The 131,916-nt window shown below is 41.6% G+C and overlaps 2 protein-coding genes across 3 annotated transcripts; both read left to right on the forward strand.

Moving 5' to 3' along the window:
* The first annotated feature begins 6,063 nt into the window (after positions 1-6,063).
* col11a1a (collagen, type XI, alpha 1a) lies at positions 6,064-63,323 on the forward strand. Of its 2 annotated transcripts, none has more exons than XM_028432703.1 (67): positions 6,064-6,236; positions 10,430-10,594; positions 10,871-11,084; positions 12,894-13,056; positions 18,647-18,772; positions 20,390-20,482; positions 21,542-21,637; positions 22,832-23,116; positions 24,403-24,468; positions 24,541-24,582; positions 24,681-24,743; positions 25,627-25,701; positions 25,810-25,893; positions 26,599-26,655; positions 27,638-27,691; positions 27,803-27,856; positions 28,462-28,515; positions 28,626-28,679; positions 28,951-29,004; positions 29,376-29,420; positions 29,567-29,620; positions 29,700-29,744; positions 30,207-30,260; positions 30,851-30,895; positions 30,994-31,047; positions 31,724-31,768; positions 32,194-32,247; positions 32,336-32,380; positions 33,580-33,633; positions 33,725-33,832; positions 33,922-33,975; positions 34,674-34,727; positions 35,474-35,518; positions 35,635-35,688; positions 35,817-35,861; positions 37,494-37,547; positions 38,146-38,199; positions 39,972-40,025; positions 40,220-40,327; positions 42,324-42,413; positions 43,518-43,571; positions 45,686-45,793; positions 45,883-45,990; positions 46,468-46,521; positions 46,618-46,671; positions 47,063-47,170; positions 48,926-48,979; positions 49,059-49,112; positions 49,270-49,323; positions 49,850-49,903; positions 51,254-51,361; positions 51,755-51,808; positions 51,910-51,963; positions 52,525-52,578; positions 55,003-55,056; positions 56,256-56,363; positions 56,678-56,731; positions 57,123-57,176; positions 57,912-58,019; positions 58,914-58,967; positions 59,053-59,088; positions 59,181-59,234; positions 59,317-59,566; positions 59,871-59,983; positions 61,021-61,089; positions 62,247-62,480; positions 62,892-63,323. In XM_028432703.1, exons 1-67 carry the CDS (start codon positions 6,122-6,124, stop codon positions 63,036-63,038), a joined length of 5,436 nt encoding a protein of 1,811 aa, XP_028288504.1. In that variant the 5' UTR covers positions 6,064-6,121; the 3' UTR covers positions 63,039-63,323. The 2 variants fall into 2 exon arrangements, with proteins under 2 accessions (XP_028288504.1, XP_028288505.1); XM_028432704.1 differs by having other exon boundaries at positions 10,433-10,594.
* Positions 63,324-82,535: 19,212 nt separating this feature from the next.
* Positions 82,536-99,084, forward strand: olfm3a (olfactomedin 3a). Its single transcript, XM_028432747.1, has 6 exons — positions 82,536-82,655; positions 94,824-94,967; positions 95,363-95,518; positions 96,867-97,086; positions 98,052-98,158; positions 98,255-99,084. Exons 1-6 carry the CDS (start codon positions 82,536-82,538, stop codon positions 98,930-98,932), a joined length of 1,425 nt encoding a protein of 474 aa, XP_028288548.1. The 3' UTR covers positions 98,933-99,084.
* Positions 99,085-131,916: the final 32,832 nt, after the last annotated feature.

A 131,916-nucleotide genomic window follows, 5' to 3' on the forward strand; every position in this document is an offset into this window, starting at 1 on the left:
TGTTTGGTTATGCAAACCAATTGTTTCAGCAGCTGTCTGAGTGGCTGGTCTCAGACGATCTCGGAGGTGAACCTGCTGGATGTGGAGGTCCTGGGCTGGTGTGGTTACTCGTGGTCTGCGGTTGTGAGGCCGGTTGGATGTACTGCCATATTCTCTGAAACGCCTTTGGAGACGGCTTATGGTGGAGAAATGAACATTCAATGCACGAGCAACAGATCTGGTTGACATTCCTGCTGTCAGCATGCCAATTGCACGCTCCCTCAATGCTTGTGGCATCTGTGGCATTTTGCTGTGAGACAAAACTGCACATTTCAGGGTGGCCTTTTATTGTGGGCAGTTTGAGGTACACCTGTGCACTAATCATGATGTCAGATCAGCATCTTGATGTGGCACACCTGTGAGGTGGGATGGATTATCTCAGCAAAGCAGAAGTGCTCACTATCACACATTTAGACAGATTTGTGAACAATGTTTGAGAGGAATGGTAATATTGTGTATCTGGAATGAAGTTTAGATCTTCAAGTCCATCTCATGAAACATGGGAGCAAAAACAAAAGTGTTGCGTTTATATTTTTGTTGAGTGTAGATAGATATTTTATTTGGGGATACTAGAATTGATTTAAGTTGTGATTCGATTGTGAAGTCGATTTTTTATTAGTTATTTATGAGCAAACATTAATTTCAGTGTCTTACTTTTGTGGTGCACACTGTCTCTTTAAGCAGCTCTGCTTAAGCCACTACGCAATAGCTGTTTATTCTCTAGTCTCGTGGTCGTTGTAGCTCAATGTTGACACTGAACATGGCTGACACCAACAACGAGATACAAGAGGTGTGTATACATATACACACACACAATCGCAATACATTGTCTTTGTTACAGTATCGGAATATATCGTATATCGTATTGTATCGTAACGTGTATCGTGGTATTGTATCGCCAGATTCTTGCCAATACACAGCCCTAATAGATAGATTGTGGATTATAAAGTAAGCTGTATAAAATCAATGCTTGTTGGTTGCTTTAAAAAAACAGGTGCTTTGTGGAAACTGTGACTCAGTATCAAAGGATAGTCATGTAGGACACTGAGCATGGACTGAAGTAGTAACTGTAAGTGGGTCATTGTAGAGCACAGGAAGAACCTTACTGAGTAATATATAATGATACCTTACAATCAAAAGCTATTTGCTAGACTTGGATCAAACATGCATCCAAACTCCACCACATCAAATGCATACAGTAACACACACACACACACCCTGTCATTTTGTAATATGAATAGTCAAATACAGTTCACCTCCTACAATGCATCACTCAGCCAGGTTCTCTTCCTTCTGAGGTTCCATTTAAAGGTCCCAAAAACTCAGCAACAGGGTGGGAGGAGAGAGACACATGAAAAGAAGCTCTATGAATGAGGTTTGACTGACTGCCCACAGAGCAACCCAGGAAATGTGAGAAAGCATGTCAGTTTCTGCTAAGAAAGGCGAAGCTTGGCATCATATTAATAACACGTGTGGCGGTAAGTTTCTCTTTATGTCTTCCAGGTTTTTTTTTCCCTTAAATTTGTCCTTAAAGTCCTTAATGGGCTGCCAGTCAGCATCGATAACTCCCTCACTGACCCATCCACACACACTTTGAGGGCCACCCACCCACACATCACAGTAGCCCCTCTCAGGGTGGTTCCCTGCCTTCCTCGCCCTGCTGCCGTCAGCAGCTAATGTTTTTCATGACCTTTACTAAACTCCTCCTCCATGTTCAAAACAAGGTCAAGACAGGCTCTAACTCTCACCCTGCCACCTGTAAGTAGGATGGGAGGCTGTATATTTGCTGCAGAATACGTCTCTCCTTGTCTTTTAAACAGCCGCGGCCGTGCATACCAAGCTCATGCAGCTCACTTAAATCTACGTGTTTTTTTCTGGAGGGCTCCCCGGAGAGCCGCCCACACCAGGTGGTGCAAACACACAGCTCTACCTTCAGCTCTTTTGTGATTGGTTGAAAACAGTGGGTGATAAATCGTTCTATTAACGGAGGGAAATTGGTGTAGCACTCAACACAATTTATGAAGCTATCAAACAGATTTATCATGTTGCGCCCCCCACAGCAATTTTGCAAACCTTCAAAGCTCCAACACCAACTACATTTTTATGTTATGGCCGAAAATTGCAAAGTAGCAAAATTTTACTGTGGTGGCCCGGGGTTTATGACCAGAGAAAGTACTTCTTTAAAGGAAGCCACGAAAGCACTAAAGAAAAAGACACAATAAACATAGTAGTAGACAAACTTCCCTGAGATCTGGACCCAAACCATTATTATTCTGAAACAGTTATTATGAAGTCATCTCACACAGAAAACATCAGAGACAGAGATACTTTTATGGACTGAAGGCATCACTTTGGATGCCTGTCAGCTACAGTGTGCTCAGACAGCAGGACATTCCTGTCTTCCTTGGGCATTAGGCGGCATGTTGCGTGTCTGGCTGCCTTCTTTCTCACATGTGCCTTATAGCATCAGGCTGCTTCCCATTAAGAACACCTGCAATCCAGGCCAGGCTGACTTCAATGCATCACATAGACCCCCCCCCCCCCTTTTTCTGAATGGTTGAGGCAGAGCTGAACAATAATAAAATATTTGGAGTAGGTCACCTGTAATGTATCATTATACATTTATTTAGACATGCAAGATCGGCCATTTTGACCCAACTGAAACCATAAGAACATGATTAGGAGTATGTAGGTGCTGCTTCTATGCTTGGATAGCAATAAAATAAACAACTTGGTGAAGTCTCATAGTTGACTATGTGAAAATGGAGCCAACATTTAGCCAGATGTTCATTCTGGTGTACAGCATGGTGATCCACGCTCAACTGCATGGATGTCACTGTGGATGTGGCACTGACTGAGTATATATATATATCTCACTGGCAGAGATATATCCTAAACCCAGGCTTTCCACAGATTACCCTCAAAATCAGTTTAGGCTTCTAAAAAAATGTTACTAAACCTACCAGCTGATACATGATTATAAAGTAAATGTATTCTTGTGAATAACGCGGCAGCCAAAAATAATGTTAGTGAAGTTAAGGGGACTTTTTCTTGCTTGTGTTAGACAGAGGACTGAGAGTGAGTGTGGAGAAAGAGCTCTTTATCCTCTCCTCTGGAGTGTGTACACAGTGACAGACAGTGGCTGGTGGTTGCCTCAAGTTTGCCTGTGAAAAGTTCTTGTGTTTCAATACCATGTCAGGTAAAAGGCAACGCAAAAGTAAAAGAGCCATGCTCATACCTTCTATACATTTATCCATATATGTTATACAAAGATCTGTATTTTTTATTGGGGGTCTCAGTTTGTGTCACATTTGAATAGTTATACATTATATGTATTTACCTCACATTTCCTACCAGGGCCTACATTCAACATAAGGCTATGCACCAGTAACTGTCAAAACATTGAAGCATTAAAACCCCTTTAATCTGTTTGAGGGTTCACATTCCTCAGGAAAAGCAGCTTTGTCTAAGTTTTCATTCATAAAGAAAACAGGTTTTGAAGCAGAACTTGACCAATAAATCACCCAGACTGATATCCATATATATGCCAATAATGGCTGTTTAGAATGTATGGAACCAGATTTGCGTCATGGTAATTCACACCGAATGTTGCATTCACTGTCAGCTCTGCAGCTCTCGTTTGTGCTTCCTGATTTTTTCCACATTGGATACCAGCCTCTAGTGTGGGGTTGGTTCGACTGAAGAATTACATTCCCATTGGCTAATAGGTTTTTGAGTGACAGCTCAGTATTTGCATCATGCTAGTTTACGTTCATAGGTGTTGTGTGACAGCAACACATATGAGACTGAACTCTGGTCTGTTAAGACTGCACACTGCTCTGCTAAAAGAAGAATTGTGGTTTCTTCAGATTAATGCACCACACATAGTAAAATCAGACAGATAAAGCATTTGAGAAATCAGTTATCAATAATGGTATTTGTTCCAAAATCCTACCAGTCAGGCTGATCATTATTTTTTTTCTGAGGCTTTTAATGGCTAATTTGACAGTTCTTGTAGTTCCAACAGATCTGTGCTATGCCACAGAGTCCAGTCCAGAGGGGCTAACTGCTGGCTAAACCAGTAGCAAACTGCTTTGACTTGGTGCAGGTGCACCCATGATGGTGCATTCCACTTACACTTACAGTAATGGAAGTGAGCCATCATTAAGTGCACCTGTGTTCTGCCTGTTTCAACAGCTCTAACAAAATCAGCCGTGTTGGTTTATATAATCTTCAGATTAAACTTAGTCATATTCGCCTGTGTGACAGAATACACATCCAAAAACCGATGCAATGAAATACCAAAACTCTGACTCAGCACAATTCACCTACAGCAAGTTACTGTAGTAGGTAAGCAGGCTGCATTGCCAGGGAGGTTATTCATCACTCCTCTGGCAGCAGACTGCTGGCTGGGTTAGCTGTTGGTTTTAGGGCCATCTCATTAGTGGAGACAGTAACAAGTCTGAACAAAGGCTGACTGTCATTATAGTCACAGCTGATAACAATTACATGCACATGCTGACAGTAATTATGGGAGAATATCTGAGACTATATGAACTAAGCATAGAGTTTACACATGAAATAGTATGTCTCATAAATATTATATATATCTGAAATGTTTTTTCTATAATAAGTTATAACTGTGAGGGACATGGTTATGACAAGTATTAATATTTCTGTTCGTTTGCATGCTCCAGCCAGCTAACTCTCCCTCACTGTGCTTGTTATTGATTATCTGCTGCTTGTGTCAATGCACCTCTGAAGCAGGAACTGTGCTTTATTTGTTTGTGAGTGTGGTGGCTGTGTTTGAAAGGGAAGTGTGCTTAGCTCGTGGTATAAATGCAACAGGAAATCAAACTAGCAAACTTCCAGTGGTGAGCGAGCCTCTCCGTCCCTCAGGCTACCATCTGCTGCTGTCACCACAGCATCTTTCAGTGACATCGCTCCTCGCTGACTCCTTTGATGTGACTGTCTTTTGACTGTATTAAAGTCTGGAAAATCATTTCATGAATACTAAAAAAACTGTGAAACCTGAAAGCCAGAGACTTCTTAACCCATTAACAGGCTGATCTACAATGTTTACTTTGGACTCTAGTGAAAGTCACTAGAACTAACTTTTTTGAACGTCTGCCCTTACTTTGTGAACCATGCTAGCACAAGATGTAGCCTGAATCCTCCTCTGGCCTGGACATCAGCTCTGCTTTCTGCCAGTGGGCATCCTGGAGCAGCATCTGATACTGTTTGGCTGGAAACAGGCTAAGTCTGGCCGGCTGGCTGGGAGAGAGGGAGGGAGGGATGAGCTGGCTGACAGACAGGACCTGGTCAGGGTCCATGCCTTTACATGAGAGACATAAGGATCCTCATCTTCCTGCTGAGACTCTCCAAGTTATCGCACCCTGTTGGCAGATACATTAATTTCTCAGTAAAAGATTTAAAAAGGAAAACCTTACTAACTGCTGTAGTTATCAGCATTTCAACCAGGAAGTTATTTAAGATGGTGTAAATCAAAGTTATAATAAAATATTAAGTATATAAGACTATAATTAAATATAAAACCTGGAAGAATGCTTCAATAATAACGATTTTCTTCACACATGTGTTGCATGTTGCACTCTTCTGGTCATTATCAGCTTGTTTTTATTTCTTCTTTCTTCTCTTCTTCTTTCCTCAGATGCACCCTGGAGACTTGGGGGGGCGCATTTCAAAGCTAATGGGTGGACCCGAAGGAGAATTTCCAGCCCCGTGATTTGCTAATCGGGGGCTGGTTCCCTTGTCGTTTCCCTGTAATCGTGGCTCTGGTTTGCGGAGCTCGCCCAGCCCTCCTGTCCGCGGACACACCAAGTGTACCGACTGCACTCTGTGCGTTTTGGTTAAAGCCCGAATACCTTCACTGTGAAGGCTGGGCGCTGGGAAGGAGGATCGGGGCCTCGTCGTGGCTGAGAGAAGAGGCTGAAACTCCTCACATATGGCTTTTCTGTAGGACAGAGTTTTCTTCATCATTTGGGATTGTGGAAGGGACGTCATTTCAAACAAAATCACCTGAAGTCGCCCAGAAGTTTGATTCACTTGTGGGCGCCCGATCATGGAGATGCAAAGGTGGTCCACAAGGTGGAAAACGAAAAGGTGGTTTATGGATTCCACTGTAACAGCATTCATCACTTTATCCCTGGTTCTACAGGCTGCTGATGTCAGCGCAGGTAAGATCTGTAGGAGCGTCTTTACTTTGTTTGGCCAAACGGGACCGGAGCGACGCCTGGATGGAAGCGCTCGGTAACTGATGATGGAGGTTGGGGTTGGGGGGGAGTTCAGGGACTTACCTGGGCACAGCAGCGTCGTGTTTGTTCAAAAGTAGTTTGATTAAAGCGAGATAAGCCGCGATACTCGTGTGATTGAGCTGATGTCTTGTGTGGAAAAAAATCTCAGCACTGTAGTAAAGTGGGCTGCTGAACACTCAGCAGACACATGATCAAACTGACATTATTAGGCTGCTTTTACGCACGGATGGAAAGACTCGGAGATGAAACACCTCTCGCCTAATTAAACTCACCCTGACTCTGCTCTGGTATGTGCTTATAGAAAGCATTCTTTACTTTTTAAGATTGACTCACAGGCTGAAAGACCCCACTGTATTTGTACCGTGGTCCGCTAGGTGGATGTGAACACGGTTAGCAGGGTGGATTTCCTCAGCCAGATGACACTGGACATTTGTTGAACCCTGGACTTTGCTGACTTGTTGCTTACAACTGCTACATTGCAGTGAAGTCTCACATTCCTCCCACATGCAGCATGTTGTTAGTGTTTTATTTTATTCCAGACTAAAGGCAGAAAGAGGTGCAATGTCTGACTGTCTGTGCAGAAATACATGAATTGATCGGACCTTTTACTACCATGTGAGGAAGAGGAGGGAGGATTCATTGAAGGTTGTGAGACACCCTTCATTTTCTGCAGACATGGTTAATATCATGTTGGTGTAGTGCACTAGTATAACAGTAAACATGCAGTGCTGAAGTGTAAGTCTCAGACCTGTCAGTGCAGAGAGACCCCTTTCTCCGTCTGGGGTCTAAAAGTGGTCAGGCAGGTTCACCCTATCTCCACACTGCCCTGGTCCACACCAAAGCCCAAAAGCTGGCTTGTGCACCCACCCCCCCTACCCATCACCCCCCCTCCTCCCACCATTCCTCCCTCCACCTCCCACCCCCCCTCACCATCTTTGCACTTCCAACTTTGCACTTAGATGTTTGGTCGGCTGCAGGACAAGGCTGTGTTGTGTGACCGGTGGGAATGCTTCCCCTCTAAGTACTGAGCAGTTATTTGATAATGGTCCTTGTTGCGCTTCCCTATGATTTCAGAGCCTTCAAAGAGCAGGACTGCATACGGGCCTAGCCCGCAGCCATAATGGCCACAAGTCACAGGGTTCAGGATTACATAGGCCTCACACCTTGGCCTATAGATAACACTGTAGGGGATTTATTGTTGCTTGGATACAGCCAGAGACAGTGTATGTACAGTTCTTGATGTTTAACAACGTGTATCGAAATAATTGTAGCATGTGCAGCAGGTGCAGGTGTCTCAGTTATTTAATAACCAGTTTGAAGTTAAAATGAGACATTATTAAGTCTTGTTTTTGTTCAAATGAGTAGATGTGTGGTTTAGTTTTTAACATATCCACCTCACGAAGCTGTCATTTGTTGCCTGCATTTATTACAGCTTAGGAGCTAATGGGCTGGACCTACTTCAGATTGACTGTATCATCCTTTATCATTCCAAACTCTTTATGTAGATTTTAAGGTATTGTGCTGCAGAGTCAGGGTTCCAGGGTCTCAGTCAGATTCTTCAGAACTCTTTATGGCAGTTGAAGCTGTTCCTGCAGGGTGCCCTCTCCATCTAGCACTGTACAGACACGTTTTCTCAGCCCCCGGGGCGCAGGCTCAGATGTGCATTCCAGCAGACAAAGCTAGCATTTTCTGAGTCCTCTACCTAATACGCTCAACTGGGAACATCAGCTAATCAGCTTCTTGCCTGGACCCTTGTCTGACCAAGCTGTCACACATTTACAGTCACAAACTTTTCTTCCTCCACACAAAGTCAGAGCTCGAGAGTGTGCTTTTCATACACGTGTGAAATTGAAGATAATGATCTGTTTAGAATCAAGAGAAATACCGTTATATGCTCTGATTATTATGATTTAATGAGAGGAAAAGAAGGCGGGGGAGAGTCGTGTGAAAAAATGCTTTGAAAAAGTGGTTAGAACTCAGGGAAGTTTCCTTGGTATGACACCAGCATAAAGCAGTCTTGTTTTAGCCAGCAGCGGAGTGGAAGTTAAAGGAAGGAGAGGGGGGAGAGAGGGGGATATATATATATATATATATATAGAGAGAGAGAGAGACACTGACTGACTGAAGATGTTATTAGAGTCTCAGGGAGCTGCAGGTGAAAAGGTCCACCTGAGTTTAAAAGCTTTCTTTTACCTTTCTGTAAAGACATAAATGTCTGAAAGTAACGAAGAGGGAACAGGGTTTGTAATGTCATCGTTTTATGTGTGATGAAGGATGAGCTGAGCCTCAGTCCTAAGTTGTATGTTATCTCTTGGAAGGGACAGTTTATAGTTATGTCCACCTGTAAACATGACGGATATGACATCAAATGTGTTGATCTGTGTCATGGTAATATGTCAGATTGCTCCTCCCACCTTTGGACGTCTCTGGGGTTTGCATATTGATACATAAGGTGACAATCCAATGACTGAACATTAGAGGCTCAGCTGCTGGATCTCCTCTTCCACACTGAGGAAGGTCCATCCTTCCAGTGCCACTGGAGTCCTGCTGGGAGCCATGCTGCCTGTTTGCTTTAGCCCTGAGGACAAACATACCAGCCCATCCGATGCACTCTTTTTAAAGCCTGTGCACACTCATTTGGCCGCTTTAATGGATTGGCTGGTATTGACGTTTTCTCAGCACCTCTGTGCGAGGGTCGTAGCCTGGCCAGATTGCCACATCTGGAACATATGAGTCCTGGAGTTTGGACTGAAAGCAACTCTGCAGGAACTCACAATGAGGTCCTCAGTTCACTCTCCAAAATAAGTAGCGGGTTCATCCTTACAAGCTATAAAATGGCCATGTTGTCCTTTAGTGATGGTGTGTTCCGAGCTTTCCCCCCTGTTTTCTGGCATTTTTCTGTTATTTTTCTTGCCTTCTTCCAGGCCATCTGTTTATGTAGTGAGTGGATTGTGATCAGTGGATGCTTCGGGTGCTCATTATTCTTTATGACCATCCAGAAACTTTGTTTTTAAGAGAAGGGAAGTGGAGGGTGGCTTGGCGAGGCCTGCAGATCCTTGTTTTTTTATCAGATATGTTTAAGAAATGCTTGTATTTTATTTTGAAGCAGATAAGCAGGTATGTGTGGATCTTATGCCTTTATTTAATGAGGTCAGAAAGGACAGGCACCAGGAAGCAGGGACATGCCAAGCAGCAAACAGTCAGATCACTGCTCAGGCCATTGTGCCATGCTCTGTTGTTATCCATAAATAAAATAAGCCACTCACACCTCAGTGCTGCAGAAGTATTTGTATCTAAAGGTTTTGTCCTTTTTTAATCTACAATGACTTTACCTTCAGTATGGATTTATGATAAAACAGGAAATTTTCCTCAGGTGTTTTTTTCCTTAGTTGGAAATGTGCAAAAGAAAGTAAAAGAAACACTAGAGATATTTGACCTCTACATGCCACCTCAAAGAAAAGGTGCTTTTAGGCACTTTGGTATGTTTTTTTTCCCTCCTACAAAACAAATTGGTGTTATTGCATGAAACAGTGTGCCATTGTTTTACTGGTAGTTGCCAGATATTTCTCCATGGAGTGATGTGAGCAGTGTTATGCTACTTATGATTATGTCCAATGAATGCTTAACTGTACTTGTATGAGCACTGTACTTGCTCCTCCTTGATACTGTGTTGCTGCATGCCAGGCTAATGTTTTATACTGAGAGGGTCGGTCTGATCAGCGGACATAATTATATTGCTTTCCCATGGGCCTCTGTGTGCACCCACACAGGCTCCTTTATGTAAAGTGCATCAGATTGAAGAGCCTTATCACTGTAAACCTATCCAGGTGTTATAACTAGAGCTCTGATGGCACATTGTTCATTATGGTCTTTGGTATGCCATGACATAGACATTTCCTGTCAGATGAGCCTGCTCAGCCTGGGCAAGGCAGCATTTCCTCAGTTAACTATTTAAACACGTGTCATGAAGTTTATCCTTATATTTAACACAACACAATTCAAAAATCCATCGTGTCAGAGTGTTTATTTACCTTCGTAAATGTCTTGGATTTGACTTTATATGTACAGAATCACATACAGCCATCTGACTAATGTTGTGTTTGCTCTTTGTACAGCAGAACCAGTGGATGTCCTAAAAGTATTAGCATTTCAAAATTACCCCGAAGGAGTGACAAAAACATCAGGATTTTGCCCACACCGAAGAGCATCGAAGCCTGACTCAGCGTACAGAGTTGCCAAGCAGATCCAGATCAGTGCCCCCACCACACAGCTATTCCCTGGTAAGGCAAACCTCCCAGACTCTTAACTATTAACTGCTCTGTGCAGACTTGTATTCTGGATGTTATGTTGTAATAATTGACTGTAAACCTGCCAAAGTTAAAATTAAGACATCGTCAAAGCTTTGAAACGAGGTTAGCTTTCATGTACTTCAGTGTCACGTACTTGTAAAAACACATTTGTTATCATTGAAGAGTAGAAAACTGACTCTGAGGTTTTGAAGTATGGGTCACGTCAAACTGTTTCCCAACTGACATTTTCATTTCTTGCCTGTGCAGGTGGTGTTTTTCCTGAGGACTTCTCCATCCTGACCACAGTGCGCCCCAAATCTGGCCTCCAGTCCTTCTTGCTGTCCATCTACAATGAGCAGGGAGTCCAGCAGCTGGGCGTGGAAGTGGGACGCTCACCTGTCTTCCTGTATGAGGATCAGACTGGCAAACCAGCCCCAGAGGACTACCCCCTGTACCGAACTCTCAACCTCGCTGATGGAAAGTATGTCAAATTTCAAACGTGCACTCACATAATCACATGACATGTGTCTAAGAAACGCCCTGTTTAGGCTGAGTTTAAAACACGAGAAACATGTCTATTGAACTACATTCTACAACGATTCAGTCACTGTAACATTATCCTATTTCCACTGACTTTTTGCAAGAAAACAACCCAGATCTTCCCCTTGTTGCACCACAGGTGCTCATCACCGGATTATCCATCTCATCAGGGGTCTGTGGGCACAGAGACAGGTCAGAGACAGGGAGACACTGGATTATTGGGGCACAGCAGGGCTGCTATGGGCAACCTGACCTCATACATGAACTCACTGCCTCTGTTATTTTAGAGAGGGGGAGAAAGGATGGTGGGAACACAGGCAGTCCTAAACTTCCTTTTTAGCCCCTTGGATTACCTCACTCCACCAGAAACAAGGCTCCTAACCTTTTAGCGTAAACCTGATTATCTGCTCCTGGGTTCAGAAAGCCTAGAACTCTCACATAAGACTGTGGTGTAGCTGACATGAGCACATCTTGTTATCATGATAGAGAGAAGCTTTATGAGGATTTTCCCACAAACTAAACACACCCCACGATGCTTTGTTGTGTTAGTTTGTCCACTGTGTAGATTTTGTGAACCTCCGTTTAATGAACAGATGTTCTTTGCAGAGGATTTTAACACTTTTTGTCTTGGATGCTTTCCAGCTTCAAGCTTTGTTCACATCTTCAGTGACTGCAGCTCAGACTTTGTACAGTCTACAGTGCGTCTTTGTAGATGTAGCCACTGCTGCTAAGATGCTAAGAAGCTTAAAAAGCATGATGATATTAGGAGCACCATCCTCTTTTCTTTTATACAAAGTGAAGCTGAGGAAGTGTGCTTCTCGAAAATTGTTTAAAGCCAACGTTTGCTTGTCTCCCATATAAGGTGACTAGTAATCCTTTGTGCTGCCGTGCTAAGCCTGGAGAGTGTTGCACGTTTATTTTTCTCTAAGCTCCATTGCCTGCCCTGGAATGTGTCAGTAAGATCTAGCTGCGTTCAAAGATATTTGAACTCAGCTAGATCTGATAACGCGATTCACCAAACAGAATTCATATCACATCAAACATATTATATCTGTGATAAATGGTTCTTCTAAACCCATCTTGAGCTTGCAGTGTTGCCAGGTCTCATCTTCCACCTCAGAACAATGTTTTGACTGTGTGTCTCCTGCTCTGGCAAGGCAGGCCTTCCTGGATCTTGACACACACTTTCCACAATGTTCACCATGTCTGTCATGCCGAGTAACCCAGAAGGAGGATTAAGTTTGGAGTTTAATGAGTGTAATCCTGTGTTAAACAGGGCCAAAGTGTGGGGGCAAGAATGTGGTCCACTGCTGCCTGGTATGCAGTAGCCCTTAAGTGCAGTGGCAAATGATCCAGAGGCAAGGGAGGTGTCAGACTCACGTGTGACCCCAGTTAACTCTTTGCATCTATCGCTGTCGTTGATCAAAATATGTCAGACATAACCTTCGTTATGACTTACATCACACATATCTGAGCGGTTTCTCTGTGAACCGTGTTGTGTGGTATTCAGAATGGATTATATTACTATTAAAATGTTCGTTTAGATTGATAAAACATCAGACTTCATGTTACTGGTCGCTTTCATTACACATTATGTTTTGATTTGAGTAGTTATCCATTGTGTGCTGTGTTTTTTCCAAGTTATTATAGTTACACAGTCCTTATTACAGTGAATATAAGTGTATAATGTGCAACCATCTGACTCCCAATCTGTTCATTTGCTAATTCCTCCTTTGTTGCCCTTGACCAGGTGGCACCGTGTGGCCATCAGTGTGGAGAAGAAGACGGCCACTATCATTGTAGACTGTAAGAAGAAGCTCACCAAGCCACTCCTCCGGAGTGACCATGCCTCCATCGGCACCAATGGCATTACTGTGTTTGGCACCAGGCTTCTGGATGAGGAGGTTTTCCAGGTAAAGTTTACAGTGTGGTGGGATACGTGACTGTGTGGATTTTTCTTCAGATTGGCATCTTGGCATTTCAGAACTGAGGTGGCAACCATATGGTGGACTGTGGAGAAGTCACTGTCTCTTTGATTGTCCAGAATTATGAACATTTTTTGAAGAGCTTAGTCTACAGGAGTTTGGTCTCACTGACATAGTCCTGGACCCCTTTGGTGCTGACAGAAGGAATGTGGAGTTAAAGCAGGGCAGATGTAGAGGTCTCTGGTTCTTTGGATTTTATGAGGAACTTCACATACTGTAGCTATCTGGGCCTTTTATCTGAGCTGCCGGTGCTGTGGTGTAAATGATGACAGTGCAGAGGAGTCCTAGCAGCTGTTTTTACCTATCCTCACGTTTGAAGCACATGAGTGACCTTGTTTCTTGTTTCTTGTTGTTCCTACTATTTTGGAAAAGCATTTTTCCTACTTAAATATAACTATTAAATACAGAATTTTGAAAATTTAAAATATCTCATGTCAGTATCCAGAACAGAAACATGGCAAACATAAAGAGCTTTAACCCTGCAAACGTATCTCTTACAAACTGCTGTACTGGTGCTACTGTAAGCAGTATTTATTGTATATACATTATTGTGAAGCCCGTTTGCTGCTCGCCTCTCCATCTTTTACCCTAAAAATGATGACATCATCTTTGAGACACGGTTCATCCAGAGGTTGATGCTCGTCATGAGTCAGGCAGATGTAAATAATGACAGGCAATGGCTGAATTGTCACGGCAGTCATTGTTTTCTGTAGTGGGAAGTAAAGTTCACTGAAAGGCTATGCAGGGGCTATGTTTGCTTGTGAGAGAGTGCTGTAGGAATGACTAGTCATTATTCTGATGCCATGTTCGAGTGATTGATGCTTCTACTCTCATCTTAAAGCCATAGTTTTTGGCATGCCTTGTCATCGCCACGGGGACGCAGGGCATATTTTAGTCAATTCTGTGAGAGTGCAGAAGGGGGTTTCCATCTTTTCAACCCTGGATTGTTCCTCCTATGTGTCCCTGTTCTACTCTGAGGTTGTTGAGATTATAACATTCCTGCGATGATTGTGTTCTGTGGGAGAAAAGTAAAAGGTCTGACAGGGTAGACCACCAAGATGAAGGAAATATCAAATATATTAATAATAAATGAATTAAAATTGTTTAATTAGTATTACATTCAAAGAAATGACAACCTAATTCTATTTTTTCACTGGCAGTTGTGAAGATGTTTGGTTGATTTTGGTTGTTTTTATGCGCACGGTTTTATAAGAAGATTTGCTTTCACATCTCCTGTCAGTTTTGATTAGATTTATGAGGGAGCTCTGAAGCCAGCATTTGTATCAAACAGTGTGTCTAGTCAGAGGTCGGCCAGTAGAAGGGCTGAAAATAGTAGCCATAAGTCAGCTAACAGGGTCTTCTCTGTGTAGTTTTTGGAACAGGTCTCCTGTCTGTTCTCTGTCCCTGCTCTCCTCCTGAGATCCACAGGGTCCATTGCATGCTGGGATATACAGTACAGAGGAAGGGGATACCTCGGCCTTGTGCATTCAGTGGTGGTAATAAGGAGTGATGTCAGACCTCCTTTTGTTCTTTTAATTAGTCTGAACATTTTAGGAGAGATTCTGCTCCCCAGTTGTAGATTTAATTATTTAAATAGTGATAATAGAATATTGCTTCCATTCGCTTCTTAATTCAAACTCGGGCATTTGTTTTCACAACCTGACCTGCATTTTTCATAAACGTCTATTCATGCCATACCTGCCCCGGGTTGGAGGTGACCACCGTCGCAAAGGGATCTGGCTCAGATGAATAGGAGTCTTTCATTGCCCCGTCAGGCTTTCCTTATTTCCCCCATCTCCTCCCCTCTCTGCATACTCTCTCCTCTGCTCACCACCTCCTCCACCCTCCCCACCTTTGAGGCCTCCATAGTGTGCCAAAGCCATGAGACTGTCTATTCATACCTGGGGGACACTACCTGTCTGAATTAAACACACGCATATACATTCCTGTAGCTATTCCCTAGAAAGGAAAAATAACATTTAAACAGGGCTGAAGGACTGGTGTTGTACACTGTGGTGCCTACGTTGCCAGTATTCCATCTCATTTAAAGAACCCACATGGTGGTTTGTGCTGGATATTGTTTGACAGGGTCAGTCATTGCAAAGTACTGCATTTCAAAACACATAAATGCATCTGTGTGCATTTCTACATTGAGTGGCTGCACTGCAGAGACTTTTTTGTGGGGGGTAGCAACAGTATTGTTGTAATTGTTGTATGTGGCTGTCTAATTACAGTAGACTGTAGTAAGTCTAAAGGTATGTTGCCCTGGGGCAAAGGTATGTCAAAGGACCTACAGTATGTTGATGACTGTTTGGTATTGATTTGGCTGGTGATGCCCTGCACTCGCCCTGTAATTACAACATGCTATTGGCTTTTACTAGACGGACAACAGAAGAGTCGACCAGAGAAAAAAACATTGTTGTTGGTTACTGCATGATTTAAAACACGGACTACTCTTTGGAAATCTAACACTTTTACTCTGCACTGCTGTGACCTCTGACCTCTTCCATGGTTATTTATATCTCATGGTGTCCTGGAGTTAAGATGAGGTCAAGGTCTATTGTGCGGTTAGGGGGGGAAAAAAAAAGATGTTGGATGATGCCACGGATTTAACAACACTCATGATGTCATTCTCTGTCCTGTCTACATCATGCTTCAGAGAACTTAAAGGCAAATCCAATTGTCACAATCTGAAAGGAACTGATGAGACAAAACTCAAAAAACCCTTCATAGACACTATGCAATGCCTCCCTATTTATGTATATTAATGATGATTATAAAGCATGTGAGATGAGCAGTACCAATGATTTATTTATAAAAGTAGGTAGTGTAGTAAATCTATGAGCTTTCATGTGTCTCAGCTGTTGATCTTGACCCTGCGTCTCTCTTTCAGCCTCTCTCTTTTCCCATTGACTTCTGACCCTGCAGCCATTAACACACAGCCTCATGGGCCTGCTTCTTTGCTGCACTGTTCTATGCTATAGCCAGGAGGGGCATAGTTTGGAACTCTGGCCTTGCTCCAAGTTGCCAGGAGCAACTTTTTTTTTTTTTTTTACACAGCAGCAGTACTCAATGGAAGACTCGGTGCAACCCTGCCCAGGTGTTTCTCAGCACAAAGCATCTTTTACCATCCCAGCTGCTCTCTGTAAAGTCTCTGTCTGTCTCTGGATCATCAGTTCCTCTCTTACATCATCTTGGTTCTGTGAGTTGGTTCTGTTTTTTCCAGTGATTCTGCTGCAGTCTATTTGAAAGACAGGTTAATGAACCGTTATAGGAAGACACCTGTCTGTACGAATGCTGTCAGGAAACATGCTGATCCAGCTTTAAGCACTTGGTAGCCCTGACACATTTAATCTTTGTATTTATTATAATCACTGTTGAATGCGTGTGCTATAATGCTCATAAAACAGAAAGTGGTTTCGTAATTGTGCTGATCTGGTTTGGGGCTGAACACCGTGTCTCCACAGCCTATTTGTGTGCAGACGGGTGGCTCTCAGACGTGGACTAATTAGAGCTGACTCGAAGCAGGGTTCAAGCATTCACTGTTGGTCTTAGGGTGACACATGAGGTAATACATGTCAACTTGACTCAGGGCAAGGCTTGATCTCTCTTTTGCTGTTGAGCCTCTGCAAACACACACGGACACAGACACACACCAGTCCCCTTTTCAAGCCTGTTTTGTTGAATTTCTGCTGACTTTTCATGATCAATAATATGTATTCATTTAAGAGTTCTGTTAATACCCAGTGAGCCAAATCATATTTCAAAACATATCTGTTGCTCAGTCGAAGTGCAGCTACTGAACATGTAATGCCTGCAGTGTAATCACTTGATAAGAGCTGACTTGTGGTAAAACAGAATGTTTCTATTAATCACACCGGGTAGGATCAGATATTTGGCAGTCAGATGTAGCGGCTGACAACACAAGGCAGAGACGGTGTTTGCTGTTTAAAATATATGATATACACAACTGAATGAAATAATGTTGCATTTAAACAGCAAAGTCCTGTTTAAAGAACTTATCCATCCACAGAGAGACACACAGGGAGGAATCTGTACTGACAGAGTCATGTTGGGAAGTAGGAGGATGATGGACGCTTACACAGGGAAAGTTTCAAGCAGCGCTGCTTGTTTTCCCATGGGACAAGCCTTAGCACATGAAAGTTTACACTAAGGTGCATGTTAGACCCATTGATCTCTTTGACAATATACTCTCACACACTCAAGACACACACAAATGCATTCTCTCAGCAAGTTGCAGCCTGCTTGATTTCTCCTTGTGTTCCACTGCCAGTCCTCTTCAACATATAGTTTCCCTGCTAGTACAAGTGCAACAGGATTTTACCTCTGGGCCCAGGCATCTGTGAATGTGTGTGTGTGTGTGTGTGTGTTCTTGCCTGCCAAACACCCTAACCAAAGACATGCCCCTCTCCTGGCTGCCTTAGAACACGCCTCAGCTGTCTCTGCAATGTGTATAAAGGCTCAAACACCAGCCTGCCTGCAGGAACTCGGTTCAAGCAATTACAGACTCCAAAGAAAAATCCAGATGCTTTCGCTTGTATGTTCGCTGCCTCGCAGTGAGCTGTGTGCGTTGTTGGCTCTAAGACTGATAACAAGGCGAGACAGTGCTGGAATGGTGTCAAGCATTGTGGTGTCTCCTGTCCCAGCAGTAATGAGAACACTGTGGTTTGTGTGACTTTCCCAAAACCATGTCAGAGTTTTACTCTTTCCTGTGTGCTATTTTAATGGATGACTGAGAAAAAAGCCATTGTGTATGACTAAGTTTTAGCACAGTCATCTTTGACGCTCATTGCAGTAGACACGTCAGTAAACATGTGGTCTTGTGGGCGAAGTTTTTCTGTCAAGGTTTTTGGCAGATTTGTTGGTTAAAGACTAAAGACAGAGGAAGTTATTGTCTGTGGCAGACCTTTAAACCTCACTTTAAGCTAAATTCTAATAAGGCCGTGTAAGACCATAAATGACAAAATAAGTAACAATTAAAAAGTCAAAGATCAACATGCATGTAAATTGATGATATCCTCATATTCTCATGTACTCTCCTGGCTTGTGGTGTTGCTGTTAATAGTAAGCATAAAGTCTTTAATATGTACTGTGGCACACATGTCCCTGCCAGGTGTTGCTTGTGTCTTGATGTTTGTTTGATTTCCTGTGGTTAAATCCAGCGTTGATAATAATAATTTTCCCAGTGTCTGAACTTCCATGCACCATGTGACTCTGGACCCTGTGGTGTGTGTGTGTGTGTGTGTGTTGAGCTGTTTAATCATACAAGGTGGTTAGAGTCTGCCAGACTCCATAAGTGTATGGGACCTAAGATATCGCATCTGTAATTTAAGATTTGCATTCATGCCACTTCAAGATGTTTGTGAGTGTGTGAGCAAGATGAGACACAGCCCTCCTGTTAGTATGTCTGTGTGCCTGTGTCTGCTCTCATCAGCCATATATGAAGGACTACATGTGTCTTTAAAGTGACGTAGAAATGTGTTTGTGTTTCCTGCAGGGTGACATCCAGCAGCTTCTGATTGTGGATGATCCTAAAGCAGCGTACGACTACTGTGAACACTACAGCCCTGACTGTGAAACCCCCCACAGTGACTCCCTGCAGGCACAGGAGCCAGAGGAAGAGGTCAGCCAACCAGGGGGTGGGGGGCATACCATGAAGCAACAGCACATTATCATTACTAAATTTAATGTTCTTATCCACTTCATATCCAAAGATGCATGTTGCCAGGTGTGACTGGCACACCGGCACTGCGTGCCTTCATATTTGTTTCCAATTTTGGGGGCATAGGTAGAACTGAATTCCTGCGGGCCTTTGCTTAACTCGGTCAAGAGATATTCTGTAGTATTTTCAACAATAATTCATCAGACAGTGTGAAAGTCACTCCAGGAAAATGCACGTTCATAACTGCATTCGTATCTGAGAGTAGATATCTACATCACATCACTCTAACTCTATTCAGTGTAGATGCAGACAAGTAGCTTGTAATAGGGACTATGGCAGGTATAGAATTGCACATCAGCCAAAATGGTGCACATCTGGCCACACCCCCCTCCCGTCCATCATTGATGTCACAGCAGGTGTTTTCCATCAGCTGTCAAATTCGGAATACCTGCAGTAATGTCCTTGAGTGGAGGACGGTGGGCAGATGTGCAACCTGCTTGAACATTTCAAACCATAGAGAGACGCACAGCAGGTGTGTGACCGGCAGCACGCAGGAGTCAAGTGTGTGTTTATAAATCTGAATATCAAGACGGGACAAAATTACCACAGTGTGAATAATCAAGAATGATATCAGCACTAGCAGACTTATTAAAAGCAGATAAAATGGTGAGCTATGTCTCCCCTATTTCTCCCTGTGTCACCTTTTTCAAACTGAAGGATGCAATAAACAAGTCTATTAACCGCAGGTGTTTACTTACAGTTCTTACTTATGTCAGTAAACACCAGCAGACAGATTAATCCTCATTAACTACTCGTACACTGAAACATGCCTGCGTTCTTTTTGCCCACGAGTCATCATAAAGATGATTATGAGGTGAAACAATTGTGAATTGTTCCATTCTAATAACTGTACAAACACCATAAGCATCATTTAAACATGTTTAAATATTCAGCCTTCACTTCCATGTCAAAGCATCGGCATGAAAGCATACGATTTTTAATATTGACCGGCTCACAAGGAACTTCCACAGAACTGCATTAATCAGAGAAGGTGTTTAAACCAGCTCTCTTTATTCCAGCTCACATCCTGAAGCGTATCATTTAAATAATTCCATTACGATCTCAGCTGCTCATTCTGTCTTTGTGGCTTGTTTTTCTCTGTTTTATTAGCTTTTTCTTCCATGTTTGTAGCGTAAGAGCCACATGAAAGTTTTTGCCTTTGTTTACCATGTTAAGACCATTATCTAATGAAGTAACCCATACTGTTAATAAAACAGTGATAACAGTGAGTCTGATCTACAGACATATTAACGATACATCCTGTGTGTCATGTAGCATTTTAAACAATGCTGTTGCTTATAGACTGAGTGTTCTGTCTCATGTCAGGGATGGAAATATTCTTCTGAACTCTTAATATTTCTTATCATGTGTTTTTAACTGTTTGAACATGCAGCATGCTGAAGATGATGCAGTATGTATTACATGTGTCATCTTCTTGCTGAGTCAGCACTCTGCATCCTTGATCCTAACCCTAAAACCTCACTCTCTCTCTCTCTGTCTCTCTCTCAACCTCTCCAGTACACTACTGATGATTTAGATTATTCTCAGTTTTATGATTACTCTGAGGGAACAACAGACACCATTCCAACCGATGACTATTCTGAACCGCAGGTAAATGAAAAAAGGAAAAGAAAAGATGCTTTTTTTTCTGTGATGTCTTTCAGTTTGTGATGTCTTTGTGTGTCAGCGTTATGTTTACGTGCACACCAACACTCCAGTAGCTGGCACTAATCTGTGTCATAATGTGACTAAATATATGAGTGTGCATGTAAACATATAGAGTGTGTTGGTCCACTTTGTACCTGTTTTATAAGTCTGCTGCCTCCTCTGTTAATGCTGCCTGCTTTAAGTGTGTCTTTGCATTCCAGCATATCTTTAAAACTATTGTTGACATTTTGATAGCATATATAATGTATTTTTAAATATAACTGCAATAGCTGTAAAGAGCTGCTGAAAGGCAAATCTTATGTTTTTGTTTTGAACCCTCCTGTGTGTGTCACATGACCGCCCACTCTGCGACTGCTGTACAGCATCTTTTCAGCACATATATCCTGAAGGAAGTGCTAATCAAGACTGCGCTTGTAGCCCCTGTACCTGATATGCATGAGTAATATTTAAACAATGCCATGCAGAACATATGAGAACATGAACATGGGCTGATATTTGTGTTGGAAAGACTGTACGCCAGTTGCAGAGTGTGTCTTTTTAAAATCATTTCCACTTTTGGATGTCCCATGTTTGTCTTGGTGTTCTTTGTCGCCATCACCTCTTCCAGAGAAAGAAACGTAGTGTCTCCATGAAAAAGAAGAGGACCAGAAAGTCCCTCAGTAAAACTAAGAGCAAGCCCTTAAAGTTCTTGGCTGCCAAAAAATCACCAGCTAAAAAGTTTGCCTCTAAGAAGAAGCGACCGATGCCTGGCTACCAGGCCACAGCGCCGGCACGACCCAGAGGCAATTTTAGGGTAAACATTCATCGAGAAAAAAAAAAAAACAAAGTCCAGACCCCATCAAGATCTTCCTGTCTTCAGTTTTAAAGGGAAAATCTGTGATGGCAGACTTAGAGCTCCTCTAACCTCCTTCTGTGTAGTCGTAGCAGAGTCGGTAGCAAGCTTGGGAGAACCCCTTTGTGTTAACCCTTTTATTCTTCTTTCCTTTTTTCAACATGACTCAGCTAAACAATGTAGAGGATTACAATACAGACATTGACTACGGAACTGTAGATGGTACTCAAACTCAGTCTCCCTTTGCCACGAGTGGACCCCATGAGGTAATTTTTATTTCATTCACATCTACTTTGGAAAAGCACTGTTAGGTGTGTTGGGAAATGTGAGCCAGGAAGATTTTACCCAAGGAAGTATGTGGTATAAGATACAAAAGATACACCCATTTAGATGAATGGGTGTGTCTTTTGTAGCAGAGATGATGGACAGGGGACTCCTGCTGCACTGCACACACCATCCAGTGATGCATTGCATGCAGTGGACATTCTGGAGGACATTTGGTTCTGTATATTGTGACGTTTAGTTTTGGTTAATGCTGCAGATTATGTTGCTTTTTAGCATGAAACACCTGAAGCTGACACGAGACCTCAGAGCATCAGCTTCCTTACATACTGTACAGCAGCGTTTGCTAGCTTTACTGTACTGCAGCCTTAATCAGGATTAAAAGAAGTCAATTGCAGTAAATGCTGATAGTAAAAAAAAAACGTATTCCCTGTTGTCCATCGCATCGTGAGCTTGGTTTTGATCACTAGTTCTGCTTATTTCTTCTGAAAGAACTATGATCAACAAGGCTGCAGCAGTCTCCTCACAGCCAGCTATGATCATGCACTGTCTATGTTTGACAAAGTAGGTGTGATTACACAGGCTACTTTAAATATATAATTTGCCAAGCTGGAGATCTGCCAGCCATACCTGTGTAATTGCATCCACTCTGTCGCGCTCCAAAATAGTTGTGTTGCCAGACACACAGCATCAAGCTAACAGGTGGCTCCAAACAGATTCATTTTAAAAGGAGTCAAAGAAAATTTGATTTTGTGTCTGCTGCACAGCAACTAATAAAAATAATAATAATCTTGATGTTGATGCAAATTGATTTAAATGCCATTTCAGCTTCTCTTTACTGCCTCTTTTAGTGTATCGTGACAGCTGTCTGGTTTTATAAAAGCCAAGGCTGAGGTCATCATGAATATCAAGCTTATTTTTCATAATGATTTCCCTCAGCCATTAGGGAAACACTTTATTTATTGTACGTGTTAGGGATGATACGTACAATAAATAAAGTGTTACCATTGCTATTACATTTGCTTTTTAGCTCAGTATTCTACATATAATGCTGAATCTATTTGTAATCTGCATTAATAACATCTAAAAGTAGATTTGCCTCAGTTGCTTAACTAACCCTGTCTCCTTGGTTGCTCACCATTACTTCCCCTTCTTTACTTGGGCAATGCCCGAAAAAGGCTGTGGAGGAGGATGTTGTCGGTGCATATGTCAGTGAGGCCGATCCCATTACCCCGGAGACCACTATTGTCCCAGAAACGGTGGAGAACGCGGAAACCGGTGCAGAATCATATGACTTTAAGGAATATGACCTAAAGGAGTATGACTTGGGCGAGGTTGACAGCAAGTTGTATGGTTATGGGGAGTATGATGAGTATGGCAATGCCCCTCCCAAACCCACGGCTACCTACGATGATGAGGTGGGGCCTGGGGTTGCTGCTGAAACCGACGTTTCCCAGAGTACCGTAAGTATCACACCCTGACCTGGAGACCCTGGGGTGTGTGCATGAACGGCGGTGTCAGGGACCCTCTGTGTGTCACGGACTCCCTCTGTCTTTCAGTGCATGTCTTCCTATAGTCGGTTGCTTGGCATGGGAAATGCGTCATTGAGTGTGGAATCTGTTAATGCGTATGTTGTGCTGCTGGGTGTGTGGGTGTGTGTGTGTGACCGGTGATTAATAGATTGACAACTATGATAGGGGGACAGTGCATGCATCTGTGTTTGTAAAGGGTTCTTACTTTCTGTCTGACACATTCCAGCGTGTGCACAAGCACAGAAAACACTCCTACGTCATCTTTCTACACACACACAGCTCTCAATCAGTGTGCGCTGGACCAACCTAGACTCCGCCCATAAATACCCAACATGCACCCCCTCACCTACTCATCTCTCATCACTTGGATCTAATTCCGCCCTCTCTCTCCCTCTGCTGTTTTAACAAGCAGCTTGCCTGTGACATATACCTCCCTGCGTGCTCAATAAATCGTAGGGACATGTCTGCACAGTGCACTCACACCTAGTTGTAAAGAAGATGTTAGGGATTCATTCACTTCCCTTTCTGCCTTTAACAAATCAACAGTAACCATGGTAAACCTCCCTCCCCTTAACTTTATGCATTATGGGCCCCAGCTCTGTTTAAATACACCCTCTGTCAGATCACCCTCAAACACAGTTGTGTGTCTCTGAGCCTCTGGGCATTGTTAGCATGTGAGCACGAGGTCTTTATTAGCCTTGTATTCCTTTTTCAATACCACTCTCAACACAAAGAAATCCCACCCACTTACACACAGGCACCTTCTAATTCCTCCCGTCTCACCCCACTTTTTCCATCAGACAGAATCAGCTGCTACTGAAACTAAAACTCAGATATCTGTTGAGATTTTGTTGTCTGCACAAAGAAAGTCGTATTTATTTGTTTGTTTTTTTTTGTTCACCATCAATTAGCCACACTGCTCAATGGCAATGCAATGACAGCATTGCTCCATTTCAAGCATGTAGCGCCCCGCTGTCACTCATTAGGACTAACACTTTACCTGTGTTGTTGTTTCACTGTGTGATATTTGTGCTTCACCTTCTGCCTCTACATTAGCTGCAGCTGATTAAATGATACTGACTGATTGAGTTAAAGTGGTTAAACACACATTGCTTTGATGGGCTGAACAGCCTCTCATCAGTTCTGTTTTCACCTGGGGAGTTTACTGTAACTGCAGTGTGAAGAACGCCACCTCTTCTCTTGCTCTGTAACTCCAGGTCGCTGGTGTTGAGGGAGCCTTTGGCCAGAAGGGAGAGAAGGGCGAGCCGGCTGTGATTGAACCTGTAAGGTCCAGTTAAATGATTCATGTCACAGTTGAGAGAATGTGTGCTGTAAAACTGTTTGTTTTTTTTAAGGGCATGCTGATTGAGGGACCACCAGGACCACCTGGGCCAGCTGTGAGTATATTGTTGCACCTGAGCATAACTGCACAGCACTGCAGTCAGGATTTAATGATCTGGCGTGCTGGTGGTGCTCACCAACTTTGTCTTTTTAGGGTCTTCCAGGACCCTCAGGCCTCCAAGGACCCCCAGGCCCTGCAGGAGACTCAGGTGACAGGGTGAGTTGATATTTAGGGCTTCAGGCCATCTACATTTCTTTATGTATATATGTGTATATAGTGTAAGTTGAAGATGGGTGACTCTGCTGCACCTTGCTGAGGCACTAGTCTTGTCTAATGTTTGTATTTGCCAGTAAGTTAACAAGCTACACAAGACTCCATTTTTAGCTGCATTTCAAGCTTTGTCTCTCTATTCACTACAACCAATGACTGTGTGACCATCTAAAAAGTTTTTAAATATTAACATTAGTATTGAGGGTTTTTTTCAGATGCACTTTAGGCCTCCTCATTATTATATATAGAAGGTGTGGGACATATCCTTGAACCTGTAAATGTCAACTGTAATAACTCTCTTGAGGACTATACTGCTGTCTAAGTGATCTCATCAGAGTCAGAGGGGAGCATGTCTAGTTTCACATTGTGTCATAGAGGTCTGATGTTCTAATGTGTTCACTTCCATTGTAGTATAGCTTATGACATTTTCTGTGTGACATTGAACACATCATTGTGTTAGAACACTTGAAGGTTAAAAGGGCAGTAACAATATTTTTTCTGGCATTCTCGAGTGCTTTGCTCTTTGAACCGTCTCTCTGTTCCACAGTCAGGCAGCACACAGACACACACAAACATGCGCATCAGAATAGATGAGAAGGAAGTTAGTTTTGGACGATAGATAGAAGCGTGACTTACAGATGGACAGGCTGGGTCTTATGTGTGCTGGAGAAGGAGGCGCATATGTTAATCAAAACTAACAAAGTAAACCTCCAGTATATATCACTCCATCTGTGTGTGTATGCATGTGCAGCACAATTATGCTAATGCTAATAGAATAAATACAGCACAGGGACAATGAAAAGTAATGGTGTCACTTTCTGCATTGCAGGGTCCTCCTGGTCGCCCTGGTCTGCCTGGTGCTGATGGGTTGCCAGGTCCCCCTGGTACCATGCTGATGCTGCCAGTAAGTGCACACGCCACACTCTTGATCATGTAATGAGGATTGCCAGGCGAGTTTCTAGTGTATTGTATAGCAATGACAACCAAAATGAGCTGTCTGTGTGTTATACAGTTCCGTTTTGGTGGGGATGGCGAGAAAGGTCCAGTGGTGTCTGCCCAAGAAGCCCAAGCCCAAGCCATCCTTTCCCAGGCCAGAGTAAGTACTGTAGGCACCAAGGCATTAAAAAACACAGGGAAGCCAAAAGGCTGTGCACAAACCCTCCACCCCCATCCTGCTGTCTGCTCACAGCTGTAGGGGCAAAGGAGGGGAAGGAAGATGGACACCGTATTTTGGAGGGGAGGGGAGGGGTTGCAGTGAGTTTGGTTGGTCTTGCAAGGCTAAAAGGAGACATGCCGAGCAGGCTGAAGAGCAACAACATAAAAAGGCCACTTTGAACAGATGGGCAGGCAGGAGAGACTGTTAAAAATACTTTAGGGGGCTCTCAATCTGCGGGTGGGCTAAACAGGTGTAGAAAATGTCTTTGTGTGTTTGTGGGCTAGGAGGTGGGAAGTTGGAGGGAAAAAAAATGGGACTTGGTATGTAAGGTTCCTGGATTCTGTGCAGTACCCACATTAATTACACAAACACAGCACAGTGAACAGGGCATGTGTTTGAGGGGTTTCCTACAACTTTAGAAGTTAAGTGAATCCTGAATGTGTACACAGTGAACGAAAAGCATATGTGATAAACACAGAATGAGATGTAGAGAATTTAACATTATGTATATTTAGAGACACTGCACACTCTCACTGCTTTAACATGCTCAATAATATTATAATGTTAGTCATTTATTTTCCATTATGTGTGTATTTTCTCTGACTGGACTTTGACCCTCGACTCGACTGTGTTTCTGCCCTGCAGCTGGCGATGAGAGGACCCCCAGGGCCAATGGGTTTGACAGGAAGATCGGGACCAGTGGTGAGTCTCTGGCTGTTTTTAGGAGCTTTCCTTCTTTTTTCCAAACTCCAAATTTAGTTTTATTACTCAATCTGCTGCATTTGCTCATGCCAATCGTTCATCTGGATTTATCAAAGCGTGTGCTTGTGCTTCGACAGTAAACAGATCCCATGTTTTATGGCTCGAGGGACACCCTACCTGTCTGTTTGGTAAAACCAGCGCCAAAAAAAATCAGATTCTGTTGTTGCCACACCATCGCCACCCCTACCCCTCAACTACCCATCCGCCTCCTTGGGCTTGTTGATACATGATCCACTAGCTTATCTCCAGGAGAAGGCCTGACAAAAGGCACAGGGAATTACACAGCGCTAAATCTGCTCTACTCAGGCTGAACACAGTGATCCGAAAAGATATGGAAATATACAAAGAACCACAGATGAGATAAGACATCTCCGGCTTTTAATCTGCATCTGAATCTACATCCTTCTAAGTAGTCAGCCTGATTCATGAATCTGAATTTTTATCCTTTAAAAAATCAGATTTTCAGACAATGGATATTGTTACGATTTAGCAGTGCCTGTCTGAAATTTGCAGCTGAATCCATACACATCCATGGACAGATTATAATACTGTGTGCCTCAAATCTCTGCTCAGTGTTACAGTTTGTGTTGCATTTTTAAGTATATGTTTAAGCTACCGGGGTACTTCTACAAGATTATGTTAAGCCAATGCAAATCATTTAGATACTGAAAACAATCACACAGATCAAAGTCAGTGTTTGTGCCAGATTTAGATTCTTAATGGTCCAAATTATATCACTTTCTAACATTGTCCAGTAGTTTATTTAGTACAGATGATGTGTAAGCTAAATACTGCCATCTGCTGTTGACTCAGTGTTAGTCCTTCCTGTGTGAACAAACTGCGTGTGTGTGATATTATGAATGAAAACTTGAATGTTTGCTTTGTGTTCCCTCTCTCTCTCTCTCTCTCTCTCTCTCTTCAGGGCCCACCTGGTACTGGTGGATTGAAAGGTGAAAGTGGAGACCATGGTCCACAGGTGAGCCAGAAGTGTCAGTCCTAATAATGCATAAAAAATGTCTTTCACCAGCTGCTGAACGCCACGTCCCACTCTCTCTGCTCATTAAATGATCCTCATGTGTCTGTACAGGGACCCCGGGGCATCCAGGGGCCTACAGGACCACCTGGCAAAGCTGGCAAGAGGGTGAGTGAACTCACTCACCTTCAGTGCTCACACCTCACTGTGTGTGTGTGTGTGTGTGTGTGTGTGTGTGCTCACAGTCCTCCGTGTAAGATGTTGTGTGTTTGTACTTGTGGTCAGTCGTCAAACACTGAGAGGCTTACCGGTACTTCCACTTCAACAAACAATTGCTTGATATGTGCTTAAAGGCCTTTGCTCGCATCAGCGGCCGGGCTGGTTAATCTGTCTGAATATGCCAAAATGTGAAAAACGACTGTGGATGTGGGGAACAATTAGTGTCAATATGCTCTACAAGCATATTGACCTAATTGGATACTAATAAACATAAACCATTCATTGGCAAATTAGTTATACAGGCTTGAAATTAGCTGGTTTTAACGTCACAAAATGTGTCAATGCTTATTTAGTTCATAAGTTTTTAAGAAGTCTTTCTGCAGTCCAGTTCTAAACCTTAAATCATTTTATCTGTATGTTATTGTCCTTTTATTGACAACATGTTGCTCAATCCAGCTGCTAAACGTCATATTCAAATAATAGCTAATAATAGGTCTTTTTAGTCAGAACGACATTACGTGAATCATAATGCAGGATTTCTCTGCTCTTTTAAGGGCCGTGCTGGAGCTGATGGTGCCCGCGGAATGCCCGGAGAGCCAGGCTCCAAGGTACACAATCTTTCATGGTGACATTACTGAAACACAAACAAGTAAACAGTGGTGTTTCAGCCGTAATGAATGTTTGATGGTGCATTGTGGTCCTCTCTGTTCATATACAGGGTGACCGAGGCTTTGATGGACTTCCCGGCCTGCCTGGTGAAAAGGGACACAGGGTGAGCAATGAATGCTGGGATGTTAGAACTTCTGTTTGTCACAAGCATGTGACAAAAATGTGCAACTCGTGACGTTCTCATATAAAAGCTTTTAAATCTGCTCATTAAAACAATTTCCCTACTTACTGAGGATGCTTGCTGTGAGTCAGTCAATACATTTATCTCTGTAAAATCATGTCGAGTAGTTAAATTTCAGTGCGGTGAGTGACAGCAGGGCCATGAAGGCTTGACAAAAAGGATAAAATGACCTCACTGGTTTCCTCTTCACCAGGGGGAGCCAGGACCGATGGGACCCCCAGGTGCCCCTGGAGAGGATGGACAGAGAGTAAGTGCTTCCTCTTTACTAAAAAACTTTTTCTAAAAAACTGCACTCAACCCACATCCCAACCCATACCCATTTACATCAGCTGTGCTCCACCAGCTGAGCCCTCAGGCAGCAGCAGCTGGGCGGAGGCTGTGAACTGGGGGAGGAGGATTGTTTAACCTTTCATCCCCCAATACACCTCCAGGCGGTTACTGCAGCCAACAAAGTGTGGCTGGGTTGAGATTAAGCTCTCACTAATACAGGCTTATGATTATAGGTGTTGACAGTTGATAAGACAGACACGATGCCACATTGTATTTGTATTGTAGCCACAATTCTTCACTGAAATTTATTTTACTTAATTTAATCTAACCTTCTTTTTCTTCCTTTAGGGAGAGGATGGAGAGATTGGGCCCAGAGGATTAGCTGGCGAGAGCGTAAGGCTGTCTGCTCTTGGTGTTATTATGTCATGCCATCGCAAACCAACAAGCTGCAACAAGAGCGCCAAGAGCTTGGCTTTCTTAGTGAGCACCGAATAATATTCAAATTTGCCTTCAAACTATTCCTGTCTCATTCTCTCTAGGGTCCTAGAGGTTTGCTGGGACCCCGTGGTCCTCCTGGACCCCCCGGAGCACCTGTATGTACTTTAACTTTTACCAGCCTTTTACTTCCTGTTTTTGATGCGGCGTGTCATGAATCTGATCTGTCTTCTGCAGGGTGTTGCTGGAGTCGACGGACCTCAAGGCCCCAAAGGAAACATGGTACAAACATGACTTTTACTCAGTAAAAAATATCTTCGTGCTGCTCTCTGCTTTGATTCAGTCTGCATATTCCAGGTTAAGTTGTTAAAGACCTTTCAGTAAGCACAGCTTTGTACACACCTCATTGAGGTTGAAGATCATTCCAGTGCCTCAGATTACCTGAGAAAATGACATGTAGGAGCCAGCGAATGTTACTCAAGCATGACAACATTTTCATCAAACAGCCAGAACATCTTACTGAAGTCATTTCCTCTCAATGATCAGAGAGCAAGCATCGAGACCACTTTACATGTTTTTGAATGTGTGCAGGAGGGTTGTTTTCTCCTCACACACAGAGAACAGACACAGCAAAAGCATTTCTTATTTATGGTGTTGGTAGGTCAGATGAATGACACTGATTTGTTACCGTTACTCTGGGATTAATGTTCAATGTCTAGCTTTGACAGTTGCCTTTGTTTACAGGGTCCACAAGGAGAGCCAGGCCCACCCGGTCAGCAGGGAATCCCTGGAACACAGGTAAACGAATCAATCATACGCTGCTCCACTACACACGTCAAGAAACAAAGACAAAGAGGTGTGTGTGGAGACATGCACCACGCTGTGCGAACTTTGTATGCTGGCCTTAGAAACACCTCATTTGGTCTCCATACTGTCACCACAAACTCCAAAGAAAAGCTTTGATGTCAGAGTTAGCAGCTTGTAACAACAATTTGATAAAACAGATAATCAAAGAGTGTAAATCACAGGTAAAAGGTAACGTATTCATGTATTTTCAAGGGTTTATTCTAGGGACTTCCTGCAAAGCTGCCACAGATGTTAGAGTAAAGCTTCAGGGCCCTTTAAAACACACACACACTGTTCCATTGGCTTACATCAGGTAACCACTCAGAGATGCATATATGCATAGATGAACAAATATTTAAGTGTATGTACAACCGCTGACAACTAACACACACAAGCTCAACATTCCTTTACCAGCTCAGCTATTTGCAGCTCCAACAAACTCTTCAGTCTATCCAGCATGTGTGTGTGTGTGTGTGTGTGTGTGCTTGAGCATGCCTGCTGTTGCTAAAGCAACAGACTCATTTCTGTACCTTGTCTTACAGGGTCTTCCTGGTCCCCAAGGTCCCATTGGACCACCTGGAGAAAAAGTATGTTCAACAATATCAGCACAACAACAAGTGATGAATGAAGATGTACTAAGAGTGGCGAGATCTCTAAACCTTTGACCTTCTTTTTCCTCTTACAGGGACCTCAGGGCAGGTCGGGTTTGCCTGGATTACCTGGAGCTGATGGTCCTCCTGTGAGTGCTCCTGTCACCTGTATACCAACGCAACTAAAATATGAGCCATTTACTGCATCACTGTTTACTCTTTAGCAAGCCTTTTGGAGTCATAAAGAAAAAGTTTTTCACTGTCAGCGTCATAAAGTCATTAAAATCTCCACATAGCTTTTTCTTATTTGAATCTTACTATGTTTACGCTTTTGGTATACAACATATATCCAGGCTTCCTTTGAAATGCAGCAGGACTGTGACTCAGAAATCTCTTAAGGCATTTTTCATCAGCAGAAATATAATAATATGAGATTGGTTATTCCCAACCCGTAGTCGCTCATGCCATACCCCTCCTTCTCTGCCCTCGGTGGGTTAGGTGTGTAAGTTCAAGAGGCAGCAGCTCTTGCTGCCCTCAGGCCGCAGCGCCTGATGATTAACAGCCCTATGCCTCAATCTCACACCTCAAAGTGGAGGAGCCAGGTGTTCACAGCTGAAGGTTTCCATATGTGCGAGGGGCCAGTTCACTATCTGCCTGTCCCTGCACTGGTGGCCACCCACACGTACAGCTATTATTGTTAATATTACTTCTTACTTAGCATTCATATGATTAGTTTCGCTGTATGGTTTAGTTTCAGTGTGAACTTCTTATTTTGATTCAACACCATAAATCATATTAACCCTTGTGTGACATCCTATATTACAGGGTCATCCTGGAAAGGAGGGTCCAGCTGGTGAGAAAGGAGGCCAAGTACGTGCATTTAAATCACCTGATGTTTTTACATTTATGCATGCTTTACTAAGTCTACAGATGTGTCTAATGTTATTAATCTACTCTGAAATACTCTGATTATACATGTATTGTTCATTGCTCAAAACATACAACACAAATGTATAATATAATAAACTAATACATACAAAATAATACAAATAACGAACCACTTCAGTGTCGGTCAGCATTACGCATTCCTTCACTGTGTTTCAGTTGCTTCACAGAATGCGTCCTCGACTCTCATGGATGACTGGCAGTGTTTAATATTACAGTGTAATGAGTTTAATGAGCCATCTTAAAACAAATTCACTGCAAATACATCATTACAGCTCTGAAATAAATGCCACCTGCATCCATCAGCTCAGCTATTTCTACATCACTCATGTACGCTTCCTTCTCTCCAGGGTCCACCAGGTCCACAGGGGCCTATTGGTTATCCTGGCCCGCGTGGTGTCAAGGTATTGTATTTGTTTGAGGAGAGTCCTTGTTTCTGTTCTGTTGCACATCTTTGTGTTGTATTCTAATGATGTCTTCTTCTTCTAATAGGGTGCTGATGGTGTCCGTGGTCTTAAGGGATCAAAGGGAGAGAAGGTAGGTTTTAAACCAAAGCAGCCAGACTGAAATAAATTCTGTATTCTGTGTGTTTTTATTAAGAGAAGCGCTTGACATCGTCCACATGTCGGCCTGAACTCTCTCTTTGTGACAGCCTATAAATATATTCCTGTCACGTATATCCTGTCTATAACGTGCCCCGTCTACCTGTTCTCCAAACTTTGTTTTGACTCTTTGGAGCTGTAGTGGACAGCTCAGATATGCCATGCAGAGCTCCGCTGATAGCCTTCTTCAGTGAAGTGACCCTCACTCTTTGAATGTAAAGCTGCCATGCTTTGGCCTTTTGGATTTTAAAGGACACTGCAATCAATCTCAAGTACTTTTGAAGCGATCAACTGTGTGCAACTATGTAGAATGTAAACTATTTTCTTTAAATGCATGACTTCTATTTAAGATCAATACAGTTATGCAGCTGTATAAAATCTATTATCTGACTGAGGGGTGTTGTTTTCACCGCTGTGACAGGTATTCATATCAGTTTTATTGAATTATTTATAGCAATTCAAAAGCCAAAACCTTGAGGAGAAAGGGTTGTAATGAATAAAGGATGTGCTTTCTTTCAGGTGTGTATCTGTGTATGCGTAGGTGTGTGTGTGTGAGTGGCCTTTGTGATGTGAGTTGCTGGCAATCGACATGCTCGGTGCTGCATTATGCATCAGATAGGGTTGAAAACATGGACAAGAGACAGACCAGAAGGACTAGGTGGCAAAGATAAAAAAAAGACAGAGGTTTGGCTGAAAGGGTCCTTCAGTTCCCACATACTTCTTATAAAATTCAGCTTCGTTATATGGTCTCTGTGTACAGCACAATTTGGAGCCTCTGATTTGGATCTTACTCTGATTATTTTAAATCAATATATCTCTAGTCACAGATGCTAAATGTTCAGTTTGTGAGAGCAGCACAGCTCATTCACCAACAGAACTTTGCAGGTGTTATTCCGCTGCCTGGCCAGCAGATAGCAGCAGCGAGCCTGTGATCCACACACTGAACCTAAGACACACATGCTCCATAAATACAGAAGTTTTTGGAGGCTTAATAAGCTCCCTGGAGAAATATAGAAAATAGTCGATTTCTAATTTTCTCTTAATGGGGAAAAACCTAAAGCTTTAAATAACAGTATAATGAAGTAACTGAACTGTCACTGGCAAATTAATTAACTTCTTTTTGTCTTCTGGTAGGGTGAAGATGGTTTCCCAGGTTTCAAAGGAGACATGGGAATTAAAGGAGACCGGGTAAGGAGCTCGACTGAAAGCAGACATTTCCTATTTAAGTGGAAATAATTGTAGTCATCGTGATTGTTCTTTGTACATTTGTGGGTTGCAGGGTGAGCTTGGCCTGGCTGGGCCTCGTGGAGAAGATGGACCCGAGGGTCCTAAAGGCAGATCTGGGCCCAATGGGGAATCCGGCCCCCTTGGTCCAGCTGGAGAGAAGGTAATCATGCTCCTTATATAAAAAAAATCTAGCTGTGGTTGTGCTAAAAGTATGTTGCTTTGCTTACATGTGTTGTTAATGCCTTTCAGGGTAAACTGGGCGTCCCAGGATTACCTGGATATCCTGGCAGACAAGGACCTAAGGTATGTTTGTACTACTCTGTCTCTGTATTTTAATCATCGCTGTGTTACAATGTGCTAACACAACATACATCCACAAATGTCTGAGAGTGGCTTTCAACTCAAAGTTAGAATAACTGCTGGATAATATGTGAGAATTGGAAGAAGAAAATGTTTGTCATTGAATTCATTTTTATCAAATGTTCCTAATGCATCATGTGGGGACGCTCTGCAGAATAGGTAAGCTGCTGCTTTATAATCTGCTGTTCAGAGTGTGGAGTAAAGGAAAAACATCACGTCACCTTGTATTGTGCGTATGTGCCTCGTGCATTGTGCTGTAAAACCTCATCTTTTTGTGTATCTGTTTGTGTACACCGCTTATTGGCTTTGAAGCGTCATCCTTTGTACAGGCTTAATGCACAGTGTACAGAGTCACTGTGAGGAGGAAGGACACGCTGCTGTTCCTCTTCACAACAACTTTTAAAGATGTCACTGAATGAAATCAGCCCAGCTGAAGGTGCACTCTGTTCTGAAAAAAAAAAACAGCGTTGAGGGTCACGAAGTGATCTGCTTCATACTCATGCTATGTTCATGTAACCTGTGTAAAACTAACAGCCATGACATTCAGCAGTGTTACAGAGGAATACAGGATGGTCTTTATTATCATTATGCATGCACTGACCCACACATCCCTCCATGACAAGTCTCTCTCCTGGTGACAGGGCTCAAGCGGTTTCCCTGGGTTCCCTGGAGCCAACGGCGAGAAAGGAGCTAGGGTAAGAAAACACACACACACACACTGGATGTGTGTGAGACACATCATGCCAAAACAGAGAGGAAATGGATTCCTAGTGAAAAGGCTTCTGTATGTTGACTTGGCACAACAAAAGACAGGGAAGCTTTTGCCTTTATATTGAGGCTCTGCTTTTCATTTATAGGATTGAAAACAAAATGTTCAGCTCACACGGTTTTGAGAAATTCTGAAATATACTTCAGGTTTTTACTTTTGTACTGTTTCATTTGCCAAAATATTTTCAGATCGGCTTAATTCACATTGATGAAAAACGTGATTCATGAAGGTACATAATCCATTATAGATGTTGAAAGGATTCAGCTTTTCCTCTGCTGAATAAAATATCATTTAATGACCACTTTAGAGTGTATTATTTCACTTTAAAAGTCCGTCTGCCAAGGTTTTCATTTTTCATTAAATAAAATAATCCAGCCAGAAAGTCATTTTACGGCTGTTGTAGGATCGCTGCATTTGTTGGCAGGCTGTTTAAACAGACAGTGCAAGTAATGACTTAACAAACACATAGTATGTCTTATCTAACAAAACCACTAAAGTAGGGGTTAATTCAAGTGTGTTTTTGTAAACCTCTCTTTGAATTAAAGAATCAGAGTTTACTAAATTAGAGAAAACGGAGCAGACTGTACTGTGGACGTCTTCTGTAGGACACATTCATGTGCTGTGGAATAATGATGGATAATGACAAATAACAAGCTTCATGTTATCCAACAGGGCATTGCTGGCAAACCTGGTCCAAGAGGGCAAAGAGGTCCGACGGTATGTCCCGTACCCTCATCCCTTCTGTAATGAATCAGACAGTGTTAAGTCATTTTAATCTATACAAACAAGCTATTCACATTATATGTTTGACATCGATTGTTCTACCTCTTCAGGGTCCCCGTGGTGCTCGAGGAGCCAGGGGCCCAACAGGAAAACCTGGTCCCAAGGTACAGACACTGTGCCCAGATGATGCCACTTTATACTGGCTTGTGCCGAACACATGATATAAAGTGTCAAAAGATTTGCTAGAGTAAAAACGACGACACTATTAATGATTTGTTGTTGTGTGTTTCAGGGCACAGCAGGCAATGATGGTCCTTCAGGCCCTCCCGGTGAGAGAGTAAGTCCATAACACACTGAGTCTGTAATGACTGTTGATACATGAGAGTGTTTCATATTGATATCAGTTCAGCACATATAGACCTGCATGTACTTTAAAGCATGGTCTATTCTATCAATAAAACATGTTAAAGGTTTGTCAGTTAGGACAGCTTAGGCAACACATGCTGATGTTGTATAAACGCCATGTGGAGCAGCTGCTGCATGCTTTTTTTTTTTTAAATCCAATATTTCAGGTTTGCATTTGCAGCATTTTAAACTGACACTTCAATAAAAACAAGAACAGAAAATGATCCACATCCGTATTTTTAGCCCCAGGTGGCTAACTCAGCAGCAAAGTTAACAGTCTCTGCAGTTGCTCTGCAATAAAAGTCTTCCAGTAGTGACACCTTATTTAATACCTTTTATTAGATTGTGTTAGATTTCCAGTGGTGTTTTAGTGTAATTTGATTTTGCTGTGTAACGAAGAAATGTGAAACAACAGCTTGAATCCACTGAAGTCCCAATAAGCCGTGAAGCATGAGGGGCTGGAAGTGTTGAGCACCTGCAGCAAGAGTTCAGGTTATATTAGCATTTACCTGCACTCACACTACAGGGGAGAAGCTATCGTTATTACAACTCTTGACAAAGCATTCATTATTACATGAATTAATTTCAACTGAACAAATCTCTATAAAGGCACTTTAATTAAGTTTATTGATTTCACTTGTTTACTACGCAGGTTATAGCTTTAGTCGGCGCTTTTAGATTTACATTTTCTCTGTATATTTCATTTGTATATGGTTTGTTTTCTACTGTATGTTAAGTATTGTGCAGGTCCTTCCATAGAGAGCTGTTTTGAAACAGATCAGCTCAAATTAATCTAATAAGCAGCCATTGACGTTTACACTGTCCCAGCAGGCCAAACTGTAACATGATTTTTTTTTACAGCTTATGAATGATTTTTAAATATTGCATGAAAATACCCTGTGTAAAGAAGTTTAAAGTTTAAACGGCAACAATATATCAATTAAAGTAGCTTAAAGCTTAATCCAAGTCACACAGAAGACAAAGTAGATAAGTGATCATTTAAAACCACCCACACCAGCTGTATTCTGCTATTTAGTTTCATTTGCTGATGTAGCACTCGATTTAACTCTTATTATGTGTCTTATTGTTACGTGCTTTTTTTTATATTTTATATAAGAACTGCCACTACCTAAGATAAAGCTAATAAGTTACAGTCTGAGAAAACAGAATGTTTGGTTTTAATATAATGTGTTTATTCTGGGTCATTCAAATGGATTCTGATGTAGCTCATATAATATTATTAGCGGCATTCTTGCCTTTTATCATGACTGTTTGTATCATGGCATAGAAAGTCAAAGCTGAGGTTGACCTTATGTTACCTTATCTTGTTTTATGGCTAGAAATGTTCTTATTTGCACAATTATACTGCTCAAGCATTCAGTTATACTGTAAGTTAGTTGAACCAGCAAATGATCACTAATAAAAAGACCTTTTATGTCCACATTCACTGCTGTTCTCTGCCACTTATGGGCTCACTAAGTATTGACTCACTTGATGGCACACATGAGTGCAAGCTGTATCATTACTACATTCATTTTTTAATCAATCTTTGTGTTAATTGCAGGGGCCTCAAGGACCACAGGGACCGGTGGGATTCCCTGGACCAAAGGGCCCCCCTGTAAGTACTCGTCCTCGCTGCCACAGACAGCTCAGAGTGTGTGGGTTGCAGCTGCTTCCTGAAGATCCTCCGCCTAAACTTCCTCTCGTCTTCCTACAGCCTCTATAGCAAATTAGCGTAGTTTGCAAACATTATAAGTCGTAATTGATTCGATTGGAGGAATTCATGGAGTGCAGTAATACATAGAAATATCCCTAATTCTTCGCAGAGATCATTAGTCGAACTGTTATTGAAGCAGAACCCATTTTCTCACTCCCCAGTCTAGGCAGGAGACAAGTGGTAATTTCCACCTATTGATTCCTGTTAGATTCATAGCCGGCTCTCACCCCTCAGCCAGTGGTGTTCATTTCACCAAAAAAAAAATAAAATAAAATGCACACACGGAGCCTGTTATTTTTCCATTAGTGTTCCTGTACTCTAACTATGACATTTCCTCTCTGATGTTATGTTTAGATTGTATGATAATGGACTAATACAGCTCACTGCTTGGAGGGAAAACCCTCTATTTAACCAATAAGGCCAATTTTGTGGTGCAGTTATTCATTTTAGATATGAACATCATCATAATGAATTTGGTGTCTTGATTTGTACCCAACAGGGACCACCTGGAAAGGATGGGCTGCCCGGACACCCTGGCCAGCGTGGAGAGACGGTGAGTAGTGATGATGCTGCATAAAACCTCCTCCTTTAAGCTGTCCATTCTTATATTAATCACCTTATAACTGTATACTTTACTTATGTTTTGGTTTAGTGCTTGAATCACCCTTTTCTTTCCACTTCTGCATCTTATCACTGGTGCTCATGTATGCAGGGATAACAATCAATGACACCTCATGCCAATCATTGTCTGTACAGATAGACATTATGAGGCGGGCAAACCATCCAATAAAAGAATACTAAACCATAAGAGTAATAGTTGGGAGATGGAGTAAATCAGCTGACCTAGAGTGCATTGTAAAGATACTTTCAAATCCTTTGCAGAATGCCTAAAAGCTTAAATAAGAAATAGCTACAAATGCCTTGTTGCATAGACGGGGCATCCTTTGGGATGTCTGATCTACCTCACAGCAGCAAATAACCCAGAGCAAAGTTTTATCTGATCTCTCCTAGCTGCAATCCTCCGCTCTCAACTTCGATTCCTCTATATTTGGTATGCATCGGTGTACCTTGGTTTGCTGAGGCCTAGAGGGCAATAAATTCTACTAAAAGCTTGACAGATCATCGCCTCTATCATTAAAGCTTCCCTTTCTCCCTGCCTCCTTCCTGTAGACAGCGCAATACGCCACACACCAACGCTCTCCTGCACTTTGCTAGCGATTCAAGCGACAACGATGGGGGTCTTCATTAGAGTGTTTATGGCTGCAGATTTATGTGCTGATGAGCAGGCTCCACAAGCATCCAATATGAGAATGGATCACAGCAATAAAAATAGCTCCGACGCCCATTTTCCCATCAACACAAGCTGCATAAGAGCAACTATAAGGTTCAAGCCACAGCATGGCCTGAGGGCTTCCATTGAATAATACATCACCATAAATCACACTACGATGTGGTCAGTAGGCCAGGAGTCATATGTCCATACGGATCGGGTTTCTGAGAGCTTGCAATATCTCATTGAAGAATTCGAAATCACAAAAACATTTAGCAGCTCAAATAAAAGGAGCAGATACACAATGTCTTCAGCAGATTATGAAATCTATGTGAAGGATCCTTCTTTATAGCCGGCTTCTAGGCACCAGTGCTGGGTGAATATTTGAGGAGCATTGCAGAGTGCTTGGAGGAGGACTCAAGTCAATGCAGATTGGATTGTTCCTCTCCTGGAAGACAGAAGTTCATCTGATTTGTGCTGCAATGCAGGAGTCGATGCCTGGCACAAAACTTTTTTGTGTCCTGTTCTGCCGTTTAAATCTGCTTCGGCATATCCTCAGGCAGTTCTGAAATGCAAACCAGCTGCAATGTAAACTTAATGCAACATGTTTGCTGGACAGTTTTACCCATGACAACAATGCTATGCTGTGGATCAGGTCTGCTATGATGCTTATGGCAGGAAAAAGCCAGGTTACAGTGCACAGCATCTCCTTCATTAAACTGACTGCACACCAAAGAGTCAGAACCTAAACTACAAGTTGTGTGTTCATGTCACTTCCAACAAGAGGCTTGTTAGGAAAACATAGTCTGGGTCAGTATCCATTGTATTTAGCAGGAATAAATCATGTTTGTATGGCTCTTTGTCAACATCTGAATTGCAGTACTGCCTCTGGCTCCACTGAGCTGTGTGTCATCTGCTTGTTTCAGTCTGTCTAGTCCAGACTTAATGAAAACATCAGTGTATACAGTAGATCAATATTTGTACATTTACATTCTTGTTATTGTAGACGGTGTAATTGAGTTTTTGTAATATTTTGTCGTTTTGTTGTTTTTCAGGGTTTCCAAGGAAAAACTGGTCCACCAGGCCCAGGAGGTGTTGTTGGGCCCCAGGTAAAATGAATTATTAAATGTTGCTATTGATCAAAAGCAAGCCACGGTTCAGCAGTATTATGGACTACAATCCTAAATTAAACATGCATCAAGCATATAAGATCACTTATTTTACAGCTTTATTTTATTGGCCAAATAACATTTGTGTCTATGTTAAACTGCTATTGACATTCAAGTGTGTGATGACATCTTAGGGCCCCACTGGGGAGACTGGTCCTGTTGGTGAGAGAGGCCACCCTGGACCTCCAGGCCCCCCTGGAGAGCAGGGTCTACCAGGAGCTGCTGGCAAGGAGGGAGCAAAGGTATGTGATTACTATTACGCCATAGCCTCCTTCTTATCATCCCATTCAGGGAGTATCAGTTTGACATTAGAGCACTTTGTTCTGGAGTTCTGTGTTTAAACTGTTACACTTAAGAGAGGCTGACGTATGCAGTTACAATTATCGTACATGATTTGATTTTTCAGATGAAGTCAGGTGCATTTACAAGCTGATACGTTTCTTGAGGGCATTCAAAGCTCAGTACACTACTGGGTTGCTTAAATAACGCTGTAAGAATAAGATAAATCTATGTGAGTAGATTCACCACCCAGGAAATGCCAGAGTCTCGCCATCCCTCTGATTCTAGCAAGTGACGGCTGACGATACAGTAGCTGAGATCTGGGGAGTGTCTGGTTCCATTCTCTCCCTAGCTCTCCCAGCCTGGCAATTGAGTGCCCATTAGGAGTAGACAGCAGCCATTTTGTAGAAGTATGGGCTGCTGCACACCAGCTTGCTGATTCCCAGGGCCACTCAGCATCCCTCCCCTCTCTCAAACTGCTGTGTCTTCTCCTTTCATTTTCTCCCCGTCTTCCCCAAGCAGACAGTTTAATCAAGTCCATCGGCTAACTCCAAACCCTCCGCCACTCACAGCCCCACTTTCCTTCCCACTCCTCTCAGACCTGTGCATCAGTATGCCAGGGACAGTTTGTGGAGGTCTTGGCAGCCCAACCCAAATCCTCTTATACCTCTCGAGCCCACTCTTCTGTGCCTCTCTGTTTGCAGATAAAGTCAGCCTGACAATACAAAAGAAAAGACAACGAAGCCAGGAGTAACTTTTTCTCAAGTCAAATGTCCTTGTTTTAGAAATGTTTGGTAAAAAATCAATCAGGAGGTAAATAAAGTGAATTATTGCTACTATTTCTTTTGGATAAAATGCAAAAGAAGTTTCTAAAGGCGCTGAGAGAATGTCCATATAGTTCAGGAAGTAGAAGTTTTTGTTCTGGTTCAGGTATGTAATCACACTTTCAGTAGTCCGTTGTTCTTTTTTTCAACATTATCTGACATCTCTGTGTTCCATGTTGTAGCTGATTACATGAAAACAAAGCAGCATTGATTCTGAATAGCATTGATTGTGTAGTGCTAATGAATCCAAAGAAGAAGAAAAAACATACTGTACATACTACAAACACTAATTACTGCTAATGGACTGTTAAATGGTCCGGCTGGGATGTACAAAGCCATTAGCACATATGATATTTACTCATCAGTCTCTGCTCACCTTTCTTGCTGAGCTGCAGGCTGTGCAATTCTTCATTTTACATTCCAAAACATGGTACACATGTCACCAGAGAGGCTGGTTGTTAAGTAGGTCGTCATTTTTTAAAATTCAGATTTTTGTGGGAGTGCAGTGCTGCTCTCAAATCAAGGATTCTCCGAAGGATTCACAGCGGCCATACTAATCCATCGCTACATTACAAAAACATATATTAGTGTTGTAAGTGTCAGATTTTGGCCAGCGACGCAAGATGAGTTTTATGTGAGAGGTTTAACATTTAATATTTGTTAATCTAGCTGCCAATTGGTGATCAGTGACGTGCAATAATTGCTCTTCAAATGTGTCATATTATAGCCTTTTTCCTAATGCTGGTATTTTTATGCAATCCTGCAAACAAAGTGATATGTAAACAATTTGAATCATGTGCATGTTTATTCATAATTTGTATAGTATTACATTGTTGTTCAGCAATATTTGTTCTAATTGCAACAAGGCTGCAGTCATGTCCCAGGTGGTTTTTGATCATTTTGACAACACAATCTCATCTCTGCTTTGTTGAGAGACCCTTCTCACCTGACTGAATGAATGCACTACTTGTTGCTTCTAATTTAATCACTTGTAGTGATGATATTAGATTTTTTTTTCATCATCTGTGATAAATATGGAGAAAACTTTTCTGTGTAAATGTCTTTTTCTTTTTTAGTATTGATGCATCGCTATGAGCAACAATAAACATGTGTGATTGTGTGTGTGTGTGTGTAGGGAGATCCTGGACCACAAGGACCCACTGGTAAAGACGGCCCCCCTGGCCTTCGCGGCTTCCCCGGAGAGAGAGGTCTACCTGGCGCCACGGTGAGACCTCCGAACCCACCTGCAGCTATTAATCATAGTTTTCTGTTACCTGTGTTTGCTAGTAGAAAGTGACAGGACATCCCTACATAACAAATGAACCAGCATCTATCTAGAGCTAGTCACTTCATTAGAGACACCAGCCCTGGAATTCACTCCTAGCAATCAGTCCACTGCAGAGGAAATCCAAAGCGACATCTTACAAATGAACAGGCGTGCCTCTGCATCGCTCCACTGCCACTGACACCACTATTTTAACTGCTGCAATAGATCATAGGCCTCTATTACAGAATTTGGGAAGTGTTGTTGAGGGATTAATTTTTAAAATCTTTCTCCAGCTTAAATCGTTTTTCATATTTCAGTACCAGCATTTTCACTCTACAGCAAAGTTGCATTGTTTACTTAATAAATTATTAAGAAATGTTGGCAATTAGACTGTGGTGGCTGGTAAAGGATATAGTGGAGGGAGAGGAAGTGTTGTGCCTCCTCCATCCTCAAGGTCGGTCAGACTCTGCAGGACAGCAGCACGGCTGATTGTTTTCTGCCATTGTAATTTACTCCAGCACACAGCCTAGCCAGCAGAAACTCATTACCCACACTGCCATGTGCTCTTTTGTGGGCCACTAGGGAGCTCCACACAAACACATGTTGGACAGTGACAAACATACAAGAAAGCACACATCAATGCAATAATAATATGCATACCCTTGCATGTGCAAAATAAAAATTGACGAGCTCGCCTATGTGAAACAAGATTGTAAAAAAATGTATATATCCACATATACACATAGTTGTGCATCTGTGAAGGAAATGATATGGTTCCAGGCTCGTTATCGCACACGTATATTATTATTGCTGAGGATTTTTACTCATAAATTGTATTTTTGGCCTCTGGTTCACATTGGTGATCTACCAGAATGAAAATGTCAATAACACTGGTATCTGCCGAAGTAGCGCTCAGAGGTCAAATGCACTCAAAGCACATTTACAGAAGTGTCTGGCTGAAGCGACAAACCAATAAACAAAGGCAGACTGTACTGGCTGGATTGACGTGTAATGATGTGACTGATGCTGTAGATCATAAGTGTTTTTCTGTCTTTACTTCAGGGTCCTGCAGGTCTGAAGGGAGGAGAGGGGCCTCAAGGTCCACCTGGTCCTGTTGTAAGTAACTTTTTTTACTCTGAGTGTTGTATCACTGTATGTTTATATGTGTTAGTGAGGATTTTATGTTAACCTCAAACAGGTGAGGACAGGTAAAGTTGAAATCACATCTTACCTGATAGGCTTTCTTTATACTTGCTTTCTTTCTCCACACAGGAGGCTTCTCAAACCCATGGGACCACGTTAGATTTATTTATGTAATTTTAAAGCCTTTTTAAATATTTACCATATTTACTTACCATTATGCATTTGTGCACATTTTACTGATCTCTGATGTTGGTTAAATGCTGCAGAGAAAAACAAAACAAAACAAAAATGCACCAACAGCTGCATTAATGTCAGACGTGAGACAAAGTGAATACATGTGCATGCATTATACAGCCATCAAAGTTATGTCACCGGTGAATTATTGATTAGGTTTGTGCCAGCAGATTTCATCTCATCCTGCTGCACACAGTGGTTTTCATCTAATCTGTTAGAGTAGCTGGGTATCAGGTACTGTTTGTGCTCCTGGCACAAACGCACTGCACAGCAAGGAGAGCATTCATTCAGGGAGTCACATTGTCTAGTCCTCCTGGCCTCCCTCATCAGTCCCAAAGGTTATGTCCTGGCACTTGATGTGTCCCTTCTACATCCTTCTCAGATTGTTACAGAGACTCTAGAGGTTCTTCAGAAAATGTGTGGCTAAGCGTGACATCATAGAATGTATGTCTTTTGTCAGCTATGAAACCACAGAAGAAGAAGATCGTCTTACAGACATCTACTGTAATTTGTAGGCCCTTTTTATTGTCTCCAGAGACTATTGGATTATGTTGGACACACACAGCTGAAGTGGAATATATAATATAATTTTATTAATATTGTAATTGCTGAGAAAGAACATGTTGAGAATAATGTAGCAGCAACTTGGCCTTATGACAGTAATTATAGTCTGCTAAATGAATACTTTCATGACTTCTTATCCAAGCCTGCATTTATACATTAAAGTAACTGTGTAGTTAACCCTCACAACATCTCATGCTGTATTTCAGCAGCTCACAGAGGATGCACAAAGTGCCAGAAAGTGCTCCCTGCACAGATATGTTAAACTACAATAATGATAGCTATGATATAAATGGTCTGATTGTATCCATTTCTCTGGACGTTCCTGCTCCTTTCCCTCTAGTTTCAGTCCCTCTGTCCACATTATGAATAATGGCAAATTCTCCCCATTCACCAGTGATTTTGTCGCTGCTATTTGTGATTGTTTTTCATAAATGCTGTCCTTATTCAGTGATCATCCCGATAAAAATGCATCGCTGCAGGCACTCCAGTCGACTCCAGCTCAGACAGTGTTTACCAACAGTAACAGCCTTACAGAGATGGCAATGCAGATAATAAAAATAGATCTTTTTTTATTGTTTGAGGCTGTCACTGAACACTGTAGAGCAGGATTTTCAATCTTTTGGGACTTGGTGTTATAGGACATTTTAAACAGGGTAACAGTGTGTTTCACATCACAGCAACAGCACCTATGCTATTGCCTTAATATGAGGAATTCGTTGTGGCGGTTTTATTCTTCCTGCAAACATACAGTTAGCATGCAGATAAACAGAAGATTGACTCAGTGCTGCAGAGATAAAAAAAATGCAGTTTCAGCCACCATCATGTTTTATGGATTTACTGTAGAGGAACACTGAGTTCCAGGATCTAAGTACTGATGCACAGCAGAAAGAAGTGTTTCAGTCAGAAATGCATTTTCAGCAGCAGCAGGAGAGAGAGAGAGAGAGAGAGAGAGAGAGAGAGAGAGAGCTGCTCTGAGCTTAAAGAACCACCAAGACGTCACCTCCCAGACAGAAGATAATATCGGCTGTTTTCAAGGAGCAGCGGTGCTTTATTAGAACTTAAAAGCCACCTGTTACTATGTGTTGCTCCTGCTCCTTTCCCAGTTTTCCTCCTAAAAAGCTTTGCGTGTATGTGTGTTTTGATCTATTAGCAGTAGGGGACTCAGTTGGGGTGTACTTTGTCACTGTCTTAATTTGTCGATGAGAATACTCAACAGGCTTACAAAACTCTAAGTAAAAAATAGCTGCTGCTGTTTATTTCTTACCAGGTCTCTTTTTTCTTCCTGTCAGGGTTCTCCTGGTGAAAGAGGTGCTGCTGGTCCAGCTGGTCCAATTGGTCTGTCTGGTAGACCTGGCCCTCAGGGTCCCCCTGGTCCTGCTGGAGAGAAAGGAGCACCTGTAAGTGTTATTCAGTGTCCTTTTCCTTGTCCTTCCTTTGACTTCCAGCTTTCAAAATATAATGGAAACAAATATCATGGTTCTTCTAGGGTGAGAAAGGCCCTCAAGGTCCAGCTGGTCGTGATGGTGTCCAAGGTCCTGTTGGTCTGCCCGGTCCTGCAGGACCCCAGGGCCCACCCGGAGAGGATGGTGACAAGGTCAGTCATTCACACTTGTCAGCAGCTACAGCTCTGTTTCCATTCACAATGTGGGATGCATTAGGGGGCTGAACTAGAGTGCCTATCAATCTTCATCCTCATGTTCACACTCAGGCCATCTGCATCAAAAATATGTCTCTCTGTTGTCCTCACTGTTGTCTATTCATCTTCATAAGCACATGTGCCAGGAAACACAATTAGAGGAGATGGAAAAGTGAAATACTGTTGCTCAGTTCATCTCCTGTAATTATTGTGTCCCTTAAGGTTACTGTCAGACATTCTGTTGTGCTGCCAAACACATGTCACTGAGTGCCCTGAACGAGACTGTAACAAAAGCCCATATTTGTACATCCATACATTAGAGTGTCAAGATCACAGCCGCAGATAATGGCTGTTTGTGTTAGGCAGAGGGTTTTCAATGACGTTGTTGACATTTAGAGAAGAGGCCAAGCTGATCTGAGTGTTTCTCTTTCACAGGGAGAGGTCGGAGAGCCCGGTCAGAAAGGAAGCAAAGGTGACAAGGGGGAGCAGGTGGGTTATGAACATGATTTACATCTATTATTCACATTTTAAACTGTATCTTTTAAGGACTCACATTTTTGCATTTTTGTTTTCGTTTGATTTCAGGGTCCTCCTGGCCCAGCTGGTCTTCAAGGTCCATTGGGTGCCCCAGGTCCTGCTGTGAGTACAACCACCCTAACTCTAATAGACCATGAATGTTTTATTTCGACAGCAGGATCAAGATGGACAGAAAAATAAGGAGCTGATATTCAAAGTTGTAAAAATCCATGTTATGACTGCCTAATGTTGAGCCAGAGGACATTTTGTGATAAAGACTTGCTGTACCAGACACAAGCTGTTTAAACTGCAAATTGAAAAGCTGCCTGTGTTAAACTGGAATCTCTGTCGTGTTGTCTCAGCAAGCATTACACTTATTTATATGAAAATTTCAATTCCCATGATGAATGCACTGCAATTTAACAGTGCTTCACATATAGTACTCAAAGACGAAATATTCATGCAGTTTAAGCTGCGTGCAGTAAAGGTTTTTAAAGAAATGTGTGTTTTTCAGGGAGGTGATGGAGAGCCCGGTCCCAGAGGTCAGCAGGGTATGTTCGGACAGAAGGGAGATGAGGGATCCAGAGGTTTCCCTGGCCCCCCTGGTCCTATTGGTCTGCAGGTTTGTACCAAAAGTAGCCAAACATACATCACATGTTGTAAGAGACATTAGAGAGATTGTCTTTTATAAAATTCCACACATGGAAAGCAAGACAAAATGAAGCTATGCGATCTTGCATCCAGTCTGCATTTATCAACACAGCCTCACCTGTTATTTTCAATGTGGCATGTTGGAGGTGCTGTTGATGCTTACTCTGAGATGAAACATACTACCATCACATGTTTTCTTGCTTGTTTTGAGAACTGTGACATTTCCAGGATTTACTCAGACTCTGTACCAAAGTACTGCGGCTACTTTCTGCACTTTTCAGATGATTGCATGTCTTCATCTGTAGCTGTTGTAAAAATACCTTCTATGGACCTGTGCTTTATGGTATGGTGACCTGAGTGATGTGTCTCACCTCCATTCGCACCACCTGGGTTGTTGATGTGATGTTGGCACTGCTGTCACAATTTGCACTTCAACCAGGCTTGGCAGTGTACACTAGTTTGTATTAATTGGTAAATAGCATCCATTTAGTGACATAATATAGGCCTGGTGTCAGTTATTGATACAAAAGTGTAACCTAATGAGGACTGACCTTTTCACAGTAGTCACCTGTTTGTTTGTTTAATCATCTGGTTATTAGTAATCATCTTTATGAGCTAAATATGTTCAGAGTTTGCTGCAGAGCTTAGGGTGACTCTCTTGGTGTAATCACATAGACTACTGCTCATCTTTCCAAGGTGCTCTTCTACCTCTGCAGGATTGGATTCAATGGACTTTTAATTGGAAGTAATTCACTTCCCACCGTGATTCCATTAATTGCGTGGAGTGACCTGCTCCAAAAGCCTGTTCCTCATCGAGCCCATTTACTATGCTGCATAATCAGTGGCATCGCTAACGATCTAAGACTAGAGGAGACCTTTACACACATGATATTTCTCAGCATGAGAGGAATCAGCATGCAGATAGACACACTTTGGAGCACCCAGTAAAAAAAAAGCACTTGCACACAGAGCAATGCACAAACTGTCTTCTTCCCTGGTGTTGTGAGGATTGTGTAAGCATGTGTAGAGGAATTAATTCTTTGATCTCCTCTCTCACAACCTTGCACCTTACACTGACGACAGACTGCCTCAGAATCACAAGCAGTCACACACACACACACACACTCAAACACACACGCAAGTGCGCAAAGAAGGCAATTTAATCATGGCAATTACTGGTAGAAATGTCAGGGATCAAACACACATATGAGGTCGTGACCGCGCCGCTCGTTTAACATGCATGAGTGAGTTGGATTCATGCCTGCACCTTTCAGTGAGGATGAAGACAAAAGAAAAAAAGAAAGTAATCAGAAGACGAGTATTGTTTTATATGTGCGCAGAACCTTGGAATAAAATCATTGAGTATTTATAAGATGCCTTGTTGCTGAAACAAGTGAGGAGGCATCTCATAAAGTTCGTCATTAACCTACACGATTACACGAAGTCTCTCCAGATCAAGCCCTTTAATGGAGTAAACTTATTCTTGACTTCACTCCACACGGACTCGTTGAATATTTCATTGAACAGATAAAAGGTCTGCGTTCAAGTGATTCATTTGTGCGTGCTGTGACTCACGGATACATTTCATATTTCAGCGCATTACTACAATGTATTCAAGCCAACAAACAGGTTTAAATAATTAAGAACACTGTTGCGTATTCATGTAACAGCTACTCTGATTGTTTTCTGCTTCTTATCGTTGTTTATTCATTGTATTTGTCCACAGGGGCTTCCTGGACCTCCAGGTGAAAAGGGAGAGAATGGTGATGTCGGGCCTATGGTAAGAGACGCTGCTTTCTGTAAGGTCTCACATAATAAGTTTGAATACATGTTAACAACGCTGTAACTTTCTTCTGCAGGGCCCACCTGGTCCCCCTGGTCCCAGAGGTCCTCAGGGTCCTAGTGGAGCTGATGTACGTATGGCTTACACTACATATACATTAAATTATAATTTTGTGACACACTGTTATTTAGCATCATATATATATGTATATATATATATATATATAATCACTTACCCTCTCCCAGCCAAAAGGTGATGGATGATGATTTCTTTATGTCCTGCTGCAGGGTCCTCAAGGTCCTCCAGGTGGCGTTGGCCCGGTGGGATCTGTGGGTGAGAAGGTAAGGTTCAGAACATGGTACCCCTGAGTGTTCTTTCTGTTTGGAAACTGGACTGAAATATTGCTTCCTCGCACCTTCCAGCTCAGTCCATCTGGCCCTCCTTTGTTACCAGCTACAGTCTGTTCAGTTCATATGCTCAGTCTTTTTGTCTGAGTTAGTGCTTTGACACTATTAATGTCTGCTTTACAGAGCTTCCAACAAGATTCGTCCATTTTACTGCCATTTGGCAGACGGCTGCACTATAAATACTTAATGCTGCTCCATGTTAAAATGACCCTGGCATATGAAACATGAAAACACTTTGAAAGCAGTGACTTTTACCACCCTAATTATTGAGTACATTTAGAAACTTACTTGCCAAAGGTGAAATGGAGTTTTGTTGTTATTAATAACATTATTACATATTATCATGGTTATTATATGACAGCAGTTTGGTAGGTGTGGTGTTTTTTAAATGCTGTTGAGTCTCTGCGTGTGTCAGGTTGAAGGTTTATCTATGCAGACGCTGACATTTGTGTGATCGCAGGGTGAACAAGGTGAAGCAGGAAACCCAGGACCACCTGGAGAGCCTGGTACTGGGGTAAGTCAAATTTTTATGTTCTTATAAGTGCCTGTGTGTATCTTTAAGATACCACCCATCCATAGCATGAGTATTTTTTTCACAGCAAGGTGGATGTAGCATCTTATACTTATAGGTGATCCTGTGAAAAACACTAATGGGCAGCTTTAGTAAATATAGAACAATATCCAGTCTAATGAGAAGAGTTTTGTTTCCCTGCAGTGACACTGTGTATCCATCACAGTGAAAGTAATTGCTCCTCACATTTAGGCTGGTAGTTCATCTCAGCATGGCTCTTCTGCTTTGCACCCCATGTCCACATGGCCTGCCAAATTGAGTCTCTTCCAAGACTCTTAAGACATAATTAGCAGGAGGATATGCCTGGTGCTTCTGCCGTGAAGAACAATGATTGCAGCCCCCATGAATCAAGTTAACATCAAAACATCAGACACACATTTTGCTAAGCTCTCGTCTACCCTTGGCTACGAAGGAGCAGACTGTACAAAGTATCACTCTGCATCTTAATATCGAGTACTACCCTTCTTATTCTTATCCCCTGTGTTTGCCAGAAGACAGAAGTCTGTGACAATTTGACCTGTTTATTTTCTTCTTCTTTTAACAAACAACCACCAGTGATGACTCCATTTATCATTTATTATTGAGGTACAACAGCAAATTGAAAAGATGGCCTATTTCCTATGGGAGTGGCAAAGGAGTGTCGTGTTTTAGTGCCATTGAAATCTACAAAGTCATCAGTAACTCGACATAAAGATACAGATGAAACTGGATGAGTTAGTTTAGGTTTTTTTCTGATGAGCTCCATTCTTAAATTGTAATCTCACCAGAAAATGACTGATAACACAAACATCCAGTGCAGGAGCCGAGGACATTCAGGACAATATTTGACTCAGACCTCTGCAGATTCCACATCTTATTCAGTATCTGCTGGATTTCTTTATGCCTCATCTGTAGCACACACTATTCTATGAGCACAAATAATAGACACCAAGAGAAGCTTGGTGTTTCTGTTAGATATGTATTTTTTATATTAGTGTAGTTTTCTGTCTTTTTACATTGTAATAAGCTGACACCTGCACTGGGAAGTCACATCATACAACTGTATATTTAAAAATATATGTTTTTCTATGTCATTTTATAAGAGCAGTGTTGATTCTCTGGGGTGGATGTGCTCTGTTCCACAAACACATCTTCAGATCCAATATCTCTCAGCAGCCTCTGATTGCATGTCTATTTTTGATCTCCCTGCTCAGACCGGTGTGGACTCTTGAAAAGAAAAAAAGAAAAAAGAAATGCTGCCTCTTGTTGTATCACTGTAATAAATGTCCTCCCACTACTCTGCTGTCACTATAGGGACCTAAAGGTGAGAGAGGAGAGAAAGGAGAAGCTGGCCCCCCTGGAGCTGCTGGACCTGCTGGAGCCAAAGGACCCCCTGGTGATGACGGACCAAAGGGCAATCCTGTGAGTCCAACAAAAATCTGTAAAGGAGCTTTTAGCCACACAGGCTCAAATACTTCAAAAAGAAAGTCTCTCACACAGCCTCCAAGCCTCCAAGGCAGGCGGTTTTATCCTAGAACATATTCAAGAGCTAAAAAGCCTTTTTATTGAGGGAGATTATATTTTATGCCTGCATGGTAATGGGATGCAGTGAGGCCTTTTCTCATGGATTTGCAACATCATCATTAAGTCCATCAAATTGCCTTCAGTGGTTGTAACCAGGTACACCAGGACTGAATCACCGTCTAAATTACTAACCATGTCCTTAATACCTGCATGCAGGGAAATTGTGTCTCAGCAGCAGTGCCTCTCATTTGGTTTTTATAAACGGGTGCATCTCATTTCTCTCTTTTACAGGGCCCTGTTGGATTCCCTGGAGACCCAGGCCCCCCTGGAGAGCCAGGTGTTGCTGTAAGTATGATCTCTTATAGTAAATCACATAGGTATTTGTGTTGTGGATCAGTGGGGTAGTTGCAGATGTTTCATGTGTTTTTGTTTTTTTTCTTTCGCAGGGCACTGATGGAGAATCAGGAGAGAAGGGAGAGGATGGTGAGACCGGTCAAACAGTAAGTTGATGCTTCAGTATTTGCACTGAACAAATGGCTGTATTTTCTGTGCTGTATGTGGGTTTTCTTCAAGGGTATTGCAGCATTTTAGTTCATGATATGCACTTCATAATCTTGGGTGTTGAGTAAACAGACTTTGTAGATTCTATAAGCATTATATGTTAGATATTCTTATTTTGTATAGATGTAAAAGAGCTTTTATCATTACTAAGGCAATAAACAACCCACTATTTACCCTTATTGTGTGTTAAACATGTAAAAAGCATAATAATAATAATAACTTTTCAGTATTGTAAATATTTTCCAGTGCAAATAATTAAAAGAAGCTTTGCCTGCTAGCAGCTAACAGTCATAATTGGATGAAAGAGTCTCAGTCTCTTCAAACTGTGCAGTGTTGCATCTTAACACTTAACACTTGGGTTGAATATTCCCTAAATGTCTTTGTGCTGTCTGTGTTATTGTCCTTTTGGCAGAGGTTTGGTGCATGTTATGCTCTCTATCTGTTTTAAATGGCTTTGAATCACACCGTGTTGTTTTTCTTGTTTCCTTGCTTGTTTTCAGGGACCACCAGGTCCATCAGGAGAAGCTGGCCCACCTGGACCACCTGGAAAGAGGGTAAGTCTGTGGCCCATAAAACTGATTTTACTGCACTTGTTTTCTGTGTATACACACCACCGGTCTGCCTCTAGCAATAAGTCAAGATTGACCGGTCTGTTGCTGGCATTTCATCATTTCAAGAGTGACTTGTGTTCTTGCTGACCAAAGCTTTTGTCCGTGTTAAAATCATGACTCAACAGGCCCACATAAAATGCCTCATTTTAAAATAGATGAGTGGAGTGTGTATCTATTGGCATTATACACCGGCTCTTTATTCAATGGACCAGTATTCTGCCTCGCCTCGCCTCGCAACAACTCCTCCTCAACAACTCAATTTTGGCAGTAAAGCTGGAGAGATTCATTTTCATTAAAAGTAGACTGGGGAAAACAAAGAGGGAGATTTAAGGGGTCAAGGCGTTACGCTGTCTGTGAAGAAAAGCTGTCTCAAAGCCTATTGAGAAATGAACGTCAGGATGTGAAAATCATGAATCAATTTTTTTTTTCTTAGCAAGAAATTGAAAAGGCTTACCAAAAAATAGCCGAGGGTTCCAAACTAATTTATGTCCTTGTGGCTGTGGGAAGAGAGCGAAAGAGATATAGCAAGTCTGACACACTATTGATCCGTGGGTGCTTGACTGACAGCTGGAGCAAAAACAAAAACATAACATGGACGTGGTAAAGTTGTTAAGAGGTTATGAGAAGAGAGGGGTTGGACTGTAGGAGTTCCCGGCAGAGAAAATGGAAAAAGATAAAACCTTAATGAGCCCCGGTTATCCCTGGGACAGCTTAAATCTGCAGGGATCAGGCCACCAATCAACACCGATGTTAATTAAAAAATGTATTTCACTGTCAATTACAAGCCAATGTGCTAAACCTACTCACTACTATGCTAACAATGCTAACAGGTTGATTTAAAGTAAGATGGAGTAATAGTAATTTAGCTAATAAAGCTTAGCCGTGTAAGCCATAATCTACATAAAAAGTGACATAAGTAATATATACTTCAGCAGGCTGAGATGATGCAATATGTATATAATATCAAATATATGTATAATATGTTGTGAAGCTCAAAGTCCACATGGATAATAAGCAGCCATTCTCCTGGATTTGAAAGGAAAAGTCCCTCTCTAGCGACTCGCTGCATTTCAAAAACGGGCACCAAAGCTGAGTCCAATGGGGAAAAAACATGTCATGCATTTTTAAATCAGTTGATTGCTTTTCTAATGTGCCCCAGTGAAATTGATATTCTGAGTATTTAGCCTGGCATCCGCATATGCCGCACCGAAATGGCCTGCAGGGATTATGGTAAGGAAAAGGGGCGATTTTTATTATACACAGGTCTTCCATCGCTTCAAAAAAAAAAGATGATGGTTGCTCCTCTCTGACAGGTCGCTCCGCTGAATGCATAATTCCACAACCCTTTTTATGTTTTCTCTGCATTTTCTCTCCAGAAATCTTAGCTTATAATTCCTAATACGTTAAACAAGTCTTCAAAGTCAGCTTCATCTGATATCCAAATGACTTAATACAAGAAATGTATTCAACTTTGCTTCTTGAAAAAGATGAATATGGAACAAGTTATTAACCTCATCTGGCTTTAATTCTGTCTATTGGAGTTCAGGTCACTGCTTAATGTTTTTACCCTTTTAAGAAAAGGGTAGCCATTTCCTCCCTGTTAGAAACAGTGATAATCCACATGTCAACCAAGTTGTTTCCACCTTGACAACAAGAACACACCTACACATTGACTCGAGCTATATTGCGCCACGGTTAAAATGGTGCTTTGTGCTGATCAAGAGTCTGCCTCTTCACCACCAGTAAGAGGTACACATCAGGAGAAGATGAAAGATCCAAGACAGGAGGCGAGCTCACATTAGAGGCTCTCAGTCAATAGCACTCAGGCTGCAGTCGGCCAGATCAGAGTGGAATTTGGATGGAGAGTGTTTTTGAAGAGGCAGACTGAAGGTGGAGTTAAAAGAAATCATTTTGAGCCTTGAAGGGGCCCTGTCCAGAAAGAAAAGACGACCCAGCATCTGTTGATGTGACTGCAGAAGCCTGTGTGTTCTCTATGTGAATTCATACATGCCTGGATGATTTTTCAAAATCTCTAAAATAGATCTTGCCATAAATGAAGTAGTGCACCTTTGATGACACTGGATAATGCGTCTGAACCATGAATTCATCAAGCAAGACAACAGCATAATATGAATCTAATAAGTAAAACACGGAGCAGCCAAAGAGACAATCTGACAAAATCTCCAGTGATCATCCCTCAGCATTTATGCAGCATACATGATGTTCTGCTCTACGCTAAAATTAAAATTACGGTTGCTTCTGTAGTGTGTGAAACTCTGTGAAAGGTCGATGACCAAACATTCAAGTTGTTTGTGCATCTTTAGCGTGTGTTGGAATGCTGAAGCAGTGTCCTGTCCTCCTCCACAGGGACCACCGGGGGCTGCTGGTGCAGAGGGCAGGCAAGGAGAGAAGGGCGCTAAGGTAACAAAAATCAATTCATCCTGTGCACAGTAGAGCCATCTCAGCAAGTCCCTCGACTGTCCACCCACCCCCACCCTTTCCCTTTCTCTCTCTCTCTCTCTCTCTCTCTCTCTTTCTCTCTGTGCACCCACATTGTTGAATTAAAAGCAAAAAAAAGAAGTAATTTAATTTCCATCACAGATTAGATGGAAATTTATGGACGCAGCCGATTTGAGTAAAACTAAGATTCACTTGTTTCTTGCCTTGTACTGTGGCTTAATTTCAAGGCCGGCAAAAGAAGTGAATGCTATTTATGCCTCAGGTACTGTTGTGGTTTTGTGTTTTTAGTGGGAATCGGAGCTCAGTGAAATTTCATTGAAGTTGCATCTGTTGTACAACAATCTCATCAGTGTCTCAATCTATGCTTGTGTTACTTTCAGCCATTTTTAGCTGTGCTTTTGCACAATCATTTTATTCTAATAGCATCATAGAGCTTCTGTACACTGTAGCTGAATCTCAGGTTATTTAATGCTGCAGCTGTAATGCACAGTGGTGCTAATAAATTCAGCAAATTGGCTGTGACAGCTCTGGAGTAGGCCTGTAACCTGTACCCAAAGACTCAGACGTGATAGCTTATCTTCATGTTGTCTTTGCATATATTTCTGACTACAGCTCAGGTCAGTCTTGAGCTATTGAACGTGTTGACCTTGTGGCCTCCATGGTTCTCTTGTGAACTTAATATAAAAGCACAGGCACAAGAAAAAGCAGGATTTACCACCAACCTATAGTCACTCCTGCCTGTTCTGAACCTCATTTGAAGGAACAGGAACACTTGATATCTCAGACTCTTGTTTACTTGTCCCCATTTACCCGATCTACACCCTGCATACCACCTCAGCATAATTTAAAACTTCAAGTAGCCTGCAGCCGAATTCTGATACAGAGATACTCTGAAGTGTTGAGAGGCTCCAAAGAAAGCTCAGCAACAACATATCAAAAGTATCAGACTTTTAAAAGCTGCCATAGATGCAGACTTTTACCTTCATTTCCTACATAAATGTTATATAAACCACTAACATATACCTGGCCACCTACAAACTCTGCATATAATAGTCACAGTGAGCTTCACATGAAATATGACTCCATGGAAATGCATGGATTCGTTCAAAATTGCATTCACAATGTAAAGTTGTTTTTTCCTGTTATGCATTGACTGACAGGGTGAGGCAGGTGCTGAGGGTCCAGCAGGTAAAACAGGACCAGTTGGTCCCCAGGGACCTGCAGGAAAGCCTGGTCCAGAGGGTCTGCGTGGAATCCCTGGCCCTGTTGTAAGTTGAACCTGTGATCCTCCCACTGCACATACATATCCAGCCCTCAAAAAGACATGTCCAAACAAAGCTACACACACACATATACATAGTGAACACACATATAAAAAAGTCCTGCTAAGGCATGATGATAGACTTCATGGAATAATCAATACTCCCATTTGGCTTATGCTTTAGTTTCGCTTGTTTATTCCAGCACACTTTTCTTCCCTGTTTGGGCTATTAATCATCGTGCTGGCCACAGAAAATCAATGGCAGAGCAGAGAAAATACAGCAGCCTATAATGCTCACTACAATGGAATGGCTTTTCACAGGGAGAACAAGGACTGCCCGGCTCCTCAGGACAAGATGGCCCACCAGGTCCAATGGTTAGTATGCATAATATACCCTGCTCTCTCCCTCTCTCAGTATGTATCTGTCTAACTACACTTGGTGGAAGGAGTATTTCCCTGTAAGTTTTAACAGAGTTGGAGAACTCATGTTTTGTGTGCTTTGTGTACTGTGTATGGACAAAAAAATGCTATTAAAATGTCTGAAAAAGCTGTTCTTTTCCTGCATTACTCTGTGAAATTTCACATTTTTCAGCTTGTTCCACCTCACTTTGACGTCCCCTCTTCTCTCCTTTCTTCACTACTCTCTTTCCTTTTCATCTTTCTTTGTCTTTATTGGCTCTCTTTCAACTTTTCACACTTCCTCGCCCTCCTTTTTATCTGCTCTCCCAGCGAAATTGATTTTTAACTTCCAGCTATTGTTGTGCAGGGTCCTCCTGGTCTTCCTGGCCTCAAAGGTGATCCTGGGTCTAAAGGTGAAAAGGTGAGTGTAGCTATTTTTTTTTTTCCTTTGTTGTCTGACTGCAAGCTGATTTGATTTTTCAAACTTTAGGAAAACAGGTTCAGGTTTAGATTTCACAGCTTTTAAAAAAGATTTAAAAAACAGTGTGAACACCACGGTGTCCTATATTAACATTTAGGAGACAAAATGAGTTGTTATAGGACAGAAACATCAGGATTGAATGTGCAGTTGAATGTGATATATCACTCTAATCTGTCGCTTCTTTCTCTGCTGCCACCGTCAAATTTTCTGTTGAAATATAACAGCAAAGGATTTTCAGACAGCACACATTACTCTATCTAAATTGCTTCCCACACACTGACATGATGGCTTGAGAGAGAAGAGTTTAAAAGCATAACAGAGGCACTGTGTGGCGTGTTGTGCGTTTTTAATGCTGGAAAATCATAGCGCCTGGTTAGAGCCTGCCTATTTCAAAGTCATCATCTTTGTGTGCTGAATTGGCCCTGGCTGCTTTTGCATTTCCGGAGAACTTGTAGGAGAGACATTTCAATTATAATCCCAGAGGATTTCTACTGTAATGAAACTTCACCCTTCACAGCCCCCCTCGTCTGCATTTCAGTTTGTGTGGAAGAAAATAACGTTGCCCTTGTCAGACCTGTGCTATGCAGCAGCTTTTTAAAAGTTGCAGTACACAGAGGGACATTGCTGTTATCTTTGATTGTTCTTTGTGCCTGCTCATTTGTTTCCTTCCTGCAGGGTCACCCCGGTTTGATTGGTCTGATTGGACCCCCTGGAGAGCAAGGGGAGAAGGGCGACCGAGGTTTGCCGGGGCCGCAGGGTTCTCCCGGTACCAAGGGCGACTCTGTAAGTGATTGATGATTCCCTTCCCACACTGGTCCACAGGCTATATGCCCTCCACCTTTTGCCATTTTTCAGCCCATTTGCCCTTTCTACTGTGGCCGCAGGTCTTACCAACATTCACTGAACTCAACTGAAAGTGCAACTGTGTCATCGGTTAGAAAATATTCGGCTAGTTCTGGAGTTTAATGCTCACACAAGAAAAATCTCCAAACATGTAAAGAATCTGACTCTAAGTGGCCATTAAAATTGAACTCTTTGATAGAGTGGATACAAGACCCCTTTTTCTGTTTTTATAATGCTCGTAACACTATGAACAGATTCTCTTTTACCACTTGTTAGCGTCGAGGTCAGTTGCTGTATATTTGATGTCTTGTGTTGTAATATCCTGCTGTGCACTGTTAAGAGTTTGCTCTGAGCTGCAGCATTAATTTTGAAACATTTCCATTTAAATACATGTCAGTCCTAAAAAAAAAAGGTAGAAGCTCTGGTCTTGATAAAGGGCTGATGACAGCCTTCATCTATTTTTAAACAAACATTGCAGAATGACTGAATATGTTACTGTGTCTGCTGTGGCCCTCAGTCTGCTCTGGCCAAGTGATTCATTGGATGGAGATTAAGCCTAATGAAATTGTAATGTCCCCTTTTTGTCAGAGCACTTGGGCGTCAAAAAGTTTTTACTCAGCCTAGCACTTTCATTTTAGTGCTTGAAAACAGGCCTCATATTGTTTTGCTTCATTTCCTGCTATGACTGAAAAATTGGAAGGCACGAAGAAGCAACAGCTCACAAGTGACAGCCTCATTCCACATCCCCCGGTCCTCTGTCCTCATATTTCTATTTTGCTTCTGTTTCTATTTTCTTTGAATATATTATCAGACTTTAATCTCATTTTATTACAGGGTATCAGTGGATCTTCTGGTCCTCTTGGCCCCCCAGGTCCCCCTGGTCTGCCTGTAAGTCTTTCATTTATTCTATTCTTCACTTGTTTGTTCTGATGATGGCATGGCTGATCAAACTGGTTTGTCCTGTATCACACAGGGTCCCCAAGGTCCCAAAGGAACCAAGGGTTCAAGTGTAAGTAAAATAATATATGTGTTTTTACAAATATACTTTGACTGATATTAAACCCTGCTTGGATCTCATCGTTCTGTTCATGTTCCTCTCAGGGTCCTGCTGGTCCTAAAGGTGACACTGGTACAGTTGGTCCTCCTGGCCCCCCTGTGAGTATCTGACTTGACCTATGTTAAGTTAAATTGTCATTATTTTCTTGTGTGACACTGTTTCTCCTACCACACCCTGCAGGGCCCACCAGGTGAGATCATCCATCCCTTGCCCATTCAGTCGCCAAAGAAGACCAAGCGCTCACCGAGTGACATACAGTCAGATGTCGCTGGCACGTTCTTGGATTACGGCGAGGGAATGGAGGATATTTTTGGTTCACTTAACAACCTCAAACAGGATATTGAACGCATGAAATACCCCATGGGAACACAGAACAACCCTGCTAGAACATGCAAAGATCTCCAGCTCTGCCACCCCGAGTTCCCTGATGGTGAGTTGGAGAGGTTTTTACGTTCTGTGCCCATTGTTCAGTGTTTGAACTTCTACTTCCTTCAGTATCTCTGGACTTATTTTTGTGTTTACTTTTTGAGTGTAATTGAGACATGACTTCTGAGCTCTCAGTCCTTGCTTCAGGCATAATAACATCATTTTATCCAGCTGTGTCTGAGCCTTTAAGCATAATTTCACATAAGATGTAGAAATCCAGATCAAATACACTTTGATTTAAAACGAACATTTCACAGAATATTCTGTGGAGTTGAACGGGGTGTTTGAGTGTTTTTGGTTCTCCTCAGGTGAGTACTGGATCGATCCAAACCAAGGCTGCTCAGGGGATTCCTTCAAAGTCTACTGTAATTTCACCGCTGGAGGCGAAACCTGCATCTATCCAGATAAGAAGTCCAATGGGGTGAGTGACTTTGGATTTATGATAGAATGTTTCTAATCGTCATTTCTCATCAAATATTAAGCCATCATGATAAACCAGTACACAGCCCAACATCGATATCAGCTCCACAGTGGAGCATTAGAAGGCAATGTGCCTTCACTATGCAGTAGAAGGATGCCATTGTTTTCTGTGTCTTTGGCGGACTACAGAGGTGTGGTCAATGGAGAATGTCTAGAAGTATTTTAGTAATAGTAATTAGTAATTAGTGTACAGGGGAATACTTTCTGCTAAGATGCAGCCACCGCTGTCCACGTGACCTCAGAAAAAAAATATCATGCTTACAAAGATAAAAAGCTTTTATGTCCAGCAAATAAATAATATGTGGCCAGGAACAGGTCCCTAAAACGCCAGATAGCCCTAAGTAAAGGTCTAATTTATCAGAAACTTCTTATATAGTTCCATGTATGTTGTAGCTGGTTGTTTGGGAGACTTTTAGATGATATAAGATTATTACTATTATTATTATTTGGATGTGTTGTTTTTGCCGTTTGTGGCCTTGACCGTGAAGTTTGAGTAAGTCAGTCAGTCACCGCCTCTCCTTGCCTTTATTTCACCTAAACCTGATGTGATTATTTTTTAGTTTTTAGTCAGAGAATTATCAAGAAAGTCACAAGAAACTGCCTTTTTGTAATTATATGTTAATTTTTTCTGGTTGTACTCACATGGCCCGGCTTTGTATGCTTATGTTTTAGTGCTATCACTGAACAGCATTATTCTGTAGCTGTTAAAGGAAGCATGGATAGATCAGATGTTTGAACACAAACACCACCAAAAGGCAGAAAGATTTTTTTTAAACAATATTTCAAAGATACTAAAATACCAAACAAGTGCATGGTCTGCTCCCACATGGTAAACTTTGATGCTACACTAGAGGCTGTGCTTTATACAAGCCTTTGTTTTCATGTTTGCTGTGTGATTCACACCAAAAAAAAAAAAACAAACAATGCCCCTGATAATGTCGACTGTTAATATGCTCTGTCTCCTTTTGTTTTCCACAGGTCAGAATATCTTCATGGCCCAAAGAAGTCCCACGTTCATGGTTCAGTGAATTTAAGCGTGGTAAAATAGTAAGTCTTTTTTTTCCTCTTCCATCCCTCTCCTCCAGCTCACAGGACCTCCCTCAGTCAGTGCTTTGTCTCATTTATTTCCCCCAATTCTCCTGTGCAGCTGTTGAGGGAAGGTGCTAATAGATTCAAATAGCAGCAACAGCCATGAAATTGTGAGGCAGTGACCCAAAGTTGCTCCCCATAAAGAAATCCCAAAGTACATAATGGTTTGTGTGTGTTCATATTTCCGACAAAGCCAGAGCAGAGAGAGAGTGTGAGGGATTTGTGTTTTTTTTTTTAATCATGGAAAAGAACGGCTTTTGGTTAAAATAACTTCCATATTTTTGATCGAGCACCTCGATCTCAGTTAGTTTTTGTTAAAACCAACCTAGCAAATAAAGAACAAAGCTTTAATAAAACAGACAATACAAGCAGAGGTCTTCAGAATCTTAGCATTCCACTTCTAATCCTCTCTGTGCCCTTGAACAGTTAAAAACAACATCTTTTAACATCTCTTGTCCTGCTCCATCAAACTGTCGTCAGGCTGTATGTGTTTTCACAGCCAAGTCATTCAAAAGGCAGCTCCGGCTTGTACCGCTTAGTGTACCAGTCCATCTCCTGCCACTAAACTCAGAGGGCTTGTAATGCACTGTAATGAATTGTTCAGACATGGTTCACACAAAGGTACACTATGCAGGATTTCAAAAGACAATACAAAGGTAATCCCTCTCAAGCAGCACGTATAACCCACTTAAAACGTGTGATGGTGTATTGATCTGCAGAGCCCCTCCTGGTTTCTTATTTTGGGCAGTGGTTTGCAGCCCAAAGCCGATAGCATCTCTCCTCCTCCTCCTCCTCTGCTCTCTGTCTGTAAAGTACTGCAGCATGCTGTATATGTTTGACCGAGGGTGTGGCTCAGCTAGCCACAGGTAGCACAGAGAGGCCAACAGCAGACAGGGTGAAATAAGCACTACGGCTGCAATCAAACAAAATCTTGCTGGGTTGTAAAAGAAAAACGATGATTTTTATGTCTGTTGGTCAGTGTTTTGTTCTGGCTAACGCTGCTCCCTGCATTCAACTTTTTTTTATCTGCATTTTAATCTTTTAGTTGCCATCTATAAAAATGTACTCTAATGCTTGCTTCTTATCTTTGACCTCTCTCTTTCTCTTTCCGACAGTTTTCCTATGTTGACGCAGACGGAAACTCAATAAACATGGTACAAATGACCTTCCTCAGACTACTGACAGCCTCAGCCAGGCAAAACTTCACCTACAGCTGCCACCAGTCTGTGGCGTGGCACGACGCCTCCAGCGACAGCTACGATAAGGCGCTGCGCTTCTTGGGTGCTAATGATGAGGAGATGTCCTACGACAATAACCCTTACATCAAGGCCATCTTAGATGGATGCGCGGTAAGCACTGTCCACAGATACAGTCTGTCTTAAGTGAGCGTGGAGCAGATTCAGCCTGTCATTGACATCATACCCTGTTTAAGAGGCAGATTACAGGATGCACTTTGTAGCTGCTGCCTCTCCAATTTTGCTTTTGTGCCTATTATTTGTGAGTTAACATAACTAGCTATTGGCATTAAAATTTATTAGGTTATGTTCCAGCAAAAAAAAGCAAGCATGATTATTGGCCCAGTTGCTCCTGTAGTGTTCTAAATAAAGGGTGATGAAGAGTCAAGCCCCTTCTCATCCTCATCCCACAGTTGTTGAATAAAATGAATAAATAAGGGATGCTATGGTTGTATTTGATATCAAAGCTATCACTTTTAACCATGATTTAAAGTGTCTCATATTGTTTCCTCCTCTCTCTTTCAGACAAGGAAAGGTTACGGAAAGACTGTGATGGAGATTAATACTCCCAAAATCGATCAGGTTCCTATCATCGATGTCATGTTGACTGACTTTGGGGACCCTAACCAGAAGTTTGGATTTGAAGTTGGGCCCGTCTGCTTCCTTGGCTAAATAAAACAAAAACAAAAAAAATACAAAAAAGGACTTGATGGGGCCAGCAAAGAAAGTCAAGTTGAGACATTCTGGGTACCACCAAACCCCATTTTTAGCCCCCCACCCTTTTCTATGCCACATGCAAGTTTTGAATAAGAGATGGTGTAGCAAACATGTCTTTCCATGTATGTACGTGTAACCCAGGAAAATACTTGTTGCCCTTGTAGGGCTCGAACCACATGACTTAACCACGATATGGAGCAAAGGTGAAGGACATTGGAACGCGTGGCAGAGGAGGGTGAATCGGAGGTAACCAAGAATGGGGGGGGGAGGGGTCAGGCGACAACATTAAGGGGGACACAGATCTCCTCTCTGGATTCTCCAGGTGCTGTATGAAAACGACTACAATGGTGCTTGTTTCAAAACACACAAAAAGTATAAAGAGGTGCTAAGAAAGAAGGTGTATTTTGATAATTATATTAAAAAAAAACTGTAATTATTATTTTGTACAATACTGTTATTTCTGAATCCACTTTCAAAACTTGCATGTGTATCAGATTCTGCTTTTTTTGGCTCTTTAATTTTCAATGTCGGTTCAAAGATATACAGTGTAAGTTAAAATCAAATAAATTTATAATTCTGGTGTTTTTACTATGTACATGTCATGAAGCAAATAAAAGCATTCAACCAATTCTCTATCGCTAAATTAGACTGTATGCCCTTTGTATATATTGACAGTCCAAAGCTTGAGGTTATTTGCTGTTTTTGCCCTTGTGACCATCGGTGAAACAACTGGAAGTATCTCATCAGCACGTACAGTATATGGCAACATCTCCCACTAATGTTGTGATCCTGTGCTAGTAGGAAGCAACCATGGCATTCATTTTTTTCCTTTATTTAATTCTATTTGTTGTTTTTTTCTGTTTTGTTCTCTGACAGGCTTTTATTTTGGTTGTATACCTCAAACTTTCTTGATAACCTTTAAGATGCAAGGATGCTATGCCCTGTATATACCTTGGTTAAGCAATTAAGTTTATATATTTTGGGTGGGGATTTTTTTTTTCAAAGAGAAATACGTTAACTGTTAGACATCCACTGTTCAAATCCTTCTGTGAATGCAATGAGAAGCCCTTTTCGGTGACCCATTTTTGTAACTAAAATGAGAAAATGTTTTAATGTGCTTTTTATAGTTCATTTAAATATTAAAAACTGGATTCTAAACAACAGTGAACTGAATGTCTCAATGGTTTGTGTAAGATGATTTTTGGAGTACATCTACCTACTGTACCTGTAAATTGCTTTAAATCAAGGATATATTAATACAACTAAGACTCTGGGCTGGTGCAATTCCATCTTTTTTGAAATCAATAAAGTACAACAACATTAATTTCCTTTTTATTCTGAGTATATGAATCTAAAATCTGAATAAAATGTCTTCTTTCATTAGGACAAAAACAAAAAGATCTATGTTTGAATGTCCCTGTATTTACTGCTTATTTATCTGTGCTTACATATACCTATAACACCTATACCTATAACACTATCTCAAAACACACAAAACTTGAAGGAATCACACAAAAGATTCAGGCTCAAAGTGAGTGACCTGGATTTTTAGCACAATCATTTTTAAGCAATTTTATCCACAGAGGTAGCCTACATGTGAAAAATGAGTGTGAGTAATTTTTTTAAAGAAAAGCTTTTCTACCATTCTAAGCAAGTATTGAGAGTTCCACACAAAGAATTGAGGACAACACTCTTACTCAACTGTAGCTGTCCAGGTTGCTAAGCAGAAAGATGCAGCAAAGTGATGAGGACTCTTTTCTGGTGGTTCTTCTGGTTGCCGAGCAACCGCTCTCAACAAAGAAATGTACACATTTATATGTACTTAGTAAACACATATATAAGTAAAACAAAGATGTGCAACATACACAGCTGTTTTCAATCTTTATGCTAAGCTAAGCTAATCTGAGCTAAGCTGTGGCTTCAAACTCAGCATGCATCGTGTATCATGTAACTCTTAAGTTACAGCTTTGATATTAAAATATGTAATTTACCCTGAAAGTGCTCAAAGTGTTTCTAATTAGGATTTTATTATTATAACTGTGCAGGCTGTTGCAGTCAAATCACTGCAATCCCATATCTCCTCTTCTTCTCTCATAAAAATTATGAAAAGGGGATAAAGGAAAACCAGTCTAATTAATATTCAGTCCTCATATGTCTGCTTGAAACAAATGTTAGCAATGGCCTGTGTCACTTCAAAGGATTGACCACCACTATACCTTTTATTTTCCCCTTGAAAGGCGCAAAAAGAAATCCACATAATAACAAGTGACATGTCTGTGTGGAGCAGCAAAAGAAATGGACTTTGTGTTTGCTTTTATCTTTCTTTCCTTGGAGTGGGGGCCTTTGTAGAGAAGCAACCAAAGAGAATACTCATGTGGAACTGCACACACAAGGAAAAACAATCAAGAAATGCTCCCCATGGCTTCGGCTCCACCATCCATGCTACTTTCAAGCAGCTTTTCAGTCCTATAACAAATACTGTGTTTGCCTCGGGAGATTACGTGAATCTTTAATGGCTCTGTTTACATATTCAAGACACACCATTCATTTAAATGAAGCAATCAAACTTCCCTGAGTTGTTGTGAAAGATCATAGTAATAATCTCCTACATTATCATATAAATGTCACCTTTTCTACCTTTGTATTGTATATCAAGCAGTGTATATAGTTCACAGAGAGAAGAGCGCCCCCTGCCGAACGCTGTTATTTATAAAGAGGAGATCAATGTAGAAAAACACATCAAACCAGCACTGCACTGCAGGACTACAGGATGACAAGTGATGCAGAAAAACAACATTGTTAGCAACAAAAAGGGGACGCTACTTGAAAAAGAACACAGTGAGATGCAGTTCTAGACTCTACTGTGGCCCCCCTTTTTACCCATTTATACTGAAATTATATGGACTTGCACGGGGTTAAACACCCCTGATTGTACAGATAATAGCTTCAAATTTGACAATAACAAAATATATGTATGCAATTTACACTGTTGTACTATCCTAACCAAGTTCCACTACCCCTTTTTGTTTTGTAGTAGACCTAGGGACCATTTAGTGTTCAGGTGTCAGGACATTTGTGGCTGTCTAAATTGCACCTCTATTCCCCTCAGATTGGTGGATATGAAGAGATTACACAGCTCAGCAAGGATCACACTGTGGGCTTTAGATGCAGCAGAGACTAAAATAAAGTAGCAATTCTGAATCAGGCACTCATCTCACATGGCCCTGAACTGTAGCTGTGTTTTCACAGGAGGAGCTTCAATTCAAAGGCTGTTTGACAAACATATACATCACATATTATATGTCTGAGACAGTCTGGGCAGAGACTAGTGAGTAATTTGTGAGCTTTGATTAGCAGTGGTGGGCATCTATAGCAGTGAAAGGGACTCACATTCTTTGGCCAGGATCTTGTGTGCATTTGTATTCTGGCAGTAGTGACTATACTGCATCCATACAGAGTGACTCAAATTAATTTTTTCTACAAAGCTGTTACCATTTGAGTATTTTAATTTCACCTTTACAGGAGGTAATTTGGGCTTTTTGTAATTAGAGATAAAGAGAAGCTGAAAGGAGACTAAATGTCAGCAGTAAACACACACGGCTAAAAGGACTCAACGTTACTCAGTCACATCATGTTTTGTATTGCTCAATTATCATAATTGTGTTTTCAACGATACCAAGAATAATGTTATTCATGATGCTCCACAAATAAATGCAATGTAGTTAAATGGCCTTTAATTGAATACAGTTTGAAGACTAGGTGTTGTCAGAGTCACCATAGTGCGCTCTGATTGGCTGAAAGCAACAGTTAGTTGTGGAGCAGAGTGGAAGGTTTCCAGCTTTAAAGTAAAATAAACTCTGTTGTACCAGCTGACTAGAAGTAGCTACTTTGATGAATGGTTCAGGCATTTTTGGGTGTAATGGGTGTGGCACTAACAACAACTAAAGGCTCGTACATACTCTGCAAGAACAGAAGAGAAATTTGCCAGAGAATGCAGCCAGTCCGCAGTAACCATGCTCACTTCAAGTTTCTGACCAATCACACAATAGTTGTCGGACACCACATGAGAAAAAAAGATCTGCTCGGATGATGTGTCAAGAACCACCAGGCGAGAACTCCCAAACCAGAGGCACGAGTTCACCCAGGTTACATCAGTGCCAGTAAGCAAGGCAGGCGACTGCCTGGCCCAGGACATTCATGACAAGTAAAGCCAAGAAAATAATGAACATTTTTGTAGGTGTCAGATTATATATGATGTTGATGCGCTCTGGTTGTAGAGGCCCCCTGCCAGTTTTTACCATGGGCCACAGCAAACATGTCAATAAGCTGTGGAGTTGCTGTATATATATCTTCATTTAGAGGTTTTTATTTGTTGTTTCTGTCAGACTGTGGCCTAGGTGTGTATGAACCCTGTTGTAGAGGAGGCTTGGATTTGTGTCTGCTCTGTTGTAGTTGTAGCTCCATCTGTTGTTGGGCTGAGGTGTTAAAACAAAAGAGCTAAAGATTGTAGTTTGAGTTAAAACACACACTTTCATATGCTAAACTTATATTATGATGCAGAACATTACCAACCTTCTGCTAAGTCGAGTCAACACATCTATGATATGCACAATAATTACATTCAGCCGCAGACAAATACGCAGCAGTCGTTTCCAGGGCCTGGAAATATCAACCTCATACATTTTCCTAGTGATAGCAAAAAATTATGAAGTTGCAAATAAACCTGTCCTCACACTTAATACAAGAATTCTACTCTTGAAAATGAGCAGTTCTACAGTATGTTTCTCTCTTCTAAAACCTTTTTATTTTACTGAGGAACATTTGGGATTATCTCCGCATGACAGATGGGTTATCACCCATTTTTACTATTCCTATATGACTCACCAACCCAAAGCAAGGCATTAAACATGCAGGCAGAGCGCTCGCTCAGCACAAATATTGAGTGGCAATTGTGTTAAAGTGATACTGCAGCTCTTCACATGGGCCTGTGAAAAGGCTCTTAGGAATCTATACAATACTGCGCAAGGGACTTTTTGACTTCACACTATCACACTCACAGTGAGTGATCCTGGTGAAGAAAGAATCCATGAGCTGCATTTCTGTAGACATCATCCACTTCTTTGCCAGATATTCCTCATCTCGGTTCTCCAAAAGTTTCTGATAAACGTATGATCGATGGTGTTGCTGAAGACTTTTGACTTAAAAAGCTCACCAAGGAATTTTTTATTGTTCAGTGCATGACGGGAAGCTTGGACTTCCTCCAACTCTTTTTTCAGTTGGTCCAGTTCTTCCACCTTGGCAGCTTTCAGCCATTTCTGTCTGTCCTCATACACATTGTGTTGTCCATGATTCTTTGTCAAACTCTGCCCTGCAGTGCCAGACAATCACAGTTTGGAACTTCACCAGACATGAAGACTCTACTCTGTGTTATAAAGAGGCAGCTGAGAGGTCTCCATCTTGTTTCCCTTCTCTGTGTTTTTGTTCAGTCAGGTCTGTTTGGCGGTTGTTGGTAGTTAATCTGAAAAACTCATCTTCTTACATCTTAGCTTAGTTATTTTGCTCTTACATCCAGAAACCAGTCAGTACTCTAGAGGAATTATCAGTGCATCAGTATTATTTTACTAAAGGCATTGATTATAGTTGATGGTGTTTATGTAAGAAGTTATATAGCATTCGATGTGAATATTCCCAAAACAGTAGTTTATCACTGTACATGCTTTATCTTGTTTTTTTAATTTTACATTTCCCAATAGTCTTTAAAAGTGTTTTTAAGTGTTTTTCCCATTATTGTAACCTGAATTCACACACCCATGCTGCCTAATATGATCCCTTTACTAACACTACAGTCTATACAAACATAACATATGGGTTCCATGTTTTTATTTGTTTAATATTTTCCCATGCGTCTCAATCCTCACCAGAAGTGTTTCTGTACTGTTCCTAAAGTGCTGTGTATCCATGGGTTTGTTACAAGCTCCCGCGAGATTCACAACATCATGTAGTAATCTGCCTGTTCACCTGATGCTTAATGTCCTCGCTACATGTATCAGGCTGGGTTTCAAAGCATGTTACTGAAACCTCTGTTTAATCCATCAGCACATGTACACACAGGGCAGCTTCTCACCTTCCACTCTGAGAACAGCTGCTGCTTCTCTCCCTGCCCTTCCCTTTCTGATGCTGTCCAAATAAAAGGCATGTTATATCATATCAAATACTGTTTCTCTACTTCTAAAATGAATCTCTCCTCGTACATGGCTGTGGCTGTTTCTCTGCCGGTTGCGATGTTAAATCAGTGACAGTTCAGTCTCAGAGTGTTTTATTTTGAAAATCTACCAGACTACCTGTCAGCTCCAAAATAGAGCTACACTTCTGGGACGTTTTGGTGTAAATACTCTCATTCATACACTTCAGTTACTCGGCCGCGTAAATCCGGCTTAAGTGTTGTAAAAACCATCCATACCAGTCCAGCTGCACACCCTTTCTGAGCAGTGGAATCTTCTCAAACAGCTAAAAGGTTGCAGGCTGTTCTCAGAGTCTGCAGTGGAAGGCAGAGCTGAGAGAGGAGCTTTCTGAATCAGTATCAGTCACTCCCTGAAGATCCTTGCAGAAATACCTCAGACTGTTTTTAATGATTCACTGGACAAAATGACACTGCCTTGGCAGCCCTAAACCAGCAGCTAGAATATTTGGTCTTCTTCTGTGTTTGCCTTTTAAAAATCCTCAAGTGGACTTCAAGGTCACAATTAAAAGGGGGGATAAAGAAGCAGAGGGAGTGATCAGAGAGGCGCACAAGTGATGGTGAATAAGCCCTAAGGCACATGCCAATGCTCCCAGTGTTAGAGAACCTGAGAGACTGTCATCAGCAGATCCTTTGGGACCCATAACAAAGCTCACCCCATGCAACGCTTCAAAGACTCACTCTCATTTGAATAAGTTCAGATGAGCCCTGCTCTGCTCTGTCTCATCCTGTGCATTGCGTACCATAGCCAATGCATGGCCATGAATCTCGAACAGGACAACAAGGCTGTCTGACCTCCCTACCAATAAATTCCAGTGCATCTCCTGGGAAGTAATGTGTCGATGTGCTCTTAAATAGCAGGTAAGGGACAATCGTGAAGATTGTGTTTACTTGCCAAGGACAAGGAAGGCAGATCTCCCAGGGCAGAAAGGACAGGGTGGAATAGATCTTGGCAGCGCCTGTTAAAACATTTAACAGGTAGACTCTTGAAAAGCCATTTCTTTACTTGAAAGAGTGAGAACAGATCTTAGGAAAATGAAAGCAGAGGAGGATGAAGGGGCAGTACGGGGAGGGGATAGGCCTCCAGGTTCATATTTAATTGATAACGCAGGAATACAGATGAAGTGCAGTAAATCTTTTGAGAATAGCAGCATCTTACTAAAACAACACCTCAAAGTATCTCTCAATAATAATTTAATGACACTCCTTTAAGTTTAACTGCTTAGTGTGAGCATCACCCAATTAATGCTGTGGTTGGCCAGTTGTGCATGTAGGGGTGAAGGTGCTGAAACAGTCTGATGCTACATTTCTCTTTTGTTGCTCACTGTGGTATGGAACAAAGAAAATCTGAGAGTTTCAGTCTTACACTTTGTTTTTCTTGGCTAAAAACAAACCCCAGCTCCTGGCCCTCCTGTTAATCCTGCTCCCCGATGCATGCTTGCTGCTACGGTTTCATTTGTTGAAACCGGAGCTGCTCATCAACATGATTGACATGGTGTTTCAGTTATAATGTTGGACTGAGAAACAAATTGCACTGACTTGCTATTATCTATGTTACAAAAGTGGTATTATGGTTCATAGCTTGCTGGTTACTGCACTATAGCTGTTATTTGTTGACATTTGTTGACATGTCTTGATATTTTTAAGCCAATAATCTGGACCTATAATTTACATTTGATTCATTATTTTAAGTAAGATTAAGAGTTTTGTTTGGTTTCATAGCAAATTTAATTCAAATCAGGTTTTTGAAATGTACATAAGCCTTCTAAAAACCCACCTGGCATCACCCCCGCAAGCAAACCAAAGCAAGCATCACAAGACCACTGATTATCAATGGTATAAACATAGTTCATACTGTTTACATCCGTCTCAGATGTTAGTGGGTTTTTATCCACTGTGAAAGCAGTGTGACATGGTACAGTCTACATTTGTTCTACAAGGTCCCACATCCACCTGCCTCTGATGGATTTGATATGTAGCCCACTGCTCCTCCTACAGCCCCATCCATAATAAAGACTATTTGAAGTCCGATCACACAAAACGGTCTACCTGAAAGACTGACATTCGCATCAAGAAATAAATGACACGCCACAGACGCGGTGTAATCTTTTTCCAGCCTTTTCATTTTTCAATTTCGCTGTGAATGGTCATGTTTGTCATTTAAATGTGGGGGTAATTTGATGAATAGGTGACCTTCAAATTCAATTCTGAATTAATAACACAATCAATGCTACACAATAGCCCTCAGTCACGTGACTGAATTTGAATTTTATTTCTAAACCCACATATTTGTACAAAACAGCACTGACAGTCTACTTCTATTTGTACAGGCAATGAAATTCTTATTTGAGCTAAATCCCTTATTTCAACTGAAAGTTGATGATGTCACACATCAGTGGTCTAATCCTTTGAGTTGAAAAAGCCCTCAGAGGCAGCACAATATGGGCTGTATCCCTGCTGGCTGATTGTACATTTACTCCCTAATGTATATGTTTCGACTACAGTCTGCTGTCACAGGAGCCATTCCACTCAGAGGCTATTTTTCTGATTTTTAAAAGCGGACAAAATGTAATTAAAAGTCATGATGTAATCTAATCTATTATCCTCATTCAGCCTCACTCCTTTCACATAACTGGCAATGTATCCAGGACAGCACAGTTCTCAGGGAGGGAACACAGAAATCAGCCTGAGTCTATGTGACATTAATGTTCTTGGATATGGAAACATTTTTGTTCCTGCCTCCAAGTGCTCAGAGAATCACTTCACATTTAATATCCATCCTAAGTTCAAAAGTGAAGACATCAACCTTCTTCACACTTTGTGAATTTCTTTTAACAGCCTCGTCACCTCGGCTTATGTTGATTAAAGGAGGCTGTAAAGAGAGACAGAGCCTTCTTACCGCTGACTATAACTGTGTTTATTGACAATCAATTCCAGTAAATGAAGACTGCAGAGAGGAGGGAAGAATATTTCTGCATTTAGATTTGAAAAACTACGGAGACGTTTTCTTATTGAGACTAAATTAAAACACTCAGGAATTGATTGAAGGCTTCAGCTGCACATGAAATAAATGGACAATTATTGAGTATTTGACCACGAGCCAGATGGTCTGACGTTTTAACGACCCTTTTTTTTGGAGGTAATGTCACATCTGTGTGGCTTTGGTGAAGGAAGGAGTCACAGCACTTCTCTCCTTTGGGTATTCAGGAGAATGACCTGACCTGTTCACATGATGTATGCAGCAGAGCGCTCAATGAATGCTTAAAGCCTTGAGATAATGAAGAGGTGACAGGTGCTGTCACTATATTTTCCAGATAGTTTGCATGGTATAACTGCCAGTGTAGGCTGAAAAGGAGCAGAGACATGGGGGTGATGGTGAGATGCAGTGCAGGGTCCTACCCTACTATTTATCTAACACAGTCTTGTCTACTAAAAATTACAGACACAAATCAATAAGTAAGAAAAATAAAGTTAAATATTTATCAATACTTTTATAGGATTAGTGAGTTCATATCACAGTTAAAAGAATGGAAAACCGTGTGAGATAACATTATTATCCATGTAAACAGAATCATAGTGATAACAATAGTTTGGTTATTGCGTACACACAGTCTGCGTGTATTCTCATGTATTTTTTTATATTGGTTGACACCAACTGTCAATCAAATTACACAGGTGTATACTTACTATCCATTGTAGTGTGATACAGTAGTGTGATATGTGTTGCTAAGCGTGATTATCATGTTGGTGATAGCAGCGAGGATGACATAGCCTAAAGTTACTGCGTATTGCTTAGAATAAGGTTATTGTAACATTTGTAGGTTTAGACATGTAAAGTAACTGAGAAATGTGTGTGTGTGTGTGTGTGTGTGTGTGTGTGTGTGTGTGTGTGTGTGTGTGTGTGTGTTTGCCAAAGGACTTGATCAGGACACTATCAGGACACAGCCTTTCTCCTCATAGGAGATCCCGGTTTATCCCGGCTAGCATGCGTCAAGGTCTCGGATAGTCGTCAGTGGGTTTCCCTCATGATTATCAATCAGTTTCCTCTCATCAGTTTTTTACCCTCACCAGTTCAATGCTATAAGCCTAAACTAACAGAGGTGAGTACAAAAACTGTTGCAGGTGCAGTTTGTTTTTCCTTCAAATGGAGTTGTGGGTTGTGTATTTTTGTTTGTTGAACATTATTATTCTCTATATTCAAATGTTTTGCACTAAATGTAATTTATTGTTCCTTTAAGGTACAGTATCTGTGTTTAACAAATCTGGTAATATAGGCTTAGCTGAAATAGTAATGTTCCTAGCTGGATGAATAACTTGTAATACAGCTTATTAAGCTACATAATACAGGTGCTATCAATTAAAGCATAAAGTAATTAAAGCATAAAGTGGCAGCAAGTAAATGTCCTCACTACTGTATATTGTTAATTCACAGTACTGGGTAATGTAAACATTTAAAGCAAATCACCATAAACAGGTTCAGTGTCTTATGCTGGTTCACATCTTCCTTCACGAATAAACAGGTTGCCAAATCTCAACGACTAACACCTAGACTACTGCCTTTAAACCAGCACAACCCTCACCTACATACAGTATGAAGGTTTTAATAAACGTCTGGTCTTGAATGTACAGCCCCACGATCCTGCTTTCCATCAAGGATACAACTGTGAACATTTACTCTGCTGTTCTGATCTTCTTTCTGTTTCCTCTGTTTTCCCAGAAGGACTTTCAACAGTCCCCTGAGATCCAGCCTCAACTTGTTGCATCCGGCTTTTGATTAAATGTGTGGCTGAGGAGAGCAGGAGTGCTGCCGATAGTACAAACAAGTAAATGAGAGACATTTTATGTGAGACCAGAATGATACGCTCCTTACTGCCTTCTCTAGATTTAAATGCCTGTGTGAACACCCTCACCCTAAAGCAGCCTTAGTACAACAGAAGTGTGCATTTTTAAAAGCCCAAACTTTTGCTGAATTTTCCTATGCTCATGCACTGTGATTCAGCTGCTGTTCAGCATGGGCAAGCTGACATTTCCCCGAGACTTCTCAGTCGAGCAAGGAGGTGGTGAGATTGCTTGTCCACACACCTCAGCATTTTATGCAGTTTTTCATGTCAAACAGAGGAAAAGGAAAAAGTGCAGTTGAGAGATAAGTGGGTTAGAAGGGGAGAAAAGATTGGAGGAAGGCAAGCCTCTGACAATTATGAATCATGCAGCATCACCGATGAGCCAATCAGTGAAAAAATCAGAGGAATAATTCACCCTCCTCATCAAATGCAATATTTGTGATATTAAACTTAAAGAGATTGGATGGATTTATACCCACATATGAGTTTAAAGCAATATTTTGTAGAGTGATATACAGATTTTAATGATTCTCTTCCTTATTTCACCTTACAGTCCAGCTGTTTCACAGGCAGGAGCTATTACGATAACCAGCATCTGCTTATTTATCATCTCACAAACTTGAGTGGCTTTGCTGTGTATGTGTTTGTATAATAAAGTTGAGTTTTTTTGCACATATGCTCTGCTGCCCTGAAGTTTTCCAGAAGTCACCCCAAGGAGCTGTATGCAAGAACACAAATGTCCAAATCAGTTGGATCGGACATTAACATCTGTGTGATGTCCAGCCGAGCCCGTTATATTTAGCCTACAGCTAACGAGGAGGCATATTGATGATGCTGAATGAGGCGGCTTCATGCTGGTTTCAGCTTGCACATATTGCTGTCCGTTCTTTATCTGGACGGTGACGTCTGAAAGGGCTTCAGGGTAAAGGGTGGAAATGATGTCAGTATAGTCAGTTCAGCTGAAGTCAGAACAATAGAGTGCTAAGCCTTTTTATACCAACAAAATATTAATTTTATACATTTGGCATGAGCATCGACGTTAAGGCAATGTGTTATCACAGTACAGTAATATTTTATTTAAAGCTCAGTTTACAGTGTTTAGGTTGGCAGCACCTGCTTGTTAAACATTGATTCTAATGTATTTATGTGCTGTTGTATATTTTTACTTGCATAATTTAATTTATTCACATCGTTTTGCATATAGATCCTCATTTCTAAGAAACCTAAATTAAGGTCCTAAGCCTTTTCCCATACCACGGAAATTCATCACAATAGCTTAAAGTAGAAAGGAGAACTAGTATAAATTTCCTTCTAAATAGGTTTTTTAGTTAATTGCACTAATCCTTTGGCTAAATTAGCATAATCTTGTAAGTGCAGGATTCAAAAAGCAGGATACATCAAACTCCCCAGTCGGATCTTAACTTTCTTAAATATCTAATATGACTAATAAGGAAAGGCATATTATATTATGGAGGATAATAAAGAGATCTATATTTGGTTCAAACTAAGGAGGAGTCATACACAAGAGGCCACTCCAGCATCCAGCATCCAAGAGCCAATTATATAAGTACAAGCTAATTATCTGCACACACTGGGATCACTGTGTTGTTGTTGAAAGTTCTCGAGCTTCATTCGAAGCAGTAACACAGAGTGGAGGTCTGACAGTGTAGAGGTAGCACAGGTATGCTTGATAACATGGAGAATTCGCTCTGATGGGATTTCGTGGTTTCACAAAAATGTTGCAATGCAACAAATGTTTTTCATTCATAGTATCATAAATAAGATTAATGGCTCCCTGTCATCAGTATGCAGAATAATAGGAGGCAAACCCAGCACAGCAAAATAGAATTCAGTAATCATTTATTATTGCACCTGTACTTTTTCACTTGTGACATATAAAACAAGGTTTATGTAAAAAAAAGCCCTTGTGTATTTATTATTCAAGGACATGCATGGCAATCCAACACAGGTGGTTTGGGCTGATCAGACCTCTTTTCTGCTCTGTGTGGGAACGTACAGACATGTTTCCCTGCTAGCTTTCTGTTAGCTCCTGCAGAATGCAGTTAACATGTCAGATCAGCTGATAAATGAGCAGTGTAGGCCGTCCAGAGTTTTCATTCATGTATCAAACAGACCAGGTTAATTTTTTTCTCTGTGCGTGTTACTCCACAACAATACTGGTGCGTTCATTAGTCAGTATAGTTAATGGTCCTGGGAGAGAGGTGTTTGTTTTGCATGCTACAAAGAGCAAGTGATTATTCAAAAAAAGGAAAATATGGAGTGTTTGGAAGTTCAACACTGTATAATGAAGATGCTCTTTGGTGGGGAACGGAAGTTTAAAAAACTGATCCAATTGAGATAACCACTTCGTGATAAAACTGACACAATTAATGGAGTGAAAGCTTGTCCGTTTGGTGTAAACATTTCGACACCCACTCACATAAACCAGCTCCACAAATCTCAAATCATGGCTACTCATAGTGACGAAACCAAAAGGAACGTGAAATGAAACTGTATAAGAGGGCAGCCTGCATAAACTTGATGCATCAAAAGATCAAATGTTATTCATCTTCAGCTGGTGTCCATCACCGTTGTCAGCAGTTCTCCTTAATGTCTGCTTGTGTCTGCATCCTCACACAATACAATGAATAGTAACTGTAATTCACCACTCATGGGCAAATGCTCAAATGGCACCATTACTTAGCTTTTAAAATAAATGTCCATTCTAAAGCACACATAAATGTTGACAGCCTATGTAGAGGTCCAATCAAAGCTGTGTGTGCCTTTCAGGTCCACCACCTCCGCAGGGTGACAAAAGACCCCACACTGCTGTTTCTTCTTCACTCATTTTTTTTCCTGTACCAACAAATATCACTTGATGTTGCTGAGCAACTAATGCCAGAAAAGAGCAAGGGAGCGAATGAAAAAGGAATATCCAGCAGAGGGAACAACAGAGGAAGAATGGCTCGGCAATAGCATATAAGGTTTTTTTAGATGAGCAAGAGGCAGGGATGCAGCTCTGGAACAAAATGCTAAGGAGATAGCAAAAAAAGCAGACAGGAAATAAGAGTAAGAAGTAATGGAACTATTTCAATGGAAATATAATACTGCTCTGTCTACATTGTCAATCTCTGACGTGGAAAACATGGCAGGCTCCTGTCATCTAGTCTCTTGGGAGCGGCGGATGGCATGCTAATGTATCATTATATACCATGCATATAAAACAGCCTCATTGTGGATCATTTCTATATAATACATGATGATGTGGTGGTGGAGTCTTGCCCTCCTGGCTCTGATAGCAGATGTGCTCCTTTAACTTGACATGTATATGAGTTTTTTACCAGGCTTCATGTCATAGAAGGGCACTTTGCTGACTTGAGTGCAAACCTCGAACTGAGCCAACTCAAAGTCCAAGTGCCCCTCAGAGACTTTCCTTTGGTTCCCCCTTCTGCTTGTCACAAGTGGTGCTTCGGTATGGCCTTTTGCCTCAAAAGCTAGAAGCTTATGAGACTCTTACTTTTTCCACCAAGGGGCACCCTGAAGAAATGCTTACACACTGAACCATTGATTCAAACAAACGTGTGTATTTGCATGCTGTGCATACTAGACCCCCTTTCTCACATTTATCTGTACGTGCAGATGTGTATTTAAATTTCCTGCTTTTGCATTTTTCTCTTGAATCTGTGCCCTACAGTTTCATTGTCAGAATATATTGCTAGGCTATTTTTTCCAGAAAGCTATATTATAGCATTCTATGCCATGACATGAGGTAAACATTTATTTTCAAATATTTTTTACACTGTTAAAATTGTGTGAGTGTGATTTATTGATATCTGATAATGTACAGTGACAGTAAGCTGCATCTTAATTGTCCTGATATATACATATTGCATATGCTACATATTGCCTTCTAAAATAATGTTGGCATAGCTTATAGTATGACTTGGTTTTTACAGGTAAAGTGTTGCTATGCAGCCCATTGTTTTCTGTTGTGTAGATGAACATGTGTTATAAAGTGTTATGAGGTAATTTGCATTATATCAACAGGTTTAGTGTCTTTCTTCAAAGGGGGTTCACTGTTGCACAGCCCAACTATCTCTCGTTTCTATGGTGTGTAGACCATGTAGCGTCTGTGCCTATTACACTGCTACAAAAACCTGCACGCTGACTCCAGACTAGAGGCTGCATTTAGCTCAAACTTACGGTTTGCCTTGCTAACTTTATTAGAAATCTATGAAGCATCTGTTGATGTTTGAATATTTTGAACTTCAATCCAACAAACCCCAGCTTTTGCGTCATGATTAGTGTGTTGTACTGTGATTTCAAATAGCAGTGAGAAGTCCTTCTGATGTTTGTGTGTGTTCCTGTAAAATGTGTAATGAAACGGGCTTTGATGAGCAGTTTACTCGGACATCTGCATAGGCTATATTAGTTTGGCGGTATGTGTGTGTGTGAGAACCATTCTGCTTAAGTAGCTTTACACTAATTGCTCAGAGCATCTGCTGTGAAGCAGCGCTGTGTTAGCAAGCCTCACCTTGAACAAGGTAGATGCACAGGAAAATAATTCAAAAGCACCGACAAAATCAGCATTTGTTTACTGGCCGTGTTTACTCTGTGCGGCCTCCAAATCTCTGGAGGTTCTTCAGAAACCAGCTAACCTCAGGGGAAGTGCTAAGAAATGTCACAACGCTCGTTAAGACGAACAACAAGTGACTGAGTGAAAACTTGGACGACTGCTCATGCTTCTATTTAACTTTGTGTTGGTGAAAATGACGTTAATATAAATGTTAGCCTTTCAGAGGTTTGAGGAGGTGACTTTGGATCAAATCTACTGGACGACACTACTGCTGCCAGTATTAGTCAATCTTGTTTACTAAGACTGACCACCTCAGGACACATTTCTCTCCCTAGACTACTCATTAGCTTTCCTCAGGGGAATATTAATGCAGAAGAACATCCTACACACACACATATGCATCCCTCAGTGATGCATTAACCTTTAGCCACAAGTACGCAGAGAAACTGTACAGTACATGCAAACATTTTCCCCAAGTGTGAAAAAGATCTGCCAGAGGTTTAAAGAAACAGCAGGCACATTGTAGACTTTCATCTAAAGAACCTTATATAGCTCTCATCCAGACAAGAAAAAGGGCAAACAAAGAGAAATAATCAGAGCTCTTAAAGGTGTAAAAAAGCAGAGAATAATGCAGATGTATTATATAAATATAGACATGTGTTAACAACATTGGACATGACAACTAGGAGAGTCTTCAGTACCCAACACACTCTTCTAAAAGAAGAAAGAAGTAAGTCTGTTGGTCTCCTAGCAGTAGCAGGTCTGTTTAATTTTAATTACTCTTACTTAACCATCTGAATGAGCTCTATTAAAACCTGCTTCATTAAGACTTCATTATATGGGTGTGAATAGGCATTGCTTCACAAGTGGATTGTTTTTTTTTTTAAATCTACTTTATAGATAGGATTTAATTTCACCCTAAAACTAGGAGTCACACGTGTCTAATTAAGATGCAAACGTGGATGTAAGCTTATTTTCTTTTCAGTGTCAGTGTTTCCTTTAAAAAGAGAATGGTTGTATTAGAGCTCATTGGTAAGCAGTGCTTAAACAGCAGCTTCATTCCCCGCTGCTTTAAAGTGTGACAGGAAATGTCTTTTTGCAGTGGAAGGAACGCAGCAGGCCACCAAAGAAAGCAGCACACTTCTCAAAATATACACGATAAACTGTATGGAATCCAAAGTCACAAACAGAATGAAAAATCCAAGTCTCACTTTAGGCTTCACACTCAATTTAGGAGTCTGAGAGTGGAACCAGGCGCAATTTAAACGTCCCAAGTGAGGCCACAGCGTGTCTACAGAGCAAACTCAAACACACCTCCAATGCACAGCCCCGGAGACGTGGCCATATCTGTTCTAAAGATGCCACTGCCACCATAGTTTTTAAGAGGCTGCTTTGTATTATTGAGCCTAAAATGGATGTTGTGCTTCATTTCTGCTGCGTCACATTCAGTAGGTTAGGGATGTGCCTGAACACTTGTAGAGCAGCTTCAATAACAGACGCAGGAAGAGGAGTAACAGAAGCAAATGGATCAGATTCTGCTCAAAATTCTTACGTGAGCCTGGTGATAATGAGACTGTGTTTGAGTCGACTACTGCTAGAACTTCAAAGACAGAGACTGCATTCTCATTAGCATCTACATATTAGGAAAAAGAAATAATTAAAAAAAACTGCTGACCTTCCACTAAGAGCACTCTGCATGTTGGGTTAATGGAGGAGGTCTTAAGATCCAGCTGGTGGCCTCATCTGTAATGAGATAAATAGAAGTGATAAGAAACAGCTTGGAAAATGAAGTAAACACACATCAGGAGGAAACACAGTGAAGTATGGATCTGTTCTGATTGACACATGACCCAGAGCACATGTGTCACACTGCAGATGACCAGATTATCCAACCCTCAGCTGACTACAGCTGCCAGCGCTGCATATCATGGCCTCACACCGCTGCATTCTAGAGGCTGTGTGGTCACAGTAGCCTGCACTGACATCTCATCGCCTCACTGCTGCTCCACTGATGAATGCTTTCATGAATATCTCAAGATTTCAAGAAACTATATAGAAATGCAAACTGAGCTGTGCACAAACCAAGCATCACACCTGTAAATAAAACCCTCTAAGCTAGCTTTGAATGAGAGCAATAAAGAGCCACACCCCCTCCACTGCTTCATTCTCAAGCTAGAAGAATTTGAAGAATTTAATGATCATGGGTTGTTATTGTTGCTAATCTTGTTTCAGTGAGCTAATATAGGGAATTAAACTGGAATGCATATAACGATGGAGTGCTGCATGTCACACTCTTCCTAGTTTTATCACCAGCTGTGTGTCTCGTCAATGTTTCTCCTCTTTAATCCACATCATGATTTCTCCAGGTGATGGGCAGTAATCAGGGACTGGGCACTGCAGAGCCTGGGTCAAAGCAAACTCGTAAGGAGTGCTAACAAATGAAATATTTCAGTTATTCCTTCTAGTACTTCTTTAAAAGTAAAGAGTAAAAGTATGAAAAAGGATCTTGACCGACATGTTATTATCTCTGAGCAGGTTTCTAATCTGCTTTACTGGGGTAGGTTTGACCTTATGAATATGTTGCTGTAATTAACAATAACAAAAGTATCCTGGATGTGATTTATTCATCTGTGGCCTGCAGTCTGATGTGCAGCTTCTTATAGTAGCCTAATGCGGCTGCATATCGGGGTTGGTCATCCTCTTTTCCTCCCATATATAAGAAAAGAACATATCAAATGTACCTTCTCATTTTAAATGCACTTCCTGGTCTCTGTCTCCTGAGTTCTGCCTCAGCAGCTTCAGTGGTTCCTCCCACATTACTGCAGTAATTTGAGTAAGTAATAGTTGCTGTTGTTTAACATTCATTAGCCCCAGCTTAAATGTGAGATGTTAACCAACATAAACACGATGCAGTGTGCATGGAAAGCCTGCTGCCGACTAGTGCTTTGGCATTGTAATTGCAGAGTAAGGCAGGCACACAGCAGTGTTTACGCTCAGACTGGTCTTCTCCTGCCTGTGTACCACAGACATGGACTCATTCTCTGCCAGAACAATTCACCCGATAACATTTCTATCTCTGTGAGGGCCGGCTCCTTTGACATTTGAACAGAAATCCCAATGTTACAAACTTTGTAGCAATTCAAACTGTCTGTTATGGATTAAATTAGGTTATTCTCACAGCAAGATTATTTTCAGCAGAAAAGAAATGTCACCGTTCAGTCAGTACACGTGTACACGTAGAGTTTTGTGCAAAGAACATTGAAATCTGAGGGCCACCATAATAAGAGAGGATGGTTGGAGGTAGGTGGGCCAATTTTTTCAAATTGAATAGTCACATTTTGTCCAATCCAGCAATGCAGCATTAACAATCATCATGCAGGCTGTAAGGAAGCATTCAGATATCTCCTACCTATGTGCTTCTTTAATCAATATTTTATTTTCTGTCTTTTCCTTGCAGTCATTTCATCTGTATACTATGGATACACAGTAGATATGTAGATCGATAGATAGATAGTGATGTCACATTGTCGGTGCGCCTCCCCTGCAGTGTGCTGGAACTAAATATTACAACAATACTTCCCCTCCTCTCTCCAAACTTTTTCTCCCCTCCTCGGCACTGCCCCTCAGTCGGAGCACCGGGGAGCGGTGGGTGTGATGCCGGTGAACGTGTGGTTGCTGTGCCGCCGTCAGAGCGCTCTCTCTGCGGTTCCACAGCAATAATTTAATAATAATAATAAAAAAAAAAGAAAAGTAAAAAAACAACGCGGTGAGGTGAAGAAGAGGACAGGAGGAGCTCCATGTTAAAGGACTGCACCTGGGAGAAAAGTGGCTGCCCGGAGCCCGTCAGCATGCGGGTCCTGTTGAGCGTCCTGTACCCCGTCCTTTCCCTCACCATCTTCGGATTATATCCCTCTATGGTGAGTTTTTCCCGTTCTTTTTGTGACAGTTGTTTCGTTTATGAGCCAGGTGATAATTCATGTGGTCACAGCAGTCAGGCTTGAACACGGACAGTATAGTTTTTAGAGAGTAACCCTCGGTACGCAGCCTACCTGTTTTCTCTTATACCAAACTTCACCCAAAAGTGCTGCGATTTAATGTTACCTTGCTTTTTATCGTTATCTAACCGTGAGTGTAGATCATTTTAAGCAGCTTTAAAACCCCATTGTCAGTACAACACTTCGGTGTAGGTGTATTTACACGACAACGGATTTAAAGTGAACAGTGCTCAGTGTATACTCGCAGCCGTCCTTCACTAACCACAGAAACACTGCGAGGTACCGCTGACACATGCAAATGAGCGTGCGTCTCTGAAATCATGGACCTGTTTTCTCAACAAATATGAAAAATGCATGACAATTTTGTCTCTTTATATAAAGGTAAAAAAATATAATCATTTTTGTGAATATTTATCCATCTTTTCTAAGCTGCATTTGTCCTAAAACAGAGCAGGTACATAACCACTGGGTGTTCACTGTTATCTGACTAAACAGATGGTGATTTTTAAGCCTTAAACATAACTTCCATTCGTGCTTTAATAGTCCAGCAGGATTGTGGATATGTCATAACCTCCTAGAACCTAAATCTGTGCTCCTGTTTTGGGTTTTTTTTTTCTTTGTGCTTAAGCAAATTTGTTGGAAACTGAATTGAAATGCTTTGGATGGAGTCTGCAAAGCCGGGACTAAAGCTGATCATAGGACCCGTGGACCTGTATGATTAATGGATAAATCAATGTGGTGCTGAGGGTGTGGAGCTGTCCACTCTGTGGTGCTGAAACTTCAGCGAATCTGCAGAAAAGAAGAAAAATCTGCTGCAATCCAACAAATCATATGCAGTTCTCTAAACCTTTTTTTTCATGTGTGCACGGTATTGTAATGAAGGTGATGGGAGTACAGAGGCAGATGCTCTAATCATAAGGTTGAGATCCTTGATCTCCTGCTACTCCAGAAGCAATTAGGTGATTAATCAATTAGTGCATTGACAGGAAATGTATCGATGGCAGTTTTGGTAATCAGCTGCTTAGATGAGAGGACTCTGTACTTTTTTCTGCTTTTTGTTATGTCAAAGCTGTTGAATCAGTGAGAAAAACGCCTTATTTTTAAAGCTTTTACACGGTAACTGATAGGTTGACTGACAATTTAAACAAAAAAAATTATTCTTGGTCTGTGTATTGTGTGTTTTTGTCATCCTGTTTGAATAGAATCCTGTTTCTGCAGTTGTACCTCTTATTTAAGCTTCTATCTATCATCTGTGATTAAATCGATGAATACACCTTTGCCATTGAGGAATATGAGATACTGCTTGATCGAGCGCCGCATGCAAATTTCCAGCGTGGCCCCAAAGGCCTCTCAGCTTCAGTGTTTCAAAAAATTACCTGGAAAGGAGAGCGTTTTATGATATTACAGTAAGCTAGAAATGATTAAGCTGTCATTCATGGGATGTCAGACCTTGTACATAAGGCTTTGTGCATTTTAGTAAAGGGCGGCAGCCGTTACCTTTTGGCATTTAGTGCTGTCTTTAGCTTTTCTTCTTCATGGGCTCAGTTCACCAACTTTAAAATAACCTTTTACAAGCTGCACATCATGGCTAAAGCCTGGGCTAATGGTATGGATTGTCCTGTGTGTGTGTGTGTGTGTGTGTATGGCATGATGAGCTCTGGCAGATATTACCTCTGCAGTGTACACAACCAATCCCTAAAGAGCCTTTGTGAGAAAATGAAATATTTGCATAGTGTAGTTTTCCCTTATGGTCTGTGCCAGCCGGGTAATTACACAGTGGCTGCTAACGGCACTGCATACTCTCATCATGCTTAAAATGATGACTGGAATTTGTGCTTTATGATTACACATTATATTCTGCACCTGGAGGACGTATCGATTGAAGAAGAAAGAGGGACTTAATAGACTTAAGAGTCTGACATCACAGCAAAATTGTGTCTGTCTACCTAAATTCGCACAGCTAACACCCGCATTTTAGTCATTTTACTTTGAATCGCTCTGATTTATAAAGTCTTTTTTTTTAAACGTGTTGGATGTGTGTTGATGTGGTGTCATGAGCTACATTTGAAAGGTTTAAAAGCCACATTTGTGTCCAGGCATTTGTAACCAACTAAATGTGTATTAAAGCTGGAAAAAAAAGCAGAAGATAGACAGATAAATGAACTCCGCATGACAGGACTACTAATTGCTGTTTCCTGGGATACTGGTGCCAGCGAACATTATGGACTTTAATTCACCTACTTATGTTTGCACCCTGGTGGATAAAAAAAACAAAACCACTGCCCTCCATGGCTGCCCTGCAGAAAAAAAAAACTAGAGTGTGAATAATGTGAATGTTTCTCTGTAGTTTCTCGTGGGGATTTAGTTACAACACCAGTGGGATGGAGCTCCGTGTGGGTTTTTGCACTCTTGTACTCAGTGTAAGTAGGTGGCTGGCAAACACACACACACACAAATGCCCGGTATGCCAATTTATTGTTGATCTTCTATTGAGAGATTTCAGGTCATAAATATCAGACTATTATCACAGGAGGAATCCTGCAGAGAAAATGCTAGACCTCTATATATAAGCTTTAAATAATATATGATTAAAATCATATAAAAAGTCTATATGTTTGCGCTAAAGGTGTTCATCTGCCCTTTCTTGTCTAAAATCCACATTTATGCTGGTATTAGCATCAGCTGAGGGAAGATTTGTTGAACACAGATGCCACATTAAAGGAAGGAGATGCCATGGGCAGCCACCTACACACAATTATTTAGCAACTAACAAAAAAATGCTGCTAGAGGTTTCATATTTCACATAAGCATTTCCACCAGAGGCTAAATTAAAGATGACAACCTCTAACTATGTGCCAACACAAACAAAGCAAACTGTTAGCCACAAGACTGCCAGTGAAGTCATTAGTTGCGACGCTGTGTGTTGCGTGTTTGAAGCACAGAGGGGGTTGTTGCGGTTGATGGGCTGGAAATAAAGAAAAGTCCACCGATGATGGATGCGAATGGTTTGTAGCAGAAGCAGGGTAAATATGTGGCACTTTTTTTGTGGACAGATTGAGGCCGTGCTGGCTTTTCTGTCACAGTGTTTGAATACGTGCTTTAGGATGTATCAGTGGGGCAGATTTTTATTGAGAATTCAGCTGAGAAGTAAACTCATCCTGTTGATTAGCAAGCAGAGATAGTGACGGAGAACCTGCAGTTACCTCTGGACAAATGTTCATTCTTGAATTGTGTTATTTTTCCGTTTCCTGGCTCCTACCATTATTCACTTCAAAAACAGAGACATCAACACAGGCAGTGTGCATAATAATGAAATGTTTAATATTACTGTCTTTTATATATGATGATTATGACCCTTTAAAGTGACTTTCCCTTGTTTGAGCTGTTCTGGCCCCTCTGGGTGAATACCATTCAGTTAATAATAAGCCTGAGCATAATTACAGGAGTTGAGACATGATGTTGAAACGACCAGGGGCATAGTTACGGCCCTCTCCCTGTTCCCCTTATGATTACTATAATTACAGCCTGAGCAGTCTCCATATCAGATGCATATCACTGGATGAAAGCTGTAAGGCTAGACATGAGAGGATGGGAGACATTTGTGCTCCTAATAAATTTGTACTGATATGAGATGTGATTACAGGCGATGCTTTTTAATTTATGATGAGACAAGAGATAAAATGGAACGTTACTTGTTAAGTAAACAGAGACCAGATCTGGACTGAGGCTGCAATAATAGAGCGGTTTACCTAAATCTTTGTTTAAACATAAACTTATTTTGTAAGTACTCTAACTCTACATCAGTTTTATTAGCTGTAGTTGAAGACTTTAGCAAACATGATTCTTGCTTCTGGGGCATTTCCTGGTTTGAATCAGGTTGGGGTATTTCTGTGTGGAGTTAGCACATTCTCCCTGTGTCTACATGGGTTTTCTCTGGGTACTCCCACATGCCAAAGACGCGAATGTTAGGTTAATTGGTATATTTGACAGCTGGGGTAGGCTCCAGGCCCCCGTGACCCTGTAATACAGGATAAAGTGGGTTCAGAAAATTGATGGATGGATAGGTGAAGCAGGAATGCCTGTTTTCCAGTTATCTGATGGCTGCATCAGAGGCTTCAAAACATTGTCAGTTGCCCTGGACAAGCCTATTTCTTGTTACCCTATGAAGGGACAACTTAAGGAGTATGTTTTTATTCTATGTTACCGTTTGCCAGCCAGCAAAGCAGGCAACACATCATATAATGTCAGCAACTGTAACACTGTTGGTGTGGTGTCTAAGCTGTGTGATTTCCATCAAGCAGCAGTAAGACAGTAAATGCACCACTAAATATCGGAAAAGTCTGTAGCTAAAAGGAAGCTTATAGATAAAAGTATGTTGGTTCAATAGAGACCTTTAACACATGGCGACATCCATAGCTTATTAGGTCTGCTTGCTTATGATGCAGTTGTGTTTAGAGATCTGTACAAGTCTAACTGAATGTAGTGATTACAAGGTATAACAAAAATGCCTTTTTCCATTAGCAGTAGCCTTGGTCTGCAGACTAGCTGGCAAGCTGTACAATATATTGACAGTACAGTGTATTCTAATGTATTCTGAGCAACAAGCTTAGGCACACTGTCAGGAAGTTGCTGAAAGGCATTCCAAGAAACAGGAAACCATTAGCTGCAGTGAAAGAGTTAGAAGTTAGTTTAGGAAAAGTAGTTACAGCAAATAAATTGCAACATAACTTCAAAGACCCTCCTGAAATGCCATGAACATACTAATGTGGTGGTATTTAAAGAGTCTAAAGCATGGGTGGTGTTCGTGCACGCTCAAACGATGGAGAATCTTTACTGCACTTTCAGCATCCCATCACAGTGGCAACACTCTGCAGCCTAATTAGACAGAAAAAAAAATTTCTGGGGACGCTAAAGAGCATGAAATAATCAGGTGATCGACCTTTGTTGCAACATTTTGTGAAATGTGACCATGTCTGAAATCTGCAGATTCTCTGACATTAATATGACAGCAGTGTCCTTTTACCAGGATTCTACTTTTTTATGCAATACTAATGAGAGTGCTCTCACTATTCAGTTACCCTGAGAAGCTGCCAAGATGTGTGCATGCTGATGACACAGATTTGATTTGGGCATAAATTAAAGAAGGCTTCTTGTTTTGGCAAAGCGCACCACATAAATTACTAACATAATAAGTAAAGATTCCAATTACAGGTCCTCCTCGGGTAAAAGTGATGTGAGTGATCGCTTGAAATTGTATGAAACACGCAAGTGTTATTTTGCTGCTTTGATTTAGTTTATTTTCCACAATAAAACTTCTTCACAGATAAAACGTAGTGCAACAAAGATGTCCATCGTGTCTCCCGACATCCTCAAAATCCACGGAAACAACTAACAGCTGCTTAGTATTCTGCATGTGCCATTCAGTGTGGCCTGAAGCTGTCCACTGGCTTTACTTCACCGATAATGTTTGATGACTGTTTCATTATCATCCTCCATGGTGCTTATGACTGACATGTCGTCTTGTTCAGTCAGAAGACTCATTGAAGCACACCCTGGAGAAGAAGCGCAGGGGTGTGAACAAGATAATGCTGTGGCTTTGAGACTGTCTAGGGCAGAATGTGCCGAGCTCTTGCGGAATTATCTATTCAATCTTCTCGTCACTGGGGTCAGAGAAGGCAAGAAGGTGACACGCCTCTAGGAAATTAATCTCCCCGCAAGCCTTTCACCAGAGTCACAGCACAGAGAAAAGATGGCTTTTTCTTTGTGTCTTTTTTTTCCACTCCCTCCATAGTATGCAGCATCTCTTTGTCAGTATCTTCCCGAAGCCTTTTTTGGGTCTCAGGATTATTGCTGCCAGGATTGCTGTTGCTCCTGAGTTTAGGGGGTGTTACCATTTGTCACGGCTGTCTTAGATGTCTGCATCTGTCTGGTTACAGAGCTGGCTGCACATGCAAGTTCATCTTCCCCTGCCATTAGAGCTAAAATGTTAACTCGTTTAAGCAGTATGATCATCAGTTACAGTACTGACATGCACATTCCACTCCACTTGCCTCCAATACCCTGGTGGCTTTTTGTTTGGACAGGTTGATAGATGACTGAAAAGATAGCATCTGTTTAGGTCTCTGTCTTGTGGCAGGCAGGACGGCAGTGTTATTGTGATATGAGATATAGTTTTGTTGGCACCACTGTCACCAAGATCAGTTTCTAAAAGGAGTTTTTTTAGTGTTTCATAATCACACAATGGCAATTTAATCTGAATTCAAGGTTATGTATAGCAATGTAGATGAGACAAATGTGCAGGGCAGGTGGAAACATTCCTATAAATGGTTAATATAACCAGAACAGATTCTAAGCAAAAGTGACATTTCTGATACTCTGCAAAGCAAAGGCGTGTGCCTATGAGAAGTTGCTCCAGGCTACCACCATTTTCCTGTTAGCACAGTGGGAATAGAGCAGCCACATGAGACAAAACCACCTGAAAATGAACTTCATATCACCACAGCTCCATTTTTTAACTCTACAGTGATAAAAATACAACAGCTTATCATGATTTGAGGCCTCTCTACACTTCTACCTGAAGCTTTTAAGGGAGCTGGTCACCTCTCTGGCTATTTTTATTTTTAGTTGTATCTTATTTAAAGTTGGACAAACCCTCTGTGATGTCAGGTTTATGCGTTAGCTTTTGCTTATCATGGCTGTGTGTGCCTTACTCCTTGCTAATCCATAAATGCAGAGTGAATGAAGCGTCAAGCAGCTGAATGAAGCCTAGATGCTGAAACAGCAACATGCACCTGTCACTCAAAGCTGCTTTACTCATCTTTTTTTACCCAACTTCAAGCCTCATCACAACTGTGTTGAATACTAGACTGAAAAACAGACCATCTTGGAGCACATTATCCATTTCATCCAGTATACTTTATGAGCCTTATTTTTCATCTGTTGATGGATCGATTCCTGCCAGAGACACACACAGTCTTTTTTGTTTTTGGCACTATAGCATCTCACCTGTGGTGCCACACTTTGCCAGACTCACACTGCTGCAGCAAAACAAATACAATCATGAAAATGCCTAAAAACTTATATCAAGAGACCGAGTGTATACTCAGCAGGGTGCAGATTCATTTAGTGCAGGCAGTAGGCTGGAGTATGTGGACTTGCTGAGAGTCTTGGCAGAGGCTGAAACAGATCTACTTAGCACAGTACAGAATGATTTCTCTCACAGGGCTCAAATAGTTTTGCATGCAGGGGTGCAATAAAAAAACACCAGCAAAAATATCTTCTTAGAACACAACTGTTTTAAGTGAGACTGATCAATACACACAAAAAATAAAGCATCAAACAACAACCTTTATTTCTCCACTGTCATAGCTTGCTCCCTGCCAAGAGGTGAGGACAAAGGAAGTGATTTGGTTCTAATGACTGTGGCTAACTCTCCTCAGACATCATTTACAAACTCAGCCTTAACCGTATTATCTACATTAACCTATCCATTCACATTCAGTCCCTCATCAGCTCCCGACGTCTTTCCCTCAATCAAACACAAAAGGTTGATGAGGACACACAGTTAATGGTGTGTGTTTGCAGTGGCCAAGGTGAAATGCATGTTAATGACAGAGTAACAACCAGAAAAGGGATTCGGTTTGGTGTGTAATTGGCACAATACTGCTATGAACAGTTCATTATCATTATTGTTTTGTAGATGCACAGGCTTTGCATGTCTTTGCTGAGGAACCAACAATAAGACATACAGCAGTGGTCACAGGACATTACTATGTGATTACAGGTGTAATGGACATGTTTGAAGATTCTATCCTTTCATCCACCGGAGGGTCACGTTCACACATATGGCCGGTGTAGAACCACTAGTTAGCCTAGCATCTCTGGACTCTAGGGGTCAGGTCTGGGGCTCTGAAAAACACCTCACACAATTACTGAGAGATGGACACTGCTGACAAGCATGTGATACTCAGAATTTAACAGTGCTAAGGACAATACAGAATATTTTCGATGTGCAATTTCTAAGTTTTAAGTATTTCAATAAAAAAATGTATTTGCATTGAAACAAATTATTTTCCTTAACAAAACATTTGCAACAAATCACCCATCTGCAATAAGCCTTTCCACCATTTTTCTGGCTACAATGGATGCAAGTTACCAGCATGACTGCTGCGTTTTGTTATTGCTATGTAAACAGTGGTTGTTGCAGTCAATTTAAAATGCAGCCAGTACTGTTGTTCATCTGTTGTTGAGGACAAACTGCAAATTCCAGGATGTAGAATCCATCCATCCAGTTGTTGTTGAAATATATTTGTGCTGAAACAACTCAAATGACTGCCTCTAGCATGGCTGCAGAGCATCTTCACAGTGTGACTACAACAAATCACAACAGAGGCAGATTTTATAGGACTGCTTTTAAAAGCATCCAATAAAAAAAGAGCAGCCTTTCAGCAGTATTAAGCTAAGCTAATAACAAGTGACAATAAACACATATAGTCAACCTGAGGCCTGACTTGACAATAATGCAGCAAAATTTGCATTTCCAGTCAGATTACAGTAGTACTGCTAACATTCTTTTTGTCATCTTAATCCTTATTGGCCTCAGCATACAGTGCAGTAAATGTCACTCTAAGCTTCTCTCACACATAAAAGGTTTGAGGGTTAATTCACAGTTGAAACAGGTCACGTGATAACACATAGAACGGTGATAAGGACTGGAAGGGAGTCCGCGCTAGTACAAAATGATGATCGTATTTTATTAGTGGCTACAGTGACTGATAATCTGTGAGTCAGATTATAAATGGCTCATAACCTTTGGTTTAGTTTAAGCAGATTGAACTACCAACAGGCTATATGTGGGACCCTGAAAGGGTTCATTCTTTCACCACTGACCAGATCTGCAGCCACAGCACTTGTCTGCTGTCCAGAAGTAGCAGACTGCAGAGTACGATTTAGAAGTTCGTGTAATAACATGATGTATATTTGCAGCAGTGAAACACTCCTCCTCTATACTGTTTTAATGAAGAAACCTCTAAAACCCTCAGGCACTCCATTTCTGTCACTGAAACTTTTCAATGGATGTAATAAACTTTTATCATTCTTGGCTCATTTTCAAATTTCATGAAACAGACTTTTTAGTAGAATTTTAAAAATCTAGGATTTATTGAACATTCAGCATTTAACTGTATAATTTGGGTGCTTTTTCAGTACTTTTATGCAGCCAGTCTAAAAAAGTTGTAGTTAAAGTTGGGAGAGTATTGCATTATTGTCCTATATACCATGAAATAAGCAACAATCTGCTACTAACAGGTGATGTCAGACATCATGAAGGAGTGACTGAATGATTGTTAAGTAGCAGCCTGTCTTCAACAAATGTAACACAAGGTTGTGTGTTCATGGGAGCGGGACATATCACCAAGGTAACGGTTTTCCTTGTAAATGGGTTTAATGTTTAATGCTCTTTATTAATGCCTAAGCTAAACCTGTAGTTTCAAATGTGTAACCCCAACCTCAAGTGACAAAAAAAACAGCTTGCAGTGTTTATGGGGCACAAGCATAACCATTGTGTCAGGGGGATATATTATCGACCAAATCTGTCATTTTTCTGTGAGAATATGTTGAAAGGAAGCAGATTTAGATCTTTGTCCTTCCTATGATAAACCAGGAGTGATTGATTCAGGTTGTTTTTCTGCGTTTGAATGTAGACATATTGCATACTGGCAGGAAATAGTCTCTGTTGGCAACCTTGTTCCAAAAATATTGATGACTGCTGTATATCCGCTTTCAAAAGGCCACGAGTCAAACCCTGGCAAACTGTGAGCTCAGGAATAAGAACAACAGAGGAAATACAAATGTGTCTTGGCAGCTGGTTGTGTGTTTGTATGTGCAATACGTACTGTATGTCACTACTCGTGCGGTTCCTTGTGTGATGCCTGTGTGTGTGTGGGTATGTGTGCGTGTGTGAAACTCTGCTGGGCGGCAGGGGAGAGCTTTGAGCTGCTGGATGCTGTTTTGTAAGGATGATTAATGACTAGACTTTTGGCTTGCAGCACAGTGAAACCATTGTAGCCTTGGAGCCCGATCTCCTATCTAACACACTGGGAGACAGAAAATATTGAAAAATTAGTGGTTTCATAATTAAAATGCAGGAGCAATAAAGCAAACAAGGTAACACATGTTGGATCTCATGCAGGATGCAGCATGCATGGCTTGGCTTAATCAAATTATGTCATGTTCAATGGTTTAGTTTCATAAGCATTGCTTTCCGTTTCCCTCCTCAGCATGTTGGAGCCTTCCCTGCATGTTTATCCCTCATCTCACCATCTACATCTACATCTTTGTCAGCAGTGTCCTATTTTCGTTTGTTGTTTTATTCAGCATTCATTGTTTACCTGCATAACCACCTCTTCAACTCTTCCATCTATTCATAACCCTCCTCTTCTTTTTTTTTTGCAAATTCACCTCCTTCTCGTCTAAAATGTCACTCAGTTATATAGCAGATGAGCTGAGGTTTATAAATATAAGCATCCACAGCATTGTTTGTTTGTTAGAGTGAACAGTCAGCTCAATATCTACATTGCTGGAATGTGTGTGTGGCCCCAGATCTAATGAATTATTAAGAAAATGCACTCGAAGTTAGTTAGACAAAGTTCTTTTTCTTAGTTTTGGTATGTACTTGGCACTGATTGATCAGCATTATATTAAGCTAACCCCACAGTTTTTACAGTGAAGCAGGAAAGAATCAAAAAGTATGAGAATCTTAATACAATATTGTGCAAAAATATGGCAAGAAATACTGCCAAATGGACATGTTAAAATAATCCACCTCTGACCCACATGGTTAAGTGTCACATCGCTAATGTGATGTGTATGTAACAACATAATTTAAAATGTTGAAAGAATCATCGATTTAAAAAAAATAAATGATGCAGCTGAAGTAATGCAGCATCATATATTTTAGTTTTAGATTATTAAAAAGGGGTCCTTTATCTAAATACAGCTGTCAATGGAACTGCCTTATTTAAAATCAGGTAAAGAGCTTTCAGTGAGTTTAAAATGATCAGCATTGACTAAAACATTTATGGATTATGAAGGGCTACACTTTTTCTATAAATGTATTGACCCATGCTTGAGAGCCTAACCCAGCACACACAGGTTTTTTTTAGCAATGTAATTGTGCGCTTTTATTGTGTATAACAATGAAACGTTATGTGGCATGACAATGAATCATCAGTTAGAGCGGCAACAGGAGGTCAGAGCCCAGCAAAAAGTTAAAAACTGATCCTCTTTTGTGTGATTTTACAGATAACCACATGGCTTGGTGTGAATCATGCCAGAGAACGTGCAGCTGTATAATTAGTAAAGATGCAATTTAGTTCATGACAGAGACAGACAGAAGGTTGGAAAACTTTTCACCAGAAAAAAATCCGAGCTGGCTTCTATAATATTTGGTATTACCTGTTAAACCTGAAAGCTGAAGGGCAGACAGCCTCCAGATGTTTTAGAGTAGAGGAGGCCACCTGCCTATAAATCATGTTCATAATCCTGACCAGAGAGGAGGCTTAACTTTTCCACCCTTCTTCCAAAAGCATCATTTCTGTACGAGTTAACTTTTCCCTTTCTTAAATGTAGGCATATGTGCTTAGATGGAGAATTTGTCACCAACCCAGATGCCTAAATGCTTGTAATGAAGTATGTACTAGTCTGGGGAAGAGACTAATTAGTGTGTTTAGTCACAGTGAAACACAGCATGTGTATCAGGGCTCAAAAACAACCAACATCAAACGCTTTTTACACTGCCATAGTTTTAATTGCCATGGCAGAATACGTGTCACAGAAGAACCGGAACCTACATTTAAAACTTGTTTCCAGTTTTGTCTGTACCTCAGATATTCAATTTATAAACCATTTATACTATTAATATTGTAAGGAGCTCTGTTTCATGAAAAAACTGAACCCTTTTATTATTAGCCTTGGTGGACTCTATGCAGATTTCTTTGTCATGCTAATTATTAGAGTCAAATAAATACAAAATCAATGTCTGTCACAGTATATTGTGTTGATCATAGTGTTTGTTTTTGTTTGTGCTAGCAGACTTTTGGCCCAAAGGAGGGCTGGCAGGTGTACAGCTCAGCCCAGGATGCTGATGGGCGCTGTATCTGCACCGTGGTGGCACCAGAACAGAGCCTGTGTTCCAGAGATGCCAAGAGCAGACAGCTCCGCCAGCTACTAGAGAAGGTAAAAAAGGGGGTTGTTTACCACCCCGGTGCAGCATGCTGACACACACATGCACGCACACACACACACACGCACGGACGCACGCATACCTTTTTTGTAAATGATGGGAACAGTTTGATTTTCTTTTGAGGAGTGTAATAGTCCTAATTTAGTGTTTTATGTTGATTTAACACAGGTATGCTGCTGCTTTTTCTTTTTCAACAATAGCTTGTTACACATCCAAGCACACAGGCAGGCTCACCAGGGAAAACCCATCAAAGTGCCTTTCAATTAGCTGCAGCGCGAGGAGCAAAGGAGAAACAACGACAGAAACTACACTATTACAAATAAAAGCCCGATTTGTGCATAAAAACCACGTCTCGGCAGATTATTTACTGTGGCTTGTTTCATTCCAGGTGCAGAACATGTCTCAGTCCATTGAGGTCCTGAACCTGCGGACTCAGAGGGACTTCCAATATGTCATGAAGATGGAGAACCAAATGAAGGGCCTGAGGACCAAGTTCAGACAGATTGAGGATGACAGAAAATCCATCATGGCCAGAAATTTCCAGGTAACAAGCAGCATTCTTTAATCATAACCTGGTTTAATCAAATGTTCACTGAATCGTTACTATTTACTTAATTATATTTATGCAACACTGATTTCACAAGTGCAATTTTACACCATAGACACGCTTTCAAGTGTAATTTCACTCAAGTCTTTTTTTGTCATGTAGAGCTGAGCTACAGGAATTAAATCATGGCTGTTATTCTATTTCAAAGCAGCACAGGAAATAGCCTCTGTAGTTAAGGGTAATAGAAGATCTTCTTTGTTGTTTCTCCTTCCAGTAAAAATACTCATATTCACTACAAAATATTCAGAAACTCCACACAATGGCATCTTCGATTGTCTAGCTGCCCCTGTGTGGATTGGACTGGACAGCTGGTATGGGAGTAGAATATCGCAAGCGTGTCAAGTTGTTAGACAATAAATGCGTTGGAGCCACTAGGCATGGCAGGAACATAAGAAATGACGCCATGGTTGACCAACAACAGGCTTGGATATAAACAGAGAGGAAAACAGGGAACAGGGAGAGGATGGCCTGTTCCCTAATATTTAAAGGGACGAAGAGGATACTTATGTACAGTCAGTGTATTTGTTTAAAGCAAATAAGGTTGATCATAACAAAAACAACCTAAAAAAGTACAACCTAGTGTTAAGACAGGTTCACTCAGTGGGCACCTATGAGTATAAAGGGCATACTATCTTTTTCTGTTATACAAAATAGGTAACTGTTTTCATTGCATGCACTATTCTGCCTCTAGAGCAGAATATTGAGAATATTATCTTGACTTCAGCTTGCTGTCAGGCGGCCTTTTCCATTCACAAAGCAGTCATTTACCTCACATTACACAGGAGTGGTGGTTGGTTTGCTCATGATAACGTGTGGCATTAATTAAGTCACAAGGTAAATGTTACTGCTTCATTATTAGTGTACGATGGCTTTAAACTTCTTCAGCTGACTTTTGGAAAAATCTGTGATAACATTTAAATTAAACGTAGACTTAAGCTGATTTTTAGGCGAGTCTTTTTATAGAAGTATATTTTGCTGCTGACCCCACCCAGAGCTCAGGTCATATTCAGTCTGTAGATTAGGTACCTCAAAAAGCACCACTTTAGTTATTACTTTAATGTTACTGACATTACTGCCAGTGTTAGAATTACCATCAGTCAGCTAGTAGACCATGTAACAATACATTAATGCATCCTTGTGATACAAATATTTAACATGTACTGGCACTCTGTTTGCTCCACTGTCAAACAAGCTATAGTTTTATCTCTTCCTGGCCGTGACATCCCTCCACCTCTCCCTCCTCCTCCGTTTCCCATTTCTGCCTGTGTTGCTGTCACTTCTGCAGGAGCTTAAGGACAAGATGGACGAGCTGAAGCCGTTGATCCCTGTGTTGGAGCAGTACAAGATGGATGCTGCGCTCATCTCCCAGTTCAAGGAGGAGATCAGGAACCTGTCTGCAGTGCTGACAGGCATCCAGGAGGAACTTGGGGCCTATGACTACGATGAGCTTTATCAGAGAGTGCTGCGGCTGGACAGCAGGCTCCGCAGCTGCATGGGCAAACTGAGTGAGTAGTGTACACTGCAGATAGGATGTTAACACGGATTTGTTGTGCAGTGTTTTCTGCAGCCTTATCATGAGAGCCAAAAGATAAAGATATAATGGAATATTTGTGTGATGCTAGAAATTGTGACAGTATGTTGCCATAGTAACAGTCATTTCTGCCCTCATAGTTGTACTGCTGGGACACCTCAGAAGGAAATAACCACAGGGGAAATATAAATTGAAAAGTATACTGTTTAGCTTGACAGACCTCCTTATGGTACAAGTTTATTAGACTACAAATGTGTGTGTGTGTGTGTTTAGGCATCACATCCCACACCTAGATTGTATTTTCCCTAAAAGTAATTAATGGCAGTGTGTGTGTTTTTTTAACTCAATCTCATGCTGGCAGAACAAAAAAGAAGCAGGTTTATTCCTGTTCTCGTGGACATTTGGTGTGTCGACTGCCTTTAAAAGTGAAATATTCCAAAAAAACTCTAACAAACAGCAGCTGAGAGTAACACAGTGTACATAATTGACTCCTAATGGGCAGAAAAGAAAGCAGCTTGTCGCCTTAATACCTACAGTCCCTGTACTAGTTCTCCATTAAGATATTAACTGGTGAGGGTTTGAATTACACTGCAGGTTTCAGGAGCAAAGAGGGAAAAAACAGAAGAACTATGTTCTGATTGAACTGTTTTAAACTTGAAGTTTACCCACCAATTAACAATTAACCTGTATTAAAAAACTTTATGATACAGAATGACCTGGAGCGTGTACCGTAAAAAAAAAAAACCTGAACACGAGAAAGATGTTTCGCCTTCAGCTGAAAACACCATTACAGTATGTTCCACAAAGCGTCTCCCTGCTATCTTAGTATGCACAGAGGGCACAGACTCTGGTGGCACAGGCATGAAATTGGCTTGAGAAATCTAGTTAGAGACAAAAACCAGCACAGCACATCTTATCGCTGCATTTCTTTATTAACAGCGTGTGGGAAATTAATGAAAATCACTGGACCTGCCACAATAAAGACATCTGGAACCCGATTTGGGGCATGGATGACTGATCCTCTAGCATCTACCAGGAACAACAGGGTGAGTTATAAGAGCAGGGGAGATGGGGGCTTTCCAAGGGTCATGTAGTGTATGATATACATATATATATATCTGTTTTCTTCATCCTCTATGTAGATTTGGTATATGGACGGTTACACCAACAGCAAGATTGTACGCGAGTACAAAACGGTGGATGACTTTGTAGCAGGAGTGGTTTCCCGAACGTACAGCCTCCCGTTCAAATGGGAGGGAACTAATCACATGGTCTACAATGGGTCACTTTACTACAACAAGTACCAGAGCAACATTATTGTAAAATACAGCTTTGAAACTGGCACCGTGCTGGCCCAGCGGGCTTTGGAGTTTGCTGGCTTCCACAACATGTACCCGTACACGTGGGGCGGATACTCCGACATTGACGTCATGGCTGACGAACTGGGAATGTGGGTTGTGTACGCAACGAATCAAAATGCCGGAAATGTCGTCATTTCTCAGATCGACCCCGACACGCTGCAGGTCCTGAAGACCTGGAACACCGAATACTCCAAAAGGAACGGAGGTGAATCGTTCATGATCTGTGGGACACTCTATATCACTAACTCTCACTTGTCAGGAGCCAAGGTTTACTACGCTTACTCCACCAAGACTTCCACTTACGAGTACATAGACATTCCTTTCCACAACCAGTACTTTCACATCTCCATGCTCGACTACAACGCCAGAGAGCGAGCACTGTACGCTTGGAATAACGGACACCAGGTAATATTTAATGTCACCCTCTTTCATGTCATAAAAACTGATGATGACTCTTAAACATGGTACTTTTCCAACTACAAAACACCATTGTTTGTGATACAAGGAACTGTTCCTCAGAAATGGATTGTGGCATCTTCAGTTGAACTTTTCTAAATCACGGCTACAGATTCTTGGCTGAACAAAGCATTGGACACCAATGATTAAATACTTTACCGGAAAATACATGACACACTTTTTACATTTTTCCATTGCTGCTGATCAGACTGGTATGCCTTATTTGCATCAGTGTTGGGTCACTGGCCTAAGACTCTGGATAGCTTCTGCATGAATGTCTGCAGTGATTTGCTTTATCATAGCTATGTTTTTGTTGCAAATGTGTTACCTGCTTCAAGTGTTTACTTATTTTCTCTATTTAAAAGTACAGTATTTAAATCTTAGAAGCAACCTATTGCATATCGGCCACCACTAGATGATTATAAAATATAGTAGACATTTGTTTGAAGGTGGCCCTGTAAATGATTACTGTTATGTATGTCTCTGTGGAGGAAGAACATTTGTATTTTTTATAAAACAGAACTGTAAAAGGATGTCTGTACATTTTCATTAAAATTAAATATTGTACATTTCATTTAAATTATTTTTCCTCTCATAACAATAATATCTCTTCTGATCGAATGGAGAATATGTCAGCTTGCTCAGCTTGGTGCAATCATAAAAGCAGATATTCAGTATTATTTTTATTCCTATGGTGCCCGTGAGAGCTCTGTGTTTAAAGATGGCTTCTTTTTCCTTGAGCTTTCAAACAGGAACATAAACTGTCACACTTTTAATGCATATTTGTAGTCTGCTGTCTGTGTACTACTCTTAAGTGGATGTAGTGGTAGATGTCCCCCCCTTCAGATTTGGCAGCAAAAGAAGGAAAACAATAGCTGGGGCAGATTTACAAGGGGGCAAAGAGAACCACTCAGTCCCTAAAACTGTAAAAACCCCACTGCAAAAATGTATTATTTAAATTTACTGAGGGGAAAAACAAAACAACTCATGTTATCAGGGGGGCTTGAACCTTGGACTTCGCAGTGAAATTCTGCTACATTGCATTCGCCCCTCCCCCTCCTTACTCAGACTTTTGTGGTTGTATCGGTCCCATAATTGAATGACATTAGGCAATATGTCCATAAGTCCCGTTAGCATAAACGTAACCATGTGTCATATCTAGGTAATGTACTATTGATTAAACGTGGTGTGTTTTTATGTGAATGTTCTGGATTTAACATCTTGACCAGTCAATAGTCGTTTCAAATATTTGGACCAAACTGCAGTGCAGGAAAAAACACAGGAACATGGCTAAACCTTGATAGAACTGAAGATATTATATCTTTGCATGGGTACCCCACCTAACAGAATCAGTACAGTGGATAAAAATAGGGTAAGTTACTGATTACTTCATTCTGTTCAGTGTTTGACAGTGGACAGCTTCTTCTATGTCACTTCTGTTAAAGTAATCAATGTAAGTTGTGCCCATAATTCATGCAAGATATAAAGGAAATAACATTCACATAAAAACACCCCCTTCTTTCTGTAATGAATAACAATGATGGTGGTGATGAGAGGATCTCTTGGAGAGATCTAGGAATCAGGGAGGAAGGGATTTCCACGGTCTCAGTGTGGGGCTTTCTGATGGGCGTTATCCTTTGGCATTTCCATACACAGAAAGTGGCAATGAGCTGCTGGAATGATTGACTATAATTTTCCTGTCCTCGCCATCGGGTCTGTGTCTTCAATAATAAGGAATATGTTTACATTACGCTCCCTTATGGTGAGTTTTGAATATGTCACAGCGTTGGGTTACGTTTTTTATGGGTAAACACACGGTCCCATTTCCATGTCAGTATAATGAAGTATGCCTGAGGCGAAGTACATTTGCATGCGCTCTTGAAAACAAACACAGATGCATGCTTGGAGGTGGACTGTAATCTGTTAACTTAATCAACCTCCACTAGGCAATCACAGGGAAAGGCAGCGTCAGTGACTGGCCTCTGACACACACTCTGCAACAGCCTTTGATTGTGTCAGGAAACTAAAGGTAATGTATCATGAGGATTGTGCCTTTGAAACCTGTTTTTCCTTTTATGTGGGACACAAGAGAATTGTGAAACCAGCATGAACTAACTATAAATAACTCACAATCTATGGACTTAACTGTGCTGCAGGACAGTGTGATTGGGTTCTTAAGAGGAGCCTTCATTACTGCCTTTCCTCATTTATTGATTCTCCATCAAGTGATCAAGCCCACACGTACCACTGGGTAAAAGCACATGCATTGTATCCCCAACTCCACCACTGACAACAACAACAACAACAACAAAAATACCAAAAACCTCCCATCAGTGAGTCTTAATTGAATCAGAACAGGCTTATGCAGAAAACTCCGTTAGCATTGATCGTCCCGCTCCTCCCTCGCTGTACGCAGCATGTGGCTGCTGGGATGCATCAGATCAAAGTATATGCATGTCTGACTACTCACATCTTTATCTGTGTTCAGCCACTGACACGCTCCAGTGCCGTTCACAGGGCATATCAGATCCGTGTTTTTGTTTATTACATGTCATACAGTCATGTCAGAATAAACTCATTCAGATTTCTGTCAAACAATCACATCACTAAAAAAGCTGATATGTAGGCAAGAATGTGTCGACCTGAAAACCTGCTGGGAACAAGGAAGGCACCAAATTTCCACTCTTCCTCACTTTCAGTGTTCCTCGCATCTCTTATAAAGAACTCCTGATCGAACACGTGCTGTGCAGTTTATGTTAGCAGGGAGGAACAATTGGTATTTTTTTTTGTTTTTCCATTTCATTGATCCAGATGTTGCTCAGCGGGGCTGCTGCACACTGTTCCATTTCAGCTAAATTAATGGAAGCTTCAGAGAAAAGTAATTTTGTTCACATGCTGTAATGAGTTGGTGGTTTCTGTCAATAATCCCTGCTGAGCTCCTAATTGATTTCAAATTTACTTCATCCTGGATTAGGCCTATGAACCAGCGTGCCTTGAAACCTCCACTATGCAATGAAATCCCTGTTGAATTTCAACTTTAAATGCCTCCACTCACTTTTCTGTACATCATTATTGTATTTGTCATCTGCCTAAATTTAATTGCTAAGGGCCATTATGATACTCTAATTCTCCCAGGAGCTAAACTAGAAGTGATTTCCTTCAAGTCAAGGAAAAAGAAGGCAGGAAACAACTGCCAAAAACTGTCTGTGTTCACGTAACAAAGCACAACCTCTATACTGGCTGACACATCAACAGAAGAGACTAAACTTTCTTTGATAAATTCTAATTGTATTGCAAAAATCCCACCCCTCATCTCCCTGAAGCCCAGATGTAATATACGTTTTATGAGAGACATCCACAACCACTTTTGTGAAGCGAGAATTTCGGTGCTGTGGAACGGTCGAAATCAAATGCTAATTTTTGTCTGGTGGATTGCTCGCTCTCTCTCTCTCACCCACTTCATATTCTGACTCTCCATTGTGCCAGTTTCATCACCATGAAAAAAGCTGCAAAATTACCCTCCGAAAGGAGAGGTGACCTAACAACACTGCTGCTCGCTCCAGGAGATAATGATCATGTCACCCGCGTATAAGTTGCATCGCTTAACATGACACGCCTTGATATGTCCTGTGATGAGGTGCAAATATTATCTGTCACCAAAAGAGGGCCGAGAGGGTGAATTAAAAAAAAAAAGAACTGGTATAATTGTCGAGCTTTAGCTAATATTAGACTGACTATGGGTAGTGATAGAGTTCCATTAATGTAACAGTGATGTTATTATGATTGCGCTGGTTACTGGTTGCAATGCATTAGAATCATGCATCATGCAAGGTTACTGAAACTAATAGAGGTACAAAGATATCTTTTTTTCCCAATAACTGTGGCAGTTAGATTTGACTACAGTATATTTAGCCAAACTCTGTCTCAGGCCATCTCATAATATTCTTCTTTAAAAATGACAGACTTGTTAAAAAATGCATCTGATTGAGCCAACAGACTGCAGAGCTAAGCTTCAGTTGATCTCAGAGTAAACAGAAATAAAGACACAAGAGTGTTCTTGCATGTACATCTAAGTAAAGATCATGATGTGTAATCTGTTGTTCAGGGGGAAATACCTCTCACTTACACTGCCCCTACAAACTGTGAAATCCATTTAAATCATGAGCTCTTTGGTCAACAACAATTTCTGGTATACAACTGATATTAGAGCAGAAAAACACAGTTTCAATACAAATCTTTCCCAGTTCTTGGTGGGGAAATTTAAGTTGATCATAGTATTGCAGGGAAGTGTTAAGGAAATGATCAAATCTTTTAAAAACCATCCAGGATGGTGCTATTCCTGTACATGATCATTTTTGAAAGAAGCAGCTTTAAAGTCACTGTTGTGAACTTTATACTCAAGAGCACCATGACAAAAAGACTTTTTTAGTGGTATCCTTTATGGCATTTTAGGGGTTATTTTTAAAAAAGCCAATTTTGCATTACACTTTTTTAAATTTTTTCATCCATCTGCATCTTCATGTCTATGGGAAGCCAACAGGAAGTCAGCTGGTATGACTGGAAAGGGATGCTAATGTTAGAATATCATGTGCCACTTTTCACTGGTAATGTTTCCATCTTTATGTTTGTACTTGCATTTGTGAACAAAAAATATATAGAAAAGCCACCTTAGCCTTGACAAAAGCTTCTATTAAGAATCCTACCATCTTCTAATCACCTAATGAGTATCAGTCTCAAAGGGTGCATCAATGTTTATGCTAACCTTGAAAGTGCAGCCACGAGGTTGTAGGAGATGATTCACTTGACTCTTATTTCATTATCTTTGACTGAAGAAAATTTGTTTAGGCCAACTTTAGCTGAATGCCATAAATCTTTCAGGCACATTTGTTTCTCTATGTCATTTTAAAAAGCACTGAAAGACTAAAAGAAGAAGAAATAAAATGTTTTCTTTCTCATTTTGGAATGTACACCCTTTGAAAACATTTAAAGTAAAAATGAAAGAAGCAGGGCCTATTTGAAGGACAGCATGGTGCTCTATTAGGATCCTTTGCAACAAGGAATAGTCAGACAAAGGTTGTACCTTTCATCATATTCTTCCCTCTGTTGGGGGGGTATGAAACAGCCTCACCTACCCAAAACAAAAGTAATTGAAACCTCATATCTGCACCAAGGTTCCATTTTCATTTCATGTTGCAAAGTCCAGGTCTGGTGCTGATTTCCATATAAATCACAGAGAAACTTTGTTATTTCAGCTTATGCAGATGTTGGCATTGTTCTCCATGTCTTATTTTTGCACCTTGAAGATTCAGCTGCTGCACATACAGAGATGAACATGTCGGAAAATAAGAAAACTAAACTATTGATATAATGACCCTGGGAGGAGGTGTGTCATAGACTTTTAATCATGAACATAAAGCACTCCTGCATTTTTTTGTTGAAATATCTGAATATGTGTAAACAACTGATTGCAGAGCTGCCAACTGAAAGTCTGGAGAGAAGCACGCTGGCATACATAAAAACAGACATCACTCACATTTTAAATAACACAGCAGCAGGTCCGATCTGAATGTAGGTGGCTGTGAAGACCATTTCAGTGTCATGATTGTTATTATGCAGATGTCCAAGTGAGTGCTTGTGTTGAGTAAAGTTCTAAGTGCTTTGGAGCCATTCACAGCGACGGGGGAATAAAGTTCAAACGCTGTGAAAGCCTTTCCACTAGTCTGTGTCAATAAACCCTCAGATGAGCTCAGCATGGGGAATAAGTGTGTTTACCTGGCTCTTTATCACATCTGCCTACGGGAAAACAAGAGATTCGGCTGACGTGTGTAAACACAGAAGGTATTACACGTACAAATACAGCGGCAAACAAGCGCTGCTTTTCTTCTGATTGGAGGAATGCGCACATTACTGTACTGTAGCAGGCTAGCTTGCGAGTGTGGGTTTATAAGAACATCTGGCATTAATCTGAGCAGCTGCTGAAATGAATGTGTCTTACTTTAAACTCAGATAACATATATTTATTTAGCTTACATCAAAACTAGTGCCCCAAATTACTACATGTGGATATTGAAGAAAGTGAGAAGTGAGAAAGTGAAATTAATATCTCAGAGCAGCTTCAGATATTTCATCTCTGTTGCATCATTTGCTCGATCTCTATTCTGTGAAGCTTCTCTCTAGAATACAGATTGACAAACTTTAATTCCACTGTCCAGACATGAATTCATTATTCACTGCAGAGCAGCCTCGCTCCTTCACAAGCCATATTTTCCAGCTCACCAACACCTTCACCTGTTGTTGCCCTGATCAGGTGATGAATGGCTTTCATATTAGGTTAGTGGCACAGCAAGATATACTGCAGGTGATAAGATGTGCATCTTCCCACTGCCAGAGGTGGGAAATTAATTAACAAAAACAACAGGGCACACAAATCATAGTAAGCACATGCTTCTGCTCACTAGACAGAGAGATTTATCAAAGCTTCTTTATGTTACGCTTCTCACTGATTACCTGCTTCATGTGCTGCCATTTTTCCAGTCTAAGCTAGATATTGTTAGCTTAACAATGTGAATCAAAGCAATTGGACATGGACTGAAGAATGAATCATTTAGTAACACAAAGCCAGCTGAGTGCATCGGTGTTGAAACAAAGGAAGTGGGAGGTTTGTTGGATCATTTAGGGGCCCTGCTTTAAAAATTTGAAAGAAGACAAGGCTTAATGAGATGTAGCTGGGGATTCACCGGTCATGGCATTATTTTACTACAATTCAATCCCTTTAAAAAAAAAAATGAGCGCCTGTCATTGCCAGCATTGATTTATTCCCACAGGTGCACATTAGTTTCAGAGTTTCTTCATGGCAAACTGCCAGATTAACTACAGTGCATCAATATTCTTGGTATAGAGACATCCTCATCGGATTTCTTCAAGCTTTGCTGTCTCAGCTATGGCTCTGCTTTTGTTGCGTTCATTTTCTGCCGGCTTTATGGAAGCCCACCGTTTATGTCACTGTCACTTACTGAAGCTTAACTTTGCCTGTCACAGAGTTGAAACTTCATCTGTCGAGCCACATCCAGACGGAATTACAGGGGCACACAGACGATAAAGTCGTGGAGGAGTTCAGCCTTTTGTATTATTCATTGGTGAGGATTATTTCTCACTCTGTGTGTGTGTGTGTGTTTTACAGGGCAGTTGAAGCTGCAGTACGTTACAAGGTGCATGTCACTGGCCTTTTAAAATGCTTTACTTAGGGAAAATTTATTCCATTTTAGTATCCCTTCTGTTATTTCAGCATTTCTGTTTGCTCCTTCACCTCACTGTCCCTATAGAGGGAAATATTATTTCATATTTTATATATTATTGCTTATATATATGTATATAAGTAATATTATATTGTGTAATTAGCATTTTTGCTAAAGTATCTGAATACATTTTCCACCACCTCTTCAACCCTCTCTATCCTGTCTATGACCCGTTATTGCAACTTGAATGTAGCTCTCCTGAAGGACATTCTCTTCACCTTCACTTTAAAAGTTCCTGTGTGTGTGTGTGTGTGTGTATGCTCATAGCATCCGAGCAGTTAAATTAGACAGTCACTGCTTCAAAGCCTTAATGTCAGCTTGTCTCCATTCTCACAGAAAAGATGCTCTTTCCCCACTCAGGAAATTCCGCAGTATGATTGACACCTAAATCATGTGCAAATGAAATGAAACCCAGAGGAGCCTGTGTGGACAGCACTCAGGTTATTGGACCAACTTAAAGGTTGCACAGAAACAACTGGGAATTGGGACTGAAATTAATATTAGTGTGGAGGAGTGAAATAAAATCCCAACACACTTTCATGGAAGGGGTTTAAATATAACAAATAGTTCAATAATTACAACAGTTACGCTAATTAAACTTTTTTCTCGGGCCCTGGAGAAATTAATCCGGACCAACTCTGGCTGTGCATTAACTGGTGTTGCATCTGAAGTGATCATTTCTGTGTGGATGAGAGTGCTATTGCTTTAACCCAATATTTTGGTAAAATATTAGACTAAGAAAAAGGTGAAAATGCAGAATAAAATGTGTATAAAACCTCAAGACAACTCTACAACAGGGTGAAAAAATATGAGTTGAGTGACTGAAGAAAGTAAAAAAAAAAAATCTTGTGGTTTAGTCTGTATTTGAAATAGCTGAGAGACATGAATTCTGCTGCAGTTCAAAAATATAGTGAGAGAGCAGTGTGGAAACTGGGACAATGAATGCAGTGTTACATGTGTGAAATGAAGAATATAGACAGAATATACGTTGAGGTGATAGAATAGTTTCACTTTCACACATTGAATAGCTTCATATTGCATACAGACGCGATGGCAGTGCAAAGAAATTAATGGATCACTCATTTCTGATTAACGTATCTGATCATTAAACGTGTTGATTATTATGTTAGCTGGTTCAATAAACTGCAACATGCTCACATCTGCAGTGTGGTGTTAATTAACAGCTGCCTACTGTATTAAGTAGTTATTAAAAAAACAGGATTTATATTAGAAGACTTCAGCTGGAAGCTTTTTAGATTAAGTCTCCTTTTATAAAGTTGCACAAAATTTGGACTAAAAACTATGTCGTCAGACTATTGATCTTACTTTAGCGGTGGATGTTGCTGGGTTTTTTTATTGTTTTATTGTATATACAGTGCAATTGCCGACACTAATGTAATTTAGACATTTGATTACAAAGTATGGCAGTGCAGAAGAGCAGTGGATGAGTTCAGCAACCTTGTGGCTGGTCTTTATCGCACACATAATAACGGAGGAGAGAGTAATTCCATTGATAATGAAATCTGACTCAATATATTCACAGTGCTGCTTGTCATTCTGCGCACACTCCGCTCAGCGTGTCACTTTTTGGAGTAAATTAATCATTCCAGCTGTTATTTACATCCACTGTGTCCACTGTTGTATCAGCCAAATTATTGTCATAAATCTCAGTAATTCTGGAGTCTCTCCAGTTTGGCTAAGTGATGGACCTGCATGAAACCAACCTCATCCAAACTTTGAGATGTTTTCTCCTTTAGTTTGCATTGATAAAAGCCAACAGTATTGATATGAGGCTTTACAAGAGTTTAATGAGCCCCTTCTTTCCAAGAAATACCCCTGATAATTAAACACACAACTAAACAAGCTTACTAAAACACTATAAATGCAAATTTGGGTGGCTGCAATGCAAATACCGTCCCATTTGCATGGAGAAAGCCATATCCTGACTCATTTCTTTCTTAATTAAAGGGATGCCTGATATTGTTCTCTTCTAATTGATAAAGGGGAAACCAAAGGTTAAAATGAAGCATCTCTCACAGATTCCACAATGATAGACGAGTCTTACAGGTACTCTTGTTACTAAATAAAGCTATAGCCTTGTGATATCATCATTGACATAACTTGATTGATATTCAGCTCCAGACTTACATACATTCAGTTTACTCAGTCTGCGTGTAATTAGCACAAAATTTTTACTGAGGCAGCAGAGAAATTCATAGACAGAACTGCCCTCTAAACACATTCCGAGAAAGGAGGTCTCAAAAGGTGCTGATCAGCAATGTTGGTAAATGTAGTGATGCTGCATACAGTCAATAAGAGACCAAAAAAAAAGGTCACAATCTGTCACTCAGTATCAGTCTGGCCAAAATTACTGTACTGAATATCTGAAAAACAGCAATATATGTGTGATCCAGCATCACATTAGAGAATCATGCAAGGACAAAGTCCATTATCTGCAACGAGCCAGAGGGCTACTAGGAAAATTATCTGTGGACAGATGGGACCAAAATATAATTATGTGGTTTAAATGTGAAAAAAACAAATGTCACGAAACAGATAAATACTGTGTTTCTAGCATGAGAACCTTATCTGTGAAACATGGCGGCGGTAGTATCATGGATTTGATGGCTTTCTCAAGGACAGTGTCAGGACATGTGAATAGACTGGCTAAAATATTCATAAAAATGAATGTAGTACTGCATCTCATATTTCTTTGCCTTCTGTCCATTTCTCACCTAACAGCTCCTTTCAGGCTTATGATGCTCTGTAAATATCTTTTATTTTTACAAGGATCTAAAGGAACATTCTAAGTAAATGTCTTTATTTTATACATTTTACTTTTTACTTTTACTTTACTGGAGGTAACTCTTATTACCTGGAATCTTCATGTCATTGTGACCTTGCCTGATGAGGAAATCTAAAGATCCACCTAGCTAGAATAGGTAAAATGTTGAATTGTATGCTGCTAGTTTATCTAATGCTAAATAAATAAGAACCTCACATCTTAGATTGGACTGAGACTTCTCATAAAGAGGTGCATCTTCTCCTCACTATAGCACTGAATTTTAACATCCTATGCTGATTCTTTAAAGTACTTATATACCCTCAGAATCTATACATGCTTAGTCTTCTGGCCAAAATGTGTCAATCATCGGAAAAGCCCATTGACGACCCTTTTCCTCACCGGCTCTATAAGCTGTCAGGAGTGTGTAAAGAAGCACTCGATCTTCCCTTGTCCTCTGTCTCCTTCTGGAAGCACTTGTCCACTGTTTTAATTTCCATTAGAACAAGCTGAAGAAAGCGCACATAAAGGCTATTTGAGTTTTTCTTGTATATCTCACCAACCGTCCCTAATAAATACCAGTGTTTAGTATTCAGCACACGGCTGAATCACAGTGTAGTGAATCCTCTTGATCCAGAACTCTATCAAATTCAGTCTGCCAGCACTAACCATCAGCCAGAGCTGGGTGATAACAATTTGAGTGGATGGCCCCTGTTGTTAGGATTCCCACTAGTATTCAGATAATACAGAACAATAACACATGCAGGGTACAGAATTAAGTTCAAAAGGCAACATACTGCATTGAACAACACACAGAATGGCAGTCTAAAATTACGGTCAGCAGCACCACCAACTGAAGCCACCATCAAAAACAGGTGCCAGTTAAAAGAAGAATCTCTTTATAGTTTAATGTCAGAGCCTAACATGAATAAAAAAAATCTGACTGGCTTGATGCACCTCATTTACAATCATTAAAACAGACAAAAGTCATTTTATCAAAGGAAAAAAAAGTAGGCTGCATGTTGTTTTTTTGCAAATTTTTGTTTGTGTATTATATGGGATATCATAGTGGTGAACAGGGTTTGGCCTAAAAGGAAATTACTGTACTGAATATCTGAAAAACAGCAATAACTGTGTGATATCTGAAACCATAAAAGAACAATCAAAACAGGTCTGGAAGAAAGGTGAAAGCTTAATTTTCTGTGATGCAAAAAAGGTGTACTTATCTAGACTTGGGTACTTTTAATGAAATGTGTCTTGTGTCGAAGCAAAACCAGCTTCAACGGTGCTGCATATGCTGAGCTAGTTAGACAAGGGTCACACAGGAGTTAGCTGCAGAGGAAAAAGACCACTTTATGTGGGAAGCTGACAAGAATGCTCTTCCTCCAAGACCCTTCAGCCCACACCTGCATTGATGGCAGCTTTCCAGGAATGATCCTGTCCTCTTACCTGGAGTCATCAGACTACCTGTTGCTTTATATAAATAACATCTACAGCCAGATCTGTTCAAAGAGTGCAAATGTAGGCCTTAAGGAAATGTGCAAGATTTTTGTAAAACTTTTTAAAACCACAAAAACACAAAAAGGACAGAAAATACAGGATTTGGAACTTGTGGTGTATTTTGTCGGTCCATTATACAACATAAGCAAATCTTGAATGTACATGCAACAATTGACTTTTTGGTCATTGTCCACAAGCAGAGTATGTAATGTAAGTGAATACGGTGAGTTAACAAACACAGCCAGGAGCAACACATTTCAGCTTTCATTTGTAGTCTTGTGCTTCATTGGTGCCTCCTGATTTCCAGTGTCACTGGTTTCATTTCCACAAACAAAATATCAGAACCTTTAGCTGCTAAAAGCTGCACTTGCACGACACAAGATAATCAGTTTTTTATCAACTGAACATGTAAAATACAGCTGCATAGATTTGGGTGCTTTTATTGGAAATCAAAAAAAGGCCCTGCTGATAATAATCTGGATTGATCATTATAAGTGACCACTTGGACAAACAGGTGGCATCTTCACTGTCATTTAAGTTCAAAGTCAATGATTTGGGGAATTAAGGAAGCTGCTCTTCAAGCACTAATTGTATGTGTATGTTTTGTGACACTTCTCTCATCTACATTCTGGGTGTCAGACTGTAACCCGTTTCGATCTTCCGCTTGTTTTGGTGCTACATTCGCTGGCGACCCCCTGCGGCCTTCAGCCTGCTCCTCCCACATATACAGAGATAGGGAAACTTCTTAAATCCGCTTGTTCTGCTGCAGCTCCAAGTCATGACTGCCAATTTGTTTAGAGCAAACCTTCTTTTTTTCCAAAGCCATAAATGCATAGTTTCCATTGACCTCTGGTGTAATAGCTTTGACCTCATTAAATGTTGTGAAAACCAGGGTCGCTGTATACCCGCCGTGCTGCTGGAGAGTTTTTAGAGCAACATGAAAATATAAGGCTGACCTTTTGTACTGAGAACATGGCAAAAACAAACCTCAAGGCTTCATCTCTGTTTTCAGTATATTCAATGTCTATGTCATATATTTTGTACATTTATTACAGTATTTAAATACAAACATGTGCGGACCTTTCCAGCTTCTACGTTTATCCTGCAAGCTAGTATGCATGAAAAACGTGGAGTTAACAGGCTCTGTCCCTTTTTAACACACACCTTTCTGTATATTTGTTTAGTAGTATGTGATATCCTGGTCTGAGGTGTGTAATTCATCGCTTTAACAGAAAACAGAGTAAAGCTGAAAACTCCAGTGGTTTCGGAAGGCTGATTTGCATTCATGTGCACTGCAGCAACAAGCTATGGTTTACCAAAGAGCTCAGGAAAGGGAGACACATTGAGGGAGCTCACAAGGCAGAAAATAGAGAGGAATACAGAGCAGCAAAGAACCGACTCAACGAGGAAAGACGAATACAAGGACATACTGAACAGGCACGTCTCAGCAGGATTGAAGCCACGGGCTCTACCTGCAGGCTTCGGTTGCCAACAAATGTTGTGTTGTCTAAATAATACCATTTAAATGCTGTGTTGTACAGTCTTTAGCTTTGTGAATTCAAAGACTGAAAGAGCTTTTGATGATACATTTGTGTACACTGGTAATGAGGATTAGGGGTGCTGTCTGTGGTGACACAGTGTGTGAGGTCCTGAGCTGTCGCTTTTTAACTGTGCTCTCTAGGCTCAGAAACACTGACGGATTTGGCAACAGAAATAAACATCAGCATCACAGATTTTTGTTGGAATGTAGCCGGTCACACGGTCCTTCAGCTATCATTTCCATCACACGCTGAATCCTCTGATTTTGTGTAGCACTGACTGTTTGGATGTCCCCTCTCCTTTTCTTTTATGACTTTGTGGCTTCCTAGAACATGGTGCAGGTTCGCAGGGTGTAAAGTTGTAGCCTAAGAACAGCAGGGCAAATAGCGTACAGCAGCAAGCATGGGCTGAAGTTGGAGGAATGCACTGAATCAGCAGAAGGAGCATCACTTCAGTAGTTTTTTCTACCAAAATGAGCACCTTGCTGCTCTGCTGCCTATTGTAGGATGGAGACAAACAGCTACAGTATGATCTGCATCACTGTCCTCGTACGGAGCATCATATGCCTGTTTTACTGTATGACTTTGGTTCTAGAAGAAAGATTGCAGGAAACATTTATAAGCTTTAAATTATAAAACTGACCGCAGATTCTTACATCTGCTTCTGCATCATCTCTGCTCTGTGCAGAATGTCAAGATCAAAAAGAGAACAGATGCTGTAGAAAATTGGTTAGAATTACCCCACATTACAAGGAATTTCAAGGACTTTGGTATGTTAGTGTGAATGCTAATGTGCAGGCTACAAGTTGTTTTGCCACACACAATACAAGTGTTTAAGTGATACGGTGGTGTACCTTTGCCCTCATTCCTTTACACATCCTGTCCCTGTCCCCGTCTCCTGTCTCCTCCCCCTCCTTCTCCTCTCTGCTGCTACAAAACAATCCAGCTGTGATGATGCAAGGTCAGAGGACAGAATGTAGCATTACACAGGTACAGCTTTGGTATTCAAAAGATTTGACTAGCTCCTGTCAATGTGAACAATTCCTGTCTGCTCCAAAGCACCCAGTGCCCCGTCCTATAATAAGTTTAACTAGGTCATGGTCTTTCTGTCAGGCTGGGGACATTCAGTCAGCCGCCCACCTCTCAAACTGCAACATATCATCGGTCTGAGATCTTCAAAGCATTCCAGAGCTTATTTTCTGATGAAGTGTTGTAAATTACTTTCTCGCTGTAGCCTCATTTTTAGCCCAACCTAAACTCATCTACTTCTATTTCAGCTCCTGATTTTCTATATTCTCTCAAATTACTTCTTAGGCTTCCATGATAGAGAGTGACAGTAACTTATTGTCTGTGCAGAGGAGAGAAAAACGCCACAGAGTTGTAGCCATTTTTCAAAATTACAAAAGCAAGATGCTGTGCAGGGCTGTGCAGTTTCTTCTAAGATATGAAACATTTCAATATTTTCTATTACAGATAAAACTATAGGGATAAAAAGTACATTTATTCTTGTATTAAAAATCTAAAAACTCAAATGTATTAAGTCAAGAAATCAGTAGAGTTAATCCTCTTAGAACCATGAATGTTGACTGTATAAAGGAGTTTTTTTTGACACATGGCATTGATGGATGTTTGCTACAGCAGATCATTGTGACATTGGACCTAAATACTAAAACATGTGCATGCCTTATATGCAGTTAGGTGATAGCAGGCTACCTAGCATGAAGGTCGCTTTTGTAATTCAACAGGCAAGGAAACAAGGTTGTTTCATGTCTGCATATGAAAACAAAGAAAGATATTTTGACCTTGTGTACTGCATCAAACTGACCTGCAAGCTGAGACTGTGAGAGGCAGAATTCAGTGCTGCTGCTTCTTATCATCCACATGCTCTGCTTCAATCCACAGGACCTTGGTAGCCTGTTGTTTACAGCAAGAAAAGAAAAAAAAAACATTCAGAAACTTTCAGCATTCATGACAGCACAAACGTTCTTTGACTTTACAGCATCCTCTCTAGTAGTGCACCACAGCCCATGAGAGGCTTTTTTTGTGCTTCTCTGTTGGACCCGGGGTGTCCGTGTTTGTGTCTTCCTACGTGTCAGCGTTCTGCACCAGTTAACCAGCTTTATTTGTCTGTGGGGCCACTATGCTTGGTGAATTACAGTGACAATCTGACTCGCTTGTGGAAATATTTGTGGGCTTATCTGCATTTGAATACTGTGATGTGAGCTTGATCATTTAACATCACTGCATGAAGGGACTGCAGTGACCTCTATAATAATCACAGACTTGTGAAACTTCACACCTTCTATAGAAACAAGGCGAGATATTGCAGCAAGCTGTTCCATAAACTGCCCTTGTGTACTACCATGTGATTTGAATGAGAGAATCACAGAAATTTGGTATCCCTGATTGCCCTTATTGAGCAGATGTTGAGCTTTAGTACTGGAATATATTGCTCTAAACATGGATGCAGTTAAAACACACTTGTGTACCGATTGTTGGATTACTTGTGCAGATTTTAAACCTTTTGTCTTTAAACTTTGAGTTAAAGCTGTAAACCATATAATGTGTTCCTCTTAGAAATACTTTGTTTCCTAAGTAAATAACTTTTAAAGCTTATTTTACAGTAATGAATTTATTTATAAAAATGAAGAATTAGTTTTACTCCTTATTCCTATCTGCTGCTACCCCTGAAGGCTCGCGGTTTAATCTTGCAACAATCAATGTCCATCGACAGACATGTGTCCTGAGCCAGTATCCCTGAGCAAGCAACTGACCCAAAGCCTGGTCTCTCTTTGTGAGGCGCCTTTGGTAAACTTGTCAGCTAAAGTTTAAGCGTACCAAAGTTCTTTCCGGTAATTTCTTTCTGTAACATTCAGTCATATTTTCACATATTAAACAAAAAAATGATTTTAACAAAGTAGTGTGTAGGAGTCAAGACATCTTTTATGCAATGTAATATAAGTAATTATGCTTTCATGAGTGTTCATTTCAAGTGGCTGCTTGGCTTAGGTGAGTCACCAGTAGGTTTTCCTAGTAGAGCACTTTTCAGCTCTCGGAAAAATATCTTCTTTCTTGACTGTAATGTTACAATTGCATGCCAATCTGACACTGACAATAAAGCGTGAAGAGGCCTGTTGTTGACTGCATTTGTACAATTGTAACATGACTCTCTCAGTCTTTGAGAAGTGTGTCAGTGCACAACATATATGAAGCCCTAGAGGCCAATTTACACAAACACAACTTTGTATGTTACAGCTGTGCGTGTCTGCATATGACACATGGTTACAATTCAGCTAAAACGACATATGGACGTGTTGCCCAACATACATCATTATCTTACATGTACATGTTAATGAAACACATGATCATGTTGCCCCACATGATCTCAATATAGGGGCCAAGTAGTGACAGTGAATGGTTATGCAATGCAGAGTCTGCTTTCTGTTTTAATTCACTGTTAACTTTCTTTTTCACCCACAGTAAGTCTTGTTTTTAATCATAGCTGGATGTGGCATAAAAAAATTAAACGTTAAGTATTAAAAACAGGGTAATGGGTTAGAGAAGGATCATCTTAAAACACATGAATTCATATCATTTTTTGGAATGAAACTCTCTGCCTCCATGAACATGTTGCCAGATAAATAAGCGTACATTTCAAGGATTGAAATAACAACCTAATGATATTTTTCCTGGTGAGAACAGGCTGCTTTTTAATCCATATTCATTTCCCTGTTTTTGGATGCAAACTGAAAATAAATATTCTTGTATTGTACATGTTGAACAGTTACAGTACAGTTAGCACTGCCATGCTATAAGGACAAAAGGCAAAGACGGGTGTGGTCAGATTTCAGGGGCAGGGTTAAATCGAAGACTCAGTCAGCATGGACGTTATCTTAAAGTGCCACCCGCTTCCTTCAATAGGAATGCGCTCCTCCCAGATCATTACGGAGCACGATGAGGAAGCAGGACGACTTTCCATAAGATAATCTATATGCTTGGGGTTGAAATGACTGAGAGATTCTTGGGCTGCGGTGACATTTTTAAGGGTCAACCATAAAAGACAAGGAACATCTGAGATGGAGGAAAATCATTACTCTCCCGGTTTATGCCTGCTTATCACGCTCCAACAGCCTTCCAGCTTAGGAGGTGACAGAAACATATGCAGAGGTGGGGGAAAGAATATTCTTGTTTTTATGCACATTGGGTGTTGAGGTTCCAACTCAAATTTCAACTTATCATCCCCCCTACTAATGTAAATGACTCATTCAGACCAATACATTAGACGCTGCCAGCTTCAGGCAAATAAATCCAATATCAGTAATACAGCTGTGTGGGGGAAGCTCAATATATTTCTAAAAAGATTACAGACTTTGATAAGTGTGTATAGTGACCATCAGCAATATGGGGCAGAGAACTTTAATTCAGGACAGAACAACATAGTAAGGTATGCAGATTTATTCTTTAGAGGCCTCAGGAGTTGGTAGATCACACACTCATGGTCTTCAAAGAGCCATCCTCCTCCTATTCTAAACTAATAAATCACCCATACTCTTCCACACTGTATGCTTGGACGCTAGAAGCATGAGAAAACTAAGAAAGAGCCTTCTCCCTCCATCATTTTTTTTTTTTTTTTAAGACAAGCATGGCTTTGCCTTGAGGCTACGCTTTGTCTTTGCCTCCTGCTTTCCCACATCTGACAATCCTCAGGGGTTGGTGTGCATGAAAAAGTAAGGAACTGATTGAACTTATAGCACACCGCTATGCTTACAGCTTCTCTGACAGACACTCACATACAACAGCTGCATGGGAACAGCAGGCTAGTTCTATTTGCGATAAAACATAAAAGAAGGATACAGTTATAATGGCACGCCACAACAGAGTGCCGTATCATTATGGATTCAGTCTGCTGGCTTCCCCTGTCTGTGGAAACTCCGAGCGGAGCAGTAGACTGGTTGTGGCAGTATATTCAAACTATTTCTCACTTCACCCCTTCCTCATTAGCTGCCCTTGGTAGTGCAGGAATTGATGCTTAAAAACTCCAGGGAGGGGTGTTCATTTGTGGGTCCCACGTTAGCTGCCCCTGTGCTCAGTGGCTCAGTTTGAAAATTCATGTGAAATGATAGCTTAGCCACAGGTGCCTCTCACTGCAGGATAACAATGACTTCTGGGGCGCACACAGATCATTTGGCCCCAGGCTAGGTCACCTCCATCCTATATGTATAAAGCTTTAATCTGACTTCACTGGGAGAACAATAGCCTTCACTGTCAAACTCTCTTTAGTGTTAGGAAGAGTTTAGTTTGATAAAGCATCAAAGCACATGTTAATCAACTTAAAATAAACTTAAGTTTATATAAAACATAATTATTATATTTAAAATACCTGCAAAAGATCCATCTCAAATCGCACAGGTGAGCAGCAGGTCAGTAGGGATACATGATTTTATTTCTAAGACACTGCATTGGCAGATGCTGGCTCTATTAAGATATCGGCAGATAAGGTAACATCAACACAGCGGTGCAGTGGTTAGCATGTGGGAGCAGAAGCCTTTATGTTCTCTATGTGCCTGCCTGGGTTCCCCAGCTTCCTCCCACATACCAAGGATGTGCATGTTAGCCTAACTGGGGGTTCTAAATTAGCTGTAGGTGTGAGTGTGAGGTGGTGGTTGTCTGTGTCTCTAAGTTAGCCCTGCAATGGTGACCTGTCCTCGGTGTCCCTCGTCTCTCCTCTATTGACAACAGATAACTAGCATTCCACCTCAGTATATTAATTCTTTAGGAATGGTTGCATGGTTCTTTGCTCTCCAACAAGTCCAGGTGACCTGCCTCAAACTCATAAATTCACAATATATATTTCTTCTCATATCATGCAGGAAATGTACAACAGGTCATTATATGCCTGCCTGCTGAGGCAAAAACAAATCTGGTTAATTTAAAATACCCACTATATTCACTCAAAGGACATCATATCTTAATGACATGTAGTGGGGGTCTTAGTGAGGTCTATTAGCTGAACCATTTGTTCTGACAGGTTTGCTTTTGATGCACTTTACTGAAAGACAGCCCTGCCCCACTCAGTAGGGTTTTATATTCATAGCCACATCCTAGGTGGAAGACGAGTGTCAAACACTCTGACAACGTGTCAAGTACAAGAACGTAGTCTGATGAACTCCCACTTCCCAAAGAGATATCATTGTCCTTTCATCTACTTAGAAAAAAAAATCAGCAGTGTGTCTCAGCTGTGAGCTCGCAGCTTCCTGAATAAACCATGGATGAGTCTAAATATGTGGACATTTTTTTCCTGTCATGGCAGGGGACGACAGTGTTGAATCAGTCGCCCCCCAGGCATGGAACAGCCTCAGGCTGTTATATGGGGAGCTCTTACTGTCAGACCCAGAGGAGTAACAGTGCTGACAACGGCACTCGATTTGACTCAGATGCCCAGATTCAGCCTTTAAACTGGTTGTGTATGACAAAGTTCAGCTAAAATGTGTAGGGACAGTGTTAGCAATTAGCATGATAATCAGTGCTGTCTAACTGAGCATCACACTTTTAAACGCATGTCTTGGCATTCTCACAGCTCAGCAGATTTTAAACAGCAATCCTGTCGGTCAGCACCCCAAGCATTTGTGTAGCTACAGTGCAGCATAACTCAAGCAAGATTTGTAGATTTTCCAAAGATATAATAGTGCTTTAATTGCATGTTTGGAGAAAGTGTGATGAAATCCAGAGTAATCTTAATAACAGACTTATGCATGTTCATAAAGTTAATCTGCTAGAATTTTATTTTCAATCATAGGTATTTTTGAAGTTTATAATGAGGGCACGAGGGAAACACAAAAGTTTTTAATGTAGCAATGGAGGCAAAACAGCAAAGATCTCAGCCTTATATGAACACACAGTTACAGAGCTGGAAGCCTTGCAGAAACAACATAAAAGCTTATATGTCATTGCATTACACTGACAATATCCAAGAGGCTCAGTCACAGAAAGAGCAGATTCTCGACTTGATTCCTTCTACACAACAACATGCTGTCATGTATTTTAATATAGTCTACAGGGAGCATCCTGAAGAGTCTGTACACTGCAAAAGTTGGTTATAGAATCCTCTGTAAGATAAAGAACTAGTATTATAGCTCGGTAGCATAGTGAGCAGCTATAATTCCAAACTCCCAAGAACTGATAGTTGCCTCACAAAAAGTCACTGCTGCACAGAGTGATGGTGTCATAAAATAAAACCCTTAAACCAAGCAGCGCGCAAATATAGCTGTTATAAAACAGCCTAATGTAACTTTGGTCATTTCTGGGATTAAAAGTGTTGCAGTGCAGCCGGAGTGAGGACAGAGCCTCAGAGTGGGCACTAACAAGGGTGAGCTTTCAAAAGAGATACAGGAAGCAGGTGTCAAAGCTCTGTATGCAAAGAACAGAGAGTTTGCAGAGTGTGTGTGTGTCTGTGTGTTTGAACGAGGGACAAGTTGTAAATTACTTTGGAAAAGCTAAAAGGCTTATTCCCATTAACACATTTCTGTAAAAACACAGAAAAGAAAGGAATAAAGTAGTTTACTGTGATGGATCTAAAATAAGTTTTTTTCTTTTTTGTGGGATATTGAATTAACTGAAACTAATGGCAGCCTTGTAGCTAGGACATCAATCTAGAAACACGGGCGATGCTTCGAAAAGTGGCTGATGGCAAAGTGTATGCAATTTGCACTTAATGGGCCAAAACAAGCAAAACCACTGGTGCAGCCCCCACAGACTGACCCATTATTAGTCCAAAGAACACTAGTACATCATCAAAATTTGTTGACATTTCAGGTAAACCTTTGGTCAGTAGTTTGCATGTATTACTGCAGGATTCGACGCTGAATAAGTCAATAGAACTGACCAAATGTGTGGGACTAGAGAGAGAAATCATCACTCTATAAAGAGAGGGCTCACTGTTGGTCAAAACATTTCCTCAACTGCAATTTCAGGTGGTTCTGGAGGTAAAATGTGATCGAGGAGAAGGACTTTTAGAGAAGAAAAAAAGTACCTGGTGACATTTCACTGTGTTGAATTAGTATTAGGAGTCAAATCTCCTCTCATCTGCTAAGTCTTGTTCATGTCTTAGCCTCGCTTGGTTTTGTCCTGCTGTTTTCTGTTTTCTAAGTTGTCATAGTAACAAGGCGTCCACTGTACTGTATGTTGAAAACACCAAGGGGGTGGCATGATGGCATGATGCCAGGTGTCCATGTGTGATGAGTTGTGAATACACCATTATTGTGACCACCTTAAAAGGTTGACTACTCTATCCAACAGAAAAAAGCAAGAAAAATAGCAGCCTTTAAGACATGTGTTGGGATAAACGACAACGAAACATGTACAGCAACACATGTACAGCTGAAGAGAGAAAAGCACTGTGAGGTCACAGAGGAGGCCATCTGTTCAGATGGCATCTGTAATTTTCCCCAAACAGGTTGCCAGGTTCTTGACAAAGTATCGCTGTGTGATATTTTATAATTGCAACAAAGAACTTATCCAACTGTTAAATCTCTAGTGAGACATGTGAAAGGCACATTTTTGTGTTTTCACCCGCTCCAACATTTTCTATTTTTAATTTGTTCCTCAAGTTGTCTCTGTGCTGTTTTCCGCTGCCCACTCTAATCTCCCTGGCACACAATTATCGATTTTTATCTGTAATTTGTCGTTTTCTTCAAATACTTTGTCCTTGTCCTGCTCTTATCCTTTCTGTGTCATTGTGTTTCTCCTCTAATAGAATTCTGAAGTTATCCATTAAGGTGCTCTTGTTTTTCTGGTTCTTATCTGATGTCTGCCTCTCTGCCTTCACATGTGCTTCCAAATCTGCTTCCATGGGTGGCTTGCCATTTCCTCTCAGCTCTATGTTGCCTTCCTCTTTTCTTGATGTAATCCCTGGTATTCAGTGCCTGCTTATGTGGCTCCTGAACATTCTGTGCCAGTGGCTTTCACTTTCCCACGTCTGTCTTAGCTGTTCCACTTTCCTGCTCCTCTGGTTCTGACCTTTACTACACACAGTTGGTTATTGCTCTGAAGGTCATTTCTATTTCCTCATTTTGACTTCAAGGTCTTTTCTTGCAATTTAAACTGGAGGTTATGGCTATAACCATGGTTCTCTGATTAGCATGAGTGAGTGTCTCACTATGGGAGAACGCCCCCTGCGTGATCCCGACAGAAGCTTTAATTACACTACACCAGCCCTTGGGGCTGGTATCAGTGACGTCTATGTCAGGAGGGACCGCCCTCCTCCTATATAATAGGCTGACATAGCTTCAGTCGTCATTCAAACAAGCTCACCTCTTCCTCGCTTCCATAGCAAGGAGGGTGGTCTGGTGAGACACTCACTCATGCTAATCAGAGAACCATGGTTATAGCCATAACCTCCAGTTCTCTTTCATAGCATTCGTTTCGTGTCTCACTATGGGAGAAATACTGACTCCCGGATTGCCAGACATGCCTGTAAAAATGACAACTGTCCCAGAGGGGCCTCACGAAGAGTGGGTTGTACCCCGTGAAAACCCTACCCCAAGAACTGAATGTGCCAGGGTTGGAACTGTAACATCCAACTTGTAAAACCTAGCAAAAGTGTGGGGTGAACCCCAACTTGCAGCTGCACAAATTTCCTGGGCTGAAACCCCCTTAAAGAGAGCCCAGGAAGCAGCAAGGCCCCTAGTGGAGTGCGCACGCAGACCAGCAGGAGGCGGAAGACCTTTGGTCGTGTAAGCCAGAGCAATAGCCTCCACAATCCAGTGGGAAAGCCGCTGTTTTGAGACTGGCTTGCCCACACATGGCTTAGCCCAGGACACAAACAACTGGTCACTCTGCCTAACACCCTGAGTCCTGTCCAGATAGGTCCTTAGTGCACGGACCGGACACAGCGTATGCAGACGCCGATGCTCCTCAGAGGAGTAAGGCGGTGGATAAAAAGCAACCAGCTCTATTGGGGAGAGAGACCCAACCACCTTTGGGATAAAGGCTGGGTTAGGCTGCATACTGACCCTCTCGCCCCCTGGTGAAAAATGGGTACAAGCCTCGTGCACAGACAGGGCATGAACCTCACCGACGCGCTTAGCCGAGGCCAAGGCCAGGAGCAGCGCTGTCTTAAGAGATACCACCTTCAAGTCCACCTGATCCAGTGGTTCAAAAGGTGGACCAGAAAGAGCATCCAGCACCGTGGGCAGGTCCCATGACGGCGTAAGAGACCTAGATACCGGCAATTTACGTCGTGCACCTTTCATGAACTGACACACCAGAGGGTGTCGACCCACAGATTTACCATCAAAACCAACATGGCAAGCAGAGATTGCCGCCAGGTACACCTTGATGGTTGAAAAAGATTTTTCCTTCTCAATGAGGTCCTGCAGAAAGGATAAAATCACCCCCACAGAACACTGAAAAGGAATGGCCTGGGACTCCGAGCACCAGCTCTCAAACACTTGCCACTTAAGCCCATACAACTTCCTAGTCGATGAGGCCCTAGCACATTGAATAGTCTCAATGACACTGTTTGGGAGTCCTGTTGAGTTCAGGTTAAACCACTCACGGGCCAGGCCCACAGAGCCAGCCTCTCTGGGTGAGGGTGAAATATTTCCCCTCGTGCCTGGGATAGCAGGTCCCTGCGTAATGGCAGCTGCCAAGGCGTGCCCGCCAGAAGCTGGTAAATCTCCGCCATCCAGTGTTTCGCTGGCCAGTGCGGAGCCACCAGGATTACGACCAGCCCCTTCTCCCTCACTCTGGCCAGAGTTGGAGGGATGAGAGCCACTGGGGGAAAAGCATACAGGAGAGCACGTGGCCACTCGTGTGCCAGTGCATCGATCCCCAGCGGAGCCACTCGGTCGTGCAGGGAGAAGAACAGCGGACACTGGGCATTCTCCGCTGACGCATAAAGGTCCACTGCCGCCCGTCCATACCGCAGCCAAATCTGCTTCACCACTTCTGGGTGAAGTCTCCAGTCTGCATATAGAGGGATCCCCCTGGAGAGTAGGTCCGCCCCGCAATTCAGTACGCCTGGAACATGAGTCGCTCTCAGTCACTGAAAGTGCACATTGCTCCAGACTATCAGTCTGTGTGCCAGCGCATGCAACCGCAGAGATCTCAAGCCTCCCTGCCTGTTGATGTAGGCTACCACGGTGGAGTTGTCTGTCCTCACTAGGACATGGTGTCCCCGCAGCCAGGGGAGGAAATGTTTTAGAGCCAAATGAACAGCAATCAGCTCCAGACAGTTTATGTGGGTGAAGCGCATGTGAGGGCCCCACTTCCCGTTCACTGTCCTCCCTTCGTGTGTAGCACCCCAGCCTGTGAGAGAGGCATCTGTAGAGATCACCTTCCTGGCCGAAACAGTTCCCATGGTAGCCCCCTGGGTCAGAAACCCTGGGCTCTTCCACTGGCGCAGAGCCAGTGAGCAGTCCACAGAAACCCTCACCCGTCGATGACCATCTCGGAGAGGATCTAGGCCAAGGGAGGCTACCCAACGCTGAGGCCCTCTCATGTACAGGCGTCCCAGGGGTATCACCACCACAGACGAGGCCATCAGGCCTAACAGCCTCTGACACTGTCTGAGTGTGACTGTGTTGCCCCTGTGAAACAGTGCAAGGCATCCTTTCATTGCCACCACCCTGTCCTGAGACAGGAAAACTCTGCCTTGGAGAGAGTCCAAAGTCAGGCCTATGAAGGTGATGCACTGAGAAGGTGTCAACATGCTTTTTTCCATATTCAGGCGAAACCCCAAACTCACCAGATGTTCCCTGAGAACATCTGTATGGTGGGCCGCCTCTCGGGGTGTAGAGGCTGCGACAAGCCAGTCGTCTATGTAAGTGGCCACGCGGATGCCTCTCTCCCTGAGTGGGGCTACAGCTGCCTCTGTGCATTTCACAAACACTCTGGGACTCAATGACAGGCCGAACGGCAGCACCATGAACTCGTATGCTGTCCCTCGGAAGGCAAACCTGAGAAACTTCCAGTGTGGAGGATACACTGGAATGTGGAAATATGCATCCCTCAGGTCGACAGATGTGAACCAATCGCCTGCCCGCACGAAACGCAGCAGAGAGGCGTGTGTCAGCATCCTGAATTTGTATTTCCTTAAATAGTGGTTCAGGGCTCTGAGGTCCAGGATGGCCCTCATCCCCTGCCCCCCCTTTTTTGGAACCAGGAAATACCTCGAGTAGAACCCGCTGTGGGCCTCCTCGGGCGGGACAACTCTTATTGCTCCTTTCTCCCTCAGAGTGGAAATTTCCTCTAGGAGAATGTTTGCGGATTCTCCCTGAGCATGAGAAAAAATCATCCCTTTGAAATGAGGTGGAACGGCTCTGAATTGAAGTCTGTAACCCTTCTGAACGGTTCTCAACACCCATTCTGACCGTGTGCAGGCCGCCCAATTCTCTGTGTGCAGAGAAAGCGGGCTGACCGGCAACTCTGTCATATGTGGTACGTTGGCGCCCTCTTGAGGTCGAGGTGCGTAACACCCAACGCCCATCCGCCCCGGTGACTCCTGCCTGCTGCATGGAGGTGCCCGGGCGGACCGCGTCACAGCCGCGGGGATGTTGGTCCCCGCGGGCTGTGTTATAGCAGAGAAGATAGTTGTGTGTCTTAACATATCTTTTTTCTGCATTTTTTTTTTTCATAGTCATAGTCAACAGCGCCCTCGGCTCTCTGCCTGGATGCGCATTGGACTGTTTTATTACAGAGTGCAAGACAGAAGTGCTTGTGCAACACTGAGAATGCTGTCTGTGTTTGTTGGGCACTCGAACGTGAACACCGGCCCAAGTGCTGCACTCTATGCGGGCAACGTCCCGCAGAACCCGCTCTGGAACTGAGCTGGAGAAGGGCAGGGCGACCCGTTGGGGGGGCAGCCTGGGTCGGCCCTCCACCTGGGGAGAAGCGGTCAGGCCTGCCGCTTCCTCTTCCTCACCGTCGCGGTAGCGGGTTGAGGTGGTGGAGCGGCTTGCCGAGCATGGGGAGACTGCTTCCTAGCCCATGGGTTGCCGGCGCTTTTAGGGGCTGGAGGGGCTGCCTGCGTCTTGGACACCTTGGGGATCCGATAAGCAGGAGCCGGGTGAGAGACAGCCTGAGCATATGACTGACGCGAAGTGCCGGGAGTAACAGGTGGAGCCCTCCTCGGCAGGCAAAGTTTCAGCGCCTCATCATCTCTCTTTTTCTCCTCACATCTGCATGGAGGCAACAGCCGAGCCGAAGAGCCCATGAGGGACGACCGGAGTGTCGAGGAGCTCCTCTTTCTCCTTAGTCGTGAGGTTGGTGAGCCCCAGCCAGCGCGCTCTCTCTTGCAGGACCATAAGACCCATGGCTCTTCCCGTGGCTTGGATAGCCACCTTGTGGAGGCGAAGGACGTGGTCCGTAATGACGCAGATTTCTTCCCACAGGGAGTTATCTGGTTTAGCCGTCATGTCCTCCTCTAATTCCGCCTGGTAGGCCATCAGGATAGAGGAGGCGTTGAGAGCTCTGGCCGACAGAGCCGCCGCCTTATAACACTTGTCAGTGAGGCTGGACTGAAAGCGGTCTGTCTTGGAGGGAAAAGATGAAACCGAGGAGGACAGGGACGTCTTCGGGTGAAGGTGTGTTGCTACCAGCGGCTCAATGGGAGGTATTTGGCGGATGCCGTTAGCCTCCATCCCCTCGCAATCCAACAGGGAGCTCCCCGAGATGGGGTGTTTCTCGCTGTATGGTTTAGCTTTCCACGTAGCCGCTATCTCATCAAGCAGCTCTGGGAAAATTGGCAGCACTTGTTTCCCCGTCTTCTTTGCTTTGGGCAGCTTCTTGCCATCAAAGCGAGACCTGACTTCCTCGGCTTGAACCGTGGGCCACGGGATGTTGAGCCTTACAGCGGCACGTTTGCACATGTCCTGCATGTCGAGATCCAGGGGAGAAAGCGCCGAAGGGATTTCTCCCATCGCGACGCCCGGCTTTGCAGCCCCGCCGGTGACGCTGAAGTTAGTTTCTTCTTCGTCACCGTCTGATAACAGGAGCTCGGAGTCGGCAGACTCTCCCTCCTCGTCATCAGCGTCTCGTCTCGGGTCGACACGGATAAGGCTCTCCCATCCCTCCTCTGACGGGAAACAGGAGTCTGCAGTCTGGTTAACTGCGTCTGCCCAACTCAGCCCGGGCGGCAGCGCTTCAGCCGCCCCACCCGACATATCCACCCCGCCTTGCGGCGAGGCTGTCTCCGACAGCAGTGGGTCACCGCCGGACAAACTAGCCTGGCGAGCTAGCCGTCGGCGGAGCAACTTGCGTGGGAAAGCAGCGCAGTGGATACAATCGTCCGTGGAGGACATAGCCGCCTGCGCGTGAGGTACGCCCAGACATGCTGCACACACGGGGTGAGTGTCCCAGCTAGACATTTTATTGCCGCAGGGGCAAAGCTTTGGGCTTTTCCCGACTTCAGCGGGGTTGTTAGCCGTGGCCATGACTAGCATAGGGTTCAAGGGCGCTAGCGTTAGCTTGTGCAGCTACTGGTTGTGTTCAGGGAAATATGGCTATTTTCCTGGCTAGCCTGTGATGAGGTATCGCTACCTGCTGTGGGTATTATTAGCGTGAGCTGTATAGTGGTATTGCTACCTACAGACGATGCTAACGCACCCGCTGTTAGCAGAAGTATCGCTACTTCGGCTGTGACAAGTATTGCTACTTGAGGCAAGAGTATTTCTACTTTCACCGATAGCGTGGAATAGTATTTCTACTATTCTTCAGCTGTGAAGCAACCATGTCGTGTGGGACCAAGCGCCCGGTGACCGAGTTTTCACTCGAATCAGTGGGCAGTTTAGCTAGGCACCGAGTAACACAGTTGTCATCAGGCTTCTGTGAGAAGCGAGAAGAGGTGTTTGAATGGCGACTGAAGCTATGTCAGCCTATTATATAGGAGGAGGGCGGTCCCTCCTGACATAGACGTCACTGATACCAGCCCCAAGGGCTGGTGTAGTGTAATTAAAGCTTCTGTCGGGATCACGCAGGGGGCGTTCTCCCATAGTGAGACACGAAACGAATGCTATGAAAGAGAACACCAAGATTTTCTCTTAGGTGGCTCTTAGTTAACAAGGCAGTCAGAGCGCGACATCTCATTGCCTGCTAACATGAACAGTAAGCTCTCCTCACTCAAGGTCTTGGATTTGATTTTCCCCCCAAGATCGTTTATGTCTTCGCATTTTAGCATCCTTTGGCTCACTGTTTTAGCTACACATGTTTATGGCCTACTGATTTATTACTTTATGTCGTATATATTTTATCATAGATCTTTGATTTGTCTTATAATCTATAAATTGCGTCCTTATACTACACGGTCCTTCCAAGTCATGCAATATATTATAATCTACAGAAAATTGCTTCTCTATTTCTCTGTATTAGTACCATAACTTTGATTTAGGGCTCATCCCTATAGCAGGACAAGAACTTGTCACATTGTGCTGTGATCTTTCTACAAACCAAACACCAAACGCTTTTTGATTTTTATGATATATATGTGTGGATCCTCTGGAACTGTTTCTTTGATGGGCTTCCCCTCTAAAACAAAGCATTATGGGTATTAGACTTCAGTGTTGTGGTTATAGCATGACTTACTGGGGTGGATGTAGCCATGATGGGATTATTATTAATGCAAACTTGCAGGTGTTAACACGAGATATCCATAAAATATGAGTGCTCTACTTCACCAGCAAAAAAATAAAAAAATACAGATTTGTCACTACCTTTTTGGTTTTAAAAGTGAGCATTTTTCAGGTACTGAATTGCTTCATAACATCTCACTTGTGGTGCATTATTGTACCATTATTGCTGAGCCATTGAAAATGCTTAATAAAATCTCACATTTCCAGCACAGAGAGGCTTTTTCATCCCAGAAGGGGGACAGGTCAGTTTGTGAGATTTGACAGTCAGAAATCAAAGCGCTTCGCCAGGTAGTCATTGATATTGATCGACAGCTCTATCAAACCGACACAGACATACTGCATTATGGTGGCTGTGTACTTCTGTACAATAAAATCAGTTTTACCGCCATTTGCTAAAATTGAAGTTTGAAGGTTTTTTGAAGGATAGATTTGTGAACAAAGTGAAGAAAAAGTATTTATTTTTAAATCAATCTACATTTAAATCTAGAAGTTTTTTTGCCATTAAAAACCCAGAGATAATAATCTCCAAGTGACCCTGCCATCTATGTTCCATTTCCAAGAACTGAAATATCAACCTCATGTTACATGTTCCTGGTGAGGATGAGCTGGCTTTTTCTATCTAATGTCTAAAAAACCTGACTTTATATTAAGGTTTCAGGGTTCACAGACTGTACTGTATATAAAGATGGATGACTTGTCAGTGATGTAACCCATAGTTTTTCTGAGAAGCAGTTGTGAGGCTCGGTGTGGTGGTTCCTGCATCTCCAGCATCACCAGATGGACCATTCTAAAATGCTTTGTAATCCAAAGCTGAGAAAAGCTGCAAAGATGGTGGATTTTCAATGAAGATAAAATTAAAGTAATCAGACATACGGTCTAGACATTGTTAATGTGGTAAATGACTATTCTAGCTAGAAAAGGATTATTAATAGAATATAAAGGTATACAGAGGCACTTTTCCAGCAACCATCATTTCTATGTTCTAATAGTACATTGTGTTAGCTAATCATGTTAAAAAGGCCAATTGATGATTAGAAACTCCTGTGAAATTATGTTAGCACAGCTGAACTGTTATGCTGATCAGAGAAGCTATAGAACTGGCCGGGTGACCCCAAACTTTTGGACGGTAGTGTATACATAATACTTAATAATGGGTGTTGCACTAATCAAATGTAGGTAAGTAAATCCAAAAGGTTGAAGCAAGGCAGCTGGACTTTTCTTTGAATACGTTTTGCTTATCTTCAAGAAAATTCTGTAAGTCTAGCTGCCTTGCCTTGGTCTATTGAGATTGACTTGTTGTGGAGACAGCCTCAAGTGGCCAGGCGAGGAACTGCAATGTTGATATCATTTTTAAGTTTCCATCTGCATCATATCTTATACAATTTTTCAGTGTTCACATCAAATATCACAAAAAATCCAAGTTAAAATCTGCAAACTAAACACCATTCGTTTTCAGAAATTCCGATTTTTAGAAGAAGAGAGGTTGCTGGGTGCTTTGTTAGATCTTTTTAGCATACACAGCCACGAACTAAAATTTATACTTGCGCAGATAAATTAGGAGTCAAGACCTGAGAAGAGCTGGAGAGGCTGAGAGACATCACTTAATGTTGCTGCTGATTGGTGCTTGTGTACAACAGAGCTCTTTCAGAAGTCTGCAGAGGGAAAGAATCCAGGCAAGAAAAACATGTCATAACTACTTGACACCTTTGGGTTAATATTATTCCATCCAGAATTTGCTGCAGTGTCAAGAAATCAAGTTTAGAAGCATAGTACAAAGCCATCAAAGCACATACTGATGGACTAGAAACATAAATCAAAAACAAAAGTGAGTGAAAAGAGGGGCCCTTAGCCTCATCCACACTCTAAGGGCTGCCATAAAACTTTTATAATAGCTGCCAGTGCAGCTGACTGCTTTACCATCTGTCTGGACAATGAAGACGACATTACGCGAGTAAAACTAATGAAAACAATGATGTGTGAGGTTCCAGTGACACGTCGTAATATGTTGACTGATTACTTGGGATCTCTTCCGCAGCAATGGTAATATCTTTTCCCCGTAGCAACTGGCGAGGCAGCAGAGAGCAGCAACAACACCCCTCCTTACCGGAGTCTCATATCTGCAGTTAATGTGGCGAAACATTTACTTTATCTTTGTTGTGATGCAGACTTCAGTGCTGTTAACGGCAGACATTATTGTCTGTTTATGCACAGCAAACTGATAGATGAGGCCAGCTGTGGATTATGTGTATCAAATTGTAACTTTTTAAGGTGATGGAGTGACATTTATGTGAAAGAAATGATCCAAAAGCCTAAACACACATTTTATAAACGCAGATCAACTCAAGTTTTACGATTAAAACTGTTCAGATTAGCTCAGATTATACATCATAGTATTCTACAAAATGCAGTAATTATGTCGTCCAACCTTTTCCGGCTAATATGGAATTGATTTGGTGCAAATAATTGGCATGAGATCAGGGTACTTCAATCATATTCATCAGCAATATGTTGTCCAGACAGAGCAAAAAAAAAATAAAAAATAAAAAATCAATCAGTCCAACATTGTATTGTGGTGAATGACTTACCTGGCAGAGTAGAGTCTGCCAGTTTCCATGCTAATGGGTTTTGATTAAGGTCATTTCACACAATTCTCATTATTTCTTTTTTAGCAACCCATTAGTTTTCTCAAAATTAAAATGAAAGGTTGTTTTTTGCCTCAGAAAGTACATTAGTGCATCAAACAGATGTAGCATCGCTCTGTGAAAAAATATTCTAGAAAAAAGAAATCTGAAACCGTGAAAATAGATCATTGGTAACCATAGTTGACGCCTTTTTATTTACTGTATGTCCTGTTGCTGTCATGCACATATATCCAGTCATATCGCATCACATTTATGCAAGGAATAATGGACGCTCTTATTGTTTTTTATAGTGTGAAATACCAACTGTAACCTGCAGCTTCTGCCCTCTGCACTTCATTTCTCCTTCGGCTGACTAAAAGAACAATAGGTTGGTAGACTAGTCTCCCTCATGAGCTGCATACCGCAACATGAACCAGATGATCAAACAGAGCTACACGAAAGAAAGCCATTTAAGAATTTAAGAGGTCTCTGCTGTTACTGACTCTGCAGGGCACCTGTACCACCCACAGCTACAGGTCACTATCTCCCCCTACTGGAAAACCACCCTTTCTGCAACAAGAGAGCGTGATCAAACAATGTGCAGCAGACCATATTAAACTAATATATAGTCTCTATACTGTAGATTAGTTTATGGATTGCAATTTGCAGCAGACACATTGCAGTGTGAAAAGGTTGTTGCCAGAGTGTAATTGTTGGACTATAAAATTAATAAATAAAGGACCTGAAGCATGCACCAAGCAAAGCAAACAGTTATAGTATTATCAGGCACACCAACTGCAGGGCCTGATTTGAATTCTTGTCCATGCCTCTGTAACCCTTCAGGCACTGGCAGAAGACGCTCTCACAGGAGCCAGGTGGGCTGACCGCTGCAGGGCCCTCAACCTTCCTGCGCCAAAAATTGGTCGACTACAATTCAGTTTAGAAATACACAGTTTTGAGTGATGAATGCTTCCTAGGAATATTATTATGTATTATATTATTATTCAACATTGTCCCTTCCCTCAGTTAGAAGGATGCAGGTTCTTTCTTTTCCGTGCTTACTGAAACTGGACTTACAGAAAAAGCTGGAGGTGCAGTCAGGTGTTCCTGGATGGCAGCCATCACTATAGTGCACTTGTGGAATCTCAGCCAGTACTGACTATATTATTAAGACACAAAAAAAATATATTACATTGTGTGCATGCAGTGAGAGTTGTGTAACTCATCTTCTATCTCAGGCTAAAAGCCTCTCATAATGTAATATTTTGTTGTTGTGGGGAGAAAACATTAATAGCCCTCGAAGGCACACTGCCCTATCACTGCACACATGTACCCTAAAAAATTCAATTTTCTCCAGCAGCGCCTCCACCTATTCAACAGGAAAGTTCACAGGTATATATGTACAGCATGGACACACACAGTGTGTTGATGTACCGGATCGTAGCCTCAGATCTCTGCAGGGAATGTGGAAGGAGACATCCTGCCAGCCGTCATCACACCCCCTCACCTTTCAGTGAGCCGATTACATTTAGCCATAGCCTCTAGCTCCTTTCCATCTAAACTTCACATCTCGACAAGAAAAAAAAAAACCTCTACAATAAGCTGGCATCCTCAGAGGTTAGAGG

The sequence above is a fragment of the Parambassis ranga genome, chromosome 20, assembly GCF_900634625.1.
Source record: "Parambassis ranga chromosome 20, fParRan2.1, whole genome shotgun sequence".
In the NCBI taxonomy this organism is placed as follows: Eukaryota; Metazoa; Chordata; class Actinopteri; family Ambassidae; genus Parambassis; species Parambassis ranga.

Bases quoted from the DNA above. Each gene is read 5' to 3' on its own strand.
- col11a1a (XM_028432703.1), top strand. From the start codon at position 6,122: ATGGAGATGCAAAGGTGGTCCACAAGGTGGAAAACGAAAAGGTGGTTT. The intron at 11,085-12,893 runs GTATGTCAAATT...GCCCTTGACCAG, and splicing joins CTCAACCTCGCTGATGGAAA to GTGGCACCGTGTGGCCATCA. The intron at 35,862-37,493 runs GTAAGTCCATAA...TGTTAATTGCAG, and splicing joins CAGGCCCTCCCGGTGAGAGA to GGGCCTCAAGGACCACAGGG.
- olfm3a (XM_028432747.1), top strand. From the start codon at position 82,536: ATGTTAAAGGACTGCACCTGGGAGAAAAGTGGCTGCCCGGAGCCCGTC. The intron at 82,656-94,823 runs GTGAGTTTTTCC...TTGTGCTAGCAG, and splicing joins TCGGATTATATCCCTCTATG to ACTTTTGGCCCAAAGGAGGG. The intron at 97,087-98,051 runs GTGAGTAGTGTA...CTTTATTAACAG, and splicing joins CAGCTGCATGGGCAAACTGA to CGTGTGGGAAATTAATGAAA.